Below are 144179 nucleotides of genomic sequence, written 5' to 3' on the forward strand. Positions count from 1 at the left end.
ACGACACATCCATTCATTTTCCATTTTTCCTCCGGAGGCGAAAAGCGAGCGACAGACATCGGAGGGTCACGTCAACACTCCAATTCATCACTCATCTTTTTCTACGCTTCCTTCGTTTCCTTTTTGACGAAAACACATCAAATGACTTTATCTATGTGGCCTTAATGTCTGGTTCCTCTCGTCAACTCAAAAACTATATACTAATTGAGAGTCTTCTCTTCCTTTCTTTTCTTCTCCATGTTGTCCCTGTTAGCTTGGCTAGCATTCCGTTCCTTTGTGGTTGGGAGTCTTGGGACTTGGGAGTTGGTCCCCACAATCCCATTAGATCCGTAGGTCACTCTGCCTCGTGATCCTCTTCAGCTTTTCTTGCTTCTTTGTTGTTCTTGTTGTTGTTTTTGGGGTAATATCCTCTTCAGCTTTTCAGAGAATAGTCCAATTTGGTACCTGGACGCAATCGATTTCACACTCAACTCATACAAGTTGCTCGATTGGATTTCTTCAATCTCGTTGCACAGTTTGGTGGAACCCATTCAAGCTTTAGGCCATACTTTGTTCTTTCCAGCTAGAACAGGGCTCGTAATCTCAGATTGAAACTGCAGGTTTCAGACACATCCACATCTTCTCTGTACTGCTCTCCTCCGATGAGCGACATGATGTGGATGACAACCCTGAGATGCAAGACTGAATCAGTTCCTTCAGAAATAGCTAAAATAAAATCAGGTTTTTTCTTTTGGTAATAAAAATCAGGTTGTTTTCAAAGAGATAATTCTTGAATTCGTCTATCCAATTTGAAAGATAGACCCACATTGACATTGGGTTTAGTAGGCTACTCAGAATGACTCGTTTAAGGAGATTTGTGGTAGAAGCAGAGAGTTTGGGCCTATTGCCCACTATTAATCACGGTTTGTGGTGCGCCTCAGTAATATATATATATATATATATATAATTTATGTTTGCCTACTACATAATTGAAAGATTTAGAATTTTTGATTAGAATTTTGGAAAAGAGTTTTTGTAATGTCATTCTTGGCAATTTGTTGTGAGATCTCATCCTGTTCTTTTATGTGTGTTTCCGGTTTAGTTTCTTTTTTGATTAGCTATTTCGTGGTGTTTGTTTTAACAACATCTAATCGTTGCCATTCTATCAATTACATGTTACCCATCCAACAGCCAGACGAAGAGGATCCGAATTCATTTCACATTTCAGACTGTACCAAGGCATAAATTGAAAACAAACCTTTTATTTCTGGACTTGATTTCCCGACTTGAGGTAATTGGTTTTCTAGTGTTAATATTCATTACAAATGCCATAAAGAGAATGCAAAAAATATTAGGAAGAAGAATAGAAGGGAGAAAAAATAAAAATAACCATGGGGATGGTGTTTTTTGGGTAAAACCCAGGGAGGTTCAGTTGGTAAAAATACCAACACCTCATTGGAGATAAAGAGTTCAGATCTTCTGTAAACAAATAAATCCCAAAAGATGTGATGTTCTGGGATTCTTGATCTGGGGTTTTTTGCTGTAAGGGGTTAAACTTGGACTTTTAATTTTGTTGACTAGAAGGACAATGGTTAAACCAAAGACCAAAGATGAGTGGAGGGCAATTCGTTGAGGGAATCACATTGTTTCTGATTCCATTAACTATGATAAACTGTATCGACTAGGATCATGATCTCCAGGTTTTAAATTTTATTGATTACAAAGAAAGTGTGGTTACAATCAAAGACCAAACATGAGTAGAGGATAATCCGAAGGAGGGTTGAAAGAATCACATTGTTTCTGATTCCATTAACTATGATAAACTTGCTCCTTTTCTCAACAGAGGACCCAGGGTTGCATCTTCTAGGATCATGATATACCCAGTGGTCGATCAACCCAGGATCCCAAGTCTGAAAATTTCCATCATCTCCCATCCAAAAAGGAACAGATTGGTTGCTCAAAGGCTCAAATTGGAACTGCATCTCTTTTCAATCCTAAATACCAGCCACAGGCACAACCACAACCATCGAAAGAGATGAGATAAACAGTTTTTGGATATATTAACAACGCTTGATGTACATAATATTTTAAGGAAAACAGGAAGGCTGAAAGCTTACATGCATCCCCACCCACATACAGAGACTGCATTCTCTTTCTGATGACAATCACAAGACAGGAAACTCCATTAATCTTTTCGTCCCAGCCATTGATTTCTTCTCCATCATATTGTTAGCACCATCAACAAGCGACTCAGGAGATGATGATAAATTGGCACAACTGTTCCAATCTCTTCCAACGGTTGGTGTTTCGGCCTCCTCAATTTCGCCTGAGACACAAAACAGCATTTGTTATATAAAACCAACCAGAAAAATAGTAGAAAGGTTTGGTCAGAAATTATGCATTGATTTGTGGCCAGATTATCATGCCTGTGGCTGTTTCAAGAGAAAGATCGGTCAGGTGACGAACACAGTCCTTCAATGCCTGGAGCTCTCTTTGCTTCTCATGAAGTTTTCTCTGGCTCAACTGCAGTTTAGTTTCCAGCTCTAGGATATGACTCTCCTGCTGCTCAATGAGCAACTGAGAAAGTTTCTTATCCAGTTCAGAAGGTAAAACTCCATGGGATTGGTGAGAGTCAAAACAATTGCCTTCTAGGTTGTGTGGACCTGGTGGTCTATCAGCCAAGAGTTCAGTGTTCATGCTGTTCACAGCATGTTCTGACTGAAGCTGAGTGCACAACATTTACAGTCAGTTAAAAAGTGAACTCAAACTCGTTCCCATCATACAAAATGTCAAACAGAGAAACAACTCTCAGAGCCAAAAAAAACCAGCTCCTCAAGTTTATCACATATTAATACCAGACTACTTATCAGCTTTATCAGAAAGGATGGAAAGTCAAACTAATGTGGATAAGAAGTACAGTGGGCATGCTCTGACATCTGTTTAGCACTTCTTTCCAATTGAACTGGTTTTCCCAGCACATTTGCACCAAACCAAAGGCTGTGAATAGAAAAGGAAATGCATTACCTAGCTCCAATTGTCCCAGTCAAACCGGAACAACAAAATGTGAAATTTCATTAAATCTGATTCACTTGGAGAGCTTCTGGTTCTCTAACCAATGGTAGAAAACCCTACTTAACATCATTCTTAACCTTCAACCATCTAATACAATACCAGTACAGATTACATTGGGTGAAAAGTACTTCCATTTGCCAAAATATAGATGGCTACCCACGAAGCAGCTCCATCTTTCTCAATTTTGTTGACAAAATATCTTTACATAAAATATGACACAAAATACTACCTCAATAAAAAATAAATACAAGAAGGTTAAGTAAAGAGAGCATTCTTTGCCAAGTGAAACAGATTTATGCAAAAGAAGATGAAAAAAATATATTTATGTTTTTCAGGAAAGAAAGCTTACCTCTCCCACATTTATGAACTTGCTTTCATAGCTAGATGCTTCTTCTGCGACACACCAAGGAATTTTCTGCAGTTCGGATTCAAGCTCTGCTTCAAGCTGATCCATTATTAGTGCTTCTGGCTCTGGCTCTTCAGTAAGAACACTACTAACACAATCAACATCATCCATAACTTGAAGACCCAAATCTTTGGAATAATTAGAGTGTTCCTGTTCTGCATCTGAATTTGAGATCACTGGCTGTTCATGCATACAGCTGATATTCTTGGAGCTGGCGTCCAGTTCAATCTTACAACTTGAGTTTTTTGTGTCACCATAAGATTTCCTTTTATTTAGTTCATTTTGTAAGTCCTTCACAGCTTTTGCCGTTTCACATACAGTAGTATTCAGATTACTGATCTCAGCTTTTCCAGCTGATACCATATACATAATGCCAATACCAAGCCCCCAGCTGAATAATGTGCCACCTATAACAATTGAAAATCAAAATGGTAAGCATTACCTATACACTTCTGCATAAAAAGTGAATCTGAAACTCAAGGAAATAAAAGCCTGCAAGGAAAGAAAAAAGGGGATAAAGGAAGAAGCCTTCTGTTGTTTGAAAGGAGGTTACCATACAAGAGTACCAATTTTTCACAAAAATTTAGACCACTAGCTCTTACGTAATTCACTTACTATTGGGGTTATCAAGGCTGAACCAGTATGTTTGCAATGATCTGGCCTGTTTTAGGGATCTTTGAGGGGATGATAACATGTACTCTGGCTCTTTAGAATGTCTCTCACAACATGTTTATACTTCCAATTTCAGTAATAACTTACTTGTTAGACTCAGAAGTACTGCCATATCCTTGAAGTATCATCTATATAACATAAGCCATTAGCCCATGAGAAATGAGTCGATAGATTTATTAGTTCTGGACTCTCATCCATTGGTTACTAAGGCCTTTTTTGGTATCAATTATCATTCTCAATTATGAGATTTTTTTCATAATTTTAAATTGTTTGGAGTCTATTATCAGTTTTATTTCTATTTAAAATAATAGAAAAACCTCCAAAATCCATAATAGACTTTTTGTCTATTATGGATTATGGTGAAAAATTCATTCTCTTCATTTATGGACAAGTTTACTTAAAATTTTATAGGTAAGATGAGGGTCAAATAGTCAATACACATTTTTTTTATTTTATAAAAGCCTTACTTTTTATCTCTTTTCTCACTTGCTCACTATCATTTCCTAACAATTTTTTATTTTGAGACCAAACTTATTTTTTATTTCATAATTTATTTTCAACAACTCCGCCAGTGTTTTGCTGCCGGTCCCAAGCCCGGGTAAAGGAGGAGGGTTGGTGCGTCAGGTCGGCAGCCGACACCGAAAAAATCTAGCAAAACATTTTTTCATGGATTTGACCTTATATGATAAAAGCTATGCTAGGGCGTTCCCTGACAAAAGAAGCGATGCGCTACACTAGGCCCGAGTGTAGTGATAAGTGGGCAAGGGTTAGCTAGGGCGTCCCCTTTAAGCGACAAGTCGCATCGGCGCCCGGATGCGGTGATAAGTAGGCAAGGGTTCTCGCGCCGTGGATGAGTGCGGGTAAAGAAGTTAGTCCATAAGCGTAGGATTAGATTGGCATCTTGGAACATAGGATCTCTAACTGGTAAGAGCTTAGAATTGATAGGTGTTATGAGGAGAAGAAGGATTAATGTAGCTTGCATTCAAGAGACTAGATGAAGGGGTAAAAAAGCCAAAGAGTTGGATGACTTTAAACTTTGGTATACTGGGGATAAAACAAATAAAAATGGAGTGGGTATAATAGTGGATAAAGATTTAAAAAATGATGTGGTGGATATTAAAAGAGTGGGTGATAGGATTATTGCTATCAAGCTTGTAATGGAGAAAGAGTTCGTAAATATAATTTGTGCATATGCACCTCAAGTAGGACTAGATGAAAGTCTAAAGCTAGAATTTTGGGAAAATATGGATGGATTAATGCAAGGAATTCGTCAAGGAGAAAAGATTATCATAGGAGGTGATTTAAATGGACATATTGGAAAAGATCAAAGAGGATATGAGAGTGTTCATGGAGGACATGGTTTTGGAGAAATGAATGAGGAGGGGATTTCAATTTTGGATTTTGCTACTGCTTTTGATCTATCTATTATAAATACTTACTTCAAAAAGAGAGATGAACATTAAAATTACTTTCAAAAGTGGACAGCATAGAAGCCAAATAGATTTCTTCCTAACTAAAAGGACTGATAGATTGTTGTGCAAGGATTGCAAGGTGATACCGGGGGAAAGCTTAACTGCACAACATAGACTTGTGGTCTTGGATATGTGCTTAGTCCCAAGAACACATAAAAGGTCCAAGGTAAACTATCCCAGAATAAGATGGTGGAATTTGAAAGGAGAGTACTCTAAATCCTTCGTTAATGAAGTAGTCAAACAAGGAAAATGGGATTTTAAAGGGGATACCAATGGAATGTGGAATGAGATGGCTATGTGTATTAAGAAGGTGGCTAAAGATGTTCTAGGTGAATCAAAAGGAAATATCCATTCTTATAGAGAGACGTGGTGGTGGGATAGTGAGGTTCAAGCTGCCATTAGGAATAAAAAAGCTAGTTTTAAGACATGGCAAATAACTAAGGATGTTGAGAATCTTCAAAGGTATAGGTTGGATAGAAATGAAGCTAAGAAAATTGCAGGAAAAGCAAAGGAAATGAAGTATGAAGAGTTATACAATAAGTTGGGCACAAAGGAAGGGGAAAAATCTATTTATAAGATAGCTAAGATGAGGGATAGGAAGAGTAGAGACCTTGACCATGTTAGATGTATTAAAAATGGAGATGGTAAAGTATTAGTTTGTGAGGAGGATATTAAGAAAAAATGAGAAACCTATTTCTCTAGTTTACTAAATGAGCATTCTTCAAGTACTTATGTTTCGGACGATTACACTTTTCACCAAGGCACCAATGTCCGAACTTATATACGTAGAATTTCGATATCCGAAGTAAAAGAAGCTTTAAGGAGGATGAAACTCGGCAAGACACAAGGTCTTGATGAAATCTCAATTGAAGTATGGAAGAGCTTAGGAACCCATGGACTAGTTTGGTTGACTAAGTTGTTTAATAAGATTATGAGCACAGGGAAAATGCCAGATGATTGGAGGAGAAGTGTTGTGGTTCCAATTTACAAAAATAAAGGAGATATTCAAAGTTGTAAAACTATAGAGGCATTAAATTGATGAGCCATACGATGAAATTATGGGAGAGAATAATTGAAACCCGTTCACTTAACTACAGTTACGGAGAACCAATTTGGGTTTATGTAGGGAAGATCTACAACAGAGGCTATTTACTTAATTAGGAGACTTATGGAAAGGTATAGAGAATGTAGGAAAGACCTTCATATGATATTTATTGACCTAGAAAAAGCTTATGATAGAATCCCTAGAGCGTTAATTTGGCAAGTACTAAAGAAAAGAAGTGTTGCAAGTAAATATGTAGATATAGTTAAGGATATGTAAGATGGTTTGGTGACTAGTGTTAGAATAGTGGGGGGACAAAGTAATGAATTCCCGATAACAGTTGGGCTACATCAAGGGTCAACTTTAAGCCCATATCTATTTGCACTGGTAATGGATGAATTAACCAAAGACATTCAAGATGAGGTCCCCTGGTGTATGCTTTTTGCGGATGATATTGTGTTGATTGATGAGACCCAAGTGGGGATTAATACCAAATTAGAATCATGGAGAGTAGCTTTGGAATCAAAAGGCTTTAAACTTAGTAGATCGAAGACAGAATATCTAGTTTGTAACTTTACTCATGATTGGGCAGATGATGAGGTGGTGATACTTGACGATAAAGAGATTCCTCAGAGTGATTGTTTTAGGTACCTAGGTTCAATCATAAGTAAAAGAGGTGATTTAGAAGATGAGGTTTCCCAAAGAATTAAAATAGGGTGGATGAAGTGGAGAGGTGCGTCCGAGGTCTTATGTGATTAGCCTATTCCATTAAAGCTTAAAGGAAAATTTTATAGGACCGTTGTTCGACCAGCTATGATGTACGGTGCAGAGTGTTGGGCTGTTAAAAAGAATCATATAGATAAACTCAGTGTAACAGAAATGAGGATGCTAAGATGGATGAGTGGCAAAACTAGGATGGATAAGATAAGAAACGATCATATAAGAGTTGGTCTGGGAGTTGCTCCCATAAGTGATAAGCTTAGAAAAAGTCGTTTGAGGTGGCACAGCCTTGTTCAACGGAGACCTATAAATGCTCCTGTTCAGAGAAGTGATATAATCCATATTGAAGGAACTAGAAGAGCTAGGGGTAGACCTAAGATAACCTTAGGAGAAGTGGTGAGAAAGGATATGTATAGCTTAGGCCTTGTATCTAGCATGGCCTCGAACAGAACTGATTGGAGGGCAAGAATCCATGTAGCCGACCCCATTTAGTTGGGACAAGGCTTATTGTTGTTGTTGTATAATTTATTTTCAACAAAATCCACCAAATCATTTTTCATTATTGACCAACAATGAATTCTTGTACTTATTTATTTTAAATAGGCTTAATAGAGAATGAGAATTGATACCAAAAAGAGCCTAAGTTGCTGGAGCAAATGCTGTCATCCTTTCTAGGAATACATTTTCAGCAAACACGAAATCTCCAAGCGTTAAAACTAATGCAGGACCTCTCAGGATTGGTTTTAGGTAGATTTTGCATACAAGCCTACATGCACTGTAAACAATTGTGTGCTCTAGGTAATTCCTAATTAATATTTTCTCAAATCAACTGAACATCTTTAGTATTCCCCCCCCAAAAAAAAAAAAAAAAGTTAGTCCTAGCTAGACACACCGACCTTGGAGAACTCTTAGTTGACTTCCACCATTATCTGAAAAAAAAGTTTTAAATGCCAAATTGTGGACAGCAGTACAGGGCCTCTAGCCTAAACTGTACAATAAGATCAGATTAGAGGCAGGAAAAAGCAACCAGTGCCATCTTATGACATAAGCCCAAAATAACCGCAACTAGTCATTGAATGCTGTCACTGACTACTGTAAAAGTCCTCTGTTGTTTTAGGTTAAAGGACCTGGCACTGATTTTGACCCAGCTATACAGTAATACATAGATACAGTTTATACTAATCATCAATGAAGACTGGAAACATAAGCAAAAACTGTAGAGATCTTCATACATAGGACAAGCAAAATAAGCGTCAACTACAACATAGGCTTCTATTCATACAATCAATAGACATTCTTTGTTAAGAAACAGAAGCAAACTGAAATCCTGCACAACCAAGGGGGATTATGTCAATGTTCAAAAGAACAATGGTATTTCACACAAATTCTCTCCCACACAAATACACACACAGATCAAAAAATGTAACCCAAAAAAAAATAAAATTGCAAACCCCCTCAATTGTCTATTTACACATCGAGGGATATAAGGACCTTCTTGCTTGTGCACTTGGGGGATGGTAGTTTTATCCTTTCAAATCCCATAAATAAGGAATATCCAAATGTTGAAATTGCACTTTCTCACTAACTAATGCTATCATTTACCATCCAAAATCCAATACAAACTCCAAAGTCCAATTCCTTAGATTAGAATGCAGGATGCAGCAGTACCTTTTCCAGATCATTTTGGAGGATCTATTTCTCCCAATTGCAAAATGTGCTGCCAATTATAGTTCAAAAGTAGATTTGTCGTTCGATTTGTTCTACGAACGTGGATGCATGAAAATTCAACTAAAAGGATCCAAAAAAAACTTGGAAAACACTCGGGACAACAGAGATCATGTCCATTCAGAACAATACAATGTATAATATAGGCATTGTCCTTAATAAGAGCACTTAAAAGTCCTAACTGTAAGTGAAAGAAATCAGAAATTCACCTCTGGGAGGACATGGCTCATTTCTTCCTGTAGCATTCTTGCTCGTCTTTATCCTTTTCAAGCAAAGGAAATACCTTCTTCCCTTCTTTCTCGGTTGCTCCACAGCTCCATAACGACCTGCAGAAGCTGGTTTCTCGTATTTCTTAGACAAAATTCTTCTCTTAACAGCAGCATTCCTCTTCCATGCATGAAACTGGCCACCCGCTTTTAGCGAGCCCTTCGAACTGGATGAAGACCCAATTCCACCCAAACTAGAGAATCTGAAGATACTTTCTTGTCCACCCTCACCCAATTCCTTGCTTTCTTCCTCCCGGCTTAGAGACTCAGAAAATCGGCACGACCCATTTGGGATCAGAGAAGGTGAACTAACTAGAGGGGGCGAAACTTGGGAATTTTCAGGAGCAATATATGTTACCTCTTTCTCAGCCTCCGCCACGTCACCGTTCTGCTGCTCAGATTTCTCAGTCGTGTCAGGATTTGCACTCCGAAATCTGCGTTGGGCGAAGAAGGTAGATCCAGCCACTGCAGCGGCTAGCAAGAACGGCAACATTTAGATTTGGTACCAGCAAAACTAGGGTTTCTGAAAATGCTGGATCACAAAGGTAACCTCCAGCACACCCTCAAGTACAGAACCCTCAAATCGAAATTAGGGAAGAACTTATAAGTTTGAATGGTAGATATACAGAGAGAGAATAAATAAATGCAGGAAAGAATCAAACAAAGGAAGTCTACGGATTATTTCCCATTTCTAGTTGTTCGGTCCCTTCTGGTTCTGAAGAACGCACAAAATTGCACAAAATTGCACAAAATGCAGAGAGAGACACCCTGAAAAGATTCTAGCCATTCCCTTCTAAATTCTAACAATTTCATAAGTGTTGGTAATAAATTCGTGCGTTAGTACTGTTCTGTCAAGTGTCAACACAGAGTAAGCTCTTGTGTTTCCCGCCCGAAATTTCGTTTTTATTTTTTTTTTGAAATCTGAACTTCTTCACCGTCAGTCCTCTGCTAGTTAGGCATAACGATTCTGTTTGTGGCCGTGCATGTCCTACTGTTGTCGACAACGCATGTTAACAAGTGGAAAATGTGGGGTTTTTTTTTTTTAAAAGAAATGTGATTTTACATGAATGACTGTTCCTATATCTTCTTGACTCCATTACAAACAAATAAATAAAAATGAATGATAAAGTTTCCTTTGAGGATGTAATTTTTCAAGGTATACGTAAGTTGCTTTGATGATGTAATCAAGGTATACGTAAGCTGGTCCAAATGAACCTTAGACAAAAAAACAAAAAAAACCCTTCTTTAACTTCTTATATTTCTGAATGAAGAAAGGGCTAAGATCCGAACAGATATCGCTAAGATGGGTAGAAAGTGGTGATTTTGGCAAGGGTTGCAACTTTTGGAGCAAACTAAACTTATCGACATGGTACGGGCAAAAGGGTCAAAACCTAATGATTTCAGACGGTCTAGTCCAGTTAAGGTGGAAAGGTATGAGTTCAAATTTGACTGACCACATATATATATAATACTATCTCCCCCCCCCCTCAATATAGAAAGCAATTGGTAAAATAATAAAAAATAAAAAAGGAAATATTGGTCAGTAAGTTAGGTAGGGAAATTAAAAAGGGTCAAAATAACATTTACAACATATCAGCGATATATCATGATATTTTGGTGATTTCTCATGATTTTTTGTGAATTTTTAATTTCAATTCAAAATTTTGTTGTTTTTCAAAACTTTTTTCTCTTGTTTCTTGCATTTTTTGTCTATTTTGCTTCGATCTTCAAACATTGATGCAATGTTTGTGAAAAACAAAGAATTATAGGAGCTCTAATAGACTTAAATTTATTATTCAAAAGTGGAAATCTCCTTACAAGATAACAATGACATATATATAGAGTTAAGAAACCCTTAAAATATCAGGAAAATAAAAGAAAGCTAAACGACTCAAAATTATAAACCCAAATATCTAACTAGAAAACTAAAAGTGGCCCGAAAACCCTCTAAATGATGGAATTTAACAGTCAAAACAATGTCTACTAGGTAAACCCAAGTAAAGACACTACAGAGCTTTTTGATCCGTTTATTTTGATACCCCGGATCAAAAGTTACTGTCATTTGAAGATTTACCGTAATATAAGGCATGTGCCAGTCAAGAACACCCATTTAGGTGATGCTTTAGGCTAAAATAACATTTTCAGTGTGGTAACTAATATCAAATTAGGCTACACAAAAAAATTGCGCAAAAATGACCTGTTGGCTAAAACGATCCACAAATTTATGGGGTCATAATTTATAAAATTAGTGTGGTGGGAATGAAATCGGGGAATCAACCAAAAAAACTATTTGACCAACATTTTTTTTGTGAAAAAACAATATAGCTAATCGGCCCCCACCCCACCTACCACGGATCGGCTGAATCTAGAGTTTTCAGCATGAATCCATTGAAATCTCTAGTTCTGTAACCACGCCCTAAAACGATCCCAAATTTGGGGGTCAAAATCGGGCGAAATTTCAGCAAATTTTGCTGTTTCGCCAATGGACAAAATGGCGACTGAAATTTCACAGTTTGAGTCCAACCCTTTATAGGTGCCCAAGCCAGTTATAATTATGCTAGCTCATTAACTGGGTTAAAATGATATATTTTTTTGTGCTTCAACATTGATATTTCATGTGTTCTTTAAAAAATAAAAAAATAAATTTTATGTTTATTTTATTTTGTAAATAGGTTTTTTTTGGTAAACTTGTAAACAGTGTACAAAAGTCGACGATATATCGTCCTATTGGAAAGACCTGATACGAAATGGAACATCGATATAGTATTTACTAAAAATTGATGATAAATCGTCAAAATATTGCGATATATTGCAATAAATTCCTAAAATATCAAAAGTTTAAAATTCAAAATTTGAAAATATCTAAAATATTGAAGAGAGAGGGGGGGGGAAAGGTGTCGGTGAGACGGTGACGGAAAATATCTCTAACTCTTTTCCCTATGTCTCTCTCTCCACATTTGAACCACATGTCAACACCGCATCGATCAAAGAGAGACTTTAAGAGAGGAGAAAAATGGTGGTGGTGAAGGAAACCATGGCAGTGACGGAATCTGAGATTTGAAGAAGAATCTTGTGCTCTCTCATCTTAACTATCTGCTACTCTATGGATTTGTCCTCTCTCAAACTCACACATGCAAGTGAAACCACCCATGTAATTGGGGTTTCCATGGTAAGAATCCATAGAAATAGCAGGCGACTTAGGGTTTGATTTTGCTCGACGTATCGCGATATGTCGCCATATCGGTGGTGTCGACTGCCACCGATACGGCGACATGAGGCGACTTTTTGAACCTTGCCGTATAAAGAGGTTAAAAGAAGTTAAAACGACATTGGTTTATTTGGACCTTAAGCCTAAGAGGCAAGCTCCAAGACCTATATAAATTTAGTTTCAAATGGGCTACAACGGTTTGATAATGAGTGGTAGTGACTAATGACCTCAAAACCGGTGTAATCCAAATCTAAACTATTAGTCAACTTGAACCCAACTCCTACCAAATCAAAACTAAATTGAAGATGCTATTTTGTAGATGGTCTGTGTTCGGGTTTGATATTTTCAACTCAAAACATTTAAGTTCAAACTGAAAACACATCAAACTGAAATAATTAACACCCCTACTTTTGGAATACAAATAAAACCAATATTGAAAGGGTTGGTCAAAATTTATAAAAACTGAATAAGTTGGAATTGATTAGGATTGATCATTAAGTCAGTTTTCTAGGTAGAAATTATTGAAATTTGGAAACATGGTCAAAATTTAGAGTATAAGGTTATCTTTTGCAACCCAAAAATTTTAAAATGTCTATGCTTATGTAATTTGAACACGTGCAACTAAGCCTTGAACGGGAGTACTAGTAAAAATATGGAATGGATTTAACATTTTAGAAAAGAATCCCATGGTGATCAAAGTCTTGGGAAGGGTGTCATCATGTGATTTAAAAGAGAATTCGTATTGTGCTTTTCAAAAACATTATGATACGCCGTCATCAAGATAAACCGGGCTCCACCAGAAAATAAAATTATTTGAATGGAAACAAATCAGATGATTAGATTATCATGGTAGATACCGTTTTCCCCTCAAATTCCAAAATGATGTAAACGTACAACTACCAAGAATAAGCGTGAAAGCATTTATAGGTGTGAGATCTTTCTTTACATAATGATAAAGTGATCGTTTTACATTATTATGTGTTTAAAATGCTTCTTTCTTTTTCTTTATCTATTTGTATACGTGTTTGATGGTAATGATCATTCCTTCTTAGTGAAGAAGTACTTAATAATGATCAATATCTTTTAGTGAAGAAGTTATAGATTGACTTCTACATAAAATATTTAAATTATTATATATAAATGATACAAAGGATATAGTTTAAGTTAAGACCTATAAACGGATCGGATACGGCTCGAATACACTAGTATCCGAATCCAAATAGCAAATCCGCTATCCGAATCCGAAAAAAAATTTAGAGTAGGCATCAGAATTCAAATTCTAAACTTTATCGGATATTCGATAATAATCCGATATGATAAACTATCCAATTATTGATTGATAATTGTCACTTTTTAATATTTTTATTATAAATTTCTAATTTCCGATTACCGATTTCGAATCCGATTACGGGTATCCGATTATCATCCATTTTTAAAGAAAAAATATTAAATACTTTACTCGGATAAATTTTTATCCAGATATTATCTGATCCCATAAGCAATTATCCGAATCCGATTACTTAGTTGACGGATATAGATATTTTCCGGTAAGAAAAATTTCGGATACAAATACCCTTAAACGAATACGAATTTGAATTCGACTATCCAAACTCGTGGATTTTATTTCAATTGGCTATGTTTCGATCCCCCCATTGTTGCCCATAAATGGAATTCATTATGCCTTACCAGACACCTTTTTTGTCAACAGATTTGCATGGTCTCAATCAGACATTCGAGCTCAACACACGCCTTTCATACACCTTCCTTATTTAACATCCAAAAAATCATCTTTACCTTCTACCCCATTGAACATAGAACATTGAACCTATAGAGGAGATTTACAACCCCCACCAAAAAATAAAAATTAAATAAACAACCTATAGGAAGAAGCATTTGAAGGACATTATTTTCGATAGCAACTTGCAAGGGAAAAAGAAGTGCAATTCTTAAAACATTAAAGGAGACTTCTGTAATAATTATCCTATGTGATCTACAAACCACTTGAATTTCATGTGTGTAGTTTATATCCTACTTTAATTTGCTTCTCAAAGAAAATTGGATCCGAAGTAAGTGAAATTTAAGAACCATATACAAATTATTTTGAAGTTTCTCAATCACTCAGTGTAATGATCACAAAAGACTACAAAAGTTACCCTTTAAATAAGAAAAATTTTCCTACCATTTGCAAAGGAAGCAAAAGGGTATTTATAGATGAAGAAAGTCATAATACCAAGAAAACCTAAGAAACTCCCACGAATTTCCCTTTTGCACTCTTCTTCCAGCTACCTGATGACTTAAAACCAGATTCACAAATGGAGTACCGGACCATGGTAAGTGATCATTAACTTATTTCAAAACTTCAAATGCAAGAAAGGAGAACTCTGCAAAAATTTGACACTCATAAATGTGTTTGTATGTCATTCGTTATTTGTTTTTCTTCTCTTGTATCCTATGCAACGCACAGCTCAGAGCATGAAATTTTTGTTCTAATACGTGTTTACAGTTAACCTAAATGTACAAATCCACTATAATAAACGAAAAGATGGATCGATCAATTGGAAAGGGTTTCGGTATAAAAACTCATTCACTACTAAATAAAATGGCAACCAGAAAACATTCACTTACAAGCTAACCGGACCCCCAACCAGAAACTAAAGAAACTAGCAGGTGTGGTACAGGAGGGGAAAAAGACTTCCCTGTAGGATTCTGAAGGCTTGCACCTTTCAGGATGTCTACCATGTTTAGCCTCTTCATAGTGTTCTCTATTGTACAATTTACAGCAAATGTGACCTTCGCAGACCTGCAAAACTTCAGATTGGAGGGTAAGGAAACCAGAAGAATAAAATTTGTATTGGCCCTGGAAATTAAGAAATATCGTTAAGATGTACGATAACAGGTGAAATGAACCCCAAGCAGAAGACAGAATGAAGATCAGAACTCACCGAGTGATAAAATGTATCTGTTAATCCTGATAAATTTTCTAGCAGCAGCATCCGGTTAACTGACAGGAGAAGCAACTACATGCCACTGCAAGCTCCTCCTCGAGGAAATGTTTGATATTTACATTTCAAATATAGCAATCAGCAACACATAAAAGGAGCTGATCACAAAGTCCATCCAACGGGTCCTCCCAGGTATATCCCAAGCAAAACCACGGTCTCATAGCTGATGGAATTTACTCCGAGTCCAAATCTATACAGAGATCCAACCTGGGCCTTACAGACCGTGGCTGGCGAGGGAAAGAGAAAGGACTATCCACTTTTTGTCGATTTTTACTTGTCTTGTCCGACCTGATGTCATTCATACTAAGAAGCAAAGTAGCTGCAAACAAAAGAAAAGAGAACCCTGTCCATGTCAACAAAGAGGCAGTTGGAACATGTATAACAGCCGATTTAAGAAAACAATCTCAATTGAATTTCCAGAAGCATGTGAGAAAACTAAATATAAAGTTTTCTTACGAAATTAAGTGGGATAATCAAAACCTATCTACTCATGAAACAATGACTTTTTTCAGAAAAGTAGATATCTTTTCAGAAAGGTAGACATTTACTGGTGAGAGAAACCAGTATCATAAGGGGGCCACCTCCAAGTCCTTTAATTAAGAATGAAAGCCAAAAAAATGATCTTGAGTTGCCGAAGATGATCCTGATCTAGGCAGGTTAAGGATGATGCTAGTGTCACCTCAAGCATTTCTCTCTTTTTTATGAGACAAGACAACAGATGAATTGTCGGTTGCTAGAAGGTAAACTGACACCCTATAAGCCATTGAGTATCACAACAATAGAATTTCATGCCTTTGATAGCAAACACAAGGAAATTAATATTGGATTTGATAGGAAGAGGGATACCAGTCTCGGCTAAAGATTCCAACCTACCCTCCTCGCATGAAACTTGATCTCTTGACTCCAATCCGTTCGTTCCTTCAGAGTTGCCTTGGCCCCCATTCCCACTCCCAGTCCCCCCACCACTGCCACCACCAAGCCTGAGAGAAATCCAGTCCTCAGCACGGATACCATTTGACAAATCAGGTTGGCATCTCATATCAGACTCGGTTGAAGCACCAGCTGGACAAGTGGGCAAAAAAATTTGCAGAGAGGGATCTTCCCCCCCAAATACTAATGGATTATCAACCAAGCCATCATTTATATCAGGATTGGGTTGACAAACAGAAGTAGCTGGAACATGTGCAGCAGTTCCAACAGCTGTCTCTGGAGTCAAAACATAGCCATTAACAGAAGGATGCTGCAAATCGATTAAGGTACCTGAGGCATCTGTATCAGTACCAAATAGTTGGAAACTACAACCTGCCTGAGTACCAGGTGGCAGTGACCACGGAGGCATCCCAAAATCATTGTTGTTACCATTGAAGATACCCAGGCCAGAATCACCACCAGTGGCAATATCTGGATCATGGTACAAATCAGGAACTCCAGGGAGGGGAGCAGAAAAAGGAATTCCACAGTGATTCACTCCAACAGTCTCGTCCTCTGAATCACTGAGAACAATAACATCTCCATTCACGGCATTAGAAGTTCTGTTGGCCACTCCATATGTATAGTCAAAATTCAAAGAAATAGAATCCAACTCATTGCCATTGGTGGTAGAGAAATCAAAATGTCCACCTCCCTCTTGGTTAACACTCGGATCCTCACCATCTCGACAACTTCCAGTAGCACTACTGCTCATAGGGATGACTTTTGGGCTATCGATTTCTAATTTTTCTTGTAGTAGATTTCCAGAAGACACAGTGCGCATTCCTTCGGGTTTGCTAACTTCCCAATGTCCATTACTGTTTTTCCGTATACCTAGTTTCAAACCAGTATGACCTTCCGAAACACCTTCCTGTTTGATCTGCTTCAGCGTATCCAAGGGTTTCATCTCTCCCTCAGTAACACAAATAGAGCCATCAGGTGAGTGCCATTGAGTAAGATCCCTACACTCACTTGCATTCTTTACACGCCAAGAACCGTCAGGCCTCACATCAATATCATTAGCATCTTCACTACAATCTCTCATCTGTGACACCAAATTTAATATTAAAACAAAACAAAATAAAAAGCACCAACACAGACCATAATTCAGATGGTCAAGACTCAAGAGTTGGCACTACCAGGGCTGTGATGCGGTTGAAATATGGGTCAATGATAAGATTATCCAATGAGTAGTTTTTGAGGCAGATGGGACACTGCCACTGCAGCCAAAGTAACAACAACTAGTTTAGACATGTAAGTGGAAAAATGAAGACAAAATTAAAAAAATATAACAAGATGAACTTCTTGCCTTCTTGGAACGTTGATTAAGTTCAACGAAAGTCTCAAGATCAAAACAACCCATATGTGCACAGGGCTTGAACCTGCCAGCAATCTTCATTCTAGACCCACTCATCTGATATTCAGAGGCAATAAGATATAGCAGTTAAAACGCACGAAACAGAACCCTTGTCTATGTTAACAAGACTATGAACTTAAGACTTCAAAGTAGCAAAATTGATGTTAAGAGTTCAATAACAGAAGGGTTATTAAGAAATCGTTTTATTTCAATCCACAGCACACGCAAATATATTTAGAGTTGGTCCCAGAGATACTTCTGAGAAACATCTGAAAGTAAAAGATCACATTCCCAATTTCCCACCACCGAATACCTACTTATATGTCAGTGGTAGTGTGGTACTACAAAGGACTTACATAATAATAATGACCAGCAATAAATCTTGGTTTCATTGATTTGCCACAAGCAACAGGATGCAACTCTCAACTTTTTGTTACAAAAGAACCTCAAGATGGTCATTAGACTCATTACAACCTGGCAATGCATCTAGTTCACTTCAGTCAATGACCAAAGAAACCAGCCACTGATAAAACAATACTCAACATGGAATAAAATATAAATCATCCGAAGTAGGTCACTTAAAGAGCACAAATTGCCTAAGGCAATTATGCGATTTTAGTAACACAGTTCACTTGCAAAAATTACTTAAAAAGTGCAGTGAACACTTCTACCATAAGGACCATGTAAAAATGGGGGAAAAGAAAAAGATGAAATGGGTCAGTCAAACTTGCAGCAAGCTTTTGACTCCTGGCTCATGATTAAAGGGTCCATAATGGCGTGCTTATTATTATACTCGTGGGGTTTTGTCAGTAGAACCTTAGTTGAACATAATGAAATCTTTATTGAGTAGTTCCAGACTAATTTGAAAGAGAACATTTGCCAGCAGCCCAGTATTGTCAAAATTCCATGTCCTAATACCAGTTCATTAAAGTACTCGTAGGTTTTGATTGTGTTTTGGGATTATTACATAACTCAATATCTCACTGGCATATATGTAAGCCCATCCTGTGTAGCCGTGTAGGTACCAGCATAACAAAGGCCATTTTGCTGGGATGGAACTAACAAAAAGCAGACAAAACCCTTTTCACATTTCTCATGCAGATTCACAGAAATTTAGTAATGCAGTATAGGGAAAAGATACAATAACTACAAAAAACTGAAAGAAATGAGCCACCAGGGGCACTGCAGTATAGAAAGTAACATGGCATTGTATGAGGATATGAGCGTGGTAGTCATAGCGCCACGGCAACCCAGACCGATGCCAGGACAAGGCCACAGCTCATTCTTTTACCCACTTTCCCATCATTTCCAGCTTCGCTCCCTTTTCTTCTCATTTCCACCCTCTCATCCCTTCCACTTCTGTATTTATCTGGGCAATCTAAACAAGAAAGGCAAACAGTCACCATGATGGTGCCTGTCACATTGAAAAGGCAAAGCAGCTGGACATGTTACATATAGAATTGGGGGAGGGGGGGGGGTTCAGGTGTGTAAATATACTGGAGTTTCTTGTCTAAGATTTATTTTCAAAGAGGGTCATACATAAAATACGAAACTAGATGCCCTTTAGCTCAAGGGTGGTTAATATGTAAAATAAGAAAAAACTGACAAAACCTAAAACACTGGGAGGGACGGAGGGTTGTGTAGACCAATAAGTATTAAAGAAATTTATTTAAAATTATAAGTTTTTGTGGATTATTTACAAACACAATTCCTTTAATAGAGTAAGAAATCAAATATAGTAACTTTATAAGGAATTGAAGGGGGGAGGGATCCTAAAGGTGCCGCAGGGTTGGGAAGAGGTTGGGGAATGTCAGGATGGTGGAGGGTTGCTGGAATTAGGTTAAAGGGAAGCATGTGGATGGACTAGCAGATGGGAGAGGGGATTAGGAAAGGGTTGGGGTATGCTGTACTTGGGAATTGAAGGTTGCTGGCTGGAGTTGAAGAGTTGCAGCTGTAGCTTGAATAAAATGGCTGGAATCTCTCACACAAGGCTGCTGCAGACCTCCCAAGGAAGCCTATGAATTTGTTTCCTCCAAAATCTAAATCAATATTTTAGTAATAAATTCAACTTACAATTACTGTGGATGGAGGCTTTACTTATAGCCTCTGAAAAGAAAACACACTAGGACTCAACTTAGGAAACCAACTTGGTTTCAAACTAACAATCTAAGTATGACTCTTTCATGACTAAGGACTCTAATTCAAACAAGGATTCCATCATATCTCACTCTAGAAGGATCCAAGTTGGAAACCAAGAGTAGATGTTAGCTCCTAACTAAGAAACAAAGTACAAATAAGGATTCCCACACAACCTAGGAATCATACCCTAACAAAGATGCTTCAATAACTCACAAAATAATGATTCAAATTGAAAAACAAAATACATCTAGGGTCCTAATAACAAGCCGGACCCGATGACAGCCTAACCTTGGACCCACGAAAATGACCAAAATGACCAAAATACCCCTGGTTCAATTAGGGGCTGTAGGATTTAGGGAAAGTGACCCTAGGCCCTATTGCAGCCCCTGGAAACAGTTTACATCATTGGACTTCTAATAGAAATTGCAACTATATTCATCAATCGTCTTCAATATTTGCCCCCCCCCCCAATACAACTTGAATAAAATACTCAAAAACTGACTCTTACACTGACCCTTACACTAAAAAGGAAATGCCTAAAATCCTTAACCTACTAGATAACTAACTAGGACACTGAAGACTGAACTACACTCAAACCTAACTGCTTGACTAGTTCAATTTAACTAACACGAAAAAGTAAAAACCAAGTATTGAAATAAGAGCTCTTAATTTCACACACAACCTAATTACCCGTTATTTAGGCCCATAAAAGTGGCACATATACAAAAAACATTGAATCAAAGGCCTAGCATGTAAAGAAGCCAAACCTAGAATTAAGCCCATGAAAAAATGCCCAATCTGGTGATTAATCTGCATCAGGATCCTAAACAGACAAGTTGATATCATCTCAACTCCTCTCCATAAAGTAAGATTAAACTGAAGACTCTGAACCACTCAAGGTGAGCTATAAGTTGCCAACACCTTATACGGTTAGTCTCATGCTTTAATCTTCTTAGACCTACACGGTTACTAAAGGTATATCTGTATTTCACTTTACCATCTCAAATGAACTAACCAGGTACTACCAGTCTACCTGAAAAGGAAAGGAACATACATCTGTATCCAATATCTCAGTCACCACTGTGAATTGTATGGCATTATATGAAAAATGTAAGTGATGATGTCCAATGACAGAAAGGACACCAAGGTCATGGGCAGAGCATAAGTTTGAAACATGAAGCTCTCTCACAGAAAGTAGGGCAGTATACATTATGCAAGTTTGAGAAATTAAGCACAAAAACATTAACAGATGAACACTGAATGAACTTTAACGCGAATGAGAAAATATTAGCTAGTATAAGTAACAAACATAACCTTACAAAATCAAATTGATAAAAGTTCCACCACACACATACACCCAAGTGAAACAAGCATTATGACTCACAGGGCAGCGGAGATTGACTGTGATAGCCTCTGCAACAACTTCCAGGTCACTGTCACTATCTGCATTATCAGTGGCAGTCCCACCACCAACACAACGGCGAACACGCGCTAGTGCATTGTCAAAAGGCTCACCATCCTGCTCCTTCGGAATCAAGTTCATAACCTAGAGAAAATGTACAAGAGCCTGAACCAGTTAGCAGTAATAAAAAAAATTTGCTTCTAGAAAAGACCAATAACATGGATCAAGCAACATTCAAGGATGGCTCAAGCAGTGAAATAGACATGTTTGGTCCAGCATGGATATTTATTGCCTTTCAGCAAGGAATAAATAACTAGATGGGCATGCTAAAAGATGAAACACTTTGACAAATAAATAGCTAGAATTCAGGATTAGAAGCAAAATACAATAGGCATGCAAGAAAACAATAGAAGAACAGTAGCTGCTAGACAGAGAGGGAAGCTGCACGGGTAACTCAAAAAAAAAAAGGGAAGACAAAACACGTGGGCGCACCCAAAAAAAAAAAGAAAAGGAAAGAGTATTCAATCCAAGTTTGATGGCTATATTCCTTTGCATGGATAAAGAAAAATATAAGACTCTAATCCCAGCCTAAAAACTAAAATGCAATTAAATTGTAAAACCAAATGGAATGGAGCATTATCCCTATGTGGCCTACTCAAAATAAAATAAAAGATAACAAGATACATACATTTAAATAAACTATAACTGTAACATCCTACTCATCCTAATTCATGCCCCTTTTTGGTTGACCTCACAAAAGGTTTCACTTGGACCAAGGAAGTGCTCCAGGATCAGCTTCACTAACAGCATAGATTATGACAAAAACGGAAGATCCAATACAGACCCTCATGCAATTCACAAAAGGAATTTCAAACTGATATAATGGAAAAAAGAACGGTAGCACCACTACCATCCGACAACAGCATAGGATAGAAAGAAACAAACAATTGAGTACACTAGTAAAAGATAAAATCCTTGACTGTTCAAACTCAGCATCTGATTCAAGTAGCAGCAAGAAAGCAATTCACTGGTTTGTGCGAAGGAGAAGCTGACAGCTACTTTTAGAACCAGGAAAAATACTGCACGATAATTGATAACCAAGAATCAAGCTTCTTGGCTAGAAATAAGTGATCAAAGCACTTATGGCTTTCTTGTTGCACTACAACATTTGGCCATTTAGACAACAATTCTCCTGCTAAGAATGACAAGGTGAACTGAAAAGTGAAAATAATACAGATGCACTGCAAAATAAAATTGTACCATCAATTCGCAACTCTAAAAATCACAACACAATAAAAAAGGAAGGTCAAAGATAAGACTAGCATTTGAGCAAAGTATCTCCCACTTGATGTGGCATCCATATTATGACAATATTCTTCCTGCACAAAGAGCGACAGAAAAGATACCTGTTCTATCGTACGTCGCCGAACAATCCTCACCCCTAAGCAGAAAATTCGAGCATCACATCGTGCTAATGTGATTTTATTAATTCCCTCCCTTGTAAATGGGGTGATCTGAAAAAGCAAGAATTAATAACGATCAAACAACTAAACAAACTTGGAACCCAAAATTCAAGAATAAGAAAAGCAGCTATGAGCTATTTAGAGAGAGGGAGTGTTGGGAGAAGCCAGGAAGAAAACAGCAAAGAAACCCTCATGAGAGGAAAAGCAATAATTGTAAAACAGAAAGTCAGTATTAAAGTTACATGGAAGAATACTGACAAAAAAGTTAGCATATAAAAAATTTTACAAGTGTGAAGACTCACTACTGGACCATCATCACGACCATTAGCTCCCAACGGCTGTGATCCAGGTCTATTGGTTGTACGAACTTGCAAACCTTTGAGGTATTATCGATAAAACAGAAAGTCAGCACTGATAAGTATACAAGACATCCAATAACAGAAAGATAAGTGAAAAGGAAAATAAATAGGAAGAAGACATTTTCGATTGACCCATTGAAATAAAGGGGAACAGGGAGCATACAGTGAGCACAAATCTATTCTGAACAAGAGCAAACAAAAACTAAATGACGAATAGCAACCATGCAGCTCTATATTATTTTTCAGATTCTTCCAACAGACTAATGACAAATTACTGATAGCTACAACTGCAGTTAATAGTGAGATGGCATGGGCACCACATGGTCAACTTCACAAATTGAACACGTGGTAAACAACAGCAAAATTTAGTTACAAATAACCAAATAATACTTTTTATGAGGACGAATAAGAATAAGAAAGGCCAAATGTTGGGGGAAGAATAAGAAAGGCCAAATGTCTAAATCAGCTTAAGTCACATTTCAAACGGGATTGAAAGAAGGGGAAAATTTCAGGGACACCCCAAGATAATTAGTGAAAAGCACAAACACCCCAAAACTATGCCAAATTAGCAATGACACCCACAAATGTCTCTTAAATTTGCACAATAGAACACTCCTTTTGCAAATTCTGTTAAGTCATGGTGGGATAATTTGATAATTCCTAAAACCCTTAATCTCTTGTGACTTTACATTGTAGCCATCAAGGAACGAGAATTCGCCAGATTTCGGGGTTTCACTGGCTGGCGAAACCAACAAAACCCTGAAATCTCGGCGAAAGTTCGCCGAGTTTCAGTTGGATTTCGCCGGAAAAAATGAGGAATTGAGGGGCACCAAACATAGGCATATGCTTCCAGATTTCGCTGGAAAAATAGGAAACCGAGTAACTAGTTCTGCAATTCTGCTAATCTTCAGTTGCTTCTCAGAGCTTCAATGGCGATGGCAGTCTCTAGCTTTTGGTTCTCCATGCACACAGTTCCCACTACAAGTCTGCAACTGGATTCCTCCACCAAAAATCGGTCACCGCCGGCCTACAGGCAACACACCCTCTCCACTGTCACTAGCGCCACCATTATCAACCTTATTTTCTGCATTTCTTAAAACTGAAGCGTATGTGTCTTCAATAAGCAATTGTAACAAGGGAAGCATAGAAAAGAAGAGAAAGATGAAGCCATCAAGTTCGAATCAGATGTCGGAGCAGTTTCAGTCAGTTCTTCGGGCTTCTGAGTTTCATCGAGAGAGAAGCCCTGTTCTGCAACATGTTGATCAAAAAATTGGGAACGATCGGAGAAGAAGCCAAAGGCGGAAGGCTCTATGGTCAGTGAAATTAGTTAAATACCCCGATCTTTCATTGATTTTATCGTGATATATCGCTAGTTCAGCGAGAAAAAGGCGAGATCGCATTTGGCGATATCCCGCAGATATCGTTTCGCCCCACCTTTTCGGTTCGCTAAGTACCGACATCACCGAAATTCGGAAATATTTCACTGAATCTCGGCGATATTTCCTTCCATGGTAGCCATTAACCTGTTGAGACTTTTTACGGTGTTGCCCTTAGTAAAATAGAATCCTAATATTCATCTTCTTCCTTCATTTGTAACTCATCATGGTTATTACCTAGTGTTTACAGAACAAGCGAAAAGAAATGTACGGTGTTATTTCAGACCTTGAAATCAAATAGGTTTTAGAAAACATATGAAAAGAACTTTGCTGTTGGCATTCATTCCAGACTGCACTGCGGAGAGGTCAACATGAACCTTGCCTCCTGCTAAGCATACCGTTTGGTCCAGATTCTGCTCAAGCATTGTTGGGGTAGTGCGTTTTACCCACCACCAAAGGAAGGAGCTTTTGATTTTTCTTGTTCTGGTGTTGGCTGTCACTCCAACACTTGATCAACAGAAGAATAATGGCTAAGCTCGAGAGAGGAAAAGGAAGAGAGGAGATGACGTCCGACCGACTGAGATATTTTTATTAGTCAGATGGAAGTCAAGGACAGAAACCCCTCTAACTGAATTACTCTTACTCCATGTTTTAGGAACACCCCCCCCCCCCCCCCAAAAAAAAAAAAACCCCAAAGAAAAAAAGAAACCGATTGAGTGTTTTCTTTCTTGTATCATAAAAAGTGCTTTTCCCTCCCCCCTCCCCCCGGGGCAGAATTGAGGGGGGAAAAGGCTTCAGATTGGTGCTTCCTTTAAATTTTTGTTCTGTTTTTTATTTACAAATAAATAAAAGAAAGAAAAACATGGCTGCTACTCTAAGTGTCGTTGCCGATTCAAATAGTATTGCCTTTATAGTATCCAATATGGCATAATACAATTAAGGGGAAATTAGTTGATTATCCTAACCAATTAACGGTTCTAGCGGAAAAGGGGATGGCTGCCAATTTGGTATAGGATTGGGGAGTCTTTTCTTTTTGTTGACTATCTTGGGGCATCCCCGAAAATTCCACCCCCCCCCCCCAAAGAAAAATAAATCATGAACCAATTGTAATTGTAGAACCGAAATCTTATGCTTCTGTTCGCCTTGGGTAGATCAGTAGTTAGTAGGACATAGATGCATCATTGATGAGCATATTTATGTGTGAAATCTTAGGGCATAAAGCATGCATTTTACACACTTAGAGTGGAGTTACCTTGGGTTTTTTGTTGTTTTTGCAGATTTTATGAATTTTTAGGACTTCAGCGAATATTTGGAGTTTTGGGTATGGTACATGCAATTTCACACGTCAAGAGGTCTATTCAAATTCTTAAGTGCGAAAATGGGCCTGATTTGGAGCATGATGGGCTAGAGATGCAATTATGGGCCAACTCAAAATATCTTAGAAATAAAGAAGCCAATTTTGATCTACGGCTAAGACTAGATTAGGATTTTTTTATTTTACTTTACTGTAATTGAAAAATGTATGGGGCCCACAAGGGTCAAAGATTAGGATTTTCTATTTTTTGTTAGATTTTTTAGAAGATTTTATTTTATTAGATTTTATTTCTTTTCCAAATTATTTCTCTCTCTCTCTCTCTCCCCCCACTTTCTATTTTATTTACTTTCTTATTTCCTTAATAACCAACCCACTTATATTTTTGTTAACAAAATATATATTTTTTATTTTTTTATTTTCTTTCTCTTTCTTCTCCACATTCTCCACGTTTAAGTCAAAGTCAAAAAAAATTTTTTATTTCTTTTCTCCACTCTCTCTCTCTCTCTCTCTCTCTACTTAGATTTTCTAAAGTAGGTCTTTCCTTATTTTTTTTTTTCTTTTTCTATTTTATTCCTTATTATTATTATTATTATTATTATTTTATTTCCTTATTTGTAAATCATTCACCATCTCCTATAAATATACCCTCCCCTCTTAAGTCTAGTTTACACTTTATTTTCTCTTTAGTTTATTTAAGTCTTGCACCTTCTATTCTCTTTAGCTTGTTTTAGGTTTTCTCTAGTTCTTTGGTTATTTTGTGGGTTCTAGTTTATAGATTGAATGTTTAGGTTCAATTTTTCTATGTAATGCAAGGAATATTGAAGTTGTTTAATCTATTTTATGCAAGTGTATTTCCTTTTTTTTTTTTAGCAATGTATTTCAATTTCAATTTCGAGTTCAAGCTTCAAGTTTCGAGTTTCAATTTTCAAGAGGATTCGTTTTTCTCTGGGTCTAGCAATTGCAGATTTGGATCATTCTAGATCTGGTTATTAGGGTTGGTTGAGATTCGAACCCATTGCTCAAGGATTATTTTTGTCATTCCAGATTTAAAGATGCAAGTAAGTAGCCTTCGTCAATAATCTTCTCTCCCCCTCCATTCCCGCTTCTGTCTACCCCTCCATATTCTTAACTTAGATTTATTTTCAGCATTTATTTATTGTTTTCCTTTCCCCCTAGGTCCTTGATCAAAGATGCCTACAGTCAGTGCCTCTCTTTGGTTAAGGTTTCCCTTTTCCTTTTATTGCTTTGTTATTTTTTTTTCCTGCATTTTATTTATGCATTTTTTTTATTAGATGATGAATGGATAGGTTTTGTTTGCTTTATTTTTCGTCTCAATTCGATTGCATTAGATGTATGGATTAGGACCACTCATTTAATTTAATTAATTAGTTAACAAATTTGAATCATTGCACTCTCGCAACCATTAAGAGATTAAATTCTAATTGGCATATCTCCCTGAGATCGACCCGTTAGCTACACGATATTGTGCATTTGTGGTTATTTTTATTTTGCAAACAATCATCACCCCATAGATCAAGCATACTAGCAATGTTCAAGTTCAAATTCAAAGCTGTATAACCAGACTAATTGTGAAATTACTGAATTCATTATTTATTGCCTCTCATTGGCCAATAGTTGAGCACCCAAAAATTCTGTTCAACTTCAGATAGAGAACAGCATATCAGAAATTTATGTCTCTAAACCTGGCCACTTTAAACAGATATGACTAGTAGAACCTCGAGTGATTTCTTAACTTCAAAAAACAATAATAACATCATCATTGTAATCACACCATCAGCAGCAACAGCAATAACAATGAAAGCATCAATAAGGGATTCTACGATAGTGAAAAGTGAAGAGACCCTCTAATCATGCCGAATAAAGTTACAAGCTAAAATAATTTATAAATTCTAGCTAAGTCAGAAAAAATACACATTAAACATAGTCTACTCATGTCTATCTATCAACCACACATGTTCATACCATTGACATGAAGATCAGCAAATTGAGGCCATTGCATCCTGAATGGAACCTTGTCATTGAGAAGAATACACCATGCCTGAATAGCAACACAACATTATACATAATTTGAACATCACATCACAAGACCATAACCTCTCAATCATAAAATGAAATGATATATTACAAATGACAGACAAACCTGAGCATCATACTCGGGTTTTAGTAATAAATCTTTATCTGCTCTTGGCAATTGAAATGTTCTTTCAACACTTTGCACTGGGTTTGTCCTGGAAAGTATTTGTACTTTAGCATATTGGCATACAAACTTTGACCACAAATCTATTAGCTCGAGAAATAAAGAAATGAATTTTTCCCGGAGTTCAATCTAATATGAAACAAAATAATTTCTCCCACATAACAAGGAAATGAAAAATAGAATTGAAAGTGGGGAGTACAAGGGTGAAACCAAATGCAATCCTGTACTACAAGCTGCATGTAAACTGGATAACAGAAATGAATAGAAGCCACCAAACTGCACCACATATAAGATGACTCTGATGTTGGGTAATTCTTATTTGGTGCAGAGAGTAAACTGGAACTGGACTGTAGAATAAAAAACACACCGTTTGACACCCTTTTATCTTGACTATTCTATACCCCAAAGCGCACACGACTTCCCAAATCATACAGAACCCAGTAATTGAAAATTCAAAATTATAGCACGACTTTTGAGCATCTTGATAACCAAATAAATTTTCACCCCCAAAAATATAATGATACTAATTACTACGGTAAGCTACAAAAATCTGCCTAAAAATCTACCAAATGTAAACATCAAAGCTCTCAGTATTACGGTACAACCAATTAAACATTTTAATAAAATTTACAGGCCTAAATCTAACTTTCCATCACAACAGCACAACTCATATAAACAATACCATGACTAAAAGACATACCAATTGGATGTTAGAGAGCATACAATGACAAGAAGGATGAAAGTAGAGGGTTGGAAAAGGATGAGGAAGAAAAAAGAGTAAGAAAAGAGAAGATGGTAGAATGTGTTGTGTGCTTGATAATGTTCTCTTGAACCTATATTCGTTACTGACTTTATGGAATCATATACAACTCCCAAGGGAGGTTAAAAATAAAAGAAAGAAAACAAAGAACTCACTCATCAGTTGGAATAATGGTAGTTGTCAACTTCATTGGGAGTAGAGGATGCTTGGTCGTAACCCAGAAACTGTCCACCACAAATGATGTAACAAACAAGAAAATGAGAATCCCCTAATAATAGGAAAAATCATTGATATGAAAAATAATATAAGTAACAGAGCAAACATGGAAACCACAGTGATATAACCTTCTGGCAATTGTCAGACAATCAACCATTCAAAGGTTACGGATTATGCTACACAACAACACAGATGATACTACCCTTGCATTTAAGATAGCAATAATAGAAGTTTGTGGAAATAAAAAATAAGGGAGAAGCAACATATCCAAAATTGAAATAATTTACTCGAGGAGAAAAGCCATCATGTAATACAAATGTTGAACCACCAGAAGAAGTGCAACGTGCCACCAATTCTCAATTGAGGTGTCTAACAACAGCTACCATTTGCCAGAAACAAGATCCCAACCAAAGAGCATAACTAATGCAAGGCAACTCTTAATCACCACACAGCCTAAGAATTTTGTGACTCCCAAAAGATCTTCATCCATCTTGTGGAAAACAAAAATTACCATCCTCCAACAGAACTGCAGCAGCAACAACCCATCCTCATCCCGGGACTGGGGCATGGATTATTAAAACACAGTAGGGAAAACAGACATCCACATAAAAGAAAAGGAAGGTAGAAGGAAATAGGTGGCCCAAATCATTCAATGGAACATCAATGGACTTATTCCAAAGCAAGACCCGTGGGCAGAGCCCCAAACCTCCTCTTCCCATCAGTCCGTGCATGTGTGCAAATATATGCAATTCCCCAGTATGAATTCTTTCCTAAGCAGGGCTGCTAGGCAAAAACCTAATAACCGTCTCTCCCTAACCCAATATTCTGAATGAATGCATGTATATACATAAAAGCCTTTGCATGTATGCGCATAAGAGTTCCAGGCTTTGTGTGTGCGTCTAAGTAAGTGAGAGGGGGGGGGGGGTTCTGTCTAGCTTGAAACTTTCCTACCTAGAAATCTCATTCATTCGATCTCAGAAATTGAGGCATCTTCGTGTCAGGCAACTACAAGTCAATAGATTTTTCAGGAAAAAGAAATTCCATGCCGTATATGCAACTCCTCCAAGAATCCACACTAGAATTTTTGCATAATTTAAAAAAGAAAAAACACAGAGAAACTGTTGTTTTTCGCATCAGAAACTTTTATGCACAGCACACATTTCAAATATTCCTTACCATAAGGCAAAGAGGTAAAGAACAAATTGATAACATAAACTTCTATGACCTCTGACGAAAAATTTGATAGGTGATAACCAAAAAAAGAGGATAATGAGATTCACTAAATTTAGACAGGTGAAAGCCACAAGTCACCCATCAGCAATAATTATATAAACCACAAATATTTTTATCATATGCATATGTTCATATGTACATCTATGTATGCCTTCATGAATCAACTGTAACAAAAAAAAACATGAAGGAAAATGAGGACATACGGGTCAGCTCGAGTGATTCGGCAAACTTCACAATAGAATTGAGAAGGAACTGGTGGAACACCCTCCATAGGTTTCTCTGGCACAATAACACAGCTAAGATGCTGCCACACAAGGCATCGTGATTCCTCACACTGCCAATGACAATCAATAAAATATATAAAAAAAACTTTTAAAGGGGAAGTAAAGCAACAGATACCTGAGTTAACAGAAGTGTCATACATGGAATAGGAGCAAAGCAACACACATAAGGCATGTAACAGATAATGTGATATCAAGGATTCAAGATACATTTGGATTAAAAAGAAATAGTAATCAAGACACCGTTACTACAGTGCTTCAGATTTGTTAGAATGACCTAACAACACTACCACAGTCCAACACAACTATGACATAGAAGAACATGTTTCACATAAAACTAAAGTAGGATGGGAGATGTGGAGAAATGATCCTCTGTGTAGCAAAGGTAAGATTTTTAGATGGATCTTTGGCAAAACAACAAAGCCTTAATTAAGAAATGATCCTATTAGAGCTGATTTAAGTGTTCCCCATATTCACGGATGGATCTCCCCCCCCCCCCCCCCCCCAAAAAAAAACAAAAACCAAAATTTTCAAATTTCTCCTTTTGGGCTTCTCTCTTTTGTTTTTTGGTCATCTAGTCCTCTTTCCATCTATGAAATATGAGCACTTCTTCCCCCCGCCCCAAATTTTCAAATTTCTCCTTTTGGGCTTCTCTCTTTTGTTTTTCGGCCAACTAGTCCTCTTTCCATCTATGAAATATGAGCACTTCTTCCCCCCGCCCCTTCTTCTCTATTTATTGGAGGAAAATTTTAAGGGGAAAGACAATGAGTAGAATGGTCATTGTGCCCCCACCCCAAATGTTGAACCCTGGCTCCGCCCCTACCCATATTCAAGATAAGCTACTAGAAACTAGAAAGTTGTCTGAGGTGGCATTGCCATGTTAATAAAACCCTTCAGATGCTACAACTAGGAGTGACTAGATCATGTATTGATAAAGGGCACCTAAAATACACAAAGCTGACCCTGTTTAGTTGAAACAACAGTGAGTCATTTTTGTAATGTTCTTTTGCTTTCTACTACTGTTATTAATCTTTCAAGTTAAGCAAGGATTCATGTAGCCAAGCCCATTAGCATTTAAAAAGCTTAGTTGTTGTTCTACCCACTTTGTACTTATCAGAAATAATAATAAATGCATTTTAAAATAACTTGGAACATACAAATATGCAATAATAAAGTTCTACATAATTATAAAGAACTCCAGAACACAATAGACTCAGAATGCATTATAAAATTCTATAAGCTCCACAACATGATAATTCAGAAGGTATTGTAAAAAGTTCTTAACAAATATACTGTTCCAAAAAGAAGAGATGGACCAAAATGCCAACAGTAAACAAACATCAGATTAGGATCAACAAGAGACAATCTTGAACAGAAAATTAAGTGAAAAGGAAAGAACATGAATAAACTCTGAACTAGCATCCAGCAAGACCAGTTCCGGTCAAGATCTGCTATGACAATGGAATACTGGAACATCCACTTGAACAAGCTGTTCAGAATGAATGCCAAAGCATAAGCCACTCAAGGAAGTATGTTAACAAACCAATTCAGACTTAATTGTTCAGCTGGTTTCTGTAATCAGCACCAAAGGGCAAAGAGAGTTACAAAAGCTAAGAACTGGAGGGGAGAAAAACATTTCAGCCTACTAAACACTTCTTCATCCATAAAAACCCAAGTAAACAAAGAGGATCCTTCTGTTTTTTTTAATATATGTAAAGAAAAAAGTAACAACAGGAAAAATCTGTAAAGAAAGAGTAACTACAGAAGAAAAAGAAAAAAAAGGGGAGGACCTATGGACAAAGACAATCCTTCCCCTTGCCATCACTAAAACTACTGCAATGCTTATGTGCACAGCTCCTTGCAAAAGAGGCATGACATGTAAATGGGAAAGAGGACAGGAATGTATGTATACACATGCATGTCCACAAAGCTCAATTTTGCATCCTTATGACTGTCAAGGGCATGGCCTAACCTGAATCATTGACTCAGTGGCCAATGAACTTCCACAAGGACAGCGGATCTTCATTTCCACTTGAAAAGAATCATCGACCTCCTCTTTAGGTTTCACATCTGAAATACTTTGTCCCTTTGAAGCTAAATCAGTAGCACCATGAATTTGCATTTTTCTGGCAAAAAGAACAAAGAGAGTCCACTTAAAAGTAGCACCACAAGTTGAAAACATGACATCTAAGCATGAGAGAAAAGCTTGGGTAACAACGCAAAAAATCCAAAAATACATATAAAAGAGCATCCCAGTGCTAGGAAGGGAAAATCTGAAAATTTACACAATCTTAGAGGCTATTTCCAAGTTTCACCAGTGCCCCAAGGCTAACCCACTATCTAAAAGCATACATAGTGGAAAGCAAAAAAAAGGCAAATAGGAAAAGGCATCGGATCATGAATATGAATCTCAAATCCCCATACAGAAACACATAAAGAACAGTGCCACAAACATTTATACATGCCAAGTCAGCCCTGCCTCCCTGGCAGAGGAAATGGTAAATTTTCAAATGAACCAGTAAACTGGCCCAGACACAAAGCATTTTCATAGTTAGGCATGGATCACTCATACAAGGTCCACCTTGTGGATCAGACTGGGCTACACATTTCCCCACAAGAGCCGATTTGTTTCTACAGAAGAAATGCATGAAATATCAAGAACCATTATCTACTGTACAATCTAATGCAGAGACCAAAAACAGAAAGAGAAATCACCTGTAAATATCATCAATAACTTTTGCCACGTCATCCTTCCCAACCGGATTTCTTTTTGCCCAATGCATCTTGGAAACTGCATAACAGAAAACAAAAAATTGAAATGTCTGCTAGAAGTTACATCAGCTACCAATTTTAAGCACTAATAGATCAAATAGAAGCATAAATGCATTATTTAACAAATTAGCCAGAAAATAGTCACTCGACTCATGTGATCATGTCAGCTGGAGCAAAGAATAAACTGGAAAATTAAAATAATCAATGGAAATACAATAGCATAATGAAGAGAACCAGCATAAACTAAAGCATCAGGAGCCAGAGCAATGAACAATTTGCTCAATACAGGAAGAAATACTGGCATGTACATATATGACGCCCTGATAATAACGATAACAACAATGCTAGCAAGAGCCTACAACGTCAGAACATGCAAAGTATGAAAAATAATTCCATGATATACCATATTGCTAAAAATGGGGGGAAAAGTTCAAAAAGAACACTAAATTTCATACATTAGCCCCTAATTACGACATGAACCAAACAACTGGAAGCTTTGTTACCTAGCCTTAAATGGAAGCACAAAATTATCAAGACACTAATTACGAATAATTAGAGCAGGTGCAGTAAAACCTAAATTCAGTGGCAATGGAGACACTGAAAAATCAAACTCAAGGGGGAAAGAATGTTCTAGAAAGAGCTCAAGGGGGAAAAGGAAGGAGCTGAAGGAGAGAAAGAAGTGGAAGGGGGTGCTGCAGGGTGTAGGGGAGGGTGGGGGTGCTCTGTCAAGGGTTGCCGGAAGCGATCTAGGGGTGATCGAAGGGGTGGGAGAGGGTTGTTAGGGCTGCCGCAAGGTTGGGAATGGGAAGGGGGTGCTTGCGCGAGAAAGGGGAAGGGTGGGAGTGGGTATCGAGTGAGAGAGGAGAAGCGGGAAGGGGGTTGGGCAGATGTACTACTTGTGGAAGCTGGTGGTCTGTTGAACTGGTACTGGAGATTGGAAGAACTAGAAGAAACTTGAAGAAGATGCTCTCAAAACCCTGTCACGGTCCTCCCAAGAAGACCACAACTCAACTCCCTCAAATTCAGATCTGTATTTTCAATTCAATGTGAGTATACAATGAGTGGGTGACTGGGCTATTTATAGCCTTACAAGTGGAGGGAAATACTTCTCTAACTAGGAATTAAAAATTGACTCAACTGGGGAATCTTTATAGACTAGGATCCCCATTACAACCAATTAAATAACAACCACAAAAATAAAAGAAACTAACTTGCATAAAAGTACCTAATTGTCCGAAAGGAATCTTAATTTAGAATAGATTCCTAGTGGCATTCCAACTCTAACTAGGACTCACTTAGCTAACTCTAACAAGGAAATAAAATCAGATTTGGACTCACAAAAGACACAAATTCTGGGAAAAAAATAATTAACTAAATAAGTGGAAAAATCACCAAATTGCCCCTGGGTTTCAGCCAGCCAACTAGGTGCACCACTTAGGTTGGGCCTTTGGGCCGATTTGAGGGTTTTGACCAGGGGGAGATTTCTTGCTTACATCAGCCATGACCCCATATTTGACCTAGTGGGGATATCCCTAGTAGATCAGTGGGGACTAAGATCAAATCGCGTGTTACTTTTATGCATAGGAGACTTGGAAGTTTAGTAGCCTTAGTTTAGTTTCTATATCACAGCCTATGTAGTTTCTATTTTATTCTCCTATTTCAGAAAATCCATTCCTCAACAAAATAGTCTATAATTTAGTTAACTCACACTTTTTCTAGTTACTATGATTAATAAATTTTAACTTCAGTCTACAAAGTTCTATTTCTTGTTAAGCCTTCATCAAGCTTTGAATGCACCCTTTCATTGCAGTACAAAACAGACATGTAAAGAATTTGAATTTGTTGCAAGTAGCCTCAATTATGGATTAAAATCCATCACTAATAACAGAGATAGCTCCGGGCAAGAAAGCACTGAGATAGCCCATACACCAACCTGGCACCCTTTTCTTCCTCTATCTTCTCTTCTTCTTCTCCAACTGCAACCTTGTAAGTAACTGCTATTCATTCAAGCCTCAACTGCTGCTATGAACACCCCGAGAAGGAGGACTGAAATACTTGCTTCTCCAAGTTATCATTGAATGAACTGGATGACAAATCTGAAACTCACCTTTGCTGCTGCTTTTGCTACGACTGTTGGACCACATCAACTGCTGGAAGGTGCAGTCAACTGGTGCAACATCCTTAATTACAGGGTTGAGTGGTGCTGTTGTTGCTGTTCACTCATTCAAACAGGCTGTTGTTGCAAGTTGAAGTTGATCATCTTCTGCTATTTCCGACCTCTACTACACCATCCTTCCCGGATTAAACACCATTCCATCTCACCCCTCCTTCATTCGATCCACTTCACACACATCCATCCAATGTTCTTCCATATATACTCTACCGTCTAATTTCAAATCAGCCTCACAAACTCATTTCCAGCCATCAATTTCACCAGATTTCAAACAAAGCCCATGCAACTTAGACCACCATTACTTCCAAATGTAATTTAACTCCAATGGCCAGTTTGGCCCAAGGCATCCTAGTTACTAGTTTTGGAATTGCTGCCTTATCGCTTCTTTGAGCCATCAGAAATTGTCGAGACTTCAGCACTTGCCCTCCATCAAAAGAGTTGTTCGATCAGAACTTGAATCATTTCTGCTGGTTATTTTTGGTATCTATTTACCAAGTTGTTATTTCTGATTTGCTTCAATTTTGGTCAGTCTGTGTTTCCCTACTAAATTTTTGGAGCTTAAACAACATATATTAGGGACTGTTACCCTCCAGTTTATAGTCTAATCCTAATTATTTCCATCACTAGTGAACCCTAACTGAAGTCTCAAAAAGAAAGCGTTGTCATGCAGCATAACAATTTACTATTCATACTGCAGTAACATCAACAGTAATCTAGGAGATTACCATCATATTTGGTGGGTCCAAAGTCCAGCTTCCAAGGAGAGAAATTTTTCTTCATATTTGGTGGGATCCAAGTCCAGCTTGCAAGGAGGTAAATAGAAATGTTGTTACAAGACGAACTTTTAAAGACAACGTAGGATTTTGTTGTTTATTTACCGGGATAATGATGCAATGAGAATTTTAGCTTGAATAGGTTACATAGGATAACGAGTCCTAGTTTTATTGAAATATGCTTCTTTTATAGCTTAAATGCTTGTAGCCAGCTTGATAAAGGATATTTAAAGATACAAATTAAAGATTAAGTATTGAGGTGTATTTGCTGTTTGCACTGCTCCCTCCCCCTTCCTCCTCTTTTTCTCAACTCCTCATCAGTCTTCTTCTCCCTCTTCACCTGCTACAAGTCTGATTATTTTCAAGTTTCCCCTTCTTCTTCCCCCCCCCCCCCTCATTTTCATCCTTCCTTCCTTCCTTCTCTATTTTGTGCCGCATTATGCTGCATGCATAGTAGACCATAAAAGAATAACGTGTTCAGGTTTGTCTCACAGCTTACACCTAAAGCCCTCAGTTTACTATTACCCTCATAAAATTTCTCCATAACCTCCACCTGGATATGGACGAATGTCCCGCAACCAGGCCTAGACTATGATGTGCCGTCAAGTGGATCTACTCTGTTGCAAAGTACAATCATTCTGCCAAAGAAAAATGAAATCGATGCACCTACAATTGGTATTTAGAGTTACCTTGATCATCAGAAAGCACAGCTAAGATTCTATCCACAAGATCCTGCAGAATGCAAGTAAAACAAGTTAGAATAAACAAATAAACAAATAATCTGACAAAACTGCATAAAATTAAACAGTTCTTGAAGTTCAATGTGTCATGTCTGAAGTGGCACATGTACAGATAAACTAATAACCAAAGACCTACATCTAGGGGGGGAAAAAGCTAGTACCCTCATAATAAAAACATGCAAAAGTCTGAAATTAAGCATTGTCCTTGAGGACCATTTGTTTGCAAGAGAAAAATTGGCCGGAAAGATAGAAAGGTGGGACCCACTGGTAGGTGGGGGAACAGTAAAGGAAGGAAAGGAGAGGGAAATCATGGAATATATGGCCCCACAAGCTTAAATAAGTTTTCTACAAGTCCCACCCAAAATGGTTGGACTTTTTTTAAAGATGGGTGGGAAAACTTAAGCGACACATTAGCAGACAGCTTATGTAATTTAAAGAAGCTTGCCTGCTCATTTTCCCACCCCAGTGAACAAAACAAAGTGAGCTTTTGGAATTTCATTGGAAACAATACACTTTTCCCATCCTTTTTTGGGCACCCCGTTTTATTCCAATAAACAAACAGTCTGTTATGATGCAGGCAAGCTTCCCTGTCCACTGTCAAGACAATGCACGTATAGTTGTATGGGCAACTTTCAAGAGACAATGAAAGAGGCAAAATATACATATTCTCCAGGCAGGAGCAATGATGTTCAAAAATAATATAGGTGAATCATAGAGAATTTGTTAAGCAAAAGGGGTTTTCACCTAATTTTCATTCCATAAAGATTCTCTTCCAAGAGTAAATTTGTTATTTCCTCTAGGCAGCAGCAGCTTAAATTTTGGAAGTAGATTATGGTGATTTTGTTAAAGCAACATGGGGTTTTAGTGATGCGAACCACCAGGAGCACCCCAGGAGAGGCCAGAAGAATACCTAGGGTTACAGCTCTTCTTCCCACGGTTCTCCAGCAGAACCAAACTCAGCAGGGGTATTTTCATAATTTTTAAGGAGCCCTACGGCAGCCAGTCCAGCTGGATAGAATTCTCATGAGGACTCCAGATCTAATCTGATTTTGCTGTTTGGATAAGTCCTTGCAAAGATACAACAGAGTCCTAGTCCATTTAGGAGTTCTAATTAAAGGACTCCTGTAGTTAATGTCCAAGCTTATTTAGGATCTCTTCTTCTCTCTACTTTTGTCCCTTTGATTTCAGTTGTGATTAGTAATCAACAATCCTAGTGTAAATCGAGTTCTAATTGAGATAGGAGTCTTTATTGATAAGTTTGTTTCAAGTAGAACTCTTGTTTGATGAATCTTATTAGGATTACTTTATTTCTGGCTATAAAGTCAAGGCCAAAGTTTGTAATCAATTCAATTTTGATGGATGAACACAATTATGCAGAGGAGTTATAGCCAAGGAGAGTGTGATTGGACTGTGTAGGGTCTCCAAGTTGGACGAAAACCTTCGTGTTTTCTTCTGAAGAGCTCTTCAATTCCTCGTTAACAAACAGCAACACAACCCCCCCCCCCAAAAAAAAAAATTCCGTCTCTCATTTCATCCCCAATCTCTCTATATACCCTCTTTCTCTTGCAGCACCGTTGGAATTCTCTCAAAACCCTAGAATTGTAAACCACACATTGCCTCCACCCAAATCCCATTCCTCTTAGAATTAGCTTTCCTATACCTCCATAAACCTTCGAACTTAGTTCCAGCCCTAACCCCACACCCAAAATACCTAGAATTTCACTTCTTTGTATCCTTGAAAACCTAAATCTCAGATCTGAATCTGATACTGCAAAATATCTAATTCAGACACAATTTACATTCAAAACAGCATCTTAGAACTAATTGGCCAAACCTTGGACAGCATCCCATCAACCCTAGAACGCCTCACGCCCCTAGCAGCCTTAGCGCAGGGTTTAGATGACTGTTTTCCCTAGCAACATGGTCTACAAACCCTAATCAGTTCTCCTATTCATCAAGGATCTTAATAAAATTGGTCCTCTCCTCCTTGGTTTACATCACTTAGCCTATCATTATCCAATAAGGATTTGCTTTCAAGATTCAAGAGTCGACTGGTTGTTTATTTTGGAGAACGCCTATTCAATTTTTTTGAAGAAGCAACAAAAAATAACATCTAAAAAATCCAAGCAGTTTTTTGTGGCTTTTGGGGGTCTACAAAGAAACACTGTAATTCTGAGAGAATACCTGCTTTTTTCCTTGCTTTGCAAGGCCTAACTGAGTGAGCACATCCTTAAGCTCTTTTATCCGAAAGTATGCCAATTTATCCTGAAAAGCATATGCATTGACCATAAAAGTTTACATAAGTACATGTCAACAACAATTGAAAGCGCCAAGCTTAATGATTTAATAACATGGACCAAAATGTCAGCACACAAATTTAGTGGCCATCCAAGCCTAGTCAATTTGTGTCATGGAGTACAAAGACACCAGACTAATATGTGGGCAATTAATAACTAAAAATAAATTCATAGATCATGGAAACAGAAAAACCTCAACAAATTCTCTACCAATGACATAATAGACCATTAGCATAATATTGTCTATTTATCAGGCAAAAATTGAGAACACTCAATGACAATAGGCAACTGCCTTCCCAAACTCTGGATACTCACTAAGGATAATGGAAAGGTAAAGTGCTCTCCCATTTATATAATAGACCATTACCATAATAGCATCCATTCATCAAGCTTTAATGTACATGACAAAAGTTAGTTGGAGGCTTAAAAGTATTTTTTTTTCACATACAGGCTGTGAACGTGATATGGAAGTTATAAGCAGCAGTAAATGTAGTTTAACTGATTTAAGCCATAAAAGTTCTCTGTTACAAGAGAGAGTAGAATATCATTTATGTAACCGAAAACCCAAGCTGAAAAAATATTAAATCAAAATGCATCCGAAATTAAAATAAGAAAATGAAAAGTTAATAGCTAATTGGGAGATGGTGGAGAAGCCAACATAACAAAACATAAGCAGATAATGGATCTATGTTAAAACACTACACTTAGTTTCATGGCACAAGCTGAGGTCCTAAAGATGGGTAAGCGATACAAACTATATCAAGAAAAATTAAACCAGAATCCCACCCTAAACACACTGTAAAACCAAGTTGTTAACAAAGAAACGACGAAATACATCTCAATAAATCAGCTCACATAATCAAAAGGGAAAACAAGGGGGGCACTATGTGATCATGAAAACGGTTAATTAAGTAAAATATAAGAACAATATTACCTTGCAACTAGATACTAAGTCCATCCTCTCACGTATCTGAGCACCAAAAACCGCCAGTAAATAGAGAACGGCAAAGCAACTGGAGCTCCACAATAATAAAAAAACCCGAGCAAGATATATCAGCCCTAAACAACGACTGATCTACTCAAAATTCAGAAACAGAAAAACCGTTATGTCGATCAGAAAAGGTTGATTACCCCGATTCGAAACATAAACATAACATTAAACGAATTAAAACCAAACACAAACAACATCAATTAACCTATTGTCCCCGCAAGCATAAGAGCAAATACTACTACCTACGAAAGCAACCGAAAAAGAACAAATTCGATCTAAACCCTAAAACGCATGAAATTCTGATGGAAAAAAATTAAATGAAGATAAAATCCTTCAACACGTACTGTATAATCAAAAATTGAAGAAATCAAAACCAAGTCTCTAAGAACATATGTGGAGGATGATCAATTTACAGCAATTTCATCAATTTCCCAGTGACTATCCTTCACGCCGACTTTCTCCCATCCTTCGCGTTTCCGGATATCACTTTTTCCTTTTTTATTTTTTTATTATTTTTATTTTACAATTTTTGGAACCATCTCCATCTCGTCCAATACAGATGGGCCGGACGTGTTGACGATTATACAATTAGATTTAATTATAAAAACAAGTCCGGACCGATTTGGGGAAAGATTCCATGGTGTAGATCTCATATGCGAACCATGCTTTGTTGGAGTCAGATTCGCACCAAGGTCAATCTCATGGGGCCCACTCTAACTGAAAACTTTCTTTCCGTGTATGCATTCTTTTACGTGAGACCAGGTCCTGGGAATCTTTCAATTGCGAATGTGGAAAACAAAATTGTCGCTGGAGTCGAACGGAGTACTTATACTTCCGTTTGTTTATGGAGAATCGACTCCAAATTTTCACCTTTTAACCTGATAATAGGGGTGTCAATTTTCAATCCAAAACCGTTAAAATCGGACCGGACCGGCCTGTTATAGCCCGAACCGGCTCAAACGGATCCTTAATGGGCCTTAATTGGACTGAGGACCCTCAGCCCGAATTGTTTCGGGCTAGCTCGGCCCAGCCCGTGTGCGGCCCCATCAGCCCGTTAATCTTTTATATATATAAATTAAAATATTAAATGTAATTAAATTTTTTTTATTGTTTAAATGTAATTAATGATCCTTGAATTTTGGGGTTTGAGACGTTGAGATTCGAGTTTGAGTAGTAGAGAGTTGAGTGTTAACACACGTTTAACAGTTTAAGTTTTAAGTTTTAAGTTTTTAATTTTTAAATTTCACTTAGTTTTATTATTTTAAAATTTAAAATTCTTAATTGATAACTCTTAAATCTTAAATCTTAAATCTTAATCTTAATCGTTAACTTTTTAATTTTCAAGTTTCATTTAGTTTTATTATTTTAAAATTTAAAAGTCTTAATTGATAACTCTTAACTCTTACAAATTAAATTTCATTGGGTGAAAATTGTGAGGTTGGTCTACACATGATAGAAGATTTAAATTCTTTATTTTTTGAGGGTGGAGGGTGGTTTGGATCAAGCTAATGCCATCACTTATCCTTGGATCTACTTGGAGTCTTCATCCTCTATCTTTTGTAGTTTTGTGTGTGAGAAATTAGAATTTGGAGTTGAGGAAAAAATAAAAATAAATTTCAATATTGATTTTTAATTTAGTCCAAACCGTTAGCCAAACTGAATCCAAACCATTAGGCCAAACCGTTAGTCAACCCGAACCCAAACTACACTAAACCGAAACCGCACCGAAACCGTTATCTTTTAAATGGGCTGGTTTGGGTTGGGGGTTTTTCAGCCCGAAACCACTCCAAACCGCACCGTTGACACCCCTACCTGATAAGCTAAGAGGTGTCTTGTTTGTTTAGTGAGAACATGAGTTGGGAAAGTTGAAAAACAAGAAGATTCCATATATTCTCCACCCAGCCTACCCTTCCATCCATTCACCCACACTCATATGAGTGTCGGATCCTCACTGCCCTACGAGTATACTTCTATTTGTTTATGGATGTTGTGGATAGAATTTGTATCGAACCGGTTTCACCTTCGGTTCAGTCTTTGACCCCGGTCGGGTTCAACGTTCGGTTGGTTTCGGATATCACGGTTGGTTTCGGATATCACGGTCGGGTTCGGATGTCGCGGTCGGGTCCGGACATCCGATCGGCTCACTATAGCGTGACAAGGAAGGAACCTTACGATTCCAAAGATAAGCACGATCCCCAGTAATTCGGGATACGTTATTGAGTTATAAATGGTTACTTGCTACTCGAGGAGTGGGAGATTGTGTTAAACATGAAAACTGCTTCCATCCCCGATAAAATGGGCAAAACCCTACAATCTGACGGCCATCAATAAAGATCACGAACGCATCCAACGATCGAGAATCAAAGGTAAAACCTATATAAACAAGTAGCCTACGCATAAACGAGGTATCTGAATCATTTATCTTACTATCATATTCATTTTTTGTTGTGCAACTCGCCAGAGCTTTGTGATCAGTTCCATTACTGACTTAGCCTTCGGAGGTGGCCTCCCGACCCCGAGGTCGAGCCACATCTAACCTTGTTTTGCAGGTTCATCCTCAGGGATCTAAGAGCTGAGCAGATTTTGGACGCATCAATGGAAAATCAACATTACCTTACCGATATACTTCCCTTTGTTTGATGAGAATCAACACTAAATTTTTACCTTGTAACATAAAAAGTGTCTTGTTTGTTTAGTGAGAACATGAGTTGTGAAAGTTGAAAAACAAGAAGATTCCATATCCTCTCCACCTAGCCTACCCTTCCATCCATTCACCCACATGAGTGTAGGATCTTCACTACCCTGCAAGTATACTTCTTTTTGCAATGCTTTATCTATTCCATCTTTTAATCCAATCAGTAGTGCTTGAACAATGTTTTCCTTCTCTAGTCCTCCTGCGCTTAGATACTTTAGCTTCCAATCAAAAAAAATTCCCACACTCCATCCCGAGCTGTCTAGGTCTACATTATGTACCCCTGCACAAAACAACATAGGGCCATATGTTAAGTTAGTAAAGAGTATACTTCTGTTTGTTTATGGAAAATCAGCATTGCCCTACCAATATACTTCCCTTTGTTTTAGGAGAATCAACACTAAATTTTTACCTTCTAACCTAAGAAGTCAAGAAGTGCCTTGTTTGTTTAGTAAGAACATGAGTTGGGAAAATTGAAAAACAAGAGGATTCTAGATCCTCTCCACCCGACTTACCCCTCCACTCATCCAACCAAATGAGATGATTTCCACTAAATCAAGTGACACACATTAGTTGGTAAAATAAAGCATCTCATAGTATGAGGTCAAGAATTAGATGTCCCTCGAGGACAAGGCAAAACCTTGCCTTAAATTTATATTTTCTATAAAAGCTACATCTGAGGATGTAGTTAAGATGCCCAAAAATGCCCTTGACATGTTAGAATTACTAAAATACCATTTACCTTATTTCGTATTTTCAAAGTTGAATATAGTCTTATAGGGTGGGTAAAGGAATTCCCCTTCCCCATCTTTTACCTTATATTCATTTATAGCTCTCCATGTTAGCATTTGAAGAGCATATGTGAGTGAAATCCATATTGATATGAAGTTTAGAAGAAAAATTAAGCCCAACCTTTACCATTTGAAAGGAAGGACATGCTGAAATTATTAAGATCTAAAAATAGGTTGCAAGATCTAGATCGATCAAATGATACACATTAGGGTTTTTCATTGGTTTTTCTTTGATTCATTACGATTTGGTTCCATAAAGAGGATTTGTCCTCTTGGGAATATATTTGACTCCTTTTTTTTGAAAGAAATCTCCCAATGAGTGCCCAATGAACCACAAGATTAAGCCATGTGTATGATTCCAATCAAAGGGGACTCATTTAATTACCCTAGTCTCTGGATTAGAATATTACACATAGTTAAACCCTAGAACTCAATGGGCACTCATCGAAAAAGTCTCCAAATTTCTTAGGAATTGGAAGTGAAAAACCCTAAAGACTCCTAGTAGTAGGCTAAAACCCTTGTGTCAATGCCTAGGGTTCACGAGAAAATGAGTTGTTCAATTCGAAACTTAGTTGGAGTTGTTTTGGATTGTCTAGAGGTTGTTAGGTCATGGAAATTTGAATGCCTAATTTTGGTTATGGAAGAAAGGAAGAAGATAGAAGATCAACTCCTTCAGCCACCTCCATGAAGGTGAAATGGTAAAATGAAAAGTTCACTTAGTTTATGAAGGGGATTGGATTAGGTTTGGGGTATATAATAATGTTATATTTGATTTTAAGCAATGTTCTCGTATCGAAACATTGTGGATGCAAAAATCATTCACCGGGAGACTCACCCACCACGACCCGGGTGTGCCCGCCGAACATCGGATTAGTCAGGGTAGAGCCAAATAATATCTAAATCTAATCCTTAATCAGATGATTAATCAGGGAAAACCCGGATTAGTCAGGGCAAAGCCAAATAATATCTAAATCTAGTCCTTAATTAGATGATTAATTAGGGAAAACCCAATGCACAAGTTGTTTTGGACACCGGATTAGTCAGGGCAAAGCCTTGGAAACCGGGGTTGGCAACAAAAATAAAAATAAAAAATTGTTATTGCCTCTCAACCATTAACAACCAAGTAACAGTGTCAATCGTGAAGTACCTTCTTGTAAGGCTTGCAAGTTGCAAAGTGCATGGCATCACTAGTTTCAATGTAAAGTCCAGGGGAGGGGGTTGCATGTAAAAAGAACTCAATTTATAATATAACTGCTATACCTAAGTTGAGGACAAACCAAACCCATCATATCATACTATCATATTATTATATAAAGCATGTACTCCTCTTTCACGGCAAATCTTTTTTTTTTATCATTATTTTTCTTTGGAATACATTTAGTTTTCTATGGTTTATGATTTCTTTTTTTTTTCTTTAATAATTTTTTATTATATATTTTTGACATTTTAGTTACCAATTAATTACTTTTAAAAAATATAAAAAGAAAACATTTTCCTAAATCCTATTCTTTCGTCAATGATTTTTTTTCTTCTTCTTTTAGAATCTTTGAGAAGAAATAACAGAATAGGGAGAAGTTAATCAAAAGAATTAGAAGAAACAGAATAATTAGGGAAAAAATTGTATTTTTAACAAATAATCTTGTACAAAAAAAAGGTAAAATATTATTATTTTTGATAAAATAAAAATACGATAAATTTGGTACTTTCTTGTTAAAGTAATGAAGTACTGTACAATTTGTATTTCTTGAAAAGATAATAAAATAAAATAGGGAAGGAGGTAGAACGTGTGAATATATTAACTGAACCACTCTAAATTTCTATATTTTTACCATTATATCTATTGACTAAATCTGAATTGTCCGATAAAATTCCTACTTTTTCTCCTATTATTTATAGGTTAATTAAGATAACCTTCTATCACCGATTATCTTAATTAATTAAAAAAAAAAAAGACGATTATCTTAATTGGTTATGGTGATATTGAGATAAATTTAATTAACCCATAAATAATGGGAGGAAAAATAGGAATGTTATTGGACGATTCAGATTTAATTTAACAAATCTGATGGTGAATATTCAAAGTCATTCAGCTAACCTATTCACACGTCCATTCAGCTATACTTTAACCAATAAAATATTGATGAAAATGTAAATTGTGGTAAGCCTTTTAAGAAATGCACTAAAAAAATATTGTGTAGAATTTTTCATTAAGGTATCACAAAAATCACAAATGAACAATAGAACTCAAAAAAGAATTAAGTTACCAAATATTGTATCTTTCATATTTTTTCTCTAAGGATTCCATACAAATTGAATCACATATCTTCAAAACTCCAACAACCCTAGCTCCTTCTTATGGGTTTTGTCCCAAAGCAACGTTAGTGAGGCCAACAGGTACACTTGGATGTTTTTAGTCTCTACCTCTTCGTTCTTCACTCCAATAATAAATTATAACTCTTGCTTTGTTGGAGATAGTGAGATTCTGCAACTATTAGCTTTTCTTGGGCACATTTATTTAATATTTATGTCTTTTTAACACCTCTATTGGTCTCCATTATATTTAATAAAAAAAAAAAAAGTATCCATTATTAAAGCTTGAGCTTCTCCTTTGACTTGACCCAAATGGAAGGGTTTGCTTTTTGGTTTAGGGTACTATACAAAGTTTGATTTAGTTATAGTTTGGGTTTAAACTGAATTAAATTTAGAATTTTTAGGGTTTCAGCTTTTCATATCTTTTAAATAAATTTAGTTATGATTAAATCTCAAAGCTTCCGTTAGAAGATCTCAAAGGGTCATGGCATGTTTTGAATATAATCCTTGAATGTTGTTTTTTATACATATAATTCAAAACTTTAGAACCCAAAATATAGGATTGATTAGTTGGTCGAATGAGAAGAAAATCATTAGGTGTAAGTTTCAAAAGTTGTTAAAGCATTGATCAAAGAACTCCTTATCTAAATGCTTGGGTGAATGATTGGAGAAATTTGTTCTAAGGAATTTGGGTGTGATTTGTACCTACCCAAATCCGCTTGAAGTCCGAAACAACTTGTGCATTGGGTTTTCTCTGATTAATCATCTATTAAGGACTAGATTTAGATATTATTTGGCTTTGCCTTGACTAATCCGGTGTTCGACCCGGGTCGCACACTTGGCTGTGGTGGGTGAGTCTCCCAGCGGGGATTTTATGCATCTACAAGGTTTCAATACCGGAAACTTGCTTAAACGGACTAAGCTGCTTACCACTTGGACCAACCCCCGTTGTGTAAATTATCTTTTAAGATGTGCATTTTCACTTTTGATTTGATTGGAATTATGTGCCTATGTACAAATTTGATAAGACATTGGTTTGTGAATGGTGAACATGATTTTTTTCCTCTTACCTTATAAAGAATAAAACATCATCATTACCTATATCTTTAAAATAGTCTCATTTCTAAGAATGAACTTTTGTAAAAGCTTGTGCTTTACACAAGCTAATGACTGCAATAAGCACGTTTAAAGTATAAAGCTGCAAATATCAAGGTCGTGTTTTTAGCCTTCTTGAAGGTTTCTTTTAGATCAGTCGTTCTCATGTTTTTCTCCAAAAACATTATTTAGCAATCTTGTGCTATTAGATAAAATGCTCAAAACTTTTTACACCCCAAAAATTTAAGAAAACCAATTTGGTGTTGAGCTAAGCTATGAGACTTATTTTCACATGATTTGATACAATTTTGCATGAAAGATGTTTATAGTTTTACTTGTATTTATTCTCAAAAAACCATAATTTTTTTTGCAGGTGACAAAAGAACACCATTTCATTGAATCATGACGAGCAACATCGTGTGTTGATGATACTTTTCTAAGCCATTGTGAAGCTTATCATCCACAAACAAGAAAAGCTCAAACATACAAAATAATAATGTAAACGGGGGAGCAAGAGAACAGGGCGAAGAGGGGCCAATGGGGACCCGTAGGAATAAAAGAAGAGATTCATGAGAGAATAAATAGAAATGAAAATATGAGAGAATATATAAGGAGAAATTCATGAATCCTGAGTTAGTTTTTAAGTTAGTTTTTAATTAGAATTTAACTTTTTATTCCTTAAAACTAGGGATTTAATGATAACCATTAGATAAAGCTTATGAATAACATTTGTACCCATCATCTTTATCTTAAATTTTTATTTTTAATTTTTGGAGGGCCCCAAAGGGTGGTATTTCACAATTAAAGATAGAGAAATAAGGGAAAAAAAACAAGAATATTTACAATTCCAAAAAATTCAGGGGGCCATGGCCCCCTCCTGTCCCAACGTGGCTCGGCCACTAATTCAGGGGAAGAATTTACACTACGAAACGACTTCTCATTATTGAAGCATAAACTAATTGTCTTACCATGTATAAATTTTTATTTCATCATTCTCAAATTTCTTTTCTCTTTTTGGTGACTTTGCAATGCTTGCATTTTATTGTTTAAATGGCATACTTGATAAAATTAGTATTTTAATATTTTTAACTTTTCTTTCACCTAATATTGTATTGTTTTCTTTAACGTTCTTAGGGGTTACTTTGTCATTAACCTATTTTCAGCTTCTTTCATTTTTGGGTTAAACTATTTTATTTGACATTGTTAACATACAAATGAGAAGAAGAAAAAAAAGCATTATGAAATATTCTAAGATAAAGTAAAAAAATTTAGATAAAAAATAAGAGAACTATCCAGAAGTTGCAATATATAAAACATTAGATGACTTTTTCAGTGAAAAACATTATTTAGTAGATAGAGGTAGAGAAATTAATAATTAATATATCATGTAATAGTTCTTCTCTTGTAATAGTGTGCTCACTTGTAATCTCTCATTTATATAATAAATAAAACTTGTTTATGGTAAGTCCTCCTCTTCTATCTTCTTAATTTTTTTTTACGTGATGGCCTGTTTTGAGCGACTGGTGGCATGCGTGAATTTTTACAAGAAATTTACGAGAAAGTATTTACAGGAAGAGTAAGGAAATGGTAGAGGCACGACTATAAGCATATTATTCCAAATCCTTCCTCTATGAAATTAAGGTAAAAAAAAAAGAAAAACAAGTCATTTGATTTCACATCCTTACCTTGCTTGGGTTCTTGAAAAGATTTAAAAAACTTAAAAACATAGAAGAGGAGGAGTTATTATAAACAAGCTTTCTTATTACATAAAGAAAATATTACAAGTGAACACAGTATTACAAGATAAGAGAACCATCCTTGGAAAGACTTCAAAAAGCTTAAGATTTTAAGGAGGGAGTAAGGTTCACATCACGCCATCAGGCACACAAAAAACTAGCACATGTGGGTGTGGTTTTTACTTGCGCGATTGGTGGCGTGCGTGAATTTAGGGAGGTGTGCGTGGAATATGTAAACTATTTTATTTGACATTGTTAACATACAAATGAGGAATTTTTTTTTTACATTGTTAACATACAAATGAGAAGTAAAAAAGCATTATGAAATATTCTAAGATAAAGTAAAAAATTTTAGATAAAAAATAAGAGAACTATCTAGAAGTTGCAATATCTAAAACATTAGATTATTTTTTCAGTGAAAAAACATTATTTAATAGATTGAGGTAGATAAATTAATAATTAATGTATCATATTAGATAATTAAAAAAAAAAACTTTGTTTATGATATATTCAAACATCAATATAATAAAAAAAATTAATGTCTCGTCACACATGCATTTGCACATGCAATTTTACTAGTCTAATAAAATCTTTCACTCTCATTTTTTTTTTTTGGGTCAATAAATCTTTCACTCTCATAAATAAGGCCAAAATGAGGAACTCACTCTTCTCTGGTTAGGAAAAGAAATTGAAGCTAGATTAACAAACATGAAACATCCCCTACCCAAAAAGAAAAAAAAAAAAAATAAAAAATAAAAAATTCATTACATCCAAATACTATATGTTTGAAAATATATATTATTCCTGAGTTTGCTAGAATTTATTATTATTTTTTTTAGTTGCCAACCCCGGTTTCCAAGGCTTTGCCTTGACTAATCCGGTGTTCGACCCGGGTTGCACACCTGGCTGTGGTGGGTGAGTCTTCCAACGAAGATTTTTTGCATTCACAAAGTTTCGATACCAGAACCTTGCTTAAGCGAACCAAGCTGCTTACCACTTGGACCTACCCCCGTTGGTTAGTTTGCTAGAATATTTACCCCCTTCTTACTATAGTTTGCCTTAACCAAATCTAGCCCCATATCTTCTATTATCTCCTCTAAAGGTAAGAAATCTGTCTTAATGCATATTTATCTCCAACATAGCTCTTTTTTCTTAGTCTCACACTTTCAAACTTATGGCCAAAAAAAAAAACTTATGGCCAAAAATGGTCCTTTACAAACGGTTTTTGGTATCCAAGAGCAGAGAACAAGAGGAAGCAGATGGGAAAATCTGACAGAGATATGAGGAGCTTGTAGTCAGGCTTCCCCAACACAAGGTTGTTCAGCTATCCCAGTATGTCAATACCAAGGCTTTTGGTTCAGCTCTAAACTCTGTGTTGGAACAAATGGCAGTCCAATATCACTTCAAGCCACAACCAAATGACAGTCTTATTGCTAGCCCCCCCTAGTGTGTCTCAACTTGGCTACAATCACTAGCCATTGCTGTTGTGAATTGCAAATCTTATCATCCTTCAGCACAACAGCACCCTTTGGTCACATTCAACTCTCATGATCTCGTGCCAATTCAACAGCAATATTTTTCCCAACCTCGAAATCCTTCCATCGCCTAAGACTGTTTGGAACACACATGCCTTACATTGCATTGCCACAGCATGAAGCTTTAGGCTTTAGGATTGTTTACATTTGCAGAACACCAAAGATTCTCTAGTTTCATGGTGGCATTTTGTTAACCAGGTAAGGTACAATAATTTTTTGGAGCCTACGAAAACCGACTACATGTTTTACATTTCCCTGGTTGTTTTCATATGGACCCTCTAGGGTTTATCAAAATCATACCAGAATTTTTGCATAATTATAAATGCACTTCCTGCGGTTTCAAAATTGTTAAGAAAAAGCATAACCTGGGAACTGACTGTGAACACTAGTACTACAATTATTAAGTCTTTATGACTATCATGCCCTAATCCTTTCCCTTACAAAGCACCCAAAAAAATCAAAGTTGAAGTCTTCTTCCCATTTGTGACCTGGTGTAAAGTGAAAAAGGCTTTGATACCTGGTGACAAATCAATGAAACCTGCAACTCAAGCTGACAAATTTAAAAGAGAGTTTGAGTGATAACTGCCATTTGGGATCAGTGAGATGAAGTGAAGCCTCAGCCCCCTGCAAGCTCTACTTATCTGCAAAAAGCGTCATTGTATAGGAAATTCGCATGGTCGTCAGAAAATGCATCCCGTATGAGTTCTTATCCTATTTGTCTGTGATTTTCTATTTGGAGAAAGAAAGAAGGGGGGGGGGGGGGTAGAGAGAGAGAGAGAGACAGAGACAGAGAGAGGCTATTCTGCAATTATCAAATTTTGAGATGACACTTATCTTAGTATATGTCTAATTGCAATACATAAGTCAGCATATATAAATAGAGTTAATTCATGTATATAACTGAAATTTAATCAAGCTGGTTAAACACAAATACACGGAAAAAAGGAAAAGAAATTGAATAAAGTCCAGGTACTAGGAAATAGAATAGCCACTACCATGCATTCACCGACTGAAAATTGAGCTGGGGCCAACCCTGCTTTTACCAGTGGTCCTTTCTTCCTCGGTTCCAACTCCCAAAAGCATTTGGGTAACTAAAATTATGCTGTGCCAGAGAAAGACGCTAACCATCTCCCAAATCCATGTACTCGGTTCCAACAATTTCTCAGTAAGAGTTTCGCCATGTTTGGGCATTGCATCCACTCCAACTCTGTTTAACCTGCATATATTGAGCATGTATGTCCATAAATATGTGATATGATACTTCTGGGAAACCCAGATTGCCAAAAAATGGTACAGACTACAGGGGACACATTATATAATTCCATTTGGCTGGCTGTATATCAATGTGCAATGGTCATGCATACACTCAATTTTAACGGAGCTTATTTCACAGGTTCCATGTCAATTATGACATGTAAATGACCTTGCGTGCCAGATACAAGCCAGGAATCTTATTAGACTAAGCCAAAGTTAAACGAGTGTCAATGTCAACTTAGAAAGAACAGACGAATTACCCAACCCAATAAAAGAAAAAGAGAGAGAGAGGGAGAGATTATCTAGAAATTGATAATACAGAAAAGTTATCGACATCATATCCTTGATAACAACAGAGCTAAATTGCAACTGCTGATTCCAAGCACCTATGGCCTGATGGACCAGTGAGGTATTTAGTGAACTATCATCAGATTCATCGGTTGTAACTCCTCGGCAAGATCAACTCTTTGATTCACTAAGTACAAGCACAAAAGGAACAAATTTATTTTGTAAGAATAACCTGCAACTTTAACATCATTAGTGAAATAATTTGTGCGAGGTATGATTTTAAGTTGTCCCCTCTTCATTACAACCCAAAGCCACCCACCCTCCAGAAAAGAAAAAAAAAATCCTTGGGAGGGGCCGAAGCCTGGGAGTTCCCCCTTTACCCAGGGGGAGGTTGTGGGCATACAGTCCTACTAATCCAGGCAATGAAGGTGTCAACTGTCAAATAGTTTCCAATAATTTGATTAACAAATGAAACGAAGGTCTGCAGTTTCTATCCCCAATTTTTGGACCCACAGCGTGTGAGTCTTGGATCCAAGCCCACGGAGTACCGCATTGGCACCTAGTTTGGAATCATATATATTAGCTAAACAACAAATGAATATGAATATAACAGAAGAAGGGAAGTATTATATTTAAGAGAAAGAAAGAGGGGATAATTACTGATGCCCCCTATAGTATAAGCTTATTTACATATAGAACCATGCAATTTTTGAAATTACTGTAGCGCCACTTGATTCAAAAGGTGTTAAGAGATTGGTAGTTCTCACTTTGGTTTTAAGAGATCGGTGAAGAAGAACTCTCTTCAATCATCTTCAATGTCACAAAAGCTGATAGGCGTCAAGTTTGGCTCCTCTCCTTGGAGGGAATCTCCAATGAGTGTCCAATGAGGTATAGGACTTAACCATGTGTAATATTCTAATCCAAGGGCACTCATTGGATTTACCCTAGCCCTTGGATTAGAATATTACAGGTGGCTGAATCCGATAACTCATTGGGCACTCTATGGGAAGAACTCCTCCAAGGAGAGGATCCAAACTTATAGGCCTCATGCGGAACCAGCAACCCCTTCTTGTGCTGCAGTATGCTGCTTGCAACTCTGAGGTGTTTTTATCTTATTCCACCTCAGATTATTTTCTTTCCCAGCATCCTTTTCTTCCGTTTCCACCTTCTCATCCCTTTCCAAAGGACTGCTAGAGAAATTGAAGAATTGCCAGATGCTGTAGGGCACTTAGAGAGGCTTGAGGAATAAAACACCTCAAGTTGTAATAGTCTAGGGAGCTTACCAACTTCAATGGGTAGAATGAAGAGGTCCTTCACTTTTTGCCTACAAAGATCTCTTAGTTTAAATTTACCACAGAATTTTTCAAAGCTCTCAAACTTCTAGGTGTTAACAATGCAAGCAGAGAACCTAGAGGAAATAAATAGCCTTGAAGGAACAGGATCCCTGGAAGAATTGACAGTTGACAGTATCCACCAATTAACAGAGTTGAGGGTTCTTTCAATCAAATCAATCCTGAATAGATTGAGAATTGTAAACATCAGAAACTGGGGAAACCTGAAGGATACTAACAGTCTTGAAGGAAGAATCTCTTTGGCAGTGCATGGGTCGTCACAAATTAACATAGTTGCCGGATTTTTTAAGCCTGAAGAGAGTAAGAGTTTTAGACATCAGCAGCAATGGGAACTTAATGGAAACTCATGGTCCTAAACCTTCCATCATATCTGTCATCCTGCTCTAGCCTTCCCCACAACAGTATGGCCACCATTTTTCTTTAGGAATGAGTTCGGGGATTCCTCCCAGGAAGAACAACTAGTCTTCCCATTTGGCAGTTTTTTAAACCCTTCACTTCTTTTCTTTGGAAACTGAAGAAGACGGAGGGATGTAATATATATAGTCTTTTAAACTTGAAGGTTATTTAGTAATTCACCTTAGTAATAAGAATGAAGTGTATTTTGTAATTATGGGGTTTTCCCCTATTGGTAACAGTAGTCCTATAATTTAACCTAATGGATAAATAAGTACTACCCTACCTCAAGGTTATTTTGAACTATGCCAGTATTTGCTGTTGGTCCCAAGCCTGGGTAAAGGAGGAGGGTTGGTGTGTCAAGTCAGCAACCAACATGGGGGGGGGGGGGGGGACTATCAAACCCTTTTACATGGATTCAACATTATATGATAGATGTTATTAGGGTGTTCCCCGACAAGAGAAGCGTCATACTACACTATGGCCCGAGTGTAATGATAAATGGGCGAGGGTTATTATCTAGGACGCCCTCCTTAAGCGGTGCGGCGCGGCGCATCAGCGCTCAGATGCGGTGATAAGTAGGCAAGGGTCTTGCACTGTGGAGTGCACGTAAAGAAGCTAGTCCACAATCGTAGGATTAGATTGACATCTTGGAACATAAGATCTTTAACAGGTAAGAACTTAGAATTAATTGATGTTATGAGGAAAAGAAGGACTAGTACAGGTTGCATTCAAGAGACTAGATGGACGGGTAAAAAAAGTTAAAAGAGTTAGATGACTTTTAACTTCTTTTAACTTTGGTATACTGGAGACAAAAGTAATAAAAGTGGAGTAGGTATACTAGTGAATAAAAATTTAAAGAACGATGTGGTGGTTATTAAAGATTAGGTGATAAGATGACTACCATAAAGCTTGTATTGGTGCAAGAGATTGTTAATATAATTACTGCATATGCAGCTCAAGTAGGAGTAGATGAAAGTCTATTTTGGGAAAATATGGATGGATTAGTGCAAGGAATTTGTCAAGGAGGAAAGATTATTATAGGAGTAATCTAAATGGACATTTTGGAAAAGATAAAAGAAGCTATGAAAATGAACATGGAGGTTATGGTTTTGGAGAAAGGAATGAGGAAGAGATCTCAATTTTAGATTTTGTTGTTGCTTTTGATCTGCCAACCCCATTTAGTTGGGACAAGGCTTATTGTTGTTGTTGCTGCTTTTGATCTATCTACCGTAAGTAATTTAAAAAGAGAGAGGAGTATCTAATGATGAAGACATCAATGAACAGTTCCGAGTTTACCGGCGACGCCGACGTAGAGATCATCCCACGACAGCATCTATGTGGATGGATGATGAGTTCGGAGGGTATCGGATGGTTCGATGAGAAACACTGCTCATAAGCAGTTTGTCATGTTATTTTCCTTAGTTTTAGTGGGTTGGGTAGTAGTTCACTATTGAAATATTTTAATTTCATGTTTGAGTCTTTATGGGCTGGGCCTAGAGTCTATTTTGGCCCAATTTTGAATTATTTTGAGTTTGGGTTATATATACAACTTAAGTTGGGGTTATTTTGGGAATTAAACATGTAGGCTTGTGAGGGATCAACTTTTTTATTTAAAACTCGTATGAAATTCGTTTTTGGCAATGAATGAATAAAGGAAATAATTAGAAAAGAAGCTCACGCTGTTCTCTCTCTCTCTCCCCTAGTAGAACCAACACTTCTCCCTCTCTCCAAGTAATCTCTCTCTCCTCCTTTCACCCTTGTTTCCCATTAGAAAAATTCCCCTTGCTCTCCTCTACAAAGATCTACTCTTTTTTTTCTCAAAAAAGTCTTAGTTTCTTTCCTGGAAATCTTCTTCTTCTTCCCCAAACCCCACGATTGTTCTAATTTTCTCGCAGAAAAAAATCTTTGTTTTTTTTTCTCTCCCTCTCTCTTAGCACCTACTCTCTTTCCTAGGATACTCCATTACTTCAAAATATTTGTTTCTCCTTTCTTAGGATTCACCACCACTTCAAAATATTTTTTCTTTCTCTTATTTCTGTTCCTAGATGCTTTCTAACCCCTGTTTTGCAGCCAGGATCAGCAGGTAACATTATCTCTCCCAAAATATTTCTCATTTATTCTTTGGCAGTAGTTTTGTTTAAAACAAAAACTTCCCAAGACTCCATTTACATTGTTAACTGTTGAATTCCTTGTTAGAAATCTGATATTGATTAGGACAGCTCTATTTTTCTTTAAGTTTCTTAATATCCTTGCATTCAATTTAGTGTTATGGTGCCAAGATCCCCATCCCCTTGTTTCCCTGTTGTGCTTACCAGTAAGACTTATTGTGTTTATTTCTCTACTTTAGCTGTCTTACATGCATGATTAATTAGATTTCAAGTGATGCAAATTCCTTTCTTTACTATTTATAAAGAATAGGTGTTTAATTCTAAGAGTCTAGTAGCCCACTTTGTAGGTCCCCTAGTTTCTAGGGTTTCTCCTACATCATATAGTTACTTTCAAAAGTGGACATCATAAAAGCCAAATAGATTTCTACCAACTAGAAGGTATGATAGATTGTTGTACCAAGATTGTAAAGTGATACCAAGAAAAGCTTAACCACACAACATAGGCTAGTGGTATTGGATGTGTGTCTAACTCCACAAACTCATAAAAGGTCTGAGGTTAACTATCATAAGATAAAATGGTGGAACTTAAAAGGAGATTGCTTAAAATCTTTCAATAATGAAGTAGTCAAACAAGGAAAGTGGGAATTTGAGGGGAGACACTAATACAATGTGGAATGAGATACTTCGTGTATCAGGAAGGTGACCAAATAAGCCATAGATGAATCAAAAGGAAAGCTTCATTCTTCTCAAGACCTGGTGACAAGATGGTGAGGTTTAAGCAACCATTAATAATACAAACGCTAGTTTTAATACATAGCAAAGGATTAAGACATAGAGGATCTACAAAGGTATAAGTTAGCTAGAAATGAAGCTAAGAAAATTGTAGAAAAAGCAAGGGAGAAGTATGGATATTTATATAATAAACTGGGCACAAATTAAGGAGAAAAATCTATTTATGCGGTAGCTAAAATAAAGGACAAGAAGAATAGAGATCTAGATCATGTTAGACGTATTAAAAGTGAAGATGGTAAAGTACTGGTGCATGATGACAACATTAAGAAGAGATTGAAAATCTATTTCTCTAGTTTACTAAATGAACATACTTTAGGTATCTATGATTTAGACGATCATACCATTCGCCATGACACCAATTTTCAGACATACATAGGGGAAGTTTCGGTGTCTAAAGTAAAAGAAGACTATAAGGAGGATGAAAGTAGGCAAGGCGCAAGTCATGATAAAATACCAAGCATGACTTTGAAAGAGCTTAGGAACCTATCTTAGCGGCTAACCACGTTGTTTGATAAGATTATGAGCACAAGGAAAATGCTAGATAAATGGAGGAGAAACATTGTGGTCCCAATTTACAAAAATAAAGGAGACATTCAAAGCTATAATAACTATAGAGGCATCAAACTGATAAGTCATACTACAAAATTATGGGAGAGAATAATTTAAACCTGTTTTAGATAAGTAACCATAATTGTGGAGAACTAATTTGACTTTACAACAGGAAGATATGCAATGGAAGCTATTTACCTTATTCAGCGATTTATGGAAAGGTATAGAGAGTGCAGAAAAGATCTTCATACGGTATTTATTAATCTAGAAAAAACTTATGATAGAGTCCTTAAGACATTAATTTGGCAAGTACTAGAGAAAAGAAATGTTGCAAGTAAATATGTGGACATAGTTAAAGATATGTATGATGGTTTAGGACTTCAGGGACAACTATAAGAAGAGGGTTTTTTTTTTTTTTTTTTGGGGGGGGGGGGGGAAGGTGTGAATTCCCAATTATAGTTGGGCTACACCAAGGATCAGCTTTAAGCCCATATTTGTTTGTGCTTATAATGGATGAATTAATCAAAGGCATTCAAGATGAGGTCCTTGGTGTATGCTTTCTGCTGATGAAATTATGTTGATAGAGGAGACTCAAGTACGGATTAATACCAATTTAGAATCATAGAGAGCAACTTTGGAATTAAAGGATTTTATACTAAGTAAAATGAAGACGGAATATCTAGTCTGTAACTTTGGTCATGATTGAGCGGATGATGAGGTGGTGAAACTCGAGAAGGAGATTCCTCAAAGAGCAATTATTTAGGTACCCTCGCTCAATCATGAATAAAAAAGGTGACATGGAGGATAATATTTCCCAAAGAATTAAAATAGGGTGGATGAAGAGGTACGTCCAGGGTCATTTGTGATCAACGTATGCCACTAAAGCTCAAAGAAAAATTCTATTAGACTATCGTACGACCAGCTATGGTCTATGGTGCAAAGTGCGGGTTGTAAAGAAGCATCATATAGATTAACTCAATGTAACAAAAATGAGGATGCTAAGATAGATGAGTGGAAAAACTAGGAAGGATAAAATAAGGAATGATAATCTTAGAGCTAGTCTGGGAGTAGCTCCGATAAGTGATATCTGATAAGCTACAAGAAAGTCGTTTGAGGTGGCATGGCCATGTTCAACAGAGAGATGTAAATGCCTTTATTCAGAGAAGTGACTTAATACAGATTAAAGGAGTTAAAAGAGCAGACCTAAAATAACCTTAAGAGAAGTGGTGAGAAAGAATACACATAACTTAGGCCTTGTATTTAATATGACCACAAACAAAGCTGATTGGAAGGCAAAACTCCATGCAGTCAACCCCATTTAGTTGGCACAAGGCTTCTTCTTGTTGTATATTTCAAGATTATTTTGAGGTTTTTAACCAAGCTGATTGGAAGGCAAAACTCCATGCAGTCAACCCCATTTAGTTGGCACAAGGCTTCTTCTTGTTGTATATCTCAAGATTATTTGAGGTTTTTGAAAAATGGAGTTGACAACATAGATCCTTGCCCTATAACTCAACTATCTTAGGGGGAAAAAAGGTGCCAAACCTTTATGGAAAGGTCATTTGGGGTGCCTAATCTTTGAAGATGGTTATTTGAGGTACCCAATATTTTTAGTCAGTCCTAACCTAAAATGATGTAAATTTCATAATTTATCCCTCACAAGCACGTTTCCTCTCCAATCGCTGCTGCCATTACCGTCATCTCCACCGATACTCCACGCTGCCCTCCCCTGCCCACCACACCACAATGATCCTCATGCTATGCCTTAATGATGAATCTGGACATGGATAGAAGCTAAGGAATACATGAGGCAAATGTAGTCAGTGGCAGGAGCAGCAGGGTTAGGGAGGTAAATTGAGATGGGGTTGAAACTTGAGAAGGATAAATTTGGGATTTTATATCATTTTAGCATAGGATAACTAAAAAGGCACCTCGAATACCCATTTTCAAACTGCGAACAAAAAAGGACATCTCCATAAAGGATGGGCCCCTGAGGTGTATTAACCCCCCCCCCCCCCAAAAAAAAAAAAAAAAAAAGAAAGAAAATGGGAAGTAAGACAAAACATGGACAAAGAAAAAAATTCCCTGCTAGGAATTTGAGAATAAAGCCACTTGCAACTTTACCCAACAATAAATAAACTATTCCACAGACTGACCTAGTCAGGTTGTGATGCTTGGAGCACCACATAGAACACCTCAGCTGTGGATTCTCATAGTCAAATTAGGCAACTCCTATCAGGACACAACCATACGTCAACCCCAACAACATTGATCCAAACATAAACCAGATCATGGTTTCATACTCTATTGGTTCTCACCCATTAGACAGTAAAGCAGCCAAGAGTTGCACCATACTAAAGAGAAGGGATATTTTAATTCAAATACTTCATATGAATTAACAAGCAATTTGTTCTACAAGTGATTGGTATATTCACGTATATTTGCATATAACTAAATTACTTCTACCTCCTACACATGTTATGTATGGTTTAGTGGTGATTAAACTTCTCTGATATGTATTCACAGCAGGACATAGTCATATTTTATATAGTAACCTAAGCACTAGAGTCCAGGCCAACGCCAACATGGGTTGGAGATGGGTGCAGTACCTATCCAGAACACAGTAACATAGATAAAGAGATCCAAAAGCATCAATATGACTTCAAGCAACCTATAAACAGACCTACCTAGATAATAACTTAGATGGAGATAACTAATATTGTTCAACGAACTCTCACACACCAATTGATTATTTCGAAAAACTATAAATATGGAACTTCTCACTGAGAAAAAATGAAAATTTACTCAATTAAATTCAGATACACTGTCTTATCAACCCAAGGAATTAAGAAACCATTTTAATGGCAAGAGATTATCATTTCTTATTTTGTCTTTTGATGGAAAACAGAAATAAATTATCTTAACTGCATAGTCATTATAGTTGGATCAACTCAAAATAGATCAGCTTTCATTGGCAAATTCAATGATGAACCTTTCTGTCATTCGAGAAGCAAGCTAATTCTACAGAATTTGCATCTATCCAATTTAATCACCTAAATGTTGCCAACTACATTCCAGTGGTTGTGCAGTGCCCAAGTTGTAGCCAATCCAATTAGCTATTGTTGGTGCAAGAAATATGATCTTAGCTCCATAGTTCGCTCTTGATCTAGCCCTTGTTCCTGAGACCAAAACAAGGTGAAAGTGGGCCGCTTCTAAGGACAGGAAGCCACCTCCGACGATCGAGTTAGTCCAGACCAATAAATCAGAGACTCCATTGAGGAGCTAAAAGCCCCAAGAGATGATGAAGATCATGCTCTTAAGGGTTGAAAAGTAAAAGAATGAAGGCTGGAATGTGTAGAGCTTACCCGTTCATGCTTGATGAGGGATTATATAAGTGAGCCATACCTAAAAGGATAGCATGCTTCATAGCCCTTGGATGTTGATTTGATGACATGGAAGGTGGAGATGGCTTCTTGAAGTGGCTTGCTCAACAAGCTAAGTTGTGTGACTTGCTAGAGACTTTATTGGAGAGTTGAGATGTCAACATCAGATTTGTCCTTGATGTGACACATGCCCATAGTTGAGGGGACAAGAAGATGGATGCAATCTCCAAGGCAAGCTTGGGCAACATGAAGAGCTTCCTATGTCAACAAGAGCATTTAATGCCTCTTGGAACCTTCAATGCTAGGCTGAGGACTTTGTCAGTCCATTTAATGCTGAGAGGACAGCTGGGGACAGAGATATGCTGAGTATCATTTTGTCCTATTCTCTGCCGAGAAGTCATAAGAAGCTGGCAGAAGAGGCAAGTCTGAGAAGTGGCGACGATCCTCTTGGCCCCGAGACAGTGGCGCCGCATAACTCGGTCCGGTTCCGACGAACCATAATCTTTGACCATAACATTAGCCCCTAGCCATGACAACGTATGAAGAATATCCACTAAAGACTTTTCAGGAACTTGTTTGAGAGACAAGAAAGGTTTTCAGCGAAGTGCAAACACTTGGTGTCAAAGATTATGGTTTAGGTCAAGAAGGAAACCGGACAGGGGAATATATCCGCGAGGGCCGAAACACCAAGGTCTAAAATCTGGGGCCAAAGAGATCGTCGGCTGTGGACTTGGGCTCTGAAGAGCTCTTTGAAACCCATAAGGTTTGCATAACGCAGCAACACAAACTCTTGTCTTTCTACCAGAAACCCTTATGTGTAGGCTTGTAAGAGCTTAGCAAAGAGCACCCTGGAAAACATGATGGAAGGCCAAAGCTTTCCCGCCATTTATGAGCTAAGACATCTCGCAGTGGGAGGGTACACCGTGCATGGTGATATCCATGTGTGACTAGAAGACATGATTCAGCCCCCTTCACAATCCACCTCCTCATTGACTTAGGCAAACATGCTACTTGGCAGCATCACATGTGTTATGGTCAAAGATTATGGTTTAGGTCAAGGAACCGCTTAAATGGGCCGACAAAGTCCTCAAGCACCGGATTTGCCACTTCTCGGACTTGCACAGGACTTCTCGACAGAGAATAGGACAAAAGGCATTAAATGGCTCTTGCATTGAGGCCAAGAGGCATTAAATGCTCTTGTTGACAAAGGAAGCTCTTCATGTTGTCCAAGCTTGTCTTGGAGATTGCATCCATCTTCTTGTCCCCTCAACTATGGGCATGTGTCACATCAAGGACAAATCTGATGTTGACATCTCAACTCTCCAATAAAGTCTCTAACAAGTCACACAACTTAGCTTGTTGAGCAAGCCACTTCAAGAAGCCATCTCCACCTTCCATGTCATCAAATCAACATTCAAGGGCTATGAAGCATGCTATCCTTTTAGGTATGGCTCACTTATATAATCCCTCATCAAGCATGAACGGGTAGGGTAAGCTCTACACATTTCAGCCTTCATTCTTTTGCTTTCCAACCCTTAAGAGCATGATCTTCATCATCTCTTGGGGCTTTTAGCTCCTCAATGGAGTCTCTGATTTATTGGCCTAAACTAACTCGATCGTCGGAGGTGGCTTCCCGTCCTCAAAGGCGGCCCACTTTCACCTTGTTTTGGTCTCAGGAGCAAGGGCTGGAACTATGGAGCTAAGATCATATTTCTTGCACCCACAGATATATAGTTCTATTAAATTATACTAAATGCAATAGAGTAACAAAGATGCAACCAACCACTTCATCATTATAACTTAATTAGAAATAATGAATGAAAACCGAAGAACCTGAAGTTGTTTATTGTTCAATCTGATGCGGGCTTTTGTGCTAACTTCTTCCGAGCAGCTCTAGCATTGTCATACTCAAATTTCATAACATTTGGTATGTGGGACGAGTCCTTGACATAGAACATTCTGCCAAAAGCGCTCTCTTCAATTGCTGGGAAATAAAGGATCAGCACATTATTGACAACCCAGTACCATAGCGCACCGAGAACAATTCCAAGGGTCGCACCGGCGAACACCTGTGCAACAGTGTGGTAGCCCAGATATACCCTAGAATACATAGTAAGGATGGCTGTAACCCAAGGAACGAAAGCTACAATGACCTTCTGTCTCTTTGTTTGAAATCCAATTCCTCTGTATGTGAGAAAAGTAAAGTATACAGCAAAGAAGAACATGTACTGAGAATGACTGGAAGGCCAACCATGTGAATCACACGTCTCGAGCATAACACACGTCTCTGGCCGCGCCTGTTGCACGGATGTCTTAACAAATTCATTCAGAAACTGAGATATGAGGAGACCAAGGGCGAAGAACATGCCCTGAAGCTCTCGACGAAACATAAAGTGAGAAATGAAGCCACCCATGCTAATGAAGACAGGAATCAGAGAAACCCATGCCAGGAAATGCCCCAATTGGTCTCCCTTTCGATAGCGAACGTGAGTAAGTGTAACGGCTTTGAGTGGGTGTGTAGTCATCGTGTTGCAGCTGTGAACATACGGGAAATCGAATCGTCTTCTGAGCCTCTCTGAGCAAGCAATCGCAGCAACGTAGTTGGTCGATTTCTTCTAGCAAACAAGGTTTGATCTTGGAGATAAATTCGACACCACAAGCAGATCGATGAAGGAGCAAGTGCGTATCCTCGGATTCCAATGAAAATTACAACGATTTGAGGCTTAAATCCGTCGGTAATCAAGTTATACTAGAGTTCAGGCGAGTAACAGACGTTCAATCTACAAATACAGCAGGTGAAGACGAACTGATGAATTCGTTGAGAATCAAATGAAAGGAGAACTGACAAGCTCCAGAAACCAGATCTGATAAGAGCAGAAGCGGTTAAAATAGATCCAGGGCCAAACTCTGACGTCTAACAACGGGCGACGCTGAAAAATGGGAAGAGACTTGGAAGGGGCATCCCGAACTTGTAAGAAACGGTTTTTGGAAGGGGATACTGATGGAACTTTGATGTTGGTAAAGGGTACTTGATGGAAAGAGGATTACGGAAAGTTCAATCATCAATGAAGAAGCCAGAAGGTAGTAAGGTACCTGCCACCTGGTGTTGTAAAATCCCTTTGGACATTTTCTTCAGATACCCCCATTTTTTTTTTCTTTTTCTTTTTCTTTTTTGGTTTTTTCTTCAGATACTCTCTAGTTGTTCTTATGGCTCATATCCTTAAGAATACACTCTTATATCCCATTTCAGCATCAGAACAATTTAAAATCCCTAGTTCTTTTCAGCAGTGGATACCCCCCCTTGTTCCCACCCCACCTTGCACACCCCTTAAGAATACACTCTTATATCCCATTTCAGCATCAGGACAATTTAAAATCCCTAGTTCTTTTCAGCAGTGGATACCCCATGTACCCATAGAAGGTATATCTGAGGTATCTTCTCATAGAATCTACTAGAATCTCTCAGCCACTTTTGGTTAGTTAACAATCTTTTGCTTTCTTGCTTTAAAGTTAGTAAGGTGGAAAGGATAGCTACTATCACAAGTGGAAATGATAGCTGCTATCACAAGCAGAGAGGAAAATTTTCATAAAGACAATGTTGATAGCCCCACCTTCCCACATCATGTCTAACTTGCTTCTACCAAAAGAAGTGGATAGTAGATTAACCAAACTCATAAGAGAATTATGGTTGAAGAATGATAAATATCAAGTGGGAGAAATGATGCCAACCCAAGAAATTAGGGGGTAGGCTTTAGGGGCTTACATTTTTTTATACAATCCCATCCTAACAAAACAAAGCTAGCATATTATCACGATCTTAATACTCGACTAAGCCAACGGTGCCAGCACTTAGCACACACTTGCACTAAGTCAAGCCTAAAACCCAACTAAAGCAAGTAAGAGAGAACTTAAAGAGCATTGAAGAGAACCTTGAGAGAATTTGTATTGATCATTTATTGGATGGTTTGTACAAATGGCTCCCTCCCTTATTTGTAGGTGAGGTAGAATACAATGAATGATTAAGATTATGTACAAATGTCCCACATCTAACGGTTGAGAAGCTTCTAGTGTATCTAGATATTTCTAGGAGTCTTCTAGATACAAGATATTTTCTAAGACTAGGATTTCTCTATAATCATCTCCCTTTCTAGATTGTGGGTTAAGTGTAGCTTGTGAAATCCCGCAAAACCCTAATTCGAAAATTCACATTGTGGGTTTGAAAACCAGGAGTGTGGGAAGAAGGCAACTATGGCCATCCGAATTGAAACCATTTGATTAGACTCTAAACCAATGGAAGTAGATGGAGATGATGCTACGTCATGAGCTCTGTCAGATTTCGAAAGAAGAACTAACTCAAAAGTTGACGAACTTGATAAATGGATCAAGAGTACAATAATGACACAAATGGAAGGTCTCAAAAAACAAGATAAGACCCTTCTATAACTTAGAAAATGACCCAATAAGAAGCTAGGGCTTTCAGAGTACCAAAAATCTCATTTTTATCAAAGTCCAAGGATTGGTCGATTGCCTTGGTCTCCCCATGCAACCAAGCCTGTCTCGGGGCAAAATTGGCACTTTTGGAAAATTAGGTTTTTGAAGCCCTATTTAATTATTTTTCGTTCTAAAACGTGTCATTATATTCTAATGCCATCAAAGACACTCTAGAGAACCCTCTCTAAGGTGAAGGAAGGTTTCAAAGCATCCATCAAAGTTTTCCGTCCGGCAATTCTTCTTCTACAAGGTTAGCATTTACTCTATTCTCTCTAGTTCTTCTTTCTCTATTGTTTTTACCTACTGTAGAGACTTAGAATAAGGTCTATATCTACTGTAATGACCTATTCTTCTATTATCTTAGTTTTATAGTGAATGGAGATTCACTCTAGCTCTTCCATGAACTTCACGGTATGATTTCGATAAAGACCTAGCATGAATCTATGTGATTTTTATTCTCTTTGATTAGTCTGATTTCTAATCCATATTAGATCATATTCTATGATGTTTTCAGACCTTATTCTACCATTCTCTTTACCCTAGTCTATCCGTGAATCTGCAGGTTGATTTCAGATGAAACCTAGTATAGGACTCGTTAGGTTTTCATTCCTTTGGCCATGATTAATGCCGAAACCATACTAGATAATGTCTTACCATGATTTCATAATTTTCTAGTTAATTTCGGAGTGGTTTGGAATTCAGACGATGAGTTTTTTATCGATTTTAGGAATTGTTGTTTGTACACATCAGCCTTGTTCGATTGGCTTGACAGCCTCAAGTGACCAAGACAAGCGACCAACCATGCTGGTGACAGCAAAATGCCTAGTTTTGCCCTCTTTTCATCTTCAAACCTCTAGGGTTTTTTCATAACAATGAATCATCATATTGTTAAGACTTTTTTGGCAACTTTGAATTCATCTTTTGGTCTACTCTTCAAAGGTTTCAAATCGACAACAAGGTGAGGCGTTCACTTACATATAACCTTAGTTACATTCTTAGTTGTAGTAGGACTTGAATGTATGTTCTATATTGTTGTTTTAGGACTTAAACATGATTGTTATGCCTCTGTAATTTAAGAATATTGCTAGTAATGACGTTATCCATATTTGCTAAATATGTGGTTGTTTGGACTTGGAATAATGTGATTGGAATCATATTGTAATGTGAATGTTATGTTGTGATTGTGAATTGGGGAATACCATTAGGGTTTTATGTTTGGGACATCAGTGGAGGTGGTATGCGACACAATCCTATGATGCCCCTTGGTGCTTTTCACAATCATTGGATGTCATGACTAGGAAGTCTAGAAGTGTTTGGTTAGAAACCCTGTCATATCATCACCCTAACAGCGGGGTATTGATGCCAAGTGACCCGTGGCAGCGGTATTTGGTTGGTGGGCGCCCAAGGATGCGAGAAGCATGAGGGGACACACAACATTGTTGTGGGGAACATTCATTGGTAGGGTTGCATATAATAAGCTTAGGCTCATGGGTGCCCAAGAATGAGATAAACATGAGGGGACACGAGAGCTTCCCGCCCATTATATGTGGATGACCAATAGGGTTAAGAGTCAGTGTAGTCTAAGAAGGAGACGTTGACTCTATATAGGAAAGGATACTAAACCAAGATGGCGAGAAGCATGAGGAGAGATATCTAGACCAAGTATGATGTGACTAAATAGATGACTTGCATTGGGTTAGGCTTATCCTTGGCACGCGTCATTTCTCATGCCAATGGTGGAGTGAGAGAGAGGTGGCCTAAACCCCAACCATGGTGATAGTCTGAGAATGATGCTTTGACCCCTAGCCCGTGATCCCAAAAGAGGTAATCCGTCCGTGAGGGATCAGAGTGACAGGGACCTTCCCAAAGGAGGTTGGTGTTCTATCTTAATGTGTCCACCATTAGAGACTAGCATCTATTGGAGTTAGTTGCATCCTTGCATATTGTCTCATATCATATTGGATCATGTTATGTTCTTAAATTGAATTGTAATTGTTATTTGTATGTGAACTACTCGTTGAGTATTTTTGAGTTCACCCTTCGGGGACAATGTTTGCTTTAGACTTTGCTGCAGATGTTGATGATGTCGAGACTCAGGAATACGAGACCCCGACGAGTGATCCATACGGTATACAAAGTGTTGGCAATCACGAATATCACGTTGAAGAATGTTCGTGTGTCGACTGGTGTACCAGGATTAGTCCGACTCTAGAGCTGGTCTACCCCGTACTAGATACAGAGATTTTTTAATATAGATATTACCTTTTCGGTAAGAAAACCTACTATTTGTAGTACTTAGAACAATTTTGATATTTCTTTATTTCTTTCAGTTGTAATACTTTAATTTTGACTATTCTTCCGCACACTTTTACTCTGATTATTTTGATATCACATCCGTACTTTAATAATGTTTTGAGATCCTTCTGAGATCCATTATTTGATTATTATTTTAACTACATTAATACCATGATTTATTTTTGCTCATGATTGTACTATTGTGTTATGTGGGAGGATGATTGTTGAGACTTGATATTCGGGGCTGTGGATCACACCTCCGGGTATTGCAATTAGGGTACCGGCTGGGGGGAAGTGACATAGCTCACTAGTAACCACCTTATTAGACTAGGTCAAGTGTGGCCCTTCCATGCAAACTCACAAGCATATGATGAACCAGGTCATGTCATTCTCCCCTACCTAATCCGTCAACATCCTCATCGAATCTTCTTTGTGGAACCTCCTTATTTGTTCTTGGAACTGCCACAAAGCATCTACTGGTTCCCAACTTGCTTTGCTCTTGGGCAATCCCTTCCACTTCACGCAATACTCCAGACTCGGAGGTACTTTGCTCTTCTGCATCTCTCGGTCTTCCATGATATACTCCACCTTCTTGTTATAGGATTTTGTTATGCTCATAGGCGCCCTTGGAGAAGTCCTAAGACTTGGGTCCTCTACATCTCTATGGTAAGGCTTTGACATGCTCGTGTGGAAGACTGGATGAATCTCGAGCTTAGGTGGTAAGCTTAGTTGATAGGAAACCTTGCCCGGGTATGATGTGTTGAATCCCAAATGGAGCAATACGCATGTCAAGGCTGTATAACGCGTGCATGCCATGTAACGGCATGGGGCATCGTATTGTTTCCAAATAAGATAAATAATAACTTGTGCATTAACATTATTGCATTATTTATTTCATTTGATTGTATTTCTTGTATTATTTCGATAAATTATTTCAAACATGTTGATATCTTGCTGGATTTAATCTTGCTAAGTTTTTCGAAACTTACCCAATATTTTTCTCCAGATGGTGAATGTGTAGGGCATGACTTTGAAGAATTGGGTCGTGATACAGAAGAAGTCCATATTGCTGATGAACCTCATTCATATATTATTTGTTAAGGACATAAAAGATGATTTTTATCTATATTTAAATAATTATGTAATTGGTGTGAAATGTTCTACTTGATAAATGTAATAATCGAACCCCTTTATTTTGGATATTTTAGAATAATGGAAATATTTCAGTTTATTACAATAGACTTTCCGCTGCTTAAATATTCTAAATTCTTTGAGTTTAATTTCTGGTCTATTTTATCACGACTGGTTCACTACCTTAGGAGAAACCGGTTCTTGGGTTAAGTATTGACCTAATTTTCCATATTGGGAATCGGGGCGTTACAACAAGTGACTCCATCAATAGGACATGCTTGTGAGTTGATGGCCTTGAGCCATCCTCCTTTCTTGCTCATCTTGAGCCCCAATTGCTTTGCCTCCTCTGTTGAGACAAAGTTGTGTATCACCCTTGTGTTAGCCATGGCCCTTGTCATCTTGCCATTGACACTCGCCTCCACGTACACCAAAACCCCTTTTGTGATGTGGGGGCCTTCTCATCCTTAGTCTTAGCTTTCGCCGCCTTGGCCTTGATAACACCAAACTGTTGTAGTGATCTCATGTGTGCATCATCCTTATTCTTATCTTCGAGCAATGCACTCAGAGCCTTTCTCTTTGGGCAATCCCTAGCCCTATGGGGACCATCTCAAAGGAAGCATTTTCCTTCAGCATAAAGTTCTTCTTTTTGTCTTGTTGCCTTTTGCCTTCATTGATTGTGCCTTCATTTGTGCAGTCAGTCTTGGACCTTGTAGTACTTGCGACGCCCAACCTTGGAGGCCATCCATGAAGTCAAAGAGTAACTCTTCCTCGGTCATGCTTAGGGCATCCAACATGAGTGGAGAGAATTCCTTGATGTAATATCGGGTTGATCCCATGTGCTTCAATTGCTTGATAGTCTTCCTTGCGAAGAAGGATGCATTCTCCATATAGAATTGCTTCTTGAGCTCCTTCTAAAAGTCCTCCCACAAGACTATGGTGTATGTACCCCTTTCCTATGTCAGTGTTTTGTCACCACCATAAAGTCGCAGTATCAGTGAGGTGGAGTGTTGTAGTCTTAATCTTGCTAGGCTTGTCCTCAGTTGCCATTGCTTCAAAGTAGCACTCCATATGCCATAGGAAGTTGGTCAACCTCTCGGGCATCCCTCTTTCCCTTAAACACCTTTGGCTTCGACACCTCCATCCTTTGTGCCTCACACCATACATGATACAACTCCTCTAGCCATGCTTCTCCTACACATCACCGACTCCTTACTTAACTTGTTAACATGAGACTTGACCATGGCAACCCTCTCCAACACTTGAGCTTGAAGGGTCTCAAGTTGTGTTGTTGCCTATGTTCCATGGAATTGAGAGCACCCAAAAAGAACTCCTTGAGCTCATTGACCCTTCAATAGAACTCCTCCATCCTTTGCTCCTCAACGTCGAGACAGTCCCTCATCTTGGCCATAGCAAACTCCACATGAGTTAGGCTTCGCTCCTTGGCAACACTAGGGTCAATGAACTTCTCTTTACCCTTACACTTTTCTTTGTTAGTATGGGTCTTCCTCCCAAGGTTTTGTTCGCCTTGCACAACATTGTAAACCTCATACTCATTCAACATGGTGCTTCCCAACACACTTGATGACATGAAACCGAAGCTCTGATACCACAAATGTCAAGGCCTTAGTGCTTGACTAGGCCAACCATGCCGATACTTAGCACACACTTGCGTTAAGTCAGCCTAAAAGGCTAAACCCCAACTAGAGTGAGCATGAGAGAACTAAGAGAGGCTTGAAGAGAACCTTGAGAAAACTTGTATTGATCACTTCTTGGATGGTTTATAAAAATGACACTCTCCCATGTTTATAGGTGAGGCAAGAGACAACGAATGATCAAGATTACCTACAAGTGTCCGATAGATAATGGTGAGAAGCTCATAATGTATGTAGATGTTTATAAGGAGTCTTTTGGATGCAAGATATTTTTTAGGATTAGGACTTCTCTAGAATCCTCTCCCTTTCTATAATGTGGGCTAAGTGTAGCCCATTAATAACCACCCTATTGGACTAAGCCAAGTGTGGTCCTTCTATGCTATGCTTATATGCCTATGGTGAACTAGGTTGTGTCATTATGCTTACCAACACTGATCATCTTTGGACATCCACAACAAAAGCAAAGTACTTCTCTCGTTACTCTTTCCTTCAATTCCAACTTTCTAGATGAACATCTTGGGGATGGAGGAGCATACTAGCAGGAAGAGAAACACTAAAAATAAAGTTGTTGAGACAAGTTGGCAATGGCCAAAACACAAGTATATACATTGACCCATGGATTCCCACTACACTACACATATGTTACTACACCTCTCCCCCCCCCCCCCCACAAATGATTGGACCAAGAGTAGTTCATGACATAATTTCTTAGAATGCTAGAGAGTGGAATATTTATATGCATAGGGATCTTTTTCAATGTCAGTGAAGAAAATGTTATTATCTATCTCTCCCCATTTCCTCTCCTACCTCACATGACTCTTTGATTTGGAAGTTCACAAAAAATGGAATTTTTTTGTCAAATCAGCCCATTAACTCACAAACTCATCTTTTTTGCAGAAAAATGCACAATCATATCACGCACTTTGGGAGATACGTGGAGGCTACAACTTTACAAAAAAAACCAGGAACTTGATTTGGAAGGCCATTTCACATATACTCTTTATGGATGATTCTCTAGTTTTTATTTCAAGTTGTTGTGGCTAAGATTCATCATTTACGTGATTTATTAAATGTATATTATCGTGCTTGGGCCAATCCATCAATTTAAAGAAGTCTTCATTGACTTCCTCTCTAAATACACACCTAAGGTTGAAGCGATGGCTCTCAATGATGCTCAAAATTCCTCATAAATCAATGCTGGGGAAGCATTTGGGTTTACCAACGAAAAGTCGGTCTTATTAAGGTTAAATTATTTAATGACATTACTACAAAAATTGATATACGAATACAATGATGGAAATTAAAATTATTAAATCATGCAAGCAAAGAGTTGTTGTGGAAGTCAAATTTTTTTTCTTCCACAGATAGTTATGCATCAACACATTTTAAATTACATGAACCACACCATTTGTAAGTTAAGAGATCAACCTCAAATTTTATTGGGAGATAGGGATGATCAATCTATAATGCATTTGGTTTCTTGAAATAGACTTCTAACATGTGATAGCGATCTTGGTTTTCATGATACGGAGTGGCATAATCAAGCCTTGATTGCTAAACCTACACATCGCTTACATTCAGTTCATGATTGTCTTTTCTCAAGATTTATGAAGGCAATGTATTACCCAAGCTCAAGGTTAGCCTTGGGTTGAGCTAGGGTTCGGAATTTGGGTCGAGTCTAACCCTAGTTTTAGCCCTAGCCCTAGTTTCAATTTTAAGATTTACACATTTGCCAGTTTAGATTTTAGAATTTAAGTTTTAATTCAAGTTGTTATTTAAGAATTGGAGGGATGGACACCTTATTATACTTTTCTTTGTTGGAACTGAGATTCGCCCCAAGCTAGCTTATGTGTACCTTGATTATACCTCAGGGGATAGCTATTACGTACAATTTAAATATAAGGCAAGACTTTGCCCCTGGCCCGAGGGGATTCAAACCCTTAAATCATATGTGTAAGTGTTGGTCTTTTGCCAACTGGCTGGTCGATAGTCTTCAAACGAACTCGGTTCCTTGGCTCTCGCCCCTTGCTGTCTTCCCCTAGAGGCTCTATCTTTAGGTCTCGCTTTCGCCCTTTATCTGCTCTCTTCGCTTCTAGCCTTTCATTTCCTCTCCTGTTGGTCTCCCTTCAGGACTACCCCCTAGCGTGGTTACCAAAAAAACAAAAAAACAAAAAACCACTCCCTAGGGTTAACACCTTGTATATTGCTGCCTTTAGAGTTTTGCCTTTAATTTGGTTGAGGGAGGCGAACATACTGGGCTAAGCCTAACCCGTATTGGGTTACTTCAGCCCACAGTTCAATTCAACCAAACCACATCACCCCGGTTTGTTTTTTTTATTTTATTTCCGAAACACATCGGCCCGGTTGGATCAATTAGAAAAGAGTATGCCGTCCCGGTTTGCTCAAAAACTCTGCTTTTAAGCGTGGGTTTCTTTCTTGCGCAGAGGGAAATCGAATATCATTTAGAGCACCGAGTTCCCAGCGGAAGACCCACTATAGTTTACCACTGTGAACCTGAGAATGGATGTACGTCTGAGTATCAAAGCTTCTCCGTTTCTTTATGTGTATATGCATCTTCACCTTGATGGTTAATTTTGTTTAACTAATTTGACTTTTTGTTTGATTTTGCAGTCGATTAATTTTTCTCCTGCAACCCAAGGTTTAGCGAGCTCTGAATTTGGATCTGAAAGAACACTGTAAGTTATCAACTCCGGCCATCCCAAACTTATAAAGGGTTTGCTAATAGAATGGTTGGTGGATGAACTCTGAAACACTTGGCTCGAGTTGCCTTGTGATCTCCACTTTGTAAAATCTAGGTTATTAACCGCCGGGCATTTGCCCTCTTTTCGGTTCAGCTAGGTTGGAATTCATTTTTTATTTGCTCAGTTCATCTTAGGGTATAATTTCTAAGAGTATCTATTTCCTGAGATTCCATACAGGTACCCATATGTCACCGGTACGTCGGTTATAGCTATCAAATACAAGGACGGAATCCTCATGGCTGCTGATATGGGAGGTAGATCACTGAAACTTCCTTCTTAGTCACTTATCCCTATCATATGATTGTCCACATTCTGATTTTATCCTGCAATGGCATCGATGACGTATCACTTTTTGGGTTGATTCGACTTAGGACTTATTCTGGGGATGACCCCATATTGGTTTAATCAATGGATTGTAAGAAGAAGCTATGAATGTGTACTTTGGTTATTATTGTATTGACATGACAAAGCTTGCCGAAGAATTTGTATTTGATTACAAAATGTCACCTTATCCCCTTAGTTTTACCGGTTTTGTTCTATTTCTCATGACCAGGGACAATTCTGAAATTAATCCTGAAATTTTTGGTGCCGTGTATTTTTGTTATTGTTCAATCTCGCAAGGGAATGTGTTGCAATTAGTGCTTCTTAATTATATATTGGGAAGCAGGTAGAGGAATTATTATCTTTGTTGTTTTGTTTGGCTCAAAAGTGAGTGTGCTTGTTTTAGTTGGTTTCACATAATGCATATGATGCAAGATGATAAGCTGTGTTCTGAGAATCTGTTGGAGAATAAATATGGTCATCGATATGTACTTAGGTTGATTGCTGCATTTTGTTCTATTACAGTGACCAGGTTAAGTCCTGATTCCCATCACCTCCTTTGAATCATCTGAAGGCATAGTACTGAATAACGTTTCCCCAAAAAAGTGTAAAATTTTGTTCTCATATTTTCATCTCGAATAACAAATCCCACCCCATTTGTTGATTGCTGTTGGATTGCCTAGCCATTAGTGTATTAGAAAAGCATTTAAATGAGAACTAGAGAGGTGGTTAGTGAGACCCAAACTATTGGCTTGTAGCTTACTTTCTGAAGATATTCCATGGTGCCAACTTGAAGCAAGGTGGTCTCTATACTAACGATTAGAAAATAGGTTTTCTTAGGGAATCCAAAAATTAACTAGAAGGGGTGGATCTAGGGTTTTATGACTCAAAGAATAGTGGCTTTAGAATGATGATGTACAAGCCCTAATGAAGGACTGTTTGAAGGTGTCTGGACACTTTCAATTCAGGGGTTACCTGAGCAAGATTAGGGATAGAAGGTCAATGGGGGCTTAAATGGGAGTTTAGGGCTAGGATTTGGATGAGTGCAGGGACATTATGTGTTGGTTTTCTCAAAAGGAGTTTGGCTTTTGATGACTGGACATGAAGATGAAATGAGTTGCAAGTCTTAGGGTTTAGGAGGTGCACGCTGATTCTGGACATTGACAAGGCACTGTTATGATGTAGTAATGTTTTGAGTCTCATGGACCAGTCTCAGATCTGATGGAAATGAATAATGGATCGATGGTGGACTTGTGTGGTGAATGAACAAAAGAGAAATTAAAGGGGATAGAGAAGAGGGGGATGCGGATGGGAAGTATATCCTTACCAAGGCAGCAGGCTTGCAAGAGAGATGGAAGATTGATTCCTCAGTCAACTATTGGAGATAGGACTTGAAGCACCTAAGCACCAAGCATGACTTTGAACCACAAGCCGGTCCAGCTGTGAAGTTTGATCCGTTCAAGAGAGGCTCTCTATGCATGAATAAGGAACACCAAGTCACAAAGCAATTTCAAAATTCTCTAAATGTTTCATGTCTTTACTTCTCTCTAGGCTGTATAAATTAAAAAGTCTTACATTGCTGAAATAGGGAGGAGGACAAATGTAACTCCTAGTTGACTTATGATTAGTTGTGACAAATTACATCTAATAAAATAACAACTTCAAACTCAGTCCAATTCACCCCATACATGGAGAAGGGTGCTGACCACTAATTACTTAATGAGTTGTCATGTGATGGGTCACATGACAACTTAAATTGGACCAACTTGAACCAAGTTTGAAGTGTTGAGCCAATAGCTGCTCGAATTGAATTACCTTCATTGCAAAGTTCGTGTAACCTATATTAGAGGCTCTACAAATACTACCATGACTTGGCAGCCTTAGATATGGGATGTTGGTTCTGCATCACTCTTTAAGCAAGAAAATAACTTGCACTCTGGAGCTTCCTGTCAGAAAACTAGGTTGGTTCCCAGAAACTTGGGTTTCCTTTCTTAAGTGAGTTTTTGTAGCCCTCCGTATTTATTGGTTATTCTTCTCTTTAGGTCACCTTCATTTTGTGAATTGGGATGCTTCTCCCCCTTCTGTCTAGCGATTTCCTGGTGGTCATAATCTTATTAAAGAGCTTGGTTAGCCAAATAAAACCACTCATTCCTGAGCTTTTCAACACCTCTATTGAGACCATGTCTGGACCAGTTGCCTTGCCAACGTTCATATCTCTTAAATCTTCTCTATGCCACTGCTAATACTACATGTTTAGCTTCTTCTTGGGCTAATTCTTGCAGATGTAGATCTTCATATCTGCATTGCAAGGGCTGCTCTATAAGGACCATATGAGATGTTTTGGGGGAAGGACTTGCATATCCTAGGGCTTGTACCAAGTATGATTTCGGATCCAATTAGTGGGCAAAAATCCATGTAACAGACCCTGTTTAGCTAATGTTCTTCCAGCTTACTCGGCTGTGATTCATTCCTCTATGATACAAACCATTTTTCTTTTGTCATTCAATCTTCATTTGCCATTTTTCTATCTGCTTCCTCATCTCGTTTTCCTCTTCTTTGTTTTTCTTTGGATCCATGTAGGCGATCCCATGAAGTTGGGATTAGGCTGTGCTGTTGTTCCATAAGAATTATAAATTTGTTGTCAGCAGGTGATTATTTAATGAAGATGATGAATCTATAGTACATGATTGATTTCCTTTTCCAGTCCTCAACTTGTTTCTGTTCTTCACGTCTTTTTGCAATGGATAATATTACTTCTTGTAGATTGTATGTAGTGAAAAATCTTTAGGATATGTTAGGATTCATGTAACCTTGGAATATTGTGGTTGAAAGTATTAATAATTTGTCAGTATCAATATCCTTGTCAGTTTTCTTTGAAAATATTAATAATTTCTCTTACAACTAACAAGTACATATTTCTAAGGAAGCTTTTGTTGCTATTGACAGGTTCCTATGGATCTACTTTGCGTTACAAGGGTGTGGAGCGCATAAAACAAATTGGAAAACATTCCCTTCTTGGTGCAAGCGGCGAGATAAGTGATTTCCAGGAGATCTTACGTTATCTGGATGAACTTATGTAAGTATTTATTCATCTAGAAAGAAAATTTTACCTTTCTTCATTTTGGAAAAGAAGTGTTCTTTTGAAGTATCAATTTGCTAAAAAGAATGAACTCAGCCTGGAGAAAGTGAATAATTTGAACATAGAACATGGTACTTGAGAGTTCTCCATTTTTTGGTGCTGGTTGCAAGGTTTTGATTTTTGAGGATGTGCTTGACTGTGTTGGGACGTTATTTTTGCAGCTTAAATGATAATATGTGGGATGATGGGAACTCTTTGGGGCCCAAAGAGGTTCACAACTATTTGACTCGGGTTATGTATAATAGACGCAACAAATTTAATCCACTGTGGAACTCACTTGTACTTGGTGGAGTGAAAAATGGACAGAAATATCTTGGAATGGTAATTCCCATATTGCATCTGTGCTGCTTTTAGTTACTTGTTATTCAAGTGTTTGTAAAAACCTTTTTCTTGTCTTTATTATGACATTCAGGTGCCCATTTGGGGAGTTATGACATTTTGAGTCTTCATCTTTGTGCAGGTTAGCATGATTGGGGTTCATTTTGAGGACAGTCACATAGCTACTGGATTTGGAAATCACCTTGCACGGCCAATTCTTCGTGCTGAGTGGCATGAAAACATCAGTTTTGAAGATGGTGTTAAACTACTGGAGAAGTGTATGCGTGTGCTTTTATACCGTGATAGATCAGCTGTCAACAAGCTTCAGGTCTGGTTCTCATCTTTCATGCCATAGTTGGTTCTTCACTGTGTGAAAATATGAATATTATTCTTCAGTGATATTATTTTACCAAAATGAAAATTATAGCTTTATTTATTTAGGAAAGGCTTAGAAGTGAGTTGAGGGGTGTGAAAAACATATGATAATCTCACAAGCTGATAGGGCCTTGGATAAATTAATCCAAACAACCTATAAGGCAAGAACTTGGGGTAAAAAACAAAAGCTTTACACAGCCCCGGTGGATACACCATTCACAGCCTGACCGTGCAGCATAACATCCATATAGAGAATAGAGACTCATCCTGCACTTTATTTGGTGTACAAATTTTTTTCCCTCCTGCTACCTTTTGTTTTCTTTAGGAGATAATTGCCAAGGACTATTCCGGTAATTCTAAAACTTCCATTCTAATCCGAAATTCTATCAATTGGAGACAATGCATGCGTTCCTGATAATGCTTCCATATGCCGGTCCCTATCTGTCACACTTGAGTTATACTGGACATTAATGCCATTGCTTCATCTACTTCTAAAATCTAAATACATATCAGTTTACTTCATTCTGGTTATTGTACTCCATTCTATTCTTTATCTCATCCAGCAATGATTTCTCAGACCAACTTCCTGAAGAATAACCTTGCGAACTCAAACCTCCACATGGAAGATACTGTCATCATTGGTCTTTCTCTGTCCTGTTACTGCTCTTCCTATGAAAAGATGGAGTTCTATTAATTCTGCTTTTAAGTTGTTGCCATCAATGTATTCTTTTCTGATTTTAGCTGATGATGATCTTAATGAGTTTCCATCCCAACATTTTCGTCCAAGCTCATCCATGCACGTTGTTTCTTGATTGGCTAACGGTTTGCTCCATGAGGTGCAGCTATGCTCATGGGACTGTCTCATAAATTTCACTTCTATTGGCTGCACAAGCACTGAGGAACATTTCTCTCTCTCTCTCTCTCTCTCTCCCCCCCCCCGCGGGGTCATCCACCCATTTAGATTCTATTTTCTACTTTCTTTTCGGTTGTTTTCATTATCAATGCAAGATAATGAATCTATTGGTTTTCAGTCTTAACTTGTCCTTTTTAAAAACCCCTCTAACCCACCCAAAAAATAAATAAAAAATAACCCCAATGCCCACTCTCATTTGTCCAGGCTACCATGAAAAGTTTAAAACCTAGAGCTCAGATTTTCTCGCATTTGACTCCTTGTCACTGTAGGATTTAGTTGTGCAGTCGAAAGAGAACCCAAAAAATGTCAACTCCAATGCCTACCCATTCTCATTTGTCAGGCTACTATGGAAAGTTTAATACCTTCAGCTTGGATTTTTTAGCATTTGACTCCTTGTCACCATAGGATTTGTGCACTCAAATGACAATCCAGAAAATGTCAACCCCATTGCTAACCCATTCTCATTTGTCAGGCTACTATGAAAAGTTTAAAACCTTGAGCTTGGATTTTCTAGCATTTGACTCCTTGTCACTGTAGGATTTAGTTGTGCACTTAAAAGACAACCCAAAAAATCGAGGAAAATGAATCAATAGAAAAAGAAAAGAGTCAAAACAAGTTGATAACTTTCTTGCAACTGTAAATGAAAGATGAAATTTAAGTCATGGATCAACTACTTGGCGGGGGTAATCTGATGAACATAGATCCAATTTTTCAACTTTCTTTTCTCCTTCTGGTTTCTTAGAATGTTTTCTCCTCCCTTTTGGGGCAATAGTCTCTGATGGTTATATACATGTACCTGAGTATGACAATGAACCCAATTTTTGCAATTGCTCAGGATACCCTTTTTTTAGCTTCTAGGCTCTATTTCTTAGTTCAAGATCTCTCTAACTAACTGGAATCAAAGAATTAGTAGATTTGTTCTGTCCAAAATGGATATGGGCTGAGGTTATGAATCTAGAATATGACCATACAGAGTGGAGGGCATATCTTTTGGGTTTTTTCTTATTACATTGTCAAAGAGTTGAACAATGAAAATTAATGGCGAGTGCTTGATCGAATTGATTGGGTCATGTGAGAACAAGGTTCGAGTTTGTAGCTGGTCTGTTAGGATGCCGTGAACTTGATTAAATGAACAATTCATAGACAAACATAAAATAAAGCTTTTTTTTTGGAGGGAGGGTGGAAGTTTCTTCTTTTCACAGTAAATTAGCACAATGTAGCCTTATCCTCTTAATGGCTTCATGGATCTTATAATAGACTGTATAATAATAATAATAATAATAATGAAAGAGGGGAAGAGATACAGCACCAACACAAACTCTAGGGCATCAACCGCTTCTTAACTGTGGAACATTCAGCTTTTGGTCCTGGAAAAACACAGCATCACAACCTTACAAGTCCTACTAAACGGAGTTGATTGCAAATTTGTACTAGGAACAATGCCTAAGCTAGCTTGTCTTTCTTCATCATTTCTCTTTAGGCTAACTTAGGCCTGCATTTGGTTCTTTGGTTCCCTCAATCGAGGTCATGCCCTCTGAACGTGGACAGTAAAGTACCATGTTTCCAACATGAGAATTCAGTTTCAGGAATGGTGGTACAGCAGGTTCTTCAGGGGGGAGTAGTTTGATTATATGGCTTTGTTGTTTATCCTGGAAGGAATATAAAATTTGTCAGCTTTGATTTTAGTTGCCATTTATGAATATGCACCCCCTTGGCATTATTCAACCAAGCAGTAAATCAGGTTCTTCAGGGGGTAGTAGTTTGATTATATGGTTTGTTGTTTATCCTGAAGGAAGGAATATAAAATTTGTCAGCTTTGATTTTAGGTGCCATTTATGAATATGCATCCCCTTGGCATTATTTATCTAAGGACTAAACCAGCACTGTTTGCCAACGATATATTATGGCCTGGTTGTCTTTCTATTATCTAAGACATTCTCAATTTGGAAAGTGCAGATTGCAAAGATCACAGAATCCGAGGTATTCGTTTCTCAGCCATATTCATTGAAGACTTTCTGGGGATTCTCTGCTTTTGAAAATCCAACCAAGGGTGCTGAAGGGTCATGGTAGCCAGATTTTATGTCGTCTCTTGACGTCTTGATTCCCATATGCATATTGTAGAAGCCCAACAACATGTTGAAGATTGTATGTCTTGCTGTTTCCTTGGTTTGAGATTTTAGATTTATTACTATAAATTCGTTTTTGCACATTTTTGGTTTTTATGCCGTCGTTCTGAAGTTTTTGACACAGACTTTGTGGTGCTTTGAGCACAAAGCTTCAAATGTGGTAGGGTTGTTGAAGTAGGCGCACTAGCGCCTTACCTACATACAAGCCCTTTCTGCATCCTGGTAGGCTTCTCCCTCATTGCATGTAAAAACCAGAAAAACTCAGCAATGCAAGTGGGCGTCTCACTGGGATTGATCTTCAAATAGACCTCTTTCAAAAAGAGAGGTATATGTTCATACAGTTTGCGAAGTTAAAATCTTTGATCCAGTATACACCTATTATATATTTAGCAACAGGAGGACCTGTTTGATTACCGATCAAGTGTTTGTGCTGTGAAAAACAGTTTGGATTGTTTCTGAAAGTAGTCAAACTTCTTTAGGCATTTGATAAAACTTAAGAGCAAAAATATTATTCAGCCAGTTTCAGCAGACTTCTTATGTTAACGTCAAATTCCATGGATACATTTTTTTGCGTTTAGACCCTTTCTGCACTGGCCTACTTTCCTTCTCGCAGCCCACACTTCAAAATTGTTTTTTAAGCAAAAAAGTTTGAAAAAAATCACTTGAAATAAAATAGCTTTATCAAATAATTTTTTGAAAAAAATAATTTCTCAACATGAGAAAATATTTTTGATGAGTTAGCATATGCGGTTAAATGCTTTCACAATTTAAAACTAAACCAGAAGAAAAAGTTGCTTTCAGAAGAGGTTAGGACTTATGAGGTAGGTTCACCTCCAGTGTCTGATGGGTTTTGGGTATCTGGTCCTTATTTATGCTGAATCGGAGTGTGTGACTTTGGTGTAGCATTTCAGTTTATTACGTTGGCATTGTTATTTCAAAATGCCAACGTTAATACTAACTAAACCAAGGGAAGGGGCATTGATGCGTGGGTTACAAACTTTGGTCAGAAAAGTACTACTACGAAGACCAACAAATATGTGCAACGAGTTTGAGCTATTTTAAGCGGTTCAAATTGTTCATTCTTTGGTTACATAGGTATTGTTCCAAAACTTGTCTGCGTGCAATGGTTCACTTCTAGTCCAAACCAGGTTCTTGAAGATCAAAGAAATGTGAGAGTGGGTCACCTTTGGGAATGGAAAGCCACCTCCAATGATTTAAGTCAGATTCAAAAAACACAAATTTTTGTATTGGGGAGTAAATGTTTCAAAAAGAATGTCTTCTTTGAAACTTGCAGGAGAATTAATGTAACTAGGTTTACCATCATTTATGCTAAGTGTAATATCAACTCCATAAGTCTGATATTGTGAAGATGTACCGTGACCGTCGAATCTTCCCCATCAAGATGAAAGGTTGAAATTGCTCATTGTGGATAACTTAGTCACTAGGTTAAGAGCTCAATCTTCTGAGAGAAGCTTAGAGTCAACTGCATTTTATCCCAAATTGATTAGGAGCTTAAAGTCATGTGGGCTTAGATGTGACAGTTATCCCTTAATCCAGCAAACAAAACGTAAGGGAATAACACTCGAAAAAGACACGAACAAATGAGAGGCTTCCTAATAAGTGTCGAACATTTAATGCATCTCAGCATTTAATGTAGCCTTGATTGACATTTAGATAAAGATGAGCCAAATTCCTCACGATGCTACTTTTTTCGAGAAGTGACATCTTTGGCGCCATGTAAGGTGTTATCCGAGAAGTCCCAAATGCCAAGTAGCATTTACTGAGAAAAGTTCTTCAAAGCCAGCATTCATCCAATAAATGGCATTACCAAAAAGTACTAGGCGACCCCTTCAAACCGGGTTGAGCAAAATGTTCTCAATCAAATAACTCACACCAGCTTAATGGTCTAAACCACAATGTACATGACTGGGGAAAAGCATAAAAAAATAATAATAATAATAAAATAAAAATAATAATAATAGTAATAATAAAAATCTTTTCCTAGGCATTGGAAGAAGATCAAGTATATTCACTGTTGCTGCAGCATACCTCCCAAGTCTTGGTAGACTCTTCTTTTGTTTTTTCTTTTGTGGGGGTGGGTGGGGTGGGGAAGGGTTGGAAATCTTGGTAGACTCTTTCAAGGTCTCTACTTTTCCTGTAACATTAATTCCTTGACCAGCTCCCAGATTCTCTGCCATGGCAGTAAAGATCCCAAACCAACTACTAATATCATCCCATTTAGTTATGGAACAGGTCAGCCTTGGATTTCATGGGAAGGGTTCCAAAATCCTTGACATCTAGCACAAGCTGACATCCATAGTATCTCCTCCTGGAATAATCCACTCCCACGAGTCCCTTTTGGTCTCAGGGAAGAGAGAGAAAAACAGAATGATTTATAGTAACAAACGCGCGCCATTCCTTCAATCACAGGCCTCCTCTGTCTATCATACATAATATTTATAGTTTGAATACATATTTAGGTCACATACACGATAGACTCGTTTGGTCAGGATTAGAAAATGATTGCTAGAATGGACTCTGGAGATCAGTTTCAAACTATCCACAATCTACAAGCGAGAGTATTATAGTCAGTGTGGTCAGGAGAACAATAAAGAAGAAATTGAAAAAAATTTGATTCTACAAACATTAAAGAGAAGTCTTTGCTGGAGTTCAAACAATTCAAAAATCATAAATATCACTCTTCCATAAGGTGATTCTCCTCTGCCTGTTGTTGGGAAACTTTGACTTTGATCTTTGGAAGAGTGAGAGATGGCTCTTCTTGAAGGGCAGCAGGAGCCTTGACCATGTGGATGCTCTGCTCCAATTCCTTTGCCGCCTCCTTCTGCTCCTTGGCTTTCTTTCCCTTCATTCTGCAAACAATACGGGACATCAATTCCAGTATTTGGCAGAAGTTTTAACCAGCTTTCCAAATGCCAAGCGATTGAAACAGAACATACCTCAATGCGTGATGTCTGGCTTCCCTATCTACTCTAACCTTATCAATCTTCTTAATGGCCTTCAGTGTGTTCTCTGTAAGATTCCTGTCATATCTCTCTGGTCTGTTTCGCTTCCTCTCAAACTCAAATGTTGAATCCTTTTTAATTCATAATAGAAAATAATAATTTAGGAAAAGAAATGATGCATATAAGGAGCAGGTAGAACAAATCTAGCCTCTCATTTAAGAACCTAGAAGGAATTATTGAAGAAATTTCATTACCTGTGTCATATCCTTCCCATGCAACCGTCGATATGCTTTTGTCCATTTTACTTTGCGAGGATTTCGCTTCATCTTAAAGTTCTTGTGACATTTGGATCTACAAAAACGAAAAATCTGCAAACAAGACGATATTCAGGAGCTGGTTGCACCACCAAACTGTAAGACAGCTCCATGATTGTATATAGAGTGACCAACCAGGTTGTTAAAAAAGTCTTGTTCCAATATCAAACTGTTTGGTGATTGACCCCATTTTCTACTAATTGGGTGTTAGAACTGTTTAAATAGGTTTACTTGGTTATGGAAATAGTTTAATTAAATGATTTAATTGGTCTAATTATGCAAATTCCACCCGATAAGCGATAAGGTCGAATGGTATTTTTCTCGTGTTTCGCTCTTTTTGGTATCAATTCTCATTCTCTATTATGCTTATTTAAAATAAATAATACAAGAATTCATTATTGGTCAAGAATGAAAAATGGTTTGGTGAATTTTGTCGAAAATAAATTATGGAATGAAAAATAAGTTTGGTGTCAAAATAAAAAATTGTTAGGAAATGATACTGAGCAAATGAAAAAAAGAAGGAAATAGTATGGTTTTTATATTAAAAAAAATGTGTATTGACTATGTTACCCTCATCTTAATTATAAAATTTTAAGTAAACCTGTGCATAAATGAAGAGAATGGAATTCTCACCATAATCCATAATAGACAAGAAGTCTATTATGGATTTTGGAGGCTTTTCTATTATTTTAAATAAAAATAAAACTGATAATAGATGCCAAACAATTTAAAATAATGAAAAATTCTCATAATCGAGAATGATAATTGATACCAAAAAGAGCCTTAATAAGGAGTCCTAGGTCTAATAGTGTTTTAAGTTCTATTTTTCAGAGGAGGTTATCTCCTATTTCTACTATGGGTTCTAAAGCTGCTTATCCCTTTATACCCCCTAGAGAGAAAAATGAAGTACGGCTGATTTGATTATTATGTGATTGCAAACTGAGACTAGATTGTGTTTTGCATGAGGACCCTCCTTAGTGGAAATTGAGTTTTTCTCTAGCCGCCCTGGAGGTTTCAAATGCAGGGAAACTGTAAATTGTGCAGTTCTGTCTTCAACTATACTGTTAAGGTAAGGACTGATCCCCATCTCCCTTCTTATCCTTTTCTTTTTTATTATTCTGAATTTTGGGGCTCCGCAAGAAGCCAAGAATTCTAAGTCAAATCTACATCAATTTAGCCATCTCTGTCCCTGATTTGCACCATCAACCCTATATATCCCCACCTTCAAACCAAATTACAGCCAACTACACCATCCTAAACTCTAGAAGCCTAAAAGTTCTTGAAAAACCAGAACTGGGGAAAAAAATTCCAAAAAAAGAAACCAAATACCCTCCCAATTTAGCCACTCAAATCCTCCCAAACTTGGATGCACATATCCCTATAGCATCACTTACATTCCCTCCAAGTTTCAACCCTAACATCAGATTCAATAAGTTCTTGAAAAAACCCTAATTTCTTGGCCAAAAATCAAGATAACTCATGACTTCATTACCAACCATTCAAATCCATCCAGAATTTGGGAAGCATCGTCCCCCCATACGACCTCCATCCTATCCAAGTTTCACCCTAATCTGAGATTCTCAAGTCCCTCAAACCATCACTGCCAGTTCACACTCTTTCATCCCTGGAAAGGAATTTTTCCTGATTACCTAAAACCTTGACCTATAACCTATTCATCCGAAACCGATTTGAACCCATCCATTTCATCATCGGCATCATTAATTTCAAGAATAACGCTCTAGAGATCACACCCCAGAACCCATCCCTAAACCTGAAACAAAATTACCTAAACCTGTTAAGTTTGATTTAGAGCTCTTTCTGATCAGATCTTGGTTTACCGGTCCTTGTACAGTTGAAGCTTTGCTCCAAGGACCTAAACCAAGATTAATCTGCCACTGCTTTTAAGACTTCACTTATTTTGTTTTTCAACACTTTTTACCTCATATTCTCTTCAGGACCCATGTAGTTTGGGTACGGTTATGGTTGTTGTTTCCTTTTTGCATTTCTTGGACATTCAGATTGCTTCATATTTTCTACTTTTTGGAGTTTTTTCCAATGCATAAGTTGCTTTCCAAGCATATACGGTATTCCTAGGTTTGAAGATGTTATAGCCAGAAGTAAGATTGTAAAGGAGATTTGGATCTTCACTACTATAAATACGAGGTTACTGGCTCAATGATTGACTCTTCAATTCTTGAGATAATAACGAGCAATATTATAAACCAGTTAGAGAAGAAAGTCGAGGAGATGAGGTTAGGGTCTCCAGACATGTCCACAATGTTCATTAAAATCAGGAACATGCCCCAAAAAATGACCCAAAGAGAATGTAAGCATCCTGCAACATTCTATCATATTCTTACTGCATTGTAGGTTTATTCATCAATATTCGAATGCAAATTATTTAATCTTTTGCTGGTTCTGACCAATTGGCTGTTAACATAAAAACATGCTTTTCTGCAAGCAATAAAAAGAAAATATAGCCATAGCCATTTATAACTGGTCACTCAAATCACAATACAGACTTATACAGTAATGTTGTAACATGATGTGTTGTTATTTAAGGCAGTGTAACCAATTTTCCAATACTTTCTCGTTATTCTATAACTCCAGTTGATGGGTTTCATTCCATAAGGTGGAGTTAACTTTTATGCTTCATTTGCACTTAGCTATTCAAGGGGAAAAAGCACCTTTTTAAATAGCTTAGACAATAAGCGGCACCAAATCATGTAGGTGAGAACTTGGTAAAAATATATATATAAGAGGGACTAAAAAGATAACAATTGTACCTTCGCATCGTTTCGTACAAACTGAATACCATGCCCAGGGTAAACAGTTGAGGAACAGAACCAACATTTCTCTAATCTCATTTTATTCCAGGGGTCAGATCAACCCACTTCTCTGCAGAGGGGTAGAGAACAAAAAGAAAATGTCAGCATAGTTACTAAAGTAGCAAAGTTACCACAGCATTTGAGAGCTCCCTTATGCGCCATGGCAATTAGGTCCCCCCCCCCCACCAAAAAAAATATATATATATGGTGTCGCCTTTGTTGAACAAAGCATTCTAATGTGCATTTTTTTTATGCACCATTTTATGTGGCATAAATAGCATACTAAAACTTATATAGTTCTACATATAAGCTAACCAAATATTAAAGAGACAATGATCCAGGATTATCATAAAGAAACAAAAAAGGACAAATCAAGCATAAGTTCAGCTTATCGTAATACATAGCAGCATAAGAAATGAATATTTAGCTGAAAGGGGCAAAACAAAATAACAAATGCTCTGCTTGTGGGAAGATAAGATACAATCTCTGCTGTTGAGGCTTTCATCAGATGTTGAGATGGAATTTGTTCCTTTAAAAACAACACCTATGATGCCCGGAAACTTTTGTAGATGGTACTGTTGAATCCAATGAACAACATTTTTCCTATAATAATTAAAGCATACGTAATGTAAACAATCAACAACGGAAGTGTAGACGGATAAATATCTTTTAACATTCTTCTTGTAGATCCAACTCACTTTCCTTTCCTTGAATCTTCCAGAGTCTTCTACTCTTTGTAATCCTTCACTTGAATCACCTTTAGGTGAACACCATCACTTTGCTACAATAATTATATACTTTGGATCACAAATATTATGTAAAAATTATATGTTACCACTTTGGTGGGTTCTACTTCTATATAATCCTATATAATATCGTCTAATTCTATTTGCAGCCATATATATAGTGGGATCCTTTCATATGAGGAAACAACTATGCATATATAATTTTCTATTTTGAACTATATATTAAAAGCCAAGAAATTAGTTATTGTTGGAAACATTTTTATAACAAATACAGCTTACAGAAGTGTTTCTGTAGCATGAAACAAATTCCAGAAACATTTTTGTAGCAATTTCATTCTTGAAAGGTGTTTCTATTTTGTTTAAAAAAGAAAAAAAAAATCATAAATAAGACCAAACATGCATGTTTCTATTTCACAAACAAATAGTTTTTATTTATTTATATTATTTTTTGTGATTGATTATTGGCCAGTCATAGCTGTGCCAGCAGGATCGCCAGCGGATTTCCCGGTGATTTCCAATGGATGATCTAACAGGATCTTCGGTGGGTGCCGGCGAGTTCCCGGCATGTCTAGAGGGTTTCCAGGTGGATACTCCAGCGGATTTTCCCTAACCTATATAGTATAAATATATTTATCTTGGGGGTAAAAAAAACCAACTTACCTTTCCAATAAATACTTACCTCTTAAAAATCGTTGATTTGATGTTTCACTAAAGAAATACAATAAAAGAAAAAACAAACTTTCCTACTTTCAGACGAGTACCATGCACCTGAATATACATATGGTAATGTTAATCTCACTAAACCCTAATTCTAGGAATCCCCAGCCCCTAATCCCATCACAGCCCCTCTTCCCCTCCCTTGGGACCCAACAGTTAGGTCTTTCCCCTTCCCCAACTCCCTTCTCGTCATTCCCCTCACTCTCCAGCCCCTTTCTCTTCTCCTTAAATCCTAGAAACCTAATCAACCATAAACCCATACCCTAGGACTAGCATCCCTTCCCCTATCCCACCTTCTATCCCTACCCTAACACTAGCCCTGGAAACCCTAGAATTCTTAAAACCCAAGAAAATCACAAAACTATAACCTATAGATTCTGCAAGTACAGTCAGTTGAGAAACATAACGTTTTCTTCTATTTTTGACCCAACCCTACCCCAAACATAACCCCAAGCCTCCCCTCTCAATACCCTAGGGGTTGAACTCAACCAATCCCTAGACGCAGCACTCTCAGAGTGAATTGAGCAAGGTTTTGCTGCTGTTTATTGAATTTCAGACCTGGACAGTAAAGTTTCAAACCCTAATTGACCCATTGTGAAGGTACTGGAAGAGATCAGCTGCTCTCCACTAATTCCAGACCTTGACAGTAGGGTTATAAGCCTAAAAACCCTTGCCGTCCTTTGAGATTTGACCTCAAACAGCAAGGTAGGTATTCAACCTAGATTGCCTGCTGCTTTCTTAGAAAAGATCCTACTACTGGCCTGTAATCCAGGGTTACATCACTATATCTATAAACCAGATCTCATGTTCTTTATTTATTACCTTAAGAAATAAGATGCCTAGTCCTAATCCAACTTGAATCTTCAAATACCTAGTCCTAACTGAGACTTCTTGCTAAGTATTGGAGAACCTCCTGAGTATCTAACAATAGGTACCTAACACCTAGTGTCCTTAATATGCATAGGTATTGGAGAACCTCACGAGTACTTAACAGACAAGGCAGCAGGCTAGCTGGGTGAAGTAGAACACTAGGTGTTCTACTTGTATGCTGTGTCAATAATCATGTCAATGTAATATTGTATAATATGCTGGCAATGACCTAATCTGAGGAACTAACAAATAATGAACAAAGTATATAACATAAACATGTAAAGAGGCGTATTAAAAAAACCAGACGCAGAATCTGAAACATATATGTTTTTCCAAAAAGAAAAAGATTGAAGGCATTACAACGTGATCGCTAACAATAGACACTGTTTACAATATATATGAGTCTCGGAGATTATAGCTAACGAAAGATCACTTGGGTAACCAAAACAGAACACCCCTTACATCTTACACAAATAACCCACTTGGAGAATTCAAACACAATAATCACAAGGAATAATAACTAACAACAGAAATAATGTAATTTAAATCTCCATCGAAGTGGGGTACCTATAAGTCCAGAACCTGAAAATGAAATTAGGTATTTGATCACAACCAAACTTACTGAAATCTTTAGGTTCAAACCTGAAACTGGGACTGAAACTTGAATCAAATGCAAAAATATTCGAAGCATTAGGATTGGAAACTTGAGTAAGAAGAAGAGGAAGGGTGAGAAAACAGAGGGATAAACAAATGATTACAAGTATAAAGTCAAATAATGCACAGACTAGCGCTTCTGTGAATCACAGAGGGGAATAAGAGGGGGGAACTGAAGGAAGGAGGGGAGAAAAACTAAACGAGAAGGATACGAGAAGAAGGAACAAGAGAAGAACTTACATAGAAGGATGTAGAGATTAGAGAGGAAAGGAGCGGAAAAATAAAATCTTACCCTTGAAGTATTTGAGGTGTTAGAATAGCAGACGCCGAACTGCCGAAGTATCGCGTCTGGCCGTTTTGAGCATACAAGAGTGAAGACGACAGAGCTGCGTCGAGGATTGTGACTTGGGGTTTTCCGGTGGGTTTTGGAGAAAAAGAATTGAATGGTTTTTTGGGTAATTATTAAACTGAAGGGTTTTTTTTTTTTTTGGGTAATCAAAAGGGTTTCGGTGCTTCACCGTGTCACATAGTCGTATACAATAATGCAATGGTATCAATCGGGTACGGTAATTTAGTACGGTATCAATTTTGAATACCGAAAACTATAACCGTACTGTACCAAATTTATACTGTACGATTTCGGTATGTGCAAAAATAGTTCGATAGGATTTCGGTATTAAATTGATACGGGAAAAGGTTTAACACAGTATCGAGTGCGGTACACTTTGGTACAAACAGATCCATGCAAATTTTGTTATTAGTTTCATTAAGATCCTAATGAAATTTCGACCAAACAATTGATAAAATTTAATATCAACAAAAGCAAAGCAAGTAAATCTAAGAAAAGGAGAATGACCAAACGAAAAATTGAAATAAGGAATTATGGATAGGGTAAATTTAAAGTGTTTTCATTATAAAATTACATTTATATCCCTTAATTTGGTACAATACCGATTCGGTACGTTTCGGTACATACCAACGGTATGAGTACCTAAAATCGGAACCGTACCGAAGAAATTCGGTTTTGGTACATACCGTACCAAATTTTGAACGCTACCATACGGTGCAATTTTAGACGATGCAATTCGATACGATTAAACTATTTCGGTACGGTGCAGTTTTATATGTGATATATGGCCCCTAAACTCAACATACCGTCAATGCTACAATTGCAAATAGGCAAATTTTCAGGGACAAAACTAAAAAGCAAAGATACCTAGAATTATAATAAATTCGCACCGACCCCATAAATGTATATTTACTGTATTTTAATCCATTCTTTTCTCTTAGCCCAAAAAAAAAAAAAAAATCGATTCTCATTAACATTTTTAACTCATCGTTATTTATTTATTGGTTCAAAATACATTTTTATTAAATTTTTAAAAAATAAACAAAATATTTTCCCTTCTTTGCTGATTTTACATAGAAAAAGCATTGAATTCATGATTGGTTTCTCTTTGAGAAAATGTTTAATTTGTTCTTCCAATCTTTCTATTAGATTTTGGTTTATGTGAGAGACAAATTGAATCGTTATTAAAGGATTTCCTTCGTCCATCATCCTGAACAACTAGCTCTTTGTGTGTCTTTAAATTCATTGCAATACAAATAGGTCTTCAATTTATAAAAGAAACTCATGTATATGACCTTATTTACTTAAACTCAACGATGAGTGGATTTGACAATGATTTCTTCCCTATAATTAATGAATTATTTGCTCTACTGAGTCAAATTATCAAAGTGAGAATTTATAGGCTTCTATAGTTTCAAAGTTTATCCAAGGGTTTTTGGATTGTGCCTGTCCAATTTTGATATAATTTGTCTATAATAATCAATGGATGATCATCAAATTTTCATTTAATTTTAGGTCTTATTCACCAACTGAAATTTGATCTCTTGATTATCTTCTTTTGTTTTTCTTCATACATCCTCAGGAAAAAAAATCCCTTATTGGCCATATTTGTCGAGGAAATCCTAGAATTTGTCAATTTAAGGAATACTACAATGAATTGTATACTTTTTATTTATTTATTTATTTTTTTGAAAATGAGATATCTAGGCCAGTTTACGTGTACTTTGACGTACATCATCAAGAATATGAATTGGTGACAGTCGTTTCACCACAAATGGTTTGATTCGCTGAATATTGAAGGGTGTGGTGCCCTTTGTTGAAACTGGCATGGAAGGATTGGTTGGATACAGAAATGAGTGACATTCAAAGCATCAAGGGTAAAATCATCATTATGGAAAGCAACCACATAATCATAGAAGGACATTTCAGGTGAAATTCGCCAAAAATCTCCTAGTTCACTAAATACCGAAACTTTATCGGCGTCAAAAACAAAAAAAATTCAAAAGATTGACGATATCGCCAAAATATCGCGATTAAAACCACGCCCATAAAGCCTTAAATAACATAACCCTTGATATCAATAAAAGAGGTTACTGGAACTAAACAGTTAGACACAGTTTGTCTGCAAAGGTGAGATAGAAAAAAAAAATGGGAAAAATAAACATATGGGACCTACATATAATGGGGTAGGAGAACATAATAGGATTTTGTGAAGAAAAAAAAAAAGATTAATGTGCGTTTCACCTTATTGTTTTTCACAAATTTTCACAAAATTCAATCTATTTAATGGGGTTCTGAAAAAAGGATTGGATGGAAGATTTAGCATGTCATGTTAGTAGATAAGCTTCCTTCATTTAAAAAAACCTATTTATTTACTTTTTCATTCAAATGAACCAAACAAATCATGTTAGGGGGTTTTATAGAAAATTTTATTTTTTCAAATTTTCTTCTCACCCATTTTTTCCTACCCCACTTTTAATTTTCAACCTGGTTGAAGGGGGGTCGCAATGTTGTTTTGTACAAAATAGGCCTATTTATTTCTCTAGTGTAGAAGATAAGACCCAATCCAAGGAACTGGGTAATTAAACAAATCACCCAAATGAACAAAATAAACCAAGGATTTTGTGCAAGTAATAACAAACCACCACAATAATGAAAGAGAAATGCAAACAACACACAATAATTTTACGTGGTTCACTAACCCAAAATAATCGAGATTAGCTACATCCATAGAGAGGGATTTCATTATTTTAATATTCAAAATAATACAAGATTTGAGAATAATACAATGTTACCTCAACCGGTCACATCACCACTCAAACTTCCTTGAAAATACCCTTCCACCTCAAGCTCTTGAAAAAAGCCTTTCAATACAAGCTCAAGCTTCAATGGAGTTGCAATGGAGAAGAATACAAGAGAGAAGAAACCATTTTCTTGTAAAACCACAAGAAGAAGAAGAATCTAGAAGTTCAATCCCATTTTTGCACGAAACCCACTTTAGAACTCCCTAAAAATTCTTTTTTTCTCACCCCATTTACTTCTCCCAAGGCTCTCTTAATGATAACAAATACAAGTCCGGATCAGCGACCCGTACTGGGAGCACAAAGTGCTCCCCCCACGCTTCCTGACCACACACATCAGTGGGGCCCACGGTGAAAAACACTTTTTGAAAAAAATAAAAAATAGTTTTTTTTTTCACCAGTGGGACCCACTGATGTTTGTGGTCAGGAAGCCATGGAGGAGCACAGAGTGCTCTCCCAGACGGGGAGAAGATCCGGATTCAACAAATACCTAACCCAGGTTGAACACTAAGTGAAACCCACCAAATTCAAATTTGAATTCAAACATAGATAAAGTGACCTTCATCACTAAACCCAACATCTAGAACCAAAAGGAATTACTAAACAGAGCTTCGCCCTCAACCTCTCACTGCCACAAGTGGGAAAGAGATATGTCAGATTGCCACATCTTATTTGAATGCCCCTTTGTTGAAGCAACCCAGTTTGAGAGTAATTTGTGTTATGAATCTTCCAAAATTAATTGAGAGCTACAATCAAAACTCATTGGATCAAAATAAATTGATGGATGGGTAGTTGTTGCAGCACAACGACCCTTTGAAGGAAATTTCTTCTGAATTTAAATTGCGATGTTGGTGTGGGCGGAGTAGGTGCTATGTCACTGCTAAAATCCACTAGTCACTACCAATAAAAGAATTAATTTGGCTCTGTTTCGATTCGTTTGGTTTGGTAATTGGTTCAAGATGTAATAGATCAAAATCGAACCGATTGACAAAATAATTTGTAAAGCGCATCGTAAGAGTTCTATATTCTAAACATTTTGTCCCACCTCGCCTGAAACCCCAAGGTTTTAATGCTTTATATATTCAAGACGCCAGATGTTGTACGTCGAGCTTGGTAACGCGGGCTTGTAACTCAAGTGAGGACATTAAGGTGATGGGACACCAGGTTCACCATTGAGGCTGCTCTTGATGTGGTGGTTATTGCTGGCACGCCCGATCCAAGTTCAGAGTCAAGGCGTGGGACTTGGGCTAAGGCCTGGATCTCACGGCTTCTAGAGTGGAAGGAACCGCGTGAGGCTGGTTTCACAGAGCAATGAAAACTTCCCGGTCTGAACAGTGGATGGATAACGAGCTGGTGCACCTCAAGGCATCTTGCCTCAAGGCTGGCCTGAACATGGACCATCACCTTTTTGGCTAAACTTTAGATGAGGTGGGTAAGGAGGAGTCTGGATCTGACCCCAGCTTTTCCACCCCAAAATACAGGGGCCCAAGGGTGGGTGATGGGAGTTTTATTTATTTATTTATTCAATTATGGGGCCCACCGATTTTGTGGTGATAAAATTGTCGGGGAGCACTAGGGGTGATAATCCGGATTCGTGGGTAATGGGGTGATGGATGGGTGTGGCTGGTTTCACAGAGCAATGAAAACTTCCCGGTCTGAACAGCGGATGGATAACGAGCTGGTGCACCTCGAGGCATCTTGCCTCAAGGCTGGCCTGAATTTGGACCATCAGCTTTTTGGCTAAACTTTAGATGAGGTGGGTAAGGAGGAGTCCGGATCTGCGATCCCGGCTTTTTCCACCCCAAAATACAAGGGGCCCAAGGGTAGGTGATGGGAGTGTTTTTTTTCTTCTTTTTTTCCAGGCTATGGGGCCCACTGATTTTGTGATGGTAAAATCATCGGGGAGCACTGGGGGTGATGATTCGAATTCGTAGGGTAAGGGGATGATGGACGGATGTAGGGCTGACCGGCAATTATTAGCGATTCCAGTTTCATGCAAGTTGCAACATGCAATCCTAATTGAGAATGGGTTTTGAATTATATCTTTTTGAGCTAACCTACTTTGGATTATACTTTTTTAACTGGCCTTGAATGTATATTCTCGTTCCCTTTGATGGTTCTAGAAGGCTTACTTGCCATGGTCATGCGGATCAGAATCAACCATTGGTGGTGCGAACTTGATCTTCGCAGTCCAAACTCACCTTAAACTTTGATTCAATCTAGTTATGGTCAGCTTGATTCCATGATATTGATCTTGAATTTAATCTTTATCTCCATTATTTTGTAGTTAAGGCCAAGACCCAGTTCAATTAAGGACAATTAGAATCAAGGATTAGTGGTGCGAGCTTGATATTGGCAGTCCAAACGGACTTGAGTTGGGATTCAATCTTGTTCTAGGTGGCCTTGATTTCATGATTTTGACCTTGAATTTAATCTTGATCTTTCATTATTTTGTAGTAAATGCCAAAGATCAATTAAGGTTGGTAAGGGCTTCTTAAGTTGTCATGATTTGGAATTTTAGTTACTTGAGGGTTTGAAATTAGAGTCAAGATTAAGGGAGGGCCTTTTTGGTTACATGAGTCTAGAGATTTCAAATCTATGGAATCATAATTCTAAAATAAACTATTAGAACCTAAATTTGTGGAAATTTCATTATGAAAAACTGTTTGGTTGACATGACTTTTGTTAATGCACAACTGTTTAGTGTTTTTATAATAAGGGTGAAATCTCTGGATTTCATCCCATACCCATAAATTTACATATTCATGTTTTTAGTGTAAAAAGATGAATCTTAGATTTCATGAATTTAGGGATTTTCACAATCAAATGAGTATAAATCTAGCATTCATGAATCTACATATAGATTTGAGGTCTCTAGATTCATGTAACCAAACAAGCCCTAAAGGAATTTACAATCAAAATCAAAGTTCAGTAGAAATATAATTGAACTCAACCTTATCATAACCTTACACACTTTTTTTTGGGTCATCATCAAACCAATAACAAATACTGGGGGTCCATATATTAAGGGGAATGATAGGTGTAAAAGGACAACGGTTACAACTCAAGACTACTTTGGTCTTACTACTTTTACATTGGAGATTGCCACCACCATGTTAGAAGCACATCCACAAAATAAATTGATGGATGTAGTCCTTGAAGTTGTTCAACCAACTCAGATTCACTTATGGAATCCGTATTCCTTGGAGCTAGCTCCTTCATGTTGTGCATGATGTAGAAGACATACAAAGGGGCAAAGGGCTAGACAAAGAGAAGTAACTCAGTATCTTGTCATATGTTTACTGTAATAACTTATTAGGGTTCAAACTTTAAAATAAAATTACAAAACTAATCTTCAAAACGGTATACGTTATGTACCAACGGTACACTGTCTGGAACCGAAACCATACTGTACTGAATTCCATAAAACTGTTTCTGTACAAATTGTACCGAATTTGAAATGGTGCGGTACGGTTAAACAGTTTCGGTACCGTATTGACACCTTTAGTCATGTGTAAGGGTATCAATTGTATACCAAAACAGTTTAACTGTACCAAACTGCACCGTCTAAAACTGCACCATATCATACCGTTCAAAATTTGGTATGGTATGTACCGAAACCGAATCAACGGTTCCGGTTTTAGATACTCATACCATCGGTATGTACCAAAACCGTACCGAATTGGTACCATACCAAATTAAGGGATATAAATGTAATTTTATAATGAAAACACTTTACATATTTACCTTATCCATAAATTCCTTATTTCTGTTTTTTGTTTATTCTTTTATTCTTTTTCTTAGATTTACTTGTGTTGCCTCTGTTGATATCAAGTTCTATCAATTGTTTGGTGTCGCAATTTCATTAGGATCTTAATGAACTAATAACAAAATTTGCATGGATTTGTTCTTACAAAAAGTGTACCGCACTATACCGTTTTCCCGCATTGATTTAATATCGAAACCATATTGAACTGTTTTTGCAAATACCGAAACTGTACCGTACCAATGTAAATTCAGTACGATACAGTTTTGATTTTCGATATTCAAAGTTGGTACTGTACTAAAACCTTACCGATTGACACCCTTGGTCATATGTGATATATGGCCTCTAAACTCAAAGTTCTGTCAATGCTACAATTGCAAACTGGCAAATTTTCAGGGACAAAACTAAAAAGCGAAGATACCTATAACTATAATAAGTTTGCACCGACCCCAATAAATATATATTTACTGTATTTTAATTCATTATTTTTTCTTAGCCCAAAAAAGAAAAAAGAAAAAACCCATTCTTATTAACATTGTTAACTCATCATTATTTATTTTATATGTTCAAAAATACCCTTTTATTAAATTTAAAAAATAAAAATACAAAAAATATTTTCCCTTATTTGCTGATTTTACATAGAAAAACCATTGAATTCATGATTGGTTTCTCTTTGAGAAAATGCTTAATTTGTTCTTTGAATCTTTCTATTAGATTTTGGTTTATATGAGAGACCATCGTTGCCTGGAAGATTGGCAAGAGGAAATTAGATTATTATTAAAGGACTTCCTTCTTCTATCATCTTGAACAACTAGCTGTTTGTATATCTTTAAATTCATTGCAATACACATAGGTCTTTAATTTATAAAAGAAATTAACTCAAATGTATATAAACTTATTTACTTAAACTCGACGATGGGTAGATTTGACAACGATTTCATCCTTGTAATTAATGAATTATTTGCTATACTGAGTAAAATTATCAAAGAGAGAATTTATAGGTTTCTATAGTTTCAAAGTTTATCCAAGGGTTTTTGGATTGTGCTTGTCCAATTTTGATATAATTTGCCCAGAATAATCAATGGATGATCATCAAATTTTCATTTAATTTTAGCTTTTATTCACCAACTGAAATTTGATCTCTTGATTATCTTCTTTTGTTTTTGTTCATACATCCACATGAAAAAAATCCCTTCTTGGCCATCTTTGTCATAGAGTTCGCTTCATAGTTTAAAGCATCAAATTTTAAGTTTTCAATATGTAGTAACAGCAGAGGAAATCCTATAATTTGTCAATTTAAAGAATACTACAATGAATTGTATACTTGTTTATTTATTTATTATTATTGTTTTTTTTTTTTAAATGAGGTATCTATGCCAGTGTACATGTACTTTGATGTACAATTATGAAGTTTTTCACCATTATTACATCGTCAAGAATGTGAATTGGTGACAATCGTTTAACCGCAAATGGATCAATTCGCTAAATCTTGAAGGGTGAGGTGCCCTTTGTTGAAACTGGCATGGAAGGATTGGTTGGATACGGAAACAAGTGACATTCAAAGCACCAAGGGTAAAATCATCATTATGGAAACCAACCACAGAATCATAGAAGGACATTTTGGGTGAAATTTGCAAAAATCTCCCAGTTCATCAAATACGGAGACTTTATTGGCACTGAAAACAAAAAAAATCAAAAGATTGGAGATATCGCCAACATATCACAATTAAAACCATGCCCATTAAGGCCTTAAATAATATAACCCTTGATATCAATAAAAGAGGACACTAGAAGTCTAGAATTATACAGATTTCATTTAGACACAGTTTGTTTGCAAAGGTGAGAAGAAATATATAATGGGTTGGGAGAACATAATAGGATTTTGTGAAAAAGAATTTAATTTGTGTCTCACCTTATTGTTTTTCATAACATTCCATTTATTTAATGGGGTTCTGAAAAAGGATTGAAAAACTTATTTATTTACTTTTTATCACTCGAGTGAACCAAACAAGTCATATTAGGGGATTTAAAAAAAAAAAAAAAAATCAAACTTTGTTCTCATCAAGGTCCAACATGTCGTCTGGTGTCGCCGTGTCGGTGCCTGGCGACACCGGTGACATATCGGGCGACTTTTTGATGATATGGGTTGTGAAAGATTGGTAGCTTTGGTAGTTGTAAAGGCATCAAAATCATCCTCGAGCTTCCTGGGACTCTTCATCAGTATCGACAGTTTTGTGAGCCCCATTCAACACCATAAAGGACGCTAGTAGGACTCACATGTAGTAGGATCATGGATTCACAGCATCACCAAGCCGAAGGTAGTTTTGCATAGCCCATTTAATGGCAAATGCACTTTCGTCGCTGAGATCAACGCCGATGGCAATCCGGCAGTGGGCTCCAGATGTGGGTGCAGAAGAGGAGGAAAGCGGGAAACGTGGTGAGGATGGTTGGATGGTGGGTGTTGGACGGTCGGAGTCCGTTGAACTTTGTTCGAAAGCATTCCGTTTGAAGCAGAAAGAAGAAGAAAAAAATGAGGGTTTCTTTCGCCTCAATGATCAGCTTTTCCGACAAGGAAATTGGTTTGCTTCGTCTTCCCTTTCTCTTATGAAATCGAATTTGAATTTTTCCTTCAACCTTTGGTTGTCATGTCGTTAATGCTAGGGTTTTTCTATGAAGACACTAGCGATTGAGTGCGGCGATACGCAGAGGAAGAGGGGTGTTGGCCATTGCAGTGTAGATCAAAAAAGTCAACCGTCAACGATATATTGCCAATTTTCTGCGATATATCGTCAACAAAAGGTATTTATCATATCGACGGCGATATATTGCCAACACACTGCACCATGGTTCTCACCCCTTTTTTTCTACCCCACTTTTAATTCACAACCGGATCGAATGGGTCGCAATGTTGTTTTATAAAAAATCGGCCTATTTGCTTTTTCTTTGGAACCAAAAGGAATTACTAAACAGAGCTTCGCCCTCAACCTCTCGCTGCCACACGTGGGAAAGAGATATGTCCGATTGCCACATCTTTATTTAAATGCCCCATTGTTTGAGAGTAATTTGTGTTGTGGTGTGAGTCTTCAAAAATTAATTGAGAGCTACTATCAAAATTCATTGGATCAAAATAAATTGATGGATGTAATTCTTGCAGCAGAACGACCCTTTGAAGGAAAATTTCTTCTGAATTTAAATTGCGATGTTGGTGTGGGCGGAGTAGGTGCAATGTCACTGCTAAAATCCACTAGTCACTACCAATAAAAGAGAATTAATTTGGCTCTGTTTCGATTCGTTGGTTCAAGATGTAATAGATCAGAATATAATCGATCCGATTGATAAAATTATTTGCAAAGCGCATGGAAGAGGTTTCTGTTCTAAACGTTTTGTCCCACCTCGCGTGAAACGCAAAGATTTAACGCTTCATTTACTAAAGACACAATATGTTGTTCGTCGAGCTCGGTTGCGCGAGCTTGTTACTCAAGCGAGGACAATAAGGTGGTGGGATTCCCGGTTCGCCCTTGTGGCTGCACTTGAAGGTGGATTCTGCTGGCACGCCCGATCCAAGTTCGGAGTTGAACCGTGGGACTCGGGCGAAGGTCTGAGTCTCACGGTTTCTAGAGGGAAGGGACCGCGTGAGGCTGGTTTCACAGAGCAACGATAACTTCCCATTCTGAACAGTGGATGGATAACGAGCTGGTGCACCTCGAGGCAAATTGCCTCAAGGCTGGCCCGAATCTGGACCATCACCTTTTTGGCCGCTTGCTGCTGACCGGCCGAACTGAGAACTGGTTTTGAATTATAGTTTGAGTTCTCTCGTTCCCTTTGATGGTTGTAGGAGGTTTACTTGTCATGGTCATGCGGATCAGAATCAACCGGGCCGTTGGTGGTGCGAGCTCGATCTTTGCAGTCCAAACTCACCTTAAACTTTGATTCAACCTAGTTATGGTCGACTTGATTTCATGATATTGATCTTGAATTTAATCTTGATTTCCATTATTTTATAGGAAAGGCCAAATGTTGGATCAATTAAGGCCAATTAGGGTGGGTAAGGGCTTCTTAACTTGTCATGATCCATAATTTTAGGTTTGTGAGGGTTTGAAATTAGACTCAAGATTAAGTAAGGGCCTTTTTGGTTATAGGAGTTTGGAGATTTCAAATCTATGGAATCATAATTCACAATTTGGTGAACTTGAATTTGTGGAAATTTCATTATGAAAAACTTTTGGTTGCCGTGATTTTTGTTAATAAAATGTTTACTACTTTTATAATAGAGGTGGAATCTCTAGATTTCATCACATACCCATCATTCTACAGATTTCACGCTTTTAGTGTAAAAAGATGAATTTATAGATTTCATGAATCTAGGGATTTTCACAATCAAACGAGTATAAATCTCACATTCATAAATCCAGAGATTTGAAGTCTTTGGATTCATGTAACCAAATGGACGCTAAAGGAATTTATAATCAAAATCAAAGTTCAATAGAATATAATTGGACTCAACCTTATTATAATTTTACACACTTTTTTCTAGGTCATCATCAAACCAATCACAAATACTAGGGGTCCATATATTCAGGGGAAGGATAGGTGTAAAAGGACATCGGTTAAAACTCAAGATTACTTTGGTCTTTACTACTTTTTACATAGGAGATTGCCACCACCGTGTTATAAGCACATCCACAAAATACATGACTATTTCAAATCTCTTATCACATGCAAACTATTGGACCAAGTTCATCTTCAAAGATTTGCAAGCAATGTGACTTTTTTCTTTTGTGAAATAGTAATTTTTTGAAATTCAAAAGCTTTGGGGTATGAGCACCAAGTCTAGATCTTTGACCCCTTTGTGTTCCTCAAACGCTTCCGGACCACAAAATACAAGGGGGCCACAGGGTATTGGTGTGAATCCTACTTCCTCTTAAATCCTTTTATTTTTAATCTGTGGGTCCCACCTGATTTTGTGGCTGAGAAGTGTAAGCATCAGGGGTGTTGATCCAAACTCATGAAAGAACATTGACCAATAGGTACATTTAGAAAGAGAACAAGAAGAAAATAAGGATTCTTGTGATTTATCTACATGAATTGTCAAATGATCAGCAATATTGTTGGCTTCTCTCAAAATATGAATAAATTGAGAAGGGCAAAATTCAAAGATTGCAAGCATTGTGACTTTGCAATGAATAGTCTCAAACAAAGTCAAAATGGAAAAGACAAAGAGAAGTAGACAATTATTCACAAGGACACTTCTCAAGTCTTGCCCTTTGTTTCTTATTATATGACAACTCTCATCTGTCTTTAGTGTTTGGGCTTTAACATTTTCTTAACAAAGATGAACATACATCTTGTTATATTCATTATGGTTAAAGCGACTGAATTGGAACAAACCATCCGAAATCAAACCAATGGCTAAAAATATGATCTAAGATGGTTCACTTGATGCTTCTCAAATTATGCATTTATCAGGGGAATGTCTGCTAAGAAGTTGAGAAGTGAACATTGTGGTGACACGCAATTGTCATCGTGTGACTTATCGGTAAGGTTGTCAATCGGTACAGTTTCGGTAATTCGGTACGGTACCAACTTTGAATACCGAAAACTAGAGCCGTACCGAATTTAAATGGTATGGTATAGTTTCAGTATCTACAAAAACGGTTCGATATTAAATCGAGACGGGAAAACGGTTTGAACACGGTATCTAATGCGGTACAATTTGGGTACGAATGAACTTATGCCACTTTAGTTATTAGTTCATTCAGATCCTATTGAAATTGTGATGAACCAATCAATATAATTTGAAATTAACATAGATAAAGAAAATAAAACTAATTAATAGAGACAAAACAAGTAAATCTAAGAAGAGGAGTGAATGATGAAATGAAAAATTTGAAATAGGGAATTAGGGATAGGGAAAAGGTAAGGTGTTTTAATAAAATTACAATTTATATCTCTTAATTTGGTATGGTACAAATCCGGTACGGTTTCGGAACGTACTGATGGTATGAGTACCTAAAACTGGAACCATACTAAAGAAATTCTATTTACCATACTGAATTTTGAATGATACGGTATGGTGCGGTTTTAGACGGTGCGGTTCGAGATGGTTAAACGGTTTCGGTACACAATTGACACCCTTTCTTATTGGCAAAAGTAACGTTGATAGGATATTTGACGTATCTTTATTCAGACGTCAATTACAATATTTGTGAAATCCCCCGGATTTCTACCCCTTTAACCTACGGGTTCAAGACCGAAAACCCGGGCCTTGAATTGGTGACAATCGTGGACCATTTAAGTCAAGCCCTAAGGTTTGAAAATGGACCCAGTGTTGGTGGATGACCATCGTAATGACTCAACAACTCTCTTAGAGTTTAAATGAAGAGAGAAGATTAATCACAATGATGTAAAAAGGGTGATCTTGAAATGTCCTTAGGTCAATGATGGAAAATCCGATTGACACGAATAAGGTATCAAATCGAAGAACGTCGAAAGGCCTTTCCAACGAGCCAAAAATCATCAAAATCGGAGTTCGTTTGGGGGTCCAACCATGGGCCGAAAGTTTGGGCCATTTGGGTGAACCAACCCCCACCCCATTTTCTATTTAGGGGCAAAATTGGAATTTCGGATTTTTTAAACCCTATTTATGTTTTATCTCATCCGTAAACACATTTTTGGAGGCTAGAAAGAGGCGGAGGCTTTGTAGAAAGGAGAAACGAAAGAGAGGAGCGACTTCCATCCTTCCGAAGGTTTTTATGATCCGAATCTTTGCAAAATCACTCGGAAATGTTAGTTTTCTTTAACCCTTCTCTTTAATCATGGTTGGTGAGAGTTCCTCTTCTCTTCTTTCGTGGAGATCTTGAAAGGGAAGGTTGTTAGGTATTTTGGATGCTTTCTTTTCCTGTTATTAATGTCCTTTCCTAGTTTGTGGGAGTATTGGTAAGATCCCATGCTAAGGTTTACACATTTTGACTCTCTAGGTCACCCACGGGTGATTTATGAGAGCCAAATTTAGAGTTTTTTGAGATGGGTCAAATTTAATTAAATTGAAGGTACTCGTAGGATCATTTTGTTGTCAATTAGCTTTCCCCAAAATTTCGTTTCGTTTAGATTTCGATTCTGTGGCGAATTAGAGATCATTCACTAGTAAGGTTGGGAACTACCCTTTTGTAAAGTAGGGGTAAGGATTTGGATTTTTGTGAGAAGATTTTGGGATATCCTTTGAAACCGAAATTGACTCTAATTTGTGATTATTAATTTCTTAAATGAATAGGCATTTATGTATCTTTAGTCACCAAACTTGTGGGAGTGAATTCTCAGACTTTGGAGAAAGGAGCAAAGTAAAAAGGTGAGGAATAACTAACCTCGTTATACATAATTAACTGTTGTTATTTTAATTCCTTTTATTGATATAAATTGTTGTAAATTTATATTTACCATGATATGCATGTGTATGACTTTGCACGAATGGAATGTAAGATTTATTGCTTAAGTGTTTCTCTTTGCTATTGAATCCTATGTTATTGGTATGATATTGTATGAGATGAAAGAGGAGAAATATTATTATTCCTTCTACCTTGTATTTTTTACTAGGGTCATGGGTTCGCCCATTGCCTTAGTGATCTTATGTGATTGTCTAGGGAACATTGGGGAATGGGGAATGCCCTTTTGGCATTTCTGCCATAGCTACCAGAGGAGGCGGTATGGGACGCATTCCTATGGTGCACCGCCTCCTCTGGTGCCCTTGGCGCTTTCTCTGATTTCTGATTGATATATGTAGAGCCTGTCTAGAAGTGTTTGGCTAGGTAACCTCATGAGTACTACTACCCTTCCGGTAGGGGTATTGAAACCGGTTAACCCATGATGTCAGTGGCTGGGTCCTGTGAGCATCAAGCAGGCCCACTGTTATCATGATATGGTAGAGTTGCATATAATAGACAAGGGCTCATGGGCACTCAAGACTGGTAAATGACCCGTGAGAGGACATGGAGAGCATCATGTCCACTATATGTGGATGACCATAGGGTTAGGGGTCAACGTAGTCCAAGCTGATTAGTGCCATAGAATACGTTGACTCTAGGTAGTAAAAGATACTGAACCGAGTTGGTTGGTGCCATAGGGGAAGTATCCAGACCATATGTAGTACGAGACTGTATGACTTTGCATTGGGCTTAGAGTAATTCTTGACACGCGCCAGATCTTATACCAATGGTGACGTGAGAGAGTGGTGACTTATACCCTAGCCCCGGATTGATGTGACTTGACCTAATTGCCGCGGAGAACCCAACAGACGTGCTTGAGTGCCGTGAAGGAAGAGTGATGAGACCGCCCAAAGAATACTGTTGTGTGACTTAATGCGTGTCTACTTTAGAGACTACATTATAGAGTTAGGAACCTTATATCATCACCATGCATTTGTTGTTTATATTATTAAATACATGATTGTTTTATGAATTATGATATGGAGTATGGATGAATGTATTGACATGAATGTTACTTACCTCACTGACTTCTATGAACTCATTCCTTTATTTTGTTTGTTTCTTTAGACTGCTCTACAGGTTATAAGGACCCCTCCTACGCTGAGGATCTTTTGATGAATGGCTACCAGGAGGGCATTGTTGGAGAAGAAGTGGAAGCTCATGACGCTTCATGTTCATGCCAAGACTGCTCTTATGGAGTTTCTTTTCTTTAGAGCTTCCTTAAATGATTTTCCCCTGCAACTTTAAATATTATTTCTCTTCTAAAACTCTGATGTTTAGTTTTGATTTGAAATAATGGATGATTGTAATCATTATTTAAGATTTGGTAATTTATTACTTGAACTTGATTTATTCTTGTCCATTTAATTATGCTATATCATGTTTTGTATGGATTTGTCACTGAACCTAGATCTTGCGGTGTATCACCTCCACGGGTATTCGGGTATTACCGGATCCGGTTGGATGGGGTGTGACAATATTAATTTCAGCAATGAATGCACTGAGAATCATTAAATGCTCATTGCTGGTGAGGAAGCTTCTCATTTGTCCAAAGCCAACCTCGAGTACAACATCCTCCGATTTTGCCTCCCCAGTTGGGGCTTGATGTCACATCAAGAACAGTTTGATGCTGACCATTTGAATCATTCAACGATGAGATTTCCAGCTGTCCACTAGATCAAGCGGTTAGTTTGCTGATCAAGTTTCCCCAATAAGCCATATCCACCCTTCATTCATGTACATGGACATCGTAGGGTTGTGGAGCATCCATTATCACCTGATGTATGGACCAGCTATATATATATATATATATATATATATATATATATATATATATATATATATATATATATATATATATATATATATATATATATATATATATATATATATATATATATATATATATATATATATATCGTCACTATGCGTGGGTGAGGGGTAAGACTTTGAATCTCCAGCCATTACTCTCAGGCAATTACTTCATGAAACATTCTCCTCTTAGTCTTCTTGAGCATTTATTCCTCAAGGGGACCTTGGATTCCTTATCTTTACTTAATCATTAGAGGTCGCTTTCAGTCGCCAGAGGTGGCCCGCTCTCACTCTTGTTTTGCTTTCAGGAACCAGGTCTTGACCAACAACGAACAAGGGAGCTTTCAGTACTCTTTTGAAACAACACATCCAGAGGAAAATTACCCTTCTTGGTCATCTTTATCGTAGTTTGCCTCATAGTTTAAAAGCATCAAATTTTAAGTATTCAAAATGTAGTAACAGACGAGGAAATCCTAAGAATTGTCAATTTAAGGAATATTACAATAAATCGTGTACTTATTATTATTATTATTACTATTATTATTACTATTATTATTATTATTATTATTATTATTATTATTATTATTATTATTATTATTATTATTATTATTATTATTATTATTATTATTATTATTATTTTGAAAATGAGGTATTTAGGCTAGTTTACGTGTACTTTGACATATACTCATGTAGTTTTTCACCATTATTATATCATCAATAATATGAATTGGTGACAGTCGTTTCATCACAAATGGATTGATTTGTTGAATCTTGAGGGCGAGGTGCCCTTTGTTGAAACTGGCATGGAAGGATTGGTTGGATACGGGAAATGAGCGACATTCAAAGCGTCAGGGGTAAAATCATCATTATGGAAAGCAACCATAGAACCATAGAAGGACATTGGACATTTCGGGCGAAATTCGCCAAAAATCTCGTAGTTCACTGAATATTGAAACTTTATTGGCACCAAAAACAAAAAATTCAAAAGATTGGTGATATCACCAAAATATCACGATTAATCACCGAATAGTCGATTTATTGACAATTCGGCAAATTTTTTTGCAAAATATAGCCCAATTATTGATAATTCGTTGATAAAATTGAATTCTCAGAGAATTATCAACTTTATTTTTATGTATTTTCTCTCTCCTACTTATTGCATTATTGCTATATTTTCTTCAACATATGCTGATAGATCTTACTTCATTCTTATTAAAATTAGAGCGATCAATCACACACAATCGAACAAAAACAGGAAGAAAAGAGACTCAAATTTTACTTTGATTCACCTTAATGTGATGCTACGTTCAAAATTAAGTTTTGCACTATATTTTTATCAAACAATTCGTTACAAATGTTATGTTACAATATCTTGCTATTCATAGGCCCAAGCTCAAAGTGATGTAGGACCTCTATAGGCTCTGCCGGTGTTGCCACCACACCCAAGCCGAGGGCGGCCACCCTAGACCCCCGCATGCTCACCAGGGAGCGGGACCCCCATGTCCGTCGGCAATAGGATGTGAAGCATGGGTTAAACTCAACAATTTTTATGGGTATAGCATTGTCTGTAATGATCAAGTGGGATTTTACACATATTTGGGAGTTATAGTTTTAGATGTACATAGTTGAGTATGTGCTGATCAATAACACCAATTTAGGTGATGTTTTAGGACCAAACTAACAATCCCAGCATGTTCATTGGCATCAAATTAGGCTGGATACCAAATTTGGGTCCAAAATAACATAAAATATCCCTTGAAAGGGGGGGCCCAAAAATTTGGCCGAAACTGGTTGAAATTTCGATGAATTCATCTGTTTTACCAGTTTCTCCAAGGGGCAAAACGACGAAATTCGCACCATACATAGAACAATAATTAGTGGTTTTCTTTTGGTGGTTGTTGTTGTAAAATGAATAACAATCCGTGCCTAAAATTGGAAAAAAAAAAAGTTCAGTACTTTTCCAGCATTAGTTCAAACTCTTGTGTTTTAAATATTTCTTACCTAGGTTTGTATACTAAAGCTGCGTTTGTTTGTTGGAATAAAGGTGGGGTGGAAAAATTATTGAAAAAACAAACTTTTCCTTGAAATCCTAAAAGTGTAAATTGTTTGGGGTGGAAAAATTAGAGGCATAATTCCTTTAATTTTTGTGAAATAAAAGTGGGGTGGAATTCTTGATGCTATTTTTTACTTTATCAACCCAAAAAACCTAGTTTGTTTGGAACGGAAAAGGGGACAATATCATATCATAGAAAAGAGTTCCATGAGATCTGCAACTTTCCCCCCCATGCCATTTTAAAACCGCAGATTTGGTGGGACTTGGGATAAGGTGAAAGAAGTAAAAGTGGGACCCACCACTATCAGACTTTTCGAGACAAAGATAGTTTCTTCCTGCGCTCTCACCCCACATGCAAGGGAACCATCATTATGCCTACCCATTTTCCCCCCCCCCCCAACGCTGCCTAGTTTAAGGAAAATTGTTATGACTAACTCCACTCAAAACCTTTTCAAAACTCCAAAAAATGTTGTGAAAAAATATGAAAAAGCAAAAAGTGAGAGTTACAATTATCACTTTTCCATAAAATTATTTAATTTATTTTTCTTTATCTTCCACCTCATCACACGTGGGCACACATATTTTTTTTCTCAGGTTTTTTTCCCGTCCGACCTTCGCAAACAAACGCAGCGTTACGATAAAATATTTCTAAATGGAAAACCCCTAAACCTTAGGTATCTTCTGCAACGTTTGAATAGCTCGTTTGGCTTCGAGGCTTGTTAATGGCGAGAGGGAATCTATTTCACTTGCTGCGCTCGCAAGCGAAACAGTTTGCACAGATCAAATTTCAAGCAGGTTATCTTCTTTTCTGTTATGTACTTCGCTGTAAGAATTTGGCATTTTTGGTTATCTCTGCAAACAATTGATTGTGGGAAATGAAGACATAAAATCCTACTCAAACTGAATTAGTTTTTTGATGTCGTAATCTAATCTGAATATATAATATGATTCAGACACACGATCAATTTATGAGTGATGCAAGGTTGACTAAGAAAGGGTGAATCGTTTGGTGGGGCTGAATATCCTTGTAGTTCATTGCTCATGTTTTATTGTTCTGGAAAGAAACTGCCTCAACGACTAACTGGTTGTCGGAGTAAAATGTTGATGATTGGATTTTCTTTTCCGCATTTTTATGTTGCTTTCATCACTCTATTTCCGTTGCTTTACTTGTCGAAGCAATATATTTTGTGTTTCCAGAGATTTGGCAAGTTAAATCTCTCTCTCTCTCTCTCTCTCTCTCTCTCTCATTCTCAAGATGTTTCAGTTGCAACTTGAGACTGCTCAGCAAGTTTACGTGATATTTTTGACATTTTATCACAAAAATTTCCGTTGTTAAACTCTATTTACTGTCTCACGTGCAAGACAAAGATAACCGAGAATATTAATACTCTTAGGTTGCTTTCATTCCAACAAATAAGTTGAAATCTCTGCTGATGTTAGTCTGTCTACTAAATTTATGCAATACCATGTGATTTATGTCTTCCTGGGTTGGACACTGTTATAATGTACATGGAAAAATAAATATAGAAGAAAATAGTCTGAGTTTCATTCCCTGATATTATATTTTATATGAACCTGTCTTTTTCATTACATTTTCTCTCTATAGTGACCAACAGCATCTAAGACCAGCAATAATCTATGCTGTTCTTAAACTAACATGTTCCAGTTTTCCCTCGAGCAAGAACAACTATTCGAAGTTTGTGATGCATGAATCTCGTACACATGAATGTTTTAATCTATGTAACAAACCTTTGAGAGCAGAATGCCGGAGTCCATCGATTCATCCCAAGTCGTCGAACCTTGTTTCGTTCTCTCACCAACTTTAATTTTCCTTCTCAAGGTGATCTAAATATCTAAATATAATGATATTGGGATAGAAATATGTTGCAGATTGATTCCCTCCCCCTCTTTTCAACCCTCAAATCTAATATTTTATATATTGTCCCATACTCATATTTATAGAGTTTGTTAGCTTAATTATAGTTCATTTCTTCTTTCACTTTATATAATACTTTCTCTGCAGCATTCCCTGTTTGTTACACTATTAGAATGTCCAGTGATGATTGGGCAAGGTATAATTTGAGGCATATTTTGGAGATTGTATGGTGAGAAATATGTAATTGTTCCGTACTAGATGGTGGACATTATAATGAGACTTGGAAGCGCAAGTAGGATATCATGTAGTGAGTTAAAGATAGTAAAGATATTAAACTCAAGGAATGGAACAATATGTATAATGAGAGGGTCAATTTGATAGCAAAGAACAGGTGGTGGCGGTGGATGATTTAAGTTCAGATGAAATCTGGTATGCAGGGCAGGACAGTAATATTAATAACTATAAGATGGTTGCAAAGATGAAATTTTACATGTTAGGAGCACATGGGGTAAGTTTTTTTTATTAAGAAAAACCTATTTTTTTTTTCTTTGGAAGAAAAGACGAGCAACGTAGTTAGTGCTCATGCACCTCAAATAAGATTAAATGAAAGTCTCCAAAGATAGCCTTTGATTCTGTGATGAATTATTTGAATGGGTTCCATCAGCGGATATGATATCTATAAGAAGGGACTTGAATGGGCATGCCAGTGAAGATAGCAAAAGATCAGGAGAGAGGAGCACCATAGATATGGAAATGGCAAAAATTGTGGGCAAGGGCAATTAATGAATAAATGTTTTTAAAAAGGGGGAAAAGAGAGAGCACAGTTTAGGATTTTGTTTCAAACATGGAGCTGAAGGTAGGAGGAAATCATTTCTGAAGTCTGAACAGGAACGGAAGACAGGGGATGTGGAGCCCTATATAATGTCAAATGTATTAGTAATGGGAATCAAAAAGGTTCTTGTGAATAATGTGGAGAGTGATGAGACAAATAAGAGTCATTCTCTGGTATTATAGATGAACGCATATATGTTTGAGTAATCAATGAAGTGGAAGAGAGTGCTTACAAAATGCTAAGGCCATGTTAGTAGATAATGATGCTGTGGTTGGTAGAGTGCAGATCCTAGGAAAACACTAATCCCATTTCCAAGCCATAGGTATGTAACTATAGAATTGAGATATCGGGAACTAAATGTTGTTTGAACATCCAGTTGGTGACACAGTGGATTTCATGGGTTACTGTTTCCATGTAGAGTGCTTTTACTTTTCCCTATTCTTGTGGATTTATATGTATCAACTAATTTTTCATGGGGAGAAAAACATCAATGGTCCTAGCCAGAAACTACGCTTGCATTATTTATGGTTATTCCTTATGCTGGATGCGTAGCTCTATAACTTGTATTAACTCACTTGTTAGAATTCTTGGATATTTCACTATTGTTGTGCATTTACATGTGCATTGAGTCATTGACTTGTCATCAAGAAGTGGGCGTCTAGCTGTTATCCCTCATTTAAGTAGTTGTGCCATGGCATTGCTATGGCAACATTGTATTTGAAGGTACTAGAGTTTTAGAAGTCCATTATGATGCAAGCCTAGGAGATTGATGAGTGAATTGGAAATTTTATTGGCAGGAAGAGGACAGATGCTAAGGGATAAATAGAAGATCTTTTGACTTGAGCAAAAATATGATAGGGTTTGTGGGGAGATCCTTCAAAAACCAAAAGGGTTTTCAACTTGCAAACAGATATATTGATGCTATTACCAACTAGAGTGAAAAAGGAAACAAGCCGAATTCTGATCATATGTGGTTTACATAGATGATGCAGCAAGCCAACCTAGATCCAGATTAGGTATCAATGATCAGATTTACTGCTTCATAGGACCAAATTGAATTATTCTCCTGACAAAACTGGGTTGAAAAAGCCTTGCTGATCTGCCAGTTTCAATAGCCTTCATTGGGAAAAAAGAAAGGAGAGAATACAATGAAGTAAAAAGATTGGGGGCTGTTATGGGACTGAAACCGTACCCATGAATGGTAATGAAGAAAAGGAAGAGAGAGGAGATAAAGAGGAAGCTTTTCCTTGACTACAAGGTCAAATCCAAATTCTGGGTTGTATCCTCCTTTTCTTTTTGTGTGCGTGTTTTGTTTTTTTTTTTTTTTTTTTTTGGGGGGGGGGGGGGGGGGGGTTTGCATATTTATAAGAAAATAAAAGAAAGTCTCTTGAATTTAAAACTCTTGGTGGCTAGACTGAAATATTTAACTAAGTTTAATTGTTGAAACCTCAGTCTACTAGATGACTTGGCTCCTAACCGAAATGAGGTCAATTTTAGCCTTGTACAGCTTTAAACTCTTTTTTGGTGAGGTAACTATACTAAACTCTTTCAGGATTATTTCTGATAGTGTTTGCAGTCTTCTTGATATGAACAAAAGACCGTTCAGGGTATATAAGAATGGTTCATGTTGGATTTATCCAGACATTCTATTTTGATCACCATTCAAATTACTGTAATTTTCTGTCTGAAAGTTTCTCTACAATTCTTGGGAATTTTAGATTAGTGTAAGATGAAATTATAGTCTTTTTTATGGAGGTTTTTGGTATTTGAATATGATATCATGACATGTTAAAAGGTGTACTAAAGGATTTGTTTTTTTTCCTCATTTTTGGAGAAATAAAATGTTGTCCAATAAATAATCAGTGCATATAACTTGTTATATTATATTTTTTTCCTCATTTTTGGATAAATAACAATGTGTGACACTGATCATGTAGAGAAACTTTCAGACAGAAAATTACAGTAATTTGAATGGTGATCAAAATAGAATGTCTGGAATAAATCCAACATTGAACCACTCTTATATACCCTGAACGGTCTTTTGTTCATATCAAGAAGATTGCAAACAACATACACTATCAGAAATAATCCTGAAAGAGTTTAGTATAGTTACCTCACCAAAAAAGAGTTTAAAGCTGTACAAGGCTAAAATTGACCTCATTTCGGTTAGGAGCCAAGTCATCTAGTAGACTGAGGTTTCAACAATTAAACTTAGTTAAATATTTCAGTCTAGCCACCAAGAGTTTTAAATTCAAGAGACTTTCTTTTATTTTCTTATAAATATGCAAACCCCCCCCCCCCCCCCCCCCCCCAAAAAAAAAAAAAAACATGCACACAAAAAGAAAAAGAGGATACAACCCAGAATTTGGATTTGACCTTGTAGTCAAGGAAAAGCTTCCTCATTATCTCCTCTCTCTTCCTTTTTTCGTTACCATTCATGGGTACCATAGTTGTCACGGCGACGAGGCGATGCGAGGCGTTTTTAGATAGTTGGGGTGATGAGTCGACGAGGCGCTTTTGAGGCGGTCGAGGCGTTTTAAGTGAAATTTTTACTTTCTAATGTATATCTCATACACTAATTCATTATAAACCTATCTTATATATAATAAAAAAAACTAATATTAGCCATTTAGCCTACCTCAAGTCATCCAACATACTACAAACTACACATAGTAGGTTCTAATTTCAAGTATCATACTATCATTAACAAGAATCAAGGATTCAAGATACGATAAAAAAAAATGTAACTAAATAGTAAACACATAGATGCATGAGCAAAACAAATAGACACTAGACAACATACCTTCATTAAATGTCACCAACACTAGCATCGATAGATCATAGAAGTGCAAGCACATTATTCAAATGCAATGGATAAATAAATAAAAGCAAATAATATCAAAAGAATTGCAGTTCAAAGGAATCTCATGTACACAGTGCATACACCAAGTAGTATATCTCAAGAATGCAAACCAAACCAGAAAGAAAGAAAAGAAAAAAGCAACTTATAACATTGTTATAACGCAGAAGAAAAAAAAAAAACTCCGGCGACATACCGTCGCCTGAGTTGGTGATCGAAGCTGCTGCAACTACGGTGACTTTCGTATGAGCCTATGAGGGAAAAAAAAAGTGGAGCAGAAGTAAGAGAGTAGCAGGCTAGCAACAAAAGTCAATCAATTTTAGACCTTCGAAACTGAAAAAGACAGTACAGTGGTGTTGCCGGTGATGTTTCTGGCTGTCGCTGGATGCCGCCGGAGTCGCTGGTTGCTGTTGTCGATCGAGTGGAACTCAAGATGATAGTACCAGGCATGATAGAAGAAATGAAAAGCTGAAAGAGAGTTTTGGTTGTCGCCGGTGATATTTTTGACTGTCGCCGGAGTTGATGATTTCGTCCTCGATGAAGTGGAAGCTGAAGAGAGTAGCAGAGGGAGAGGGCCGAGACTCGAGAGGCAGAGACGACGAGAGCAGAGAGTTTAGGGCTCATAGGATCTAGTGATTCTCGAGTTTTCTTCCTTTTGTTTTATTTTTTTTATTTTTTTTTTTTGTTAATGATTTAATGTTAGAATGATCCCATGTATCTCATGTAAAACTTATATATGCACTCAACCATTAGATGATTCCTAATTGGAATCTAATTTCTAATTCATATTTTACATTTGATTTGGATTAAAAAATATCATGGTTTTTAAAATCCACAAAGGCGGTCACCTATGGGTTTGATGCGTCCGAGGCGATGCATAGGCGACGACTCAGAGTCTGAGGCGACCGCTTTATGGACTTCACATGAGGCGCTTGTCGCCTCAGCTCCTCAAAGGCCGCCAGGACGCCAAGGGTCGCCTTGACAACTATGGCCAACACTGATGGCCACGTTTTCTCATGATCACGCACCAAATGTCGAAGTAGGCTGCTGGAGCTCCTATTCACCACTTCAGTTTGGCCATCCATTGTAGGGTGAAAAAAGCTGTTGAAAACTTCAGCTTTGTGTTTGTTTTCAGCCATAGCTCATAAACTTCACATCACAGTTGGAAACAGTGGAGTCCGGCAATCCATGTATTCACACTACTACTTTAAAAAAGATCTTTACTCCATGACTTGCATCCATTGTCTTTCCGCAAGGGGTAAAGTGTGCCATTTTAGAAAAACAATCCACCGGTACAAAAAGGGAGTCATCCCTCACATGTAGGTAGTAACCCAAGGACAAAGTCCATGTTAAGGTGCTGCCAAGGAGCATGTGGAATGGGCAATGGAGTGGTATTTTTCTTTATATGGACTACTCAAAAGGATATCTTAATTGGGTTATAGTTTGATAATTTTATTCAGATGTTATAACACTATAATCTTATAAAGGTCAGGAGATGATATTTACAAAAAAAAAATAAAAAAAAAAAAAATCAGGAGGCACAACTCATTATTGGTGGATTAAACTTCAACAAGAACTCTGTACTAGCATTCTTGACCAAGTTACTAGATGGACTAAGATGCAAAGTGCAATGGAATATTTCAACCAACTGATTACAAGTAGCATTTACACCTGAAATTTGTGCAGTTGAGGTAAGAAGTTTGTCAGTTGAGGAGTATGTGGCTAAATTGTATTACTTAGCCATTTGTTCTGAGTTTGAGCTGGATGGGGAAAGCCCTATTAGCACAGATTCACAATGCCTTGCATCCACACATTATAGCCGCATTTAAAGCAAGAGATTGTCCACCATGGAGGAAGCAATCCAAGTTGCATATTAGTATGAGGAATTTTGAGAGAACTGTATAATCAAAGGAATACTCCCAACATATGTTCCAGAAGTAATAACTTTCATCCATGACAATCTTTTTTGCTAAAGAAATTAATTAAGTTAGTAAACCAAAGGCTATTGGTTCTTCTGAAGCATCTTCAAGACTTAGCTGACCATCTTCTCTACATCGACTTGATTTTTACAAATCACATGCATAGCCTTACGGACAACATTCCCCACTTTCTGTGATACCCACAGCTGCCATCAAGTGTTTTATATGTAAGGGACATGGACATATCAGTGCTTTATGTCCCTCCTATTTGGTGGTTTTTATTGATATGCATAATTCTATCCTTCATATCCCAAAAGAGCAACTTGGATTTGAGACAGTTGATTTACCGATAGAGTAGCCACCAAATGAAGGCACCAACAACAGGAATGATGTGCTTATGTGCTTCATCCTGTCTTGATCACACAAGTATTAAAGATGAAGATCAGCACTAATGCAATATTTCTAGACTCCTGTGAAGTGTAATAGCTAGTTATGCACTATCATGATCAATAGTGGTACTTGTGCTAATATTGTCTTTGAAGAAGCTGTTCTCATGTTGGGGTTGTGAGCAAAGCCACATCTTAACCCTTGCAAATCTGCATGCTTGGATAGCATTAAGCTGAAGGTTACTGATAGATGTTAGGTTATCTACTCTATTTGGGGACTTAAGAATGCAATGCAGTGTGACATCCTCCCTCTGGAGCTTAAAAAAAGCAATGCAGAGTTGTCTTTGCTTTTGAGAATTCTAGAACACAATGCAGGATGACTTTGTTGACATTAAGCTTAAAGAAGTAGTGGATCATTGCTCATCTAGGGAGTTGTTTTAAATGGCCCATTTGGTTCCTTTCCAAACTCTATAAACTCAAATTCTTTTCAGAAGTTGAGAGTTCATGTAATAGCCATAGCTTGGCTGTACTGACTTGATCCACTCTGAAGACCAAGGGTTGGCCCTTAACCGGTTTTCTGGTATGGGAAGGGCTAGAGTTAGTAATAAATTATTTTATGTCTGTTAATTGCTTGGGTATACCGCATAGGTATACCTTTGTAGTTTCCCTTTTGAGCGTTAGCTACTTTAGTAGTTTCTTATTTCTTGTTTCTTTTCTAGTTAGGATTCTATTTTTTGGATGGGTAATAACCTATTTATTCTTGTAACCAACCGTAGGGAGTACTTATGAGATCTGAAGATTGAAGTTCTTGTGAAATGCTGTGTGAGTGTGATCTCCTCTTTCTCTTTCCAACCTTCTTCTCAATCTCTGTTGAAGCCCACCCTTGTAGATCATCCATGGTTTGCAGTATTTCCTCGACCTTGAATACTTCCTAGTCTCCTTCCACAGTAAGTAAGTTTATTGGCTCCAAGTCTGGCATTGATTTTTGCATGGAAGCCTCTACGAAACTATGCCACTAAGGTTTCCTCATCCCACTTAAAACTCAGAATGAGTGGATTAGTAATACAATTTGGTCATTTACTCCTCAATTGATGAACTATCTTGTCTCAACTGTGTGCAAATTTGGGATGTGCATGCTGCTTGTAGTTAGTAGTGTGGAATCCTGAGTTCATTGCAGTTTGCATCTCAGCCCATGAAGTTATTCGTCCTAGATCCCAGGTGTGCTTTTTTGCTAGTGTTTGATCCACTCAAACACGATGTATGCCTTTCAACTTTTCTTTTGCAAGTATCAGTCTCCTGGCCTTTAGGAGGTTGTAGCATCTGAAGAAAAATATCCATACTTGAACTCTATCATGATATTGCGTCGGGGTTTGACACATAAAATTCGACAACTTCCAACCTTGTCCGGCCCTGCCCACAGACCTCCTCGGTGAGGGGCCGGATTGGTTTATGTTGGTATCATGTGTTGACGATGAGAATTTACATCTTTCTGGTTTATGTTGGTATCATGTGTTGACGATGAGAATTTACATCTTTCTAATGATTTTCTATTCCTAATTGTGGTACCGAAGATACTGCAAACAAAGGGCAGATGAGGAACTAAAATCTTCCCCTCCCTGCTTATCTTATTTATTCTACATAAATGGGAAAGAAATCCACATTAAATCCCATTACTTCATGTTATTTCTTTCAGTGAAAAGAGGAAAAGTTTTTTGAGGCATTGTTATCTTATAAGTCCAGGTTCGGTGGTAATGATATTCTACAGTTTTGCATGGCTGCATGCTACAAGATATCATGTCTAGGTGTTAAATGTTTTGATATGAAAGTAACATGTATGACCAACTTGAACCAACTTGTGCAACATCTCCATGTTGCTAAATGTAACTGCCTGGGTTAGCTTTTACTACCTAAGTTTTTGTATCTAGCTGGATGTGAAATTTCTTGTCATTAAGGTGTTTCTTGAGTTGTCCTTCTGTCATCTCCAACTAGAAAACCTTTGAGATACAATTGACCAGAGCTCTAGGTGATAGTATCTATTACGTATGGCTTGAAATCATTGAATTCTACAGGTGCTTTTCCTTTTGAGGAGGCAAAATATACTTGGCCTGCCATCACTTTTTCCGGCGACTGCTGGTCTCTTGGCTGCCTCTGTTTTGGACCCCTATTTTCAATTTGGTCAAGAATAGATCGGGACCCATTTCGGAGGGCCAAATTCTAGATATGTGGTGTGTTGAAGTCCTGTGATGGCAAGAAGAAGTCTTGCTAGCGCAGGAACTTCCAGAATCCAGATCTAGCAGGGACCCTCCTGGGGGGGGGGGGGGGGGGGAGAGGGAAGGAGAGAGAGAAAGGAAAGGGGTGTTTTTGTCCTTTAGTTTTCTTTAGTAATTAGGGCTGTTCTATTTTGCTTATTCCTTCTAATTTTGTCGTTACTTAAGTAGTCTGGTATTTTATTTGTTCTAATAATGTTATAAATATATCAAGTTTCCTAACTCCAATTGCAGGCTTTCCTTCATCAAGACTTGTGATAGGTTGCTTTCTTTTCTCTTGGTTCTTTTTCTTCTTTCTCAATCTTCTTTCACTCCCTAGGCTCATTACAAATACTGAAATTCTAATAGGGTGAATGATGGAGTGAATCTTCTCTTCTTCTTCCTCTTTTCCTTTTTTTTTTTTGGGGGGGGGGGGGGGGGGGGGGGGGGAATTTGTAAATTATGGAGTGGATCTTAGTGATGAGCACATTTATGTGTGAAATCTTAGGGCATCAAGCATATCTCCGGAGCTGTTTTTAGGGCATAAAGCATATCTTAGGGCATAAAGCATAAAATAAAAGTTGAATTTCTGTTATTTACTTTCTGCACTATTTTTTTTCTTTAATATCCATTCCCCCGATCGGTGGACTGTAAGCTACAGCAAAGGGTCCACGGTCAAATCATTATTATTATACTCCCCTTCCCTCGATCGAGAGCTGACACTCGGATCACTTCCCTTTTCCTTTTATTTTTATTGTTCGCATATTTTTTCTTGTCTTTTATTTATGCATTGATTGTGTTTAATTTATTTTTCGTTTCAATTCGATTGCATTAGATGTATAGATTAGGATCATTTAGTTTAGTTAATTAGTTAACAAAAATTGAATCATTCCACTCTCGCATTACTATTAAGAAGTTGAATTCTAAGTGGCATATCTCCCTGAGATCGACCCGTTAGCTACACGATACTGTGCGCTTGTGGTTACTTTTAATTTCACAAACAAGTTTTTGAAGCCGTTGCCGGGGAGGTATTAGTCCATTTTATTTTTCTCATTCTTAGGTAAATCGAAGTGTTTTTTTTTTTTTTTTAAATAAAAATAAATTCAAAAATATTACTCTTAACTTGAGTAGAAACAAAAACGTATAGTAGTCCCACACTCTACTGAGGAATCCCCAGGATTCGATTGTAGGTGGCTCCGAAGACTATACGGATTCCCCCTCAACCTATCGGCAACCTTACAGCTTTGGAATCATTGTTTTAATCTTTGTGGTGGGAAATTCACTATTTTCCCTTTTGTTTTTTTATTTTATTTTATTTTCTTCTTTAATTACTTTATTTAAAAAAAAAAAAAACTCATTCTTTCATAAGAGCCTTTAATTGCATTAGGTAGTTAGTGCATGTGTGTTTGGACTCGTGATTCCACAAATAGAATTGTCCGAGTGACTACCTTGATCATGGAAGACCTAACTCCACCTAAGAGTCTTAGAGATAGATTTTATCCAACTCGATTTGCACAACTCTCCTGTATACTTACTTGATGTGAGGGGTAATAATTTTGAGCTTAAATCTCATTATCTGTCTATGTTACCCCAATTTCATGGGTTACCGATCAAGATGCATATTTGTTCCTTAGAGAGTTTGAGGAGGTTTGTGTCCTTATGAAGATACAACAACTCACTGATGATGCCGTAAGACTACGGTTTATTACATTTGCATTAAAGGACCAAGCCAAAAAGTGGCTTTATAGCTTACCTAGGGATAGCATTACCACATGGGAACAATTTACTGTCCTATTCTTGAAGAAATTCTTTCCTTTCTCTAAGACGAATAAAATAAGAAATGATATTCTTCAATTTCGTCAAAAACCCAATGAGTCCTTTGCTAAGGTAATGGAGAGGTTCCAAAGCCTTCTCCAAGAATGCCCTCACCATGGTATAGAATTATGGCATTTATGCCAAATAATTTATGAGGGTATCGATTATCAAACAAAGCAACTCTTGGAATCTATGGCGCCACAGGATTTACATTGTTCACTGATGATTCCGAAGCTTGGGAATTTCTTTTAGACCTAGCAGATAGAACTAGAGAATGGGAGTCAACCCAAGAATCTGAAAGGACTAGTAGGGGATATCTTGTTGATAGCCAAGTTCATAAGGAAGCACAAATAGATTGTCTTTTGAAAAAGTTAGAGACTTTGGTAGTTAAAGCTGCACCACCACCACCTAGTCAAGCACATTTTATTGACAAATTTATTGCTATGTGTGCATGGTGTCAGTCTCCTACACATGTAATTGAGGAATGCCCTAGCTATTATGGAGGCTAACATGAGAATGTCAGTGCGATGTTTCCAAACCCGTACAGTAACACGTACAATCTTGGGTGGAAGAATCATCCTAACTTTTCATGGTCTCAAGGGCAAAACCAAAATGGATTAAGCAATTATTCTACACAAAATCAATTTGGTGCCCCTAAAAAACAAAGTGCCCAATTTTTTCATAATCAAAATGTCCAGTTCCCTCAAGCCCCTAATTTTCAGAATGCCAATTTAGCTAGGCCTGCCAATCCACCTATTGTGCCTCGTATGCCTCCTATTGCACAAAATCAATCACCACCTGGTTTCAATAGAGGTAATAATCCAGAGTTTTCTCATCTTTCTACCTTAGAGAAGAATATGGATGTACTTTCTAGCACCTTCATGACTTCTATGCATAATATGGAAAAACAAATTTTCACTCTTGCAAGTGCTTTGTCTGAGCGAGAAAAAGGTAAAATGCCTAGCTAGCTTGAGTTAAATCCTAGGACTCAGATTCAACAAAGGCCACCAAATCAAGTCAACCAAGTTGAAACCACCTCTTTTTCTTTAGAGCCAATTACTTCTCTGTATGCATAAAGAAGTGGAAAAAGGTATTTAACAGATGAATCTCCTATTACTGACCAGAGCAAAATTAGTGACCATCGTGATGCGGAGAATGTTCAAGTATTTCCTAATGAGGGTTTGTTTGAAGAACCCTTAGAAGTTGAGGAGGAACCAATTACTTTAGAGGTACCTAAGTCTGATGAATCATTATCTGAAACCCTGAGAAAAGAACAAACTTCAAATGAGAGATCTTATGTACCTAAGGCCCCTTTTCCTAGCCGATTAGCAAGTACCAAAAGGAATGAAAATGTTGACAAAATTTTAGAAGTTTTAAAAAATGTGAGTGTCAACATTCCACTTTTAGATGCTATTTCTCAAGTCCCTTCTTATGCTAAGGTTCTTAAAGACTTGTGTACTCAAAAGAGAACCACAAATGTCCCAAAGAAGGCCTTTCTAATAGAAAATGTGAGTTCAATCCTTTCAGAACAAGTCCCAATTAAGAATAGAGATCTAGGAAGTCCAACAATTCCATGTGTTATTGGTGATAAAAAAAATAGAACATGCTTTACTAGACTTGGGCGCTAGTGTTAATTTATTGCCGTATACTGTTTATAAACAATTGGGTCTTGGGGAACTCAAACCAACCTCGGTTACTCTCCAGTTGGCTGATAGATTTGTTAAAATACCCAATGGAGTAATTGAAGATGTGTTAATTCGAGTAGGAGAGTTTGTTTTTCCTATTGATTTCATTGTCTTAAGACATATATCCAGTTACAAATCTTAATGACCAAATTCCTGTGATATTAGGGAGACCATTTTTAGCTATAAGCAATGGCCGTATTAATTGTCGAAATGGTCTTTTGAGGTTATCATTTGGGAATACATCCGTTGAGTTCAATGTCTTTAGGTTGGGGAAACAACCAAACTTTTCTGAGAATATTAGTATGTTGCAAATCAATTCTGATGATATTGATTTCTCCATTGAAAAAGGTTTTGAGGATGACTTTTACACTTGTTTGGAAGAACTAGAAGATATAGGAAGTGATTTTTATTCTGATATGATGAGCTTGCAACAATTTAATGAACCACTTGGTAAGTTGTCTAGAAATCTTCCTGTCCCATCTGTGGTTGAGGCCCCCCAACTCGAATTAAAACCTTTTGCCTTCGACTCTTCGGTATGCTTTTCTAGGCTCCAATGAAACTCTTCCTATAATCATTGCCTCTGATCTTACCAAATACTAAGAGGATGAGCTTCTTAGTTTGCGTAAAGACAATCAAGAAGCCATAGGTTGGCAAATGACCGACATTAAAGGAATTAGTCCCTCCATAGTTCTACATCATATAAATTTGATTGATGGATCCAAACCCTCTAGGGAGCCCCAAAGAAGGGCTAATCCTGTGATGAAAGAAGCCATTCACAAAGAAGTGTTGAAATGCATGGATAATGGGATTATCTATCCCATATCAGATAGCCAGTGGGTGAGCCCAGTCTAAGTTATTCCTAAGAAGTCTGGAGTCACAGTAGTTACATCTACTACCAATGAGCTCATCCCAACCCGTATTCAAACTGGTTGGCGTGTTTGTATTGATTACCGGAAGCTTAATGCAGCCACTCATAAGGATCATTTTTCTTTGCCTTTCATTGATCAAATGTTAGAACGTTTAGCCAGCCATGCTTATTATTGTTTCCTTGATGGTTATTCTAGCTATAATCAAATTCCTATAGCACCTGAAGACCAAGACAAAACCACATTCACATGCCCATATGGAACATATGCCTATCGACGCATGCCCTTTGGGTTATATGCAATGCGCTTGCCACATTCCAACAATGCATGATGAGCATATTCTCAGATATGGTAGAGGATTATTTGGAAGTATTTATGGATGATTTCTTTGTTTATGGGTGTACCTTTTCTGATTGCCTTCACCATCTCCGCTTAGTTCTTGAATGTAGTAGAGCCAAAAATTTAGTTCTTAATTGGGAGAAATGTCACTTCATGGTGAAGAATGGAATAGTCTTAGGTCATATTGTTTCTAAGGAAGGAATTATGGTTGATAAGGCTAAGGTTGATCTATCTCTAATTTACCATCACTTAAGAGTGTAAAGGATGTTAGATCATTTCTAGGTCATGCTAATTTTTACCACCGCTTTAATAAAGGACTTTAGCAAGATAGCCAGACCATTAACTTCATTACTTGCTAAAGATGTCCCCTTTTATTTTACCTCTGAGTGCTTACTATGTTTTGAACTATTGAAAGAGAAGCTCTCCACCGCTCCTATAATACAAGCACCAAATTGGTTAGAACCCTTTGAGTTAATGTGTGATGCTTCTGATTATGCTTTAGGGGCAGTTCTAGGTCAAAGGCTTAATAAGATGCCCATTGTGATTTCTTATGCAAGTCGAACCCTTAATGATGCACAACTTAACTATACGACAACTGAAAAAGAATTTTTGGCTGTTGTGTTTGCATTAGAAAAGTTCCGCTCATATTTGATAGGTAGTCATGTAATTGTTTACACTGATCATTCAGTTATTAAATATTTGCTACAGAAGAAGGATGCAAAATCCCGACTCATTCGTTGGGTTTTGCTACTACAGGAGTTTGACTTAGAAAGTAGGGACAAAAAGGGAACTGAAAATTTAGTTGCAGACCATCTATCCCGCTTTTCTAATTCTAGAAAGGAAGAGAGTCCAATTCTGGAAACATTTCCAGATGAGCAATTGTTATCGGTAAACACGGTACCTTGGTATGCAAATATTATCAATTATCTTGTGACCAATGAAACCCCATCCCATTGGTCAACCCAAGATAAATATCGGTTCCATTCACAAGTGAAATATTTTTTTGGGGATGATCCATACTTGTTTAAAATAGGTTCAGATCCAAATCATTAGGCGTTGTGTACCTGAGCATGAACAAATGTCTGTTCTTTCATTTTGCCATGATCATGCCTGTGGGGGTCATTTTGGGCCTAGGAAAACTGCAGAAAAAGTGCTTCAATGTGGGTTCTATTGGCCTACAATATTTAAGGATTCATTTTTTTTTGCAAAGCTTGTCAATCCCTTTGTCAAGTGACCAAAAGGAACATGATGCCCCTGAATCCAATTTTTAATTGTTGAAATTTTTGAGGTCTGGGGTATTGATTTTATGGGACCATTCCCTAATTCTTACGGGAATCTATATATTCTGTTGGCTGTCGATTACGTGAGCAAATGGATAGAGGCCATAGCTTGTAAATCAAATGATCACAAAGTGGTAGTCAGGTTTTTAAAGGAAAACATATTCTCTCGTTTTTGGCACTCCTCGTGCTTTGATTAGTGACAGAGGAAAGCATTTATGTAATCGGCCTTTTGAGGCCTTGATGAAAAAGTATGGAATCACCCATAAGCTTGCTACTGCATACCATCCGCAAACGAGTGGTCAGGTAGAGGTTTCCAATAGACAAATTAAGCAGATTTTAGAAAATACAGTTAACCCCACTCGTAAGGATTGGTCAAACCGTTTGATTGATGCTTTATGGGCCCACATAACTGCATATAAGACGGATTTGGGTCAATCCCCATACTGTTTAGTGTATGGTAAAGCTTGTCACCTCCCAGTTGAATTAGAGCATCGGGCTTTCTGGGCAATCAAGAAGTTGAATTTTGATCTTGACGATGCGAGTATCCATTGTCGTATCCAACTATCTGAGTTGGAGGAACTTAGAAATGAAGCTTATGAAAACTCAAAGATTTACAAGGCTAAAACTAAAACCTTTCATGATAAGCATATTGTTAGGAAATCATTTTCTATTGGTGATAAGGTTTTGTTGTACAACACTCGGCTACATTTGTTCCCAGGAAAATTGCGAACTAGATGGGAAGGTCCATTTATTATTCACCGTGTTTTTAACCATGGTGCTGTGGAAATAGTTGATCCTCATTCTAACCAAATATTCAAAGTGAATGGTCAACGTTTAAAGCCTTTCCTTGAAATGCCTAGTGTTGATAGTGTAGAGATCATTGATCTCTATGAGCCTTTTACACTTGGTGATTGAGAAACTCCAAGGTATGCCCTCTTTTGCCTTGCCCTTATTATTCTTTTCATCATGCATTGAGGACATTGCAATACTTATGTGTGTGTGGGGGGGGGGGGGTATAGCTTCTTTGTAGATTTTAACTTTGATTTTTGGTTAGTATACATATTCTTTCAATTGCTATGATGTGTGAAATGATAGTGATTTTGGGTACCCATCATGAACACATAAAAACCGGAGAGGAAGAACATATAGTGAGAGGACTTTCCTTAAAAGGCCCCTAGGCGGGACCACAGAGTTTGTGGGCCTGTTTCTTTGGCTGAAGTTGAGATCAATTTTGTGTATGGCATAAAAAAAAAAAAAAAAAAAAAAAAAAGATTGAAAAAAAAGTTGAATTCCTTGGAACTAGATAGGGCACTCCGACTCAGGAATCGAGGTGACTTGATCGAAACTATTAGGAAGGAGATTATTGAAAAGAACTCTCGCATCACTGTCTATGTGGGCATATGCAAAGCAAAGCTACAAAATAACTTGGGTTTCTGGTGTTTGCTCTACTATGTCATTCAAGTCAACCGTAGTGGAGTAAAGTAGAGTTCACTACTCAAAAGAAAAAAGAGAGATAAATACAAGTGTCATCAATGCCTTGGTAAAATTGTTTGGTCAAAAATACTTCAAAACCTTAGTCCTTGGTCCCCTTACTTTATGAGTGGTTTTGCTTAAAGGAGAGGTGTACTTGAAAGATATAAGGTGAGTCTTTGATTGAGATATATGCTAAGTCTCAAGAATCAATATGGGGTAATAAAGTTCAAGTGTGGGGGATCTTAAATCAATGGTGAGAAAAATTGTCATAACTATTGATCCTGTATGAGTACTTACCAATTGTTAGAGTTGGAATTTGCAATGTTTTATTTTGAGCTGAATTGGAATTTTGGATGTATATTCACTGCAAACATCCACGAGACAAAACTCATCCTCTAGGGGTAACCTAGTGGTTTAAAGGCTTGTTGCATATGCTAAGTGTAACCGTGATTCCTACGAAAGTGAGTTAGGATTTATTTTGTTGCACTAGTTTCTTACTTGCATTTGTATTTTTCTTTAATTTTTTCTTGAGGATAAGTTTAGTCTAAGTGTGGGGGAATCTGATGAGCACATTTATGTGTGAAATCTTAAGGCATAAAGCATGCATTTTATACACTTAGAGTGGAGTTACCTTGGGTTTTATATTGTTTTTGCAGATTTAGGAGTTTTCAAGATTTAAGCAAATATTTGGAGTTTTGGGCTTGAATCATGCAATTTTACGTGTTAAGAAGTCAGTTCAAATTCGCAAATGCAAAAATGGGCCTGATCTAGAGCATGATGGGCTAGAGATGTGTGATTTTGGGCCAACTCCGAAATATTGAGGAGATGAAGAAGACAAATTTGCTCTACGGCTGAGATTAGGAATTATTAATCAAATCTACAGAGATATTATTGAAAGAGTCCTTGCACACCTCAATATCTTATTTCCTATTTGGGACTTGGTCAAAGAAAGAAAAAGAGGAAAAAGAATTATATTCAGAAAGAAAAAGAGGAAAAATCCCCGTTTTTGAATGCCTCTGTCCAGTTTCGATCAAGCCCTTCATCGAACGGTCATCCGGTGTCCGATCGAGCTGATTTTGGAGGAGAGCTTCACGACTTCTTAACCCTAAAATCCAACGGTGGAATTTTGTATCTGGTCTCTCTAAGTCGGCGCGATTAGTACGTCAAAACCCTAATTGGCTGAGTCAGATAGGAACCCTGAGTTTTATTCAAATTCAGCCGTGCCTCATATCTTATGTAAACTCTATAAAAGGAGAGCATGCTCCATCAAAGGAGAACGTGTTCTAGAGCTTAGTAGAAGCATTCTTTCTTCTCTCTTCAGTTTATTTAGGTTTTCTTTAGTTTTCTTTGTTTGCATTTGTGAGATTTTAATTTCTAGATTGAATGTTTAGGTTTAATTTTTTTATTGTAATGCAATTCAAGTTCAAGTTTCAAGTTTTTAGATTTGTTTTTCTCTGGGTTTGGCAATTGCAGATTTAGATCATTCTAGATCTAGATCTGGTTGTTAGGGTTGGTTGAGATTCGAATCGTTTGTTCAATTTGCAAGTAAGTAACCTTCTTTATTAATCTTCTCTCCTCCCTCCATTCCCGCTTCTATCTACCCCTCCATATTCTTAATTTAGGATTTACTTTCAGCATTTACTTATTGTTCTCCCATTCCTTGGATCCTTGATCAGAGATGCCTACAGTTGTGTCTCTCTTTGATTAAGGCTTCCTTTTTACTTTCTGCAATTTACTTTCTGTTATTTACTTTCTGCAATTTACATTCAGCATTTATTTATTGTTCTCCCATCCCTTGGATCCTTGATCAGAGATGCCTACAGTCATGCCTCTCTTTGGTTAAGGCTTCATTTTCCTTTTATTGCTTTGTTTATTGCTTTGTTATTTACTTTCTGCACTTTTTTTTTTTCTTTAATATCCATTCCCCCGATCGGTGGACTGTAAGCTACGGCAAAGGGTCCATGGTCAAAGTCATTATTATTATACTCCCCTTCCCTCGATCCAGAGCTAACATTTGGATCACTTCCCTTTATCCTTTTATTTTTATTGTTCGCATATTTTTTCTTGTCTTTTATTTATGCATTGATTGTGTTTAATTTATTTTTCGTTTCAATTCGATTGCATTAGATGTATAGATTAGGATCGTTTAGTTTAGTTAATTAGTTAACAAAAATTGAATCATTCCACTCTCGCATTACTATTAAGAAGTTGAATTCTAAGTGGCATATCTCCCTGAGATCGACCCATTAGCTACACGATACTGTGTGCTTGCAGTTACTTTTAATTTCACAAACACTTAGCACAACCATAATTGCAGTTCTGGTGGTTATGGAAGTTACTTAATAGGATAAGAAACTGAATTTAAATTCTGCAGAGTTAGCACTGAGCAAGTTGGTTGAAGGAGTTGATCCTGAAGATAATTGTTATGGGTTTGAAATTTGGAGGGAACCTTGTTTAGTATAAATAGGTGCCGCTTTCTTTGCATGACAACAGCAACACTTTGAACAACACAATTAGAACCTTTGCAAGTTCAGATTTATCTATGCAGTCATTGCTGATTTGTAGCTTTCTTTAGAATTCATACAAGTTTCTTTCTTCTTTTAAAAGACCAGATATGTTTCGGTCTTTTGTTTAAAAGTCCAGATAAGTTTCTGTCTTCTTACAAAAGACCCAATGATTTTCAATCTTGTCAAAAAAGATCAGTACAAGTTTATCTAACCTACTTGAAAAAGGTCAAGTTAAAGTCCTTGCATGCCATGGCAAGGAGAGGATCCACATTCCCCCTGACAGGTTGAGTCATTGAGTCACACTGTCACAGGTAAACTCTGCACAGCCAGACAGCTCAAGTGTTTTCTTCAAAGCTTCTTTCACAGAAACAAATTCCTAAAAAGTCATATATTCATGACATAATAAATTGGTATTATATGGTCAATTTTTGGTGTCTGAACTTACTCTTAAGCTATTGTAGAAGTCTTTCCCCTTTATGTCATTATCTTGGTTGATTACAAAGTGACATTGTGAGTGCTCTGCCTTACAAACTGAAAGAAGATTTTGAAGTATTTGGGACCCAAATGAAATAACAAAAAAAGTAGTGAGGAGCTCCAAAATTGGACCTTCAATTTAAAGTATTGCTATTTACTTTGGAATGCTATCCATCACCTGAAGACATGAGCTTCTTTTGTTCCCATTGAAGCTCTTATTCTTTTATTTATTTTTGTAGTTTGACATGGGATGTCTACATGATGTAGCCCCAACTTCAAAATTATGTATCTGGTATTTGAATTTCTTTTCTATTCTCAGGTCATCAGCCATCTAGGTTTGGAACATGGCAACATTCGTCTATTGTGAAACCCAACCCCAATTTTGCCCTGTATAATGCTGTACAAAAAAGATGGGCATCCCGCGCTGTGGTATCAGAAGCTAATACCAAAATCAGCATTGGACCACGTAGAGGTGAGGCAGGGGAGAACAGTGAAGACACTGATGTTGTTTATCATGGTCCAATTTCATCGACAATCAAGAAAGTAAAACTTCTGTCTCTTTCTACCTGCTGCCTATCTGTGTCACTGGGCCCTGTCATAACTTTCATGACAGCACCAGATATGAATGTCATTCTGAAGGGAGCGGTTGCATCTTCGGTCATATTCCTCAGTGCTACTACCACAGGAGTCCTCCATTGGTTTGTCAGCCCATATGTTCACAAGCTCAGGTGGCAACCAGGGTCAGACAGCTTTGAGGTTGAGATGATGACATGGTTGGCTACATACGTTACAAAGACAATTAAGTTTGCTGATATCAGGCTTCCCGAGACCCAGAGGCCATTCGTGACATTCAAGGCCAATGGAGAATTTTACTTCATTGATGATGAGCACTGTCATAATAAAGCTCTACTAGCAAGGCTAACTCCACAGAAGACTGAGTCAGCATTCAAGAATTTGTAGTTTTTTGAGAGAGAATATTAAACTTCATGGTAAGGATCGTGCAGTTGAGCTGAAGTTAAATAGAGGCAAGGGTTGTGAGCTTGGCTTCTCCAATGGTTGTTTTGGAGATCCAGAGAAAACAGCGAGACATTATTGCGGGAATAAACTCTGTTTAATTTGCACCATTTATATTGGGTTATGGTTTGAAAATCTGTATCTTTAGCACCAGATCCTGGTTATAGCTAGAGAAAATTCTGTCCATTTTTTAAGCTTTACCTTTGATGGAAACTCAGTATATTTACCATTTCTTTGCCTGTTTTAATCTCAATTTGCCTTCCCTTGCGCTTGTTGATGTTGAGAGGATGATTGGAGTGTTCTTGATTAATTTTCTCTAGTACCTTTCTTAAGCAGGTGGTGCATAAGTTCCTTTTCTATATTAGGTAACTTCATTCAGGCGTACTAGCAAGTTCATTGCAAAACCAAGGTCCGACATGTCGGCTCGTGTCGAACCCTGGCGACATGGCGACTTGGGGGACATGTCGCCAAAAGTTGGCCGACTTTTGGCAGGGGTTCGATGAAAAATTGAACCCCTGTTTTGAAGGGTATTTCATTGACATGTAACTTAATTTGAGGTCAATAAACACATTGGGAGTATTATTTTGACCTACCTAACCTAAAGTTTATAATTGGCACATGTCCGGCTATATGCGAGCAAAACTGGAAGTTTGGAAAATTCATATAAACTAATGTAAATATGCAAAGAGAATACAAATACACAATTAGTAGAGAAATGTACTAAAGTTTACAATTCATTATACAATTATGTTGAGTATGGCTCATGCTTAACATATTGTTGCCGACGGACATGGGGTCCCGCTCAATCTATATCACTTTTGCAGAAAGTGAACGAAAAATCGGTGAAAAACAAACGAAAGGCTGATTTCCGGCAAATGTGCGATCGCTTGTGGGATATATCGCCACGGCTGTCGGTGACTATGGTAATATCACCGTTGGGGAAGTCGTGCGCCCTAGGCATGGCAATATATCGCTCTATCGCCGACACAGCGAACCGTGTGCAAAACTAGATCTCCACTCACCGGAAGTTTTTAAGTTTGCGTAAACCTACTGAATTGACCCCCCCCCAAATGTCCTCTTAGTAGGGATCAATTGGTTAACTAGATCTCTTGCAACTCACTGAAGGTAATGTAGTTCTCTCTCTCTCTCCAGCCCTTGGCAAAAAAGGATAACTATCACTTACTTTCCTTCTTAGTTGATCAAATGACATTCAAGACCCTTTACCCTTTTTAGTTGGATAATATCACTTACTTTCCCTTTTAGTTGACAAAGTTATCAAACACCTCTTTTCTGTTAATTTTTTCCATTAAATTATATTTTCACCCTTAAATTTTTTTTTAAAATCCCAAAATTACCTCAATTGAAAATATATTTTAATTTAGATTTTAAACTACCTTCATTGATTGTAGTAGTTAAAATCTTAAATTATCCTTAGTTAATATTGTTGTTAAAACCTAAAATATCTTTAATTATTTTAATTATTAAAACTTTAAATTATCCTCAATTAGTTTTATTATTAAAATTTCAAAATGCTTTCTATGTTCTTTATTTATACGTTTCTTTTTCATTAGAATTAAAAAAAAAAAAAAAAAAAAGAAAAGAAAGGGAAAATCAATCGAAACAAATTTAAACGTCTTTCTTAGGTTTGCTTTTCTTAATGAAAGAAATACGTTTAAATTAAAAGACATGTGTATTTGTGGGTCTTGGAATAAAATTAATTAAGGGTAATTTATTGTTTTAACTACTAAGATAATTAAGGGTGTTTTAGAATTTTAATAATAATATTACTTGACAGTAATTTGGAATTTAAACAAAAATATTTTTTTAATTTAAGATAATTTAGAATTTTAGAAATGTTTTAACTACTAAGATAATTAAGGGTATTTTAGAATTTTAATAATAATATTATTTAAGGATAATTTGGAATTTGGAATTTAAACTAAAATAATTTTTTCATTTAGGCTATTGAAATAGTCAAATTATCTAAAGTTAAGTGGGGGATGATAAGTTTATTATAAGTCATATGGTCCAACTAAGCGGAAGGAAAATTATATTTAACCAAAAAAAAAAAAACTTTTTTAAAGTGCAATTTGGCATTCTCAAGAAATCGTGGCAGGTACCAAATAAATTTGCAGGCAAGACTGGTAGTTCTCTACACACAATAGTCTTCACGGCAATGCAAAAGATTTTGAAAGTTACAGTTGAATTGCTTTAATATCTAGGGCTTGTTTGGTTACTTGAGTTTGGAGATTTCAAATTTATAGATTTCAAATTTATGGAGTTATGGTTCATAAAATTAATTGTTTGGCTAGCCTAAATTTTTTGAGATTTCATCGTGAAAAAATATATTTGGAGTTATGGTTCAAATGTTTGGCACTTTTAGAGTTGTGGTGAATCCAGAGATTTGAAATCTCCATACTCAAGTAACCAAACAGGCCCTTAGATATTGAGATCTAAGTGCTTTTGCAGACTTAGCAAAAGTATAAGTAGTCTCTGTATAACGTCGCTCCCAGATTTTTTGATTTGACAATGACATTTCCTAGTCTTCTTAACTCGGCAAATCCATTCAAGGCTCAAAGTTAGTGGGAGAAGAATTTGTTCGAAAGTCAAGAATAATAATCGTGTCAGATGAGGGGGGCGCAGATCACAGCATAATTGGGAGAGACAAAGTAAGACGTGCCCCAAAATCTAATTTCTAGGAAAATATGCCCCTAACACAGAAAAGCTTCGGAACTCAAGAATTAAATATAGCAAGAACTGAAAATCGGTCGGTAGTGCACAGGAGAATTTGTACAGCTCATTATTTTTTGGTGATGAAGTACGATACAAACAGAGTTATTCTGGATGGAATCAACAGCAAAATCAACTCCAGGAAAGACAGGACTTTTGTCCAGTATGTATTGAAACTTAAAGCATGAAAACCAAATATTTGAGCTGAGGATTTACGCAATTTGTATAACCATAGAGAACCCAAACCACAGTGAATTATTTGAGAAACAAAATTATATTATAACTGGATACAATATTGAAAATAAACCAGCCATGCGAAGGGCAGGTTGATAAAACATAATAAAACTCCTGCCCACAAAGCAGTATCACATAATTCAAGTATGAAATTTAAAAACTGGACAAACAACCAAATCCAAGAACAATCTCCCGCCACCGCCTGTCGAGAACCCAATTCTGGGAAAGGGTACTTGAAGAAATTGGGAGGAAATTGTAACCAGAACACTGATAAAACAAGCGGCAGAAAATAAAATTAGTAAATAGTATCAAGTCCTTGAAACTGTAATTATTATCTTTAGCTTGGGCCACCGCAGGTAACCGAAGCTTGAACCGCACGGTTCACTTCTTCTTGACAGCAGATTTGGTGACCTTGGCACCGGAGGGATCCTTCTTCTCAACACTCTTGATCACACCAACAGCAACTGTCTGACGCATGTCCCTCACAGCGAAACGTCCAAGTGGTGAGTAGTCAGAGAAGGTCTCCACAACCATAGGCTTAGTTGGAATCATCTTAACGAACCCAGCATCACCATTCTTCAAAAACTTGGGTTCCTTCTCAAGCTCCTTACCAGATCGCCTGTCAATCTTGGTGAGGATCTCAGCAAACTTGACAGCAATGTGAGAAGTGTGGCAATCAAGCACTGGGGCGTATCCATTTCCAATCTGTCCTGGGTGGTTCATGATGATGACCTGGGCGGTGAAGTTGGCTGCCTCCTTGGCTGGATCATTCTTTGAGTCAGAAGCAACAAAACCACGCTTCAGATCCTTCACTGCAACATTCTTAACGTTGAACCCAACGTTGTCACCAGGGAGAGCTTCCAGAAGAGCTTCATGGTGCATCTCAACCGACTTAACTTCAGTAGTAAGTCCAGTGGGACCAAAGGTGACAACCATACCAGGCTTGATGACACCAGTCTCCACCCGTCCCACGGGCACGGTACCAATACCACCAATCTTGTAGACATCCTGAAGGGGAAGTCGGAGGGGCTTGTCTGAGGGCCTCTTGGGCTCATTGATCAGGTCAAGGGCCTCAAGGAGAGTTGGACCCTTGTACCAGTCAAGGTTGGATGATCTCTCAATCATGTTATCACCCTCAAACCCAGAGATAGGAATAAAGGGGACCTTGTCAGGGTTGTAACCAACCTTCTTTAAGTAGGAAGACACTTCCTTAACAATTTCTTCATACCTTGACTTGGAGTATTTGGGGGTAGTAGCATCCATCTAGCAAACAATCAAACAACGAATAAAGGAAGTCATAAACTCAGTAATTCAGACCCAATTGGAAGAAATACTAACAAACTGAAGAAGGAATTCTCACCTTGTTGCAGCAACAGATCATCTGCCTAACACCAAGAGTGAAAGCAAGAAGAGCATGCTCACGGGTCTGACCATCCTTGGAGATACCAGCTTCAAAACCACCAGTGGTAGAATCAATGATAAGGACGGCACAGTCGGCCTGTGAGGTGCCAGTGATCATGTTCTTGATGAAGTCACGATGTCCAGGAGCATCAATAACTGTGCAGTAGTATTTTGTGGTCTCAAACTTCCACAGGGCAATGTCAATGGTGATACCACGCTCACGCTCGGCCTTCAATTTGTCAAGAACCCAGGCGTACTTGAATGACCTTTTGTTCATCTCAGCAGCTTCCTTCTCAAAACGCTCGATCACACGCTTGTCAATTCCTCCAAGCTTATAGATAAGATGACCTGTGGTGGTCGACTTTCCAGAATCGACGTGGCCAATGACCACAATGTTGATGTGAACCTTTTCCTTACCCATTGTAGATTTCTAGGTTGAAAATAACTGCATGCGCAAGGATTTGAAAAAAATGATGAGTCAACTGTTATAAATCATAAACCAAGGCTTGTGAAGTAATCATAACTACAGAACATTGGCAAAATCAGTTGTCTCACGAGACTGTATCACACCCACGAAAAGACGGAAATTCATGCAAGAAAAATAATTTTTTCTCAGACAATATTAAATAAATTAAGGATTGTGCTATTAGATCTCTTTAAAATTTTTTTGGTACAGTCCTATTACTGATATCAGAAGCAGAATCAGGGAAAATAAAAAATGAAAAACAGAAAACCTTAGGATAATAAGTTTAAGCGTAGCATGGAATCGGGAATCGAATATCGGAAATCGTATTCACACAAGATGAACAGAGAGATATTAAACTGGTTACTATAATTATTAAAAATGAAAACTAGCAGGAAGGTGGATTAAGCATAAAATTTCCGATCGTAATAACAAAAAATTTTAATTCGTTATCAGAAAAACAGAGACCGATTAGATCCGTATCAAGCATCATCGAGAGAACCAAGAACAAAAAAACACTGAAAACAGCAAATTACGCACCAAGGTAGCTCGATTATCAGAAAACAAGAGTCTGAACATCGATTAAAGACCAAACAAGCTGAATACAGTTCTTATAGACGTAGAATTGAAGAAAAGTAGAAAAAGAGTAGCAAATCGATTAAAGTCAACAGTGAACACCAGATTAAGCATAAACAACGATTGACAATCAATCATCCATGAAAACAAATGACGAAATTTGAACTAACCTGTAAATCTCCTCGCAGATTAGCCTGTCAAGAACTCAAAACCAGAATCCAGAGCAGAAAGAGATAAGAGCTCTAGGGTTTTGAGATTACTACGGCCCTCCTCTCGTTCTGTCACTCTTTATAGAAGAGAATCGTTAGGACTTAGGGTTTCCACCTCATTTCCAATATTTTCGTTTTCTCATTTGGACTTGAATACCCTTCTTCTAAAATTAAATTAAAATAACAACTAGGTGTAGGGTCCACCTAAAACACTGCCCCTTGTTTGCATGTTTCATGCCAAGTCAGCTGCCATCATCCCTTACCAGTTACTGCCACATATCGGAGACTCCAAATATATAAAATTTTGAACAAAACCTCCTAATTAAGGGTTATGCTTGGGAGCAGTGCCGCGTCCAACAATAGTGGGTGGAGATGCATTTTGGGCTTTAAAGTGCATCTTAACCATTGAATCCACGTAACGACCGTGGACTGTTCGTAGCATGCGCCTTAGCAGTCCGCCCGAATTAACCAGTTTTTATATCTTAAATAGAATTTAGATCATCCCGAGTATGAAAAATAAAATGGAGAATCTTGCACATGTTTTTGCCAAAGCATTGGACCCGGGATGAACCGATGGCTGGACCTAGCTTGTGTGGACCGAATTGGGGGGCTCGGCTATGAGGAGTCTTAAATTGAGGGGTTCGACCTGGGGCCATCTCTGTTGAGGCTGGGGATCGACCCCAAGCCTCTTAGAAGGAATTCCACCATCATTAAGGTCTAGGAGAGAGCTTAAGTGGAGGCAGGTCCATGCATCAAGGACTCACATTGTACTTATCAATAAATACATTGACCTATACTACACTACCTAGAATCTACAATCTCGCCAAACTGTCGGTGATGCAAACCAGGAGTTGTTATGTCAACCCCCATTAACACACTAGAGTTAGGGTTACACCCATTAGAATGGTCATATCTCTTTTAGTTACGCTCAACCGGAGAGGAGATTCGTGCTAGCTGGGATCAAACTATCACGAATAGTTACGTTCAACTATAAATATTCCCTGCACCATTTATTCCAACTCTACTTGTGAAGCTTTCTAGCTCAGGTAGATTAAAGCCCTAACTTTGAGGTGGTGTTATTGTTGAATTAATTAACATTCGGAGGCAACTTCTTGACCACAAAGTCGATTTGCTCTCACTCTTATTTTCTATAAATAAGTTTCAAAACTAGTTTAACGAGAATGACCATAATTCACTTGAAGGGATAGCTTAAGACCTATCAAAGATTAACTAAGGGTCAGTTTGATTACATGAATTTAGAGATTTAAAATATATAGAAATTTCAAATTTATGGAGTCATAATTCATAAAATTAACTGTTTGGTTAACTTAAATATGTGGAATGAAATATGTGAATTCATTTTGAAAAATTATTTAGGCTCTTTTTGATATCAATTCTCATTCTCTATTATGCTTATTTAAAAGAAATAAGTACAATAATTCATTATTAGTTAAGAAAAAAAAAGGTTTGGTGAGATTTGTCAAAAATAAATTATGGAATGAAAAATAAGTTTGGTGTTGTAAAGGATAAATTTTTGAATTCAGAGACTTATCATTTACAAGTGTCAAAATAAGATCAATCCAGGATAGAGCTAGTTACGATGGATTTGAATATGAATTTGAATTCAGAGACTTATCCTTTACAATGTCAAAATAAAAAATTGTTAATATATTAATATTGAGTAAGTGATAAAAGAGGGAAAAATATGATTTGTATAAAAAAAAATGTATTGACTATTTTACACTCATCTTAACTATAAAATTTTAAGTAAACTTGTGCATAAATGAAGAAAATGAAATTCTCACCATAATTCATAATGGACAAAAAGTTCATTATGGATTTTAGAAGTTTTTATATTATTTTAAATAAAATGAAAACAGATAATAGATGCCAAACAACTTGAAAAAAAAAAAAAATAACAACCCAACGGGGGTTGGTCCAAGTGGTAAGCATGGCGATAAGCTTGATTCCAAAGAGACCTTTGTGGATGCAAAAATTTTTTGGGAGACTGCACGCTTTGTATACTAAAGGTGAGATCGAACACCGGTTTATAAAAAACCAGGGTTGGCAAAAAAAAAAAAAATCTTATAATTGAAAATGATAATTGATGCCAAAAAGAGCCTTAGTCGATGTGATTTTTTTGAATGCATGCTTTTTATATTAAAGGTGAAATTTAGAGATTTCACCACATATTCATAAATTTACAAATTCATGTTTTTAGTGTAAAAAGATAAATCTCTAGATTTTTACAACTAAACGAGTATTCCCAAATCTCTTATTCATGAATCTAGAAATTTGGAATCTCTAGATTCACGTAACCACACAGACATAAATAAACTATTAAAAGTTGAAATTTTATTGACTAATCTAGTCACAACTTGAGTTTGAATGGGTTGATCCATTTTTGGTGAGTCTTGAACTTTGAACTGCAAGACATTTAAACTGTAGGTCCATAACTATGTTTTGAAACACCCCCACCCTAACCCTAACCCCAACCCAAAAAAAAAAAAAAACTTAACTCTGACATGTTTGATTTTTTTTATTTTGTTTAATTTCTCTTATAATCTCGGGGAACATGACCAATTGATTATTGGATTACAACCAGATTTCTTATTTATTTATTTATTTTTTGTGAAAAAATCAAATCCCTTATTAAAAATAGGATAAATTAGTCATAAATACATTTTTTTTAAGAATTAGAACCAGAAACCGAAAGAATGATCTTTCGGTGGTCCCACCTCATAATGGGTACCGGAAAGGTAGTGGGATCCAACGCAGGTGCCATGAAAGGCATTTTCTTTTTGGTGATAACAGTGAAAGACTTTGCCGAGGTCGTACCCATAAAAGCAATTCTTGGGGAACAAGAAACGATGAGTTGAATAAGAAACGATGATTATTAAAATAAAATAAAAAAAAAAAAAAAAAATTCTTGTCTATCAAGTAAGGTTTAAATTATCGGTATTGTGTATCGTATCGGTCAGGTGATTTTAAGAAATGTATCGTCTACCAAGAAAAAGGAAAAAAGAAACGATGATTCTTATTAATTTCACGTCGATACACATCAAGCAAGCAGCTGACAAGAATCATGCGAGACCAACTTGGTCGCATTAATTTATTTTTGGGGGTCAATAAGTAATAGTTATATTAACTGTGAAAGCAAAAAGAGTAGAAGATCAGAAGAATTGGCCAAAAACAAAGAATAGTTAATAACAAAACCTTAAGAAGAGTCAAATAACAAAGAAGGGTAAAAAAATTGGTAAATAGATTTCAATTCCTAGAAATAAAATGAAAATAAATTTCAATCTCTATATATCTTTAACAATAATAATATTATAAGCCGTGCTAGCAATTTGCTGTTACAAAATTCCTCACCGAAATCTTACATAAAACCACCTCTACCACTTTGTGAAGACTAATGCGTGGTGAGTTTTACCTACAAAATTAAAAAAAAGACACCAGGTGAGGTCAATCATTAAATATATAAATAAACAAAATTATAAAAAGATAATTTATTTTTTATTTTGCACCTAAAAAATAAAAAAATTAGTCTATATCAAAGAAGAAAAATGAAAAACGATTTTCTTTTAGAGCACGGTACAAAATACCATACTCTACTTGATCCCCACGTAAACACATTAAATTTAGAATTACCAAAAAAATAAAGAAAAAGCACATTAAAATGTCATGGTTTTCTATACAAAAAAAAAAAATATAACATGGTTTTACCCCAAAAAATGAACAACTTTCTTTGTCTAAACTGTATCATGGTTTTCTAATTAATATAAAATTAGTTCTTTATCAAGAGAATCCAGATCCATAGGCTCAGGATATCGATCATGGAATTCAATTCGAATACTCAACAACTTATTTCGGCTTGACCGTTAGGTTATCGGACCTGCAATAAGGATTTTGGGTTAAAAATACGGGGGTTGTTAAACAGCTATTTTTGTTAAGCCTACAATAAACTCTAATCATAAACCATTAGTATTAGATTGAGAGGGTGGTAAGGTCAAAGGAAGAAGACCTTTTCGCTTTGAGAAAATGTGGTTGACACACCCAACATGTAAGGCTACAAATGAAGGAGGTTGGAGTAAAAGCACCATATATGGGGGAACTTGCAAGCTGGATAAAAAATAGTAGAATTGTCAAAGAAACTTGGAAAAATGGAACAAGGAAGTGTTTGGTATCATCCAAGAAAACATAAGGAAATTGAAATATAGCCTTGAAGCAATCCAATATAAGCCTAGCACGGAGGAGAATCTAGCAGAAGAAGATAAACTTCTACAACAATTAAATGAGCAGTTAGAGAGAGAAGAGGAGCAATAGCACAAAAAATCTGTAATTTCTTGGCTTCAGAGTAGAGATAAAAACTCAAGATTCTTCCATGCCTCTACTTTACAAAGAAGAAGTAGAAACAAGATTCTTCGAATCAGCAATGAGGAAGGGGATTGTAAATTCCAAGAAAGAAGTTAGTAAGGTGTTGTTGGAGCATTTTGAAAAAGTTGTTATGTTCGAGAGGGTGAATTAGGAGGCCATCAATAATATACTAGAATGTGTGGATCCTATAATTAGTGAGGAACTGAATATAAGTCTTTGCACCATTCCTACTTTGGAGGAAGTACATGAGGTCATTTTGAGCATGGAGTCCGTTAAAGCCCGGGGTTCGGACGGGTTCCCTCCCATATTTTATCAAAAAATGTGGGCAATCACTAAGGAGGATTTATATAGTTGCATTGTTAATTTTTTCATCTCCAAGTCTCTACTGTAATAACTAAATTTTACATATGTGGGCTTGTTGCCGAAAGTAAAGAATCTAGAGAAGGCCAATCAGTTCAAACCTATAAGTTTTGGTGGCGTGACAATCAAGGCAATTGAAAAAATTATGGTGGAGAGACTAAAATCAACACTTTCAGGTATTATCTCACCATACTAGAACTAATATTCTGTCCATTTTTGACAATAAACGCTACCCAATTGTTCAGTTTCTCCAAATGGATGATAGGACTTGCTCTGTGACCCTGGAAAGTTTGATTTGTCCTTACATTATAACAGTTGGTCACCTTTCATGCAAGTTCCTTTGTGTCTTTACCCTTTGAAAAGTGTGAGGAAGAACGAGCATAATGAATGAAAATAAAATAAATCTTTCAATGTCTAAGATCTAAAGCACACAAGGAACTGATTAACCAGTTGGGATAAAAAGAGCAACTAAGAACACATATATCTAGAAATTAAATGCAAGCGAGAAAGAAAAAAAAAAAAAATGATTCATGTGATCCATTGGTATTTCCACCTTTGATTATTTTTTAATAATCAATTTCAATCTCTAGGGTAGGATTTGGGTTTAGGGTTGACCTGACCCTTGGCCAGTGACATCCCTACCACTTTTTTTTTTTTTGGTAGAATCCCTACCACTTTGAGTTAGGACATGAAATGAACTAATGTATCGTGGCCTTGAGGTCATGTTAGGAGTTGAAATTTTCTTGCTTTGAGTTAAGGTAGAAATTGTTGACCAAGAAACTAGTTAAGGTAGAAATCCAGTGCCTATAATCTCTCATGCCTTGTAAGATTTTTAGAACACCACGTGTCAAGATCTGAAGGCTACGCAAGTATTAAGGTTCTAGTGATTAAAGGCTTATGCATGGACTAGAATTCTATAATATCCTTTATCACTTATGTGGCAACAAAGGTTCAAATTATCCTTGCCAAAAGTTTTTTTGGGTATAAAGGCGCTTTTTATATATAGGGATAGGATATTACATATGCCGCCCGTAAGAGTTGACCCCATGACCTCTCCATTGAGAAGTCAGGTTCCTAACCATCCTACTACTCCTCCATTGGCATCCCTGCCAAAAGTTATCAAGCGGAACCGTTGGACATCGGTTGGATTTGCATCAATTGTGATACGCAAGTGCTTGGTAAATATGTCTTTGTCGGAGAAAAAACTGGACCTTGCTTAAGTTCTGTGCGTTTAATGTGTAGAACCGTCATGCGACACATCTTAGTCCGTTAGATTGAGATCTTGGTTGATATTTTGATCTCAAGAAAGCGGTAATCTTGAGGTAACAACCCACAAACAACAGTCCAGATTTCCTGTAAAGCCGATACACCTCCAACCTATGAGCCCATTGCCAAAACCATTGGGAGATGCATAAATCAAAATCTTTTTGCCTTCATTCGAAGTTTTGTCTAAAAAGTTGAGATTCAACGGTTAAGATCAAAATCTTGACAAAAGTTTCAAATTTGATGGTCTGAAATTTTGCTTGACCATTAATGCGCATGACTAAAGCAATTTCGGAAGAAACTACATGGGTGATGTCATGTTTGTAGTTTTTTTTTGGGTACAAAGACTCTTTTTATATATAGAGATAGGGATATTACATATGCCGTCGGTAGGAGTTGAACCCATGACCTCTCCATTGAGAAGGTTCCTAACCATCCTACTACTCCTCCATTGGCACCATTTGTAGTTGTGAGTGCCACTGAAGAAAACAAGCCTTGATGATGGAGTTGTTAGCTGTCAGAAAAAGAAATCGGGGCAGCAAGCGGTGCGACAGATACAAATCTAATAGAGTCCGGATCATCTCCCCCAGCGGGAACTGGGAAGTATTCTGTGCTCCCCGACGGCTATTGACCACAAATTATAAGGGGGCCCACAGGATTAGGGTGATGGTTTTTTTTTAAAAAGGGAAACGCCCCAACGACAAGACCACAACAAAACAACCAACCAACGTCTATAAGCCCCCGCAAGCGGCGGAGGGCCCCAATTAAAACCAAAAACCACACCACACCAGCCCAAAATGTGGAAAAAAAACAACGTTCCAAAAAAACACCAAAAAAGAAAATAATGAAAAAAAAAAGAAACCGAAGAGGGGGGACAACCAAAGCGACCCACGAACCCCGGCAGAGGGCCCAAGGGGTAGAAGCGGAAGAACCGGGGAGGGGCAAAGCGCAAAAAAAAAAAAAAAAAAAGGGCCCCGAGCAGAGGGGGGGGAACCAACGAGAATTGCAACTTATTCAAAAAAATAAGTTTAGGAGGTGGAAAACCAATATTTTTTAATTCAAAATAAATGAAGTTAGGGTAAAATGACTTTAGGTTATAAAGGGGGTATCGTTTGTTTTAATTTGAAGGAAGGGAATCTTCAACCGGCCCCGTGGGGGAGGCAACTATTTTGTGAACAATGTTTTTTGTTAATCGCGGGGCCGTTATCACAATATTTTATTATTTTTTACTTGTGGGCCCTATATAGTTGTGGCTATAAAGTTATCGCCGGAGTTTAGAGTGATTCCCCTCAAAAGAGAGGGAGAAAACTTTTGGTAGCGAACAAGTAAAATAGATTTTGTACTATAAAATATTGAGGACACATCTTTCTATAAAATGGTTTTTTTTTTTATTATTAAAATTTTTTTATGGGTTTTAATCTTTAAAACTTGTATGGAAAAAGACGTGTTGACCTCAACAGGACAAAGTATACAAATCCTCCCCTGCCTTAATTAGTAGGTCATTACGACCAAATGACAAAATTTAGGTAATTCATATTAGTCTTTCATAAAATTTAACACCGATCATTGCATAAACAAGCTAAACTTACAAGTGCACCAATCATATGTCATACCTAGTAATAATATGATAACAATAATACATTATCGAAAACATATCATTCCAGTGTCAATTCTGCTTCCTTGATTTGGTTTGTAATTTATCTACATTACTTTTTTTCAAAAAAAAAAAAAAAAAAAAAAAAAAGAAAAAGAAAATTATCTACATTACCAAAATCATATTAGTCCACTATCAATTCTCATAGACTTCTTTGATTTGGTTTGTAATTTATTTCACACGTAATTCTTATGTACATAGTAACTCAAAAAACAACCTTTCCAAAAATAATTTAGAAAGATGCCAATGCAGGGTTGCTTTAGTGGTAAAGACCTATACTTCTCAGTGGAGCGATGTTGGGTTCGACCCTTGTGGATGGCATTACATTTCTAGTATTAAAAAAAGCACCCGTACCAAAAAAAAAAAAAAAAGAAAAAGAAAAGAAAGAAAGACATCAAAGCCAAAAGTATTAAAATAACTAAAGAAAATTCACATGGTTCACTTACAATAAGACTCAACAAATATCAGGCCTTAGGATTTTAGTGTTGGTAAGCATAGGCCTAAGTAATTGGATAAGAGAGGAGGATGATAAGGGTGAAACGAATTGCACCGGCCACAACACTCCACCCCACATATGGATTTAATGTTTAACTAGTCAGAGGAAAACCAAAATAGACAATTCCTGTCCGGTCATGTTAGAACCCAACAACTGAGATGTTCTACTTCAATATTGAATCATTATCTCTCATACCTGATCAAATCTCTCTCTCTTTAATTTCATTGGAGAGATGCATGAGCTATAATGGTCAATCCATTTTTCATCATATGGTGAATTTTAAATAACTATTCCTTTGGGAGAGTAACTATTACATATAATTTATATATAAGATAGAGTTTTGCCTCTAGTCTTGAAGATTTGAACTCTAACCTTCTACATGGAGGGCTTCTAGTCCCAAAAATTTGAACTCGCACCTTTTACATGGAGGCGTTGGCCTTTTGCCAACTAAACCAACCCTCAAGATTTTTTTCTTCTAGAGTTGTATATAGTAAACCTTATTTTTTTTTTGGTAAATTCAGATTTAATTGAAACGAGGGCAAGAAAAGCCCAAGACAACCTGATTACAAGCTTCAAGAAGCCAGGGAATGGAATTGGCCCACACAGTCCTACTTGCCATGGACTAGGCCTTCCTAGTTAGAGTATCGGGCACAAAGTTGGCCCATCTAGAGATATACTTCACCGACCAAGTCGGTTCCAAAGAGATTAGATATCGAATGTCCTCCACCACTTGAATTGCCTCTACCTCACAAGGGATCAGGGGATTTTCGATTCGATGTACTAGCCCTTCCGAATCACTCTCAAAAGTGACATTTAGCAGGCCTTCATCCTTCGCCCATTGTAGAGCCTCCCTTAAGTGCGATCGCTTCTCCTGTGAGGATATCGGATATGGAACAAGGCATCGAAATAACCCATATGCTACTTCGCTGGAATTTCTCAAGATGAAACCCATTCTTGCGCGATCTCCATCTGTTGGGTAGGCGAAATCATAATTCATCTTTAGATTTTGGCCGGCTAGAGCTTCCCATCGTCTGTAGATCTTGAGCTGTAGATTGTGATCAATCCCAAAATTCCTGGTATTTTTTTCCAACAACTCTCTACAATCTGGTTAGGACTCCATTTAACTCCACTAAAGCACAATTCGTTTCTTGCCACCAAATGGTCCCAGCATGAGAAGACGAAAAGACTAAGCATTTTCTTCCTAGACTCCTTATTAGGGAAAAACAACTTATCCCAGCTATTGAGGATGCTCACCCGAGATTTACAATTCTAAGCTTCGATGCATTTTATA

General features: G+C 37.2%; 7 protein-coding genes and 2 non-coding genes across 17 annotated transcripts; 4 read left to right on the plus strand and 5 right to left on the minus strand.

Moving 5' to 3' along the window:
* Nucleotides 1-1534: 1534 nt before the first annotated feature.
* On the minus strand, nucleotides 1535-10244 carry LOC149023584 (POLAR LOCALIZATION DURING ASYMMETRIC DIVISION AND protein). 2 transcript variants are annotated; one of them, XM_089142818.1, is made up of 5 exons: nucleotides 9298-10244; nucleotides 3401-3864; nucleotides 2406-2703; nucleotides 2097-2305; nucleotides 1535-1973 (listed from the first exon to the last, which is right to left on the minus strand). In XM_089142818.1, exons 1-4 carry the CDS (start codon nucleotides 9845-9847, stop codon nucleotides 2145-2147), a joined length of 1473 nt encoding a protein of 490 aa, XP_088998944.1. In that variant the 5' UTR covers nucleotides 9848-10244; the 3' UTR covers nucleotides 1535-1973; nucleotides 2097-2144. The 2 variants fall into 2 exon arrangements, with proteins under 2 accessions (XP_088998944.1, XP_088998943.1); XM_089142817.1 differs by having other exon boundaries at nucleotides 1535-2305.
* A 3720-nt stretch (nucleotides 10245-13964) lies between these two features.
* Nucleotides 13965-40926, minus strand: LOC149023585 (E3 SUMO-protein ligase SIZ1-like). 8 transcript variants are annotated; one of them, XM_089144139.1, is made up of 18 exons: nucleotides 40743-40926; nucleotides 40342-40377; nucleotides 39295-39375; nucleotides 37060-37102; nucleotides 33368-33443; nucleotides 32625-32778; nucleotides 30575-30705; nucleotides 29078-29146; nucleotides 28106-28193; nucleotides 27928-28003; nucleotides 23197-23270; nucleotides 22838-22945; nucleotides 21414-21575; nucleotides 17843-17947; nucleotides 17673-17753; nucleotides 16411-17578; nucleotides 15505-15883; nucleotides 13965-15362 (listed from the first exon to the last, which is right to left on the minus strand). In XM_089144139.1, exons 2-17 carry the CDS (start codon nucleotides 40363-40365, stop codon nucleotides 15738-15740), a joined length of 2586 nt encoding a protein of 861 aa, XP_089000265.1. In that variant the 5' UTR covers nucleotides 40366-40377; nucleotides 40743-40926; the 3' UTR covers nucleotides 13965-15362; nucleotides 15505-15737. The 8 variants fall into 8 exon arrangements, with proteins under 8 accessions (XP_089000265.1, XP_089000266.1, XP_089000261.1 ...); XM_089144140.1 differs by having other exon boundaries at nucleotides 40812-40915; XM_089144135.1 differs by having other exon boundaries at nucleotides 16438-17578; nucleotides 40342-40420; nucleotides 40812-40911.
* A 10431-nt stretch (nucleotides 40927-51357) lies between these two features.
* Nucleotides 51358-63770, minus strand: LPPGAMMA (Phosphatidic acid phosphatase (PAP2) family protein). Its single transcript, XM_089144141.1, has 2 exons — nucleotides 62513-63770; nucleotides 51358-51773 (listed from the first exon to the last, which is right to left on the minus strand). The coding sequence occupies exon 1, from the start codon at nucleotides 63202-63204 to the stop codon at nucleotides 62530-62532; it is 675 nt and encodes a 224-aa protein (XP_089000267.1). The 5' UTR covers nucleotides 63205-63770; the 3' UTR covers nucleotides 51358-51773; nucleotides 62513-62529.
* An 8894-nt stretch (nucleotides 63771-72664) lies between these two features.
* Nucleotides 72665-80296, plus strand: PBG1 (20S proteasome beta subunit G1). Its single transcript, XM_089144142.1, has 7 exons — nucleotides 72665-72774; nucleotides 72880-72944; nucleotides 73188-73264; nucleotides 76278-76407; nucleotides 76632-76791; nucleotides 76931-77116; nucleotides 80033-80296. The coding sequence occupies exons 1-7, from the start codon at nucleotides 72769-72771 to the stop codon at nucleotides 80144-80146; spliced, it is 738 nt and encodes a 245-aa protein (XP_089000268.1). The 5' UTR covers nucleotides 72665-72768; the 3' UTR covers nucleotides 80147-80296.
* Nucleotides 80297-82604: 2308 nt separating this feature from the next.
* LOC149023588 (putative ribosome biogenesis protein RLP24) lies at nucleotides 82605-89728 on the minus strand. Its single transcript, XM_089144143.1, has 5 exons — nucleotides 89587-89728; nucleotides 86266-86377; nucleotides 83420-83533; nucleotides 83160-83296; nucleotides 82605-83072 (listed from the first exon to the last, which is right to left on the minus strand). Exons 2-5 carry the CDS (start codon nucleotides 86344-86346, stop codon nucleotides 82898-82900), a joined length of 507 nt encoding a protein of 168 aa, XP_089000269.1. The 5' UTR covers nucleotides 86347-86377; nucleotides 89587-89728; the 3' UTR covers nucleotides 82605-82897.
* Nucleotides 89729-93547: 3819 nt separating this feature from the next.
* On the plus strand, nucleotides 93548-93852 carry LOC149023589 (signal recognition particle RNA). The gene has a single exon (XR_016171917.1).
* Nucleotides 93853-99659: 5807 nt separating this feature from the next.
* LOC149023590 (signal recognition particle RNA) lies at nucleotides 99660-99961 on the plus strand. The gene has a single exon (XR_016171941.1).
* Nucleotides 99962-108170: 8209 nt separating this feature from the next.
* On the plus strand, nucleotides 108171-129413 carry LOC149023591 (uncharacterized). The gene is made up of 2 exons (XM_089144144.1): nucleotides 108171-108348; nucleotides 128431-129413. Exons 1-2 carry the CDS (start codon nucleotides 108276-108278, stop codon nucleotides 129069-129071), a joined length of 714 nt encoding a protein of 237 aa, XP_089000270.1. The 5' UTR covers nucleotides 108171-108275; the 3' UTR covers nucleotides 129072-129413.
* Nucleotides 129414-132091: 2678 nt separating this feature from the next.
* Nucleotides 132092-134841, minus strand: LOC149023592 (elongation factor 1-alpha-like). Its single transcript, XM_089144145.1, has 3 exons — nucleotides 134700-134841; nucleotides 133450-133935; nucleotides 132092-133352 (listed from the first exon to the last, which is right to left on the minus strand). The coding sequence occupies exons 2-3, from the start codon at nucleotides 133909-133911 to the stop codon at nucleotides 132471-132473; spliced, it is 1344 nt and encodes a 447-aa protein (XP_089000271.1). The 5' UTR covers nucleotides 133912-133935; nucleotides 134700-134841; the 3' UTR covers nucleotides 132092-132470.
* Nucleotides 134842-144179: the final 9338 nt, after the last annotated feature.

The sequence above is a fragment of the Hakea prostrata genome, chromosome 2, assembly GCF_041222555.1.
Source record: "Hakea prostrata isolate BN-2017 chromosome 2, UWA_Hpros_2, whole genome shotgun sequence".
NCBI lineage: Eukaryota > Viridiplantae > Streptophyta > Magnoliopsida > Proteales > Proteaceae > Hakea > Hakea prostrata.

Excerpts from the sequence above, each read along its gene's own strand:
- LOC149023584 (XM_089142818.1), bottom strand. The coding sequence starts at position 9,847 with ATGTTGCCGTTCTTGCTAGCCGCTGCAGTGGCTGGATCTACCTTCTTC. Across the intron at positions 2,704-3,400 it reads AGTTCATAAATGTGGGAGAG|CTTCAGTCAGAACATGCTGT; the intron begins GTAAGCTTTCTT and ends TTGTGCACTCAG. Across the intron at positions 2,306-2,405 it reads TTCTCTTGAAACAGCCACAG|GCGAAATTGAGGAGGCCGAA; the intron begins GCATGATAATCT and ends TTTGTGTCTCAG.
- LOC149023585 (XM_089144133.1), bottom strand. Across the intron at positions 39,376-40,341 it reads ACTTAGTATCTAGTTGCAAG|GATAAATTGGCATACTTTCG; the intron begins GTAATATTGTTC and ends TATGCTTTTCAG. Across the intron at positions 17,579-17,672 it reads TCAACCGCATCACAGCCCTG|ATGAGAGATTGTAGTGAAGA; the intron begins GTAGTGCCAACT and ends TTGGTGTCACAG.
- LPPGAMMA (XM_089144141.1), bottom strand. The coding sequence starts at position 63,204 with ATGACTACACACCCACTCAAAGCCGTTACACTTACTCACGTTCGCTAT.
- PBG1 (XM_089144142.1), top strand. Across the intron at positions 73,265-76,277 it reads CATGGCTGCTGATATGGGAG|GTTCCTATGGATCTACTTTG; the intron begins GTAGATCACTGA and ends TGCTATTGACAG. Across the intron at positions 76,408-76,631 it reads CGTTATCTGGATGAACTTAT|CTTAAATGATAATATGTGGG; the intron begins GTAAGTATTTAT and ends TTATTTTTGCAG.
- LOC149023588 (XM_089144143.1), bottom strand. The coding sequence starts at position 86,346 with ATGAGATTAGAGAAATGTTGGTTCTGTTCCTCAACTGTTTACCCTGGG. Across the intron at positions 83,534-86,265 it reads TTGTACGAAACGATGCGAAG|ATTTTTCGTTTTTGTAGATC; the intron begins GTACAATTGTTA and ends TCTTGTTTGCAG. Across the intron at positions 83,297-83,419 it reads ATGGGAAGGATATGACACAG|GATTCAACATTTGAGTTTGA; the intron begins GTAATGAAATTT and ends TGAATTAAAAAG.
- LOC149023591 (XM_089144144.1), top strand. The coding sequence starts at position 108,276 with ATGGCGAGAGGGAATCTATTTCACTTGCTGCGCTCGCAAGCGAAACAG. Across the intron at positions 108,349-128,430 it reads ACAGATCAAATTTCAAGCAG|GTCATCAGCCATCTAGGTTT; the intron begins GTTATCTTCTTT and ends TTCTATTCTCAG.
- LOC149023592 (XM_089144145.1), bottom strand. The coding sequence starts at position 133,911 with ATGGGTAAGGAAAAGGTTCACATCAACATTGTGGTCATTGGCCACGTC. Across the intron at positions 133,353-133,449 it reads TGATCTGTTGCTGCAACAAG|ATGGATGCTACTACCCCCAA; the intron begins GTGAGAATTCCT and ends ATTGTTTGCTAG.